General features: G+C 38.8%; 1 protein-coding gene across 1 annotated transcript; it reads left to right on the top strand.

Annotated features, from left to right (window-relative positions):
- The first annotated feature begins 3,562 nt into the window (after positions 1 to 3,562).
- On the top strand, positions 3,563 to 65,863 carry LRRC2 (leucine rich repeat containing 2). The gene is made up of 8 exons (XM_086479985.1): positions 3,563 to 3,708; positions 13,515 to 13,725; positions 21,341 to 21,497; positions 32,956 to 33,092; positions 57,871 to 58,016; positions 60,157 to 60,312; positions 62,200 to 62,336; positions 65,814 to 65,863. The coding sequence occupies exons 1-8, from the start codon at positions 3,584 to 3,586 to the stop codon at positions 65,861 to 65,863; spliced, it is 1,119 nt and encodes a 372-aa protein (XP_086336111.1). The 5' UTR covers positions 3,563 to 3,583.
- The last annotated feature ends 78,316 nt before the right edge of the window (positions 65,864 to 144,179 follow it).

The following is a 144,179-nucleotide window of genomic DNA, read 5'->3' on the forward strand; positions in this document are numbered from 1 at the left end:
GTTGCTTTTGTGGTCAGGACTTGTCCTTGATGAAAGCAAAGTTGCCTGTTTCTTGGGTACAAAAAAATCTTGAGTATGGTTTTTGTTTTTCACTTATTACCCTATTAGTGGGCTGGGTAATCCTCACAAGTATGATCAAAGCTTGTCCTCAATAAGCATGTGTAAGTATGAGGTGTGAAATGAGCAATGCTGAATTACAAAAGGATAGGGAAAGTGGAAGAGGAAGGGGGCTGAAGTATATGTAGATTTGGGTGAAAAACCGTGTGACAGCTTTGAGCAGGGCAGTTGGACTAGGTGACCTCCAGAGGCCCTTTCCAACCTTACTGGTTCTGTGATTTCTGACAACAGGTAAAATGCTAATACTGATTACCTGTGAAGAGCCTAAATAGCAGAGGTAACACAGGTGTGGAATGCCAGTTGAAGGGAAGAAGTTAGAAAGACATTTATAATGACGCATTTCTGTACCCAAATGTAACTTCCCACCTGTGACCGATAGCTTTGGGTTTTCTTGTGCAGGCCTAACCTGATGATTGGAGAAAAGAAACTGCTGTATGTCAACTTGAACAGGTACAGCCCTGTGTATTCCTTGAGATGGAAATATTATTGGTAGTTGCTTCTGTTGCAAATTCTTGCCATGCATGACTAAGTACCCTGAAGAACCTACATACAGGATCAGATAAACCTAGTTTCTGCCAGTTTGCCAGGCTCTCTTTTTTGGGCAACATATCATCAGGAAAATGGTGACGTCTGAACTTTGGGAAATATGCATTCTGCCATCATGCTTGATATTTCATGCCTGTTTTTTGGACTAAGATGTGGGGTAAAGCATAGCCCAACAGTTGTTGGGTGACCTTTTTGGAGTTGTAGATAGCAGCAAAGTTTCATGTTTGTCCTGATGAATATTTCTAAAGCCTTAGCCACCCTGTGATCTGATCTGCATTTGTGGCATTGCTCCTTCTGAAGAGATTAGTCCTGAGGAGGTATGATTGACACATCTCACCTCCCACCCATGTTCCTCCTCTGCTTGGTTGCATCATTGAAGAAAACCCCAGATTCATTGCAGCCTAACCCAGTATGTGGATAAAGGCTCTACAAACTTTTCCAAACTGAGTGTCTAATAAATCAGTGTCTCAATAAAGACCAGATGACTTAACCTGGGAGACAGGAAGGTGGGGAACAAGTCAAGGAAATAGAGTACTTTCACATTTTATTCAGACTTTGTGTTGATTAAGGCCATTTAGTTCCAACAGAGGTCAAGTGTCCAGCTGCCACTTCACTGTCTCTCAGCAATTCAGCTCCTGCAATAGACCTTCTACCAAAACACATTGCTATGAATTAGTCTATTAAAATGAATTAGATCCTGCAGAGTGAATGCTGATCTGCAGCTACTCTGAGGGGGAAGTCCTTGTCACTGGGTTTCTTGATCTAGGCAGCAGAAGAAAATGTTTTATCTTATGCAGTAAAATTTCCTGCAAATTGTTAGTGAATACATTTTAGAAGGGTGCAGCTGATTATAGATAAACCTTTCCTCTGAGAATAAGGTCACCATTCTCATTACACTTCTATTAATGGGATTTTGACTTGGCTGTTGTCAGCAGTTGGCTCCAGATAGGTTGTGCCTCATTGTTAGTGCTTGTAAAGATAAACGAGCAATGGAAGCATCTTTATGAACAGCAAAGATGGCAGTTTATATAAACATCCTAAGATGCAGAAGACAATGTCATTAAAAAATATTGGTCTCTGACCAGTTTCTGTGCCAGTACTTGGAGGTATTTGTTAGGGTGTTTCTTACTGAGATGACAATAAGGTGGACAGATAGGAACCTTTCCTTTTGGTGTACTTACACATAATCCTTTTTATTCCACACTGCACATTTTCCAAAGGACATGAGGGTATTTCTCTGGCTCAGAACAAATTATTCCTTTATGTATTACTTATTACAGAGAGGTGTATAGATGAAAGGAGATGAAAGAGAAAAGGGACAGTTACAAAGTTACGAGAGGAAGAAGACAGAGAGGAGAATAATTTCCCCTTCCTCCTCAGGGTTAGAATAGAACAGATAATAAATAGCCCCAGTTGAAGTATGCAGTGCTTGGAAAAAATTATCACAGTAAGGGTTGAAGAAAAAGTAATAGAAACAAGCTTGAAAACACCTGGTAAAGGACAGGGCAGATTGCCTTTTAAATGATCAGTAGATGGTCCAGCAGGGTTTTCTTCTTTCCTGTCTTTAGTTTTGGTTTTTTTTTTTTTTTGAGATTTGAATGGCATAGTAAATATGGTACCTAATGAAACCTCAAGCAAGGTTTAAATAACTGATTTTCCTTTTCTCAGCTTTTTATCTCAGTGAAGGCAATTATTTTTAAAAGACTTTGAACTTCTGTTTTATAAGACTTGTTTGCAGAGGTTCAGCAAACCATTTTGTAAAGAAGTTAGCATGACAGAAGTAGTCTGTAGATAATCTAGCTGCATTACATGAAAACAAATATATTATGATGATTGTACCCTCACCAGTGACTCCAAGCAAGATAGTAGAGTTTTATCTATTTTATCAAGATTTGTATCAATACTTGCATTAGTCATTTAGTAGGTGATTTGTTTCCTTTGTTGGTACTGAACCACTGCTGCGGTTTAACAAGGAACACCATGTTGCCAGCCATGCTGTGTTTCACAAGATAGAAATCTGAGGTCTTCATCTTTTGTGGTTATTAAAGATACTACAGTATGTTTTTTTTCTTGAGTAGAACAAAGGCACTGTTCATATTGGGTCAAGGTCAAACATGATGCCTGCTAAAAGGAATGAGAGCTTTGTAACAGACTTAAGTAGGGGCAAGAAGTTTCTGTGGTTTTAACTGAATGTGGAAAGCTTGGCGAGTTATTGTCCAGTTCAACTCAGTTCTTAACGGCACAGGACCTAATACATTGATACCAAGCCTTTGACTGTTGGAAGAAAATTCTACACATACTAATAAATGGGCACCATGTGTTTACAAACCCTTCACCTTATCTCTGCCTTAGGTAAGTTTTCGTTGTATGTTACAGGGCTGGTCTTTCAATACCTTTCACAGGTAAGCACATACTTAGGCAAACACTGGAAATTTCCAAATTCCACCGGAACAGTATAGCTTAGGTGCACAAAGATCAACACATGAGAACCAAAGATGAATGGGTTTTGCATGATTTACAATGAATAACTTTTTAATGAGCTCTTGTTTTAATATTTATTACATAAATTGTTAAAAATACAAACTATTTAAAGTTATTTTCATCAGTGTTACTTAATGAAATTAGTATTTCTTTGTAACTGTGTCTGTATCTTGGAAAGGGAAAAGTGCAAGGAATACAAAAGATTTGACATTTAGCTGTTGCCATAGATTTTATGTAGAAGTCAATTGTATGCTATGTTTACTGCCAGCACAAAACCCTAGACAGATTAGGTAAGATGGAAAGCATACTGTGTTAATATTTCTTATGACTTCAGCTTTTTTTTCCCCAGGTAATTTTAGTTCCTTACTTTTTTTCACTATTCCTTTCCTGAAGTATTCATGATGGCTTGTTCTTGCAGGAGAAGCTTGATGTCAACGGTATGGGGCATGAGGTGATAATATTTGACTTTTCTCTCATAAGAGGACTGTGGGAAACTCGAGTTAAGAAGAGCAAAGAACGTCAGAGGAAAGAGAAAGAAAGATTAGAAAAAAGCTCATTGGAGAAGTAAGCCAAATTTTCTGCAGTTCATTTTAAGTGAATCCATTATTATTGCCCACTTACATTGACATATACTAAGCATTATCAGATGATTCAATTTTATTTTTGGGGGTTTGATTTCAATGATTTCTTGCCTCCTTTCCTCATATGATTGTAAGAGTAATGCAACACAAACTGTGCTGGCATTTCATCAGTCCCTGCCTTTACCTATGTAGATTGTGACTTACTAGTGGTGTATCTTATTGTCTACTGTGTAGATTTCATTTGAAAAGAAAAATAACACATTTTGTAACTTTCTATTGCTTACATTTTATATAAAAGTATGGCTTCTTATTATGGAATTAATGAAAACATGTTAACAAAATTCAGCACTAAGAAATACTTTAAGTCTTTTTGTTGAGTTGACAGGAGAAACAAAAGGAATTAAATAAATGGATACATACAATTGCTTCTGAATATGAGAGGATAGAATAAAAGAATTATCAGAGGATTTTTTTCTGGTTCAAATATCAAAAAGACCCTTGATGATAATACTTACACCCACTAATCGTGTTATTATTTTCATTATATTTAATTTATGATTTCTTTAAGTAATATTTTGGTTTCTTTATGTTCATTCCCATTAGAGACAGTGAAATATTATAATGTGCTGGCAATGTCAGAAACATATGACTCACTATTTTTCCCCCTCTGAGAAGAGAACAAAGCAATAGATGTCACTTTCTTCTTTAAAAATAAAACACATAGGGTTAAACAGCGCCCTTGTTTAAGAGCATCATTGCACTGAAGCTTCGTGTAGTGTTTCAGCTGTCTCAGGAGGTCCCCACTCACAGAATCTCACTACCAGTGCAGCTATGTGGACAGCAGAGCAGCTGGGCTAAGAGGAGGCCAGGGTAATACAAAGTCTGACTGCGCTTTCTGCATGACTTTTTGAAACATCCATAGCTGCAGTCTTTGTTGTCCTGTCTCTAACCAAAGCCTGTTTTAAAAACCATAATCCCCCCCAAAAAAAAAGAAAAATGAAGCTTGTCCTTTGGACTAAATTCTCTAGCAAGGGTAAGCTTTCTTTTTGTTACGAGCTGAGGGATAGAAAAAGTTTGCCGTTGTGAGTGTTACCCTTATGGCGGAAAAGAGAAGTGAAATGATTTGGGATGAAACCATTCTTATTTCTGTCCCAGATGCTACACTAAGAAGTGTCTTTGTGCCATTCTAATCCAGACAAAGCAGATGATTCTACTGCTGCCTATGTCAGGTAGTGGCTCTTAGGGTGCCACTGCAGCCTTCTTCATGAAAAGAACATTATGACTAGGAGTCCACATCTGTAGTTTCTAATGGCATAGGCAGTTATCTTCAGAACTGATGGAAGGTCAGTCCCAACGTGGACCTAAGTGACAACATCCCCCTGCCAAGTTTTGTTTGGTTTTTGGTTTACTATGGTATAGAAGATAAATACTGAGTTCACTAGTGCAAAAACAAACCCGAAGTGCCAGGTGTGGGGAACTACTGTATGCAAGAGGGAAAGAGGGTAATCTCATATGCTCTGAGGTGGCTAATTTCAGCTCCCATGGGTTTTTTTGTCAGTAGCATACATTAAGCCTCATTTCTTACCGTGACTTGTGTTTTCCATAAAAAACATATGTTGTCTCTGCGGTTTCTGCCTTTGGTTATTTGTCTGTAGCCACTCCTCCAGATGCATGTGTGGAGCTTGACTGCCCTTCCACTAACGAGGTCCAAAGTCATTCTGTTATCTATCTGCACCAGCTGGAGATGGGAAATCTGGGATATGATGCAGAGAAATAAAAGGTCCCAAGTGTACTTTCAGGATTCACAAAGAATTTTTGTTTTCTACCTTTAGATTACAATTTGCGTATGATGCTTTGTCTTGTTGTATGTCTTCATGCAATCAAATTGCTTTCCAGTTAACCTTACTTCTTTTAGGGCTCCTGGAAAAAAAGGAGGAAAACCATTAGACTTTGTTTCCTGAACTTGAGGGATCATCACCTCATGCACTGAAATGAATGTCAAAATTCACGTTCATTCTTATGATACAGACCTCCTAGAATGGATTAATCTGGTAGAATAATGGTCAAATACTGTTAATAAAATGCAAAGCTCAGTTAAAAGAAAAATCCTCTTTGTTTCACAAGGTGTGCAGTGACCATTGGCCTTTAGGTCCTAAAGGTCAGTTGACAATTTCTTAGATGCTTTTCAGTGCCTCCAAAGGTTGGGCCAAAAACAGCACAAGATTTTGCTTGTTATTAGCTTGAAAGTATAGATAAAATTGTAATTATAATTAAATGTTTAATAGAAATATGTTTCCCTGCAGAAATACATTTCATTATTTTAGGGACTTCCGTGTGTGGTTAAATCCTGGTATTCTACTCAGAGATTAAAATTTACCAACTTTGGGTAGGTCTGCTGAAATCAACGTTAGTACTTACTGTCACAGTAAAAAAGTATTTTGGAAAGGATTGTGATCCCAAAATAATAATTTTAAAAAGGTATTCAAGAAGGCAGTTCCCTGAATTGAGGACTGCATTCTAGCATTTAAGATTCTAGATATCTGCTTTTGCCAGCAGCCAGAGTGAATTCCCAAGTAGGGCTGAAATTAATAGAGTTTCTCTGCAAATATACTTGTGTGAGAGATGAGTTTCGAATCTGGACCGCTGAGTTTGCTTTGCCTTTTTTTTTTTTTTTTTTTAAACAGAATCCAGATTTTTCTCAAAGCGGTTACAATTCACTAACGCCCTTGAGATTGTGCAATTCCTTATCGGCTGTGTTGCTACGTAAAATGACCTGATAATAAGTAATGAAATGTAGTATGTATTATTTGAAGAAAAACTACCAATTAACCTCTATGGAACTTTGCTTGCCTGGGGCAAGGTAATTTAGTTCATGCAGGGTCAGTAAGCATTCACATGTAAAATATTTCTCTTTTTTGACTGAAGATTTTCTAAGAGGAAAACCTCACAAATAAACGCAAAGCTTGAACTGTGTTTGCGTTAATGGTGAGGTCTTGTAAAGGTTTGGGGAATTTACAGGTCTAGAACAGATGTTTAAACAGCTGGTCAGTGAAAGGTGATTCTGGAGAACAGTCTACTGAGCGTATTGTGAAAGGCTTATATCTGCCTCTCTGAGATACTGGTATCAGATCATTTTGGGTGGAGTTAATTCAGTCCTCTGTTTTCCCTTTGGTTTTGTGGGACCGTGGAAGTATGGCAGTTTAAGGAACCTACTTCTGCGGGGCACATACAAACCAGCAACTGAATATAAAAGAAAAAGAAACTGTGCAGTCTTGTGCAGGAGTAATTTCCTTTTACTTCACATGCTTAATGCCATCAGACAAGTCCATTCTAAGTCTCCCATTGGATATGAAACACTAACTGTTACAAAAAATGTGCACTGTTTTGTGGTTATCAACACTTTTATGAAAGTCAGTATCATAGAAAGAATTTTGTGTTTATAGCACTGTTTCATATTCTAGATTCTGGTAGTGGTGAACAATCTTATATTGTATCCTGAAATCCTGAATGCTGTCAGACTAATTTGATGTTGTATGGTGATTTTTCTCATTAATTTTTCCTTTCTTCTTGTCATTTTCTTGGAAAGAGAATGAGAGTGAAATTTTACAGTTAGATTTTTCTCTGAAGGATTGCAACATATTTGTCTTCTGTCTGAAAAGCAGGTAAGGTAAAAACTGAAGGCTGACAAATTAAGCATTCAAGTGAGGAAATGCCAGAGCTGTTTGCCCAGACTAGCTATCTAAATCTTTGCTGTGAAACGGCACAGCCTCCCCTGTCCACCAAAACAAACAAGCAGCAAAGATAACAATTTATTTAGCCCCCTCTTCCCATGAGTCTCTTCTCCAAAATTTCCTCTCAAGGTCTGGCTAGCTAGATGTGCATGTTTTGCTGTTCTGAGCTAGGCACTTCCTGAACAAGTTGGGAGCAGATCTGCAGCATTAATAACCATTCAAGTTATTTGCCTTTGTTCTTAGACACTTGTGCACACAGACCTTGCATCTGATCTAATGCATGCAAACAGACTGAAAGGTAAAAGCTGCTGTTCAGCCATGATCCTTTACAACCCATGGAAAAGCCTGGCAGAGGAACTGAAATTAAATCAATCCAATTGAATTTGAAGCAAACATCACTCATCCCTCAGGAATATTGGTCTTGGCTGAGCTCCATTTTAACTGTACTGCTCCTATAAAAATTCCATGGAATTATATAATGATCCTGTGTGGCTAGTGATTCTGATTTAAATATCAGCCAGGAGTACTAAGCTGGTGTCACCATGTAATGTCGTGGCCATTTTTTTCATTCTGATATAGAGGAAACAGTTCCATCTAATGAAACTTGCTTTCTTTACCTAAGAGGTGTAACTTTTCCTCAAGACCTCCTAATCAGACATTGAGCTGTGGGTAGCTGCAGAAGGAAGAACCATTCAAAGAAACCCAGCTACTCCTTGTTTACTGGGACAGCTCTCAAACTCTTGGTAATGCAAACTTCTTGTTTTCCAAGATGGTTGCTCCTTTGAATGGTCCAATCATTGAATTTATTCTACAGTAATTCTTTGCATCAGTTTGATTAGATTTGTCTTTTTATTGGGAAATCTAAAATTCCAAGCAAGGAACTCCCAAATCCTCAAAAGGAAATATTTATAATAACATTTTTTAGGTATATGTTATTAAATCTTTTTCCTGCAGATGTACTCCAATAATGAAGAGATGTTTGGAGAATGATTACCTGAAGAAAAGTTCAGCACTAACCAAAGTGGAATTACTTGAATATTACATTTCCCTGCTCTTCCTGTTTCATAGCTATAGTGTGTTGTTCTGACAGCTTACTGAAAAACATCAATGTATTGGGAAATATCTTGCCAGAATTAACATTTCCTCTGGACCATTTACAGTCTGCTTTAGACAGATGTGCTTTTGTGTTACAAATATAAAGGTATGAAACACAATTTTTTTTTAATCAAATATGAGCAGCATGAAATCAGCCTTTTTTAAAATTGGTTGGGCTGCTTGCATGATTGAAGTGGATGTACTGGGGTAGTCAGCTGAGTTGGAACCTTAGATCTCATCTGCGTTCTATATCCAGAAAAAAATGTTTTTCATATTCATACTCCCACCTAAGTTAGGCTTGACTTGACTAACACGCACTTCTTGAATACTGAAAATGGTAATTGTTTCTTTAATCTGACTACAACTGTTTGATCAAGCTTCATTGCTGAACAGTAATAAAAAGACATAAACTTCAGGAGGTCTGTGATTTTGTAACCAACTCATTTGTTTGTCATATGTGAAAATGTGTTTGTGGAATATCAGGAGCCTTTAAGGTGCCAAGACAAGACATTTATTTTCTCTAAACGTATATTAGTGCATTTAAAGGCTGATATTATTTGTGTGTATATTTTTTTTTCTCTTTGTCACAGTAGTTTAGATGCCTTTCCTGTCTTTAGATGCCTTTCCTGTCTTTCCTGAAGATTCACGCAATAGCCTCCTGATATGACAAACGTGGTGGTAATTCTATTTTATTTGAGGATTGTCACCAAAGAAAGACTTAAAATGGTCTTTATTTCCATAAAGATCCTTTAAGAATACTATCATCTCAATTTTTTGACAATGACAGAGCTAAGTGACAACCATGTAGCTGAATAGATCCCTTTGGTTTGATCTCAACTGTAACCTGCAAATTGCAGTTTTGTAATCTTTGCTTAATGATACATTTGAGCTTGATGTTAGTCACCTCCAGGCCAGGAAGGCTCATACTGTTTCGTTTGGTTAGTGTGTACCACCCCAAGAGTACACACAGAGGTTCAAAATTTTTAGACACTTTGCTCTTGGGATGCATCATGTTTTCATTCTGAGATGTACTGTACAAAATTATGCATTTTTGTTGCTCCATTATTAATTCACTTTCCATCTGTTCAAAATATGCTTGTACATAGTACTTAGCCTGGTGACCGTAAGTGGGCATTCTTTAAAATCTTAAGAGAGCATGTTACCATCATTTAATGTATGAGTAAAAAAGAAATTTGACACAGGTTTTCCACATCAGTGGTTGATATACATGTTGAATTCCTAACCAGGTTTAATTTTTAATGCCCGTCTTTCTTCTGAGGTCAATATTTCACTGACTGATTTGGTTAACAGCGGTTTTTGTTATGTGCATGTTATTTGGCTAATAATGTGTCATGACCTCCTGAGATTTGTGTTTTGTACGTGTTATCATCTTTATTTCATCTTTAATGTAGCTCCCTTCTTGCTGTTTTCTATATTTCTTGTTGTGAGAGAGTAAAATTTTAGATCTGAGCCCTCTGTTCTTGTGTTCCTGGGGTCTACCTGACAGAGTCAACACTGAGGTGTAGTAGAGCAGCTCAGTGCCTTACTTTTTACTGAGAGTTAGACTTTTTGACCTCTTTTTTCTGTCTGTTAAGTTTCTAAGGTTCTTAGAATTTATACTGCGAGGAAAGAGTCAGTAATTTTTTGTGCATGAGTGAAGAGGAATGGGTCCAAAAAACACATCTCGGGGGCAAGCTTTTTCAGTGCATTGAATTATGCATTTAGATCAAATGTTTATTGCTTTGGTAGAAAATGAAGGAATACCATGGAAATGAGAGGGCAGTAATGCAGAGTTAAGCTTCACAGAGGGACAGAAAAGCTGTATGTGGAGGACTGGAGGAGGATGTGAGAAACAGCAGTACAGCAGTGGTAAGTAAAGTTAGAATGATTTAAAAGATTTTAGGAAAAAAGAATGCCAGGGTTTTGGTCCTTTTCAGTGGTTCAGGTCCTTTTGTTTTTTTCTTCTTTGGGGATTTAATTCACTCCTTCTCCATCTCAGCCCCCTGCCCACTTCACCTCCTACCCACCTTGCACAGTAATTAGCTGTGCTCTGTGGTAGATGAGTTTTGGAAAAAAGTTGAGTAGGTGGTTTGGGCTTGTTTATTTTTCTTATAGTATATGAAAGTGTTAACTTTCTAGCTTTTCCTAGTGATCTCTTGCTATTGCATTGTCTGCCCGCTGTTCTGCTGGTGGTCTCTGGGGTTCAAATGACAGATTGAATAGACAAGATCAACAAAAAAAAATTAATCAGCTCATATGTAAAAGCATCTTGAAAGAGGTGTTTCAAATTTCATGTCTGCTGGTATAGAAAATTCTGTCATCTGAGCACTTCCAGACCGCAGCTGGAGGGGATACCTTTTGGTAGGGCTGTCTAGAGCTATCAGGTACTCACTGTCTCTCCCTCTGTAACCAGGGGTATTGGGTGCAGCATGTTGAAGGATCAGAAAATGGGCTAAGGAGCTGTCTCTGCTCTAACATATTTTCTTGCCTTTGTTACATCAAGTAGCTTCAGAAAAGATTTTGAAGTGTTGTGGGTTGGTGGTGGACTCTTCCTTGACTGTACCAGTAGATTCGGTATGCCTCTAGGGACTCCCTGAACTGAATGTGTTGCTGGACATGTTTTCTGTCTGTCCAGTATTTTTCTTCCTAACTCATTTACATGTCACAGCTCACTGTGGTATAAAGCCGTTGACAATTAGACATTGAGAGAAACTGGGAGATTTACTTAAAATATATATATTTTTTATTATCAAGCCTCCTTGATTGACACTTTAAATATCAGAAAGTCCACTAGATGCCCATTTGTAAAGAGCATGCTGATCTCTCTTACGAAATCTGAACCAAGGGTGAGTAACTTTTCTGCAGCTCTCAATAACTTCTTCAACTGTTCCTTCACTGCTCCTTTCATACCTTAACAAGTTTTTGCTTCCACTGTCTCTCTGAGAGGCTTTCTGCTTCTAATATGCTAGAAATCACTTTCTTATTAATTTGTATACCCACAGTGATTTCCCTTGCTTTTTTGTGTTTTATGCTTAATTTGTCAGAGCTTATACTACTTTCTCATTTCTTCATTTAAACATAAATGCCATTTTATCTTTTTTTATTTTTTTATTTTTGGAAATGAGGGGAGAAAGAGATCCTTAAAATGGCTTTGTTAGAATGTACTTACTCTGAGGTTGTGCTCTCTTTATGCAGTCTGCCAGCACTTTACCCAGCAAGCTGCACTTTTAACAAACTTCACTGTTATACATAGATCATCTTCTGAAATACTTGTAGAAGATATTTTTCCTTATTTTCTCTTTATAAGAATGTTACATGGGAATACATTGTGGTCATTATTACAGAAGGGGCTTTCTGTAGTTCTCTGGTGATCCATGTTTAGTGTGCTACTCCTTGAAACTAAATCAGGTCCCTTTGTGGTTTCTCAGGCTAGCTGCTCTGATAAACAGTCGTACTTAACTTCCAAAAGACTATATTGTCTGCAGAGCTGTCAATGTGCTCTGTGTATGTCAATAGCTGAAGTCTCCTGCTGTTGCCGTGCTCTCAGTTCTCAACTCTTTCTAACATCCCCTAAGATTTCAGTAAGCACCATAATTTGTGTGGCAGTTTACGGCTCTCTCAGTAATACCTTTCCTATTTAGGCATGCAATTTTGATTGCTAAAGATTTATTTTGATATCATTGAGTCAAATACGACTTTCAATCTATGCTGTCATACTCCCATAAATATACTCTGTCCTGCAGCTTCTATCTTGTACCTTGCTATGAGTGCCCAAAAATTACTTATTTTCACCAAGTTTGGAAGATGCTTCTTGTTCCTAAGTTTGTAACTGATTTCTCGTATGTGACGTGACTTAAAACTGGATATTCTCTTTCATGTACCATTTTTTAAACATCTTGCTGTTTTAGAGAAAGTCCCATGCTTAGCTGGGAATATGTGCACTGGTGGTGTTACTTCCTACCTCGAACTTCACAAAGCTGCATGTGGTTCTTTTTATAGGCCATGCCATTTTTGGCTTTCTCTGAGGGGTACATTATCCTGAACTTTGTGCCCTTCTTCACCTGTCAGCTTTCTTCAAATCTTCTGCTTAAAATTTCTGCCAGAGGGTGGAGATCACATAAATGAACCTCATGTACCACAAGAATCTAGCATTCAAAGAGTGAGATCAGATTTATGATGTAAGGGGCTTTGCAGAGTCTTATTTTGGTATAATGAAGGCTTGCTTCAGTTAATCAACCTATTTCTTAATTGACTAAGATGAAATAAATCTCTCCTAGATTAAGGGACCTGCTTTTGGCACTGTTTAATTATATCAAATTGAAATTGCACCTGAAGTTATAGGGGTAAAAGTTTGCCCTGGAGGTAACCCTAAAGATACACTGAAGTTGAATCTGAAATTAGTTGGCATCTGATAACTTTGACCTTTACCTCCACCTTCTAAGATGATATTGGAAAATAATGTGTAAAATATGAAAATAGATCATTATATTTGAACAAGATAGGGCAGGGAAAAGGGAATATTTATAACTTCTTACTTTCTAAAATGACTTTTTTCCAACTGAAAAATTTTGCATGTATGACCAGGTCCTAGCTTTTGTTTATAAATATAAGTTGTTCTGTGAGGATGTGTTTCCTACCCTATCGAAATAAAGAGCATCATTCATACTTTTTTCTGTGACAGCGTGCTCAGTCTCCACTTTTCAGTTATTCATTTGGTATCACTGTTTTATAGTCAGTAAATGAAATCCTGCTCATCTAAAATCTACATGTAAGTCTACAAAATCTAAGCATACCTCCAGAAATTACTTTTTTTTCTTCTTTTTTTAAAAAAAGGTCAATATATTAGGTGCATAATTATATTTATATTTTGTTAAGTATTTGTGCAAAAAAAGATCAAGCTTTAAGACTCATTTGTAATATCATTTCAGCTGGTTCATATAACCCCTTTTTGGCACTGTTTCAGGATAAAGCAGGAGTGGAATTTCATACTAGAGTGCCGGAAGAAAGGCATTCCTCAATCAAAATACCTCAAAAATGGCTTTGCAGATACTGATAAGAAGATCTTGGACACTTACGGAAAGACTTCTGAGATCAAGAAGAGGCATGCTTTGTCAGATGAAGCAAATAAGGAAAGAAACAAGTTTATTTTTCAGCTTTCTGGAGAGCAGTGGATGGTAAATATAATGGAAAAGATTTTTCTATTGTTAACCAGTTCAGGTAAATTAGCACAGTAACTTTTTAATATCAAAATTTTTTTTTTTTTTGCTAATACATATGAAAATATTTTTTTTTCACAGTGTTAGAAGTCACGAAAGAATTTCCTATCTTAGTTTTCAAATATGGTTATTTTAAATTCTCTACTGATACAGGTAGTTTACCCCTCTCAAAAAGGTAAAAGTAAACATATTGCAGTAAGGTATCTTTCTCTGAAATTCCCCAATGGGTAGAAAGAGATGAAAATAATATTCAGCTCTGTTGGCTTGTTGATGTCTTCAACTCAAAGAGCTGTCTTCTCACTCTAGTGATGTGATAATATTTTCTTGAGCTCTGTTCAAATCAAAACCAATATTAGCATCAAACTGCACTCTCTTGTTGAAAAAAGCACTTTTTACTTACAGTTGTGTTTGATCTGAAATAGCAGTTTGGAAGCAAACTCTGAACTAATGCTGTTTTGAAAATCAACAAAAGATGGATCAGAATTGTTAAAGCTTTGACTGAAATGTATTTTGAATATAAATTACATTATTAATGAGAAAATGAAATTAGAATTTTGACTTTTGTGCAGTTTATGTTTTTGAAATATATTTTTGAGGTTTAAATTTAAAAAAATGTGAATCAAAAAGTCAATAAATAAAATGGTTAAATTTTTCTAAAAAAATTCTGAAAGGTAACTTTGTCCCAGATTTGATCTTGAATATGAAGGTGTTTTCTTTTTCAGCTTTTATTTTTTTTTCTGGCTTTACTTCTTTTCTGAATAAACAAAAAATAGATTAAATTCCTGGAAAATAGAAAACCCTGGTTCCCATTCAGCTCTAGTAAGGAGACTAGTTCTTCAGCTGATGCCAGTTAGTGGTAGGATGGGTTGTTGGAGAGCTATCACATCCCATCTTTCAAGAACCTTGGATATTGAGAATGTTAAAGCTGTGTAGTCTTATACTGCATGCTTTCCTGTATTGCAAAGTTTGTAGGTATGTTAGGAGAAAAAAAAAGAGATATTACAACTCCTTAGACACTGATACAGTAGTAACTGCAAATATTTTCATTGCATCGGGGAGCAGAAAGCTGCATAACTGAACTTCACTGTTGCTTATTCCCTTTTGCCAAACCATTATCATTTTGCTTTGTCACCATAAACAAGGCCTTAGATTAGGAGGCAAAATCAAATATATGTAATCTCCTCTGTTTTCCAGAGCATTTCATTTCAATTTGACATGCTGGAAGATCATGTTTAAGAGATACTAGTGTACTGTTATGTACATTACACCTTGAGCATTATACTCCTGACCACATGCACTTTGATTCTGTCTCCATATCATATGCTCACTGTGGCCATATCACAAAACCTCTGTGCCTCATTGTCCAGCTCTTGCCTGGTTCAAGTGGGCTTCCTGTTTCAATAAGATACTGTGACATAGTTCACTTGTCTGCAGAAAAAGATAAAATCAAAGCTGTTGTGTTTAGAGAAGACCAATGCTCCTTCAAAATCAAAGAACATTGCCGGTATCTAGCGGCTCAAAGTTATTTTAAAAATGTGAAAAATCCACTCGACAAAGTTCTGAAAGAAGTATATTTCCCTTTATTGCAGAAACTTTGTGAAAACTCTATCAGTTATACAAATCATATCACCAATTTTGCTTTTTTTAATCTCAACTCTGCTTCTAAACCAAAGACAGAATCAGATAGGACATTCTTTTCCCCTATTACTCTCTCACAAAAAGGTGCACTTAGGCCAAATGAATTTGCAGACTATACAATCAAAGCTGCACAGGTTGGCAATTTGCATGCGAAAAAGATCTGTGGACATGTGACTGTTTTCTCAGAGAAGCCTGTATGTTATGTAGCTGGGAGCTGTGGTATCAATTGTGGTTTAGTTTTCGTAATGAGTTTTGCACACGAATACATCTATGAGTTGAAAGTTTGGACGATTAAGCACTCAGACAGTAGGAGAAGTCAGAGCTAGGATTGCCTGTGCAATTTTACAGGCACATAACCAGCTTGGTTTACTGTTGGCTGGCCAGTTACCATTGGCAGCAGCTAACAGCACAGCCCTGTGAAGTGTCCATTTGGGAACCAGCTGCTGAATCCTGTATCTCACTTACTTTTCGCTGATAAGTATTTCTATTACGTTTCCCCTTTCCTCTCATCAATGAAGCAGTAATACATCCTCTAGGCAGTTGATAGCTAAGTCTGAGTTGGTTGCTGGTATGACTCACAGATCTAATTTCAAAAACTGGACTTGCTTCTGTGCTGTCCCCATTCTCTTTCTGAATACTGGGGGGTCTCACAGAGAAGTAATCCCAGCACAGGGATTTTTCAACATCAAAGCAAGTGGCTTTATCATATCCTTCCCATAGGTCTCAATGTAAGGGTTCTCACTGGGAACTTCAGCAGCAAATGAGTGAAGTTCACAGCTAATGGTGTTACATGCAATGTTGCAGTCAATTAGAATGGTAGCTTGTGTTGAGCACTAATCAGTTGCCAGGCTATCTAGATTGTAAAACTGTGGACATGCTACAAAGATGCTGTTGTCACATGCTACATATCCATACAGCATAACAGTGAATCTGGCCTACTGATACTGCATTGTTGAGCATGAGGTTAAAAACAGGTTTTGTAAAACACTCCATCATATGCTGGCATAGTTTGGACAAATATATTGAAAATCACCTGGGCAGTACTCTTCTGAAAATCATCTTGGTTCTCCTTCTGAGAAAATTCGTACGGGAGAAAATCAGAGCAGATCACACATTTTGAATTTCTAATGGGAAGTGCTTCCTTCAGGACATCTGTACCACTTTTTTACAACCTCTTTAATGTCATTGACACAATAATGTATTTTCATTAGGTGGAGACCCAATGTTTCTGGTACTTGTAAAGTAATTATTTTAACATATCTGAGGAAAGATAAAGCTCATACAATGAATATTAGGTTAGACAAATAGGCACAGAGTACTAGTTAAAGGGAGTAGGGCTTGATTTTGCAGTATATGAATTCTGAGGAATTGTATTCTCTTTATGCAGATCCATAAGTCCCTGTGAATCATTAAATCTTACTAGTTATCATTCACTCTTAGGCTAATTTTTCAAGATGTGCAGTTTGAGCCTCTAGACATCTCAAGTCACAACAGTTTTCCAACAGTGTGCTCACACTAACTTAGGGCTGTGAGTAGGATTAGTATCAAGCCTTCACACTTGAAAAACATGTATTCAGTGAGCCCCTCTGAATCTGAAAATCCTCATGTAACTTGGGTACTGGTTTGGCCATGCTTGTCCAGGGTGGTTAGCTTCTGGCTGTGGACAGTGGTTGATAATTGCAGTGATGAGGGAGTTTTACCTTTGTCTGTCAGAGCTCCATCTCGAACAGTCTGTGTGACGACACCCTTAAGGTTCAGAGGTCCTTGCCTCCTCTTTTACATATCAAACAAATATTTATGACTCAATTATCTACATCCCTGTGTGGTGCCAGCTGGGAACAGTAATGAATTAATATTTGCATTTAGGAAAGAAAAGGTCTTGCAATAATAAATGGGCTAGTCTCATAATCTGATATTGTGAATGAAATCAGACAGGCATTTCTCTTCTCTTTATAAAAAATGAGCAGAACCCCATTGTATTATCCCAGCAGTGAGTGTCCTAAATCCTGTTGTATTTGCAAAACCCTTGGGACTTGACAGCATGAGAATGGTATACTGTGTCATAACTAATCTGAGGTTTCCAAGGTATGTTTCAGACTTTCTACTTATCTGAGAGTTTTTCAGGCAAACCCACCATGAAAATGAGCTGTATAAGGACTTTGGACTCTTGGACTGTGTGTTTGAATAAGTTGCCTAGGAGAGAATGATGGAGAGCTAATGAAACACTTAACTGAGATCCTTTGTACATGCAAACAAGCATCTACTGAATTAAATTTCTTCTTCAGAGAAATAGTACTGCTATTAGAGCAGAATGAAAATGGTGGCAAAATAATGCCATGAATATTCATACGAATTTTTCGATGAATTCACTTTAACTCTGCTTTTGCCCTCTGAGTGTTTACTTCCTAACTAATGAATGTTTATTCTGTAGTGGATCACTGAATTTGAAATGATTTTCAGAAAATACTAAGGAAAATCCTTTTTTTAATTTGTGATATCAATATTGACAAAGGAAAGGTGACAATGTTCGCTCAAATACAGAGCAGGACTGTTTCTGGCTGTGCTGCTTTGCCTAAGCAGAGGATCTGGATACATACCTACTTTAAACAACTTTAATGTCCAATGTGCACAACAAGTAAATGAATGAGTCATGGTAAAATTCTTTACTCATAAATCATGCCCTTCTTACACATAATTTCTTCACAGAAAAAGGCAGCAAATTAATTACTACATTTGTATTTATCCTCCCAGTTTTGTGTTTAACTTGCTGTGAATTTTCACAGAGAACAGGGATTTTCCACCTTTTATTCCCAACTGTTAATTACAGTGAGGTATTTATTTGCTGCAAAGGGTCAAGTAGAATTTCTTCATTGAATGGACAGAGAAAACCTCTTGTGCTTATTTAACTTCCAGAGATTTTTTTCCCCCAAAAAGTATAAAATTCCTGACCCAGTCAGGTAATGCAGTTGGCCTTGAGACATACCAGTTTTGTAATTAGCTCCAAGCTGTCTCAAAGATGAGAGAGATTTGGATCCAAGGTTTTGGTTTGGCCCATGACAGATAAAACTACAGAGCTGGAAAAGAAACAGAATTGAAAATTCTCAGAGCTTTGATCACAGCTTTTGTTCAGGCTCATGTCTAGCAGGTAAATTCTCTCCTAATTAGAAAGACTATAATCAGCAGTGGTCGGTTGTAGGTTTGCTATTTGTTTCCTTTTAATAAATTTTTTTTCTTCTCTCCCAAAAGTCAAAGGAGTTTGAGGTATTGTTTTGCCACTAAAGGCAAAAGACTGGCTATCCTCCACGTGTCAGTCTTCATGGAGCAATTTATCAGCAGGCTGTCAGCTTTTGTGTGGCAGCAGAAGATTACAAAAGAGCACAAGGGAATCAGAGAGTAAAGCAAATGTAAAGCTTGTGCAAATTTCAGTTCTCATCCCTATCTAGTTTGTAAATGAAGTAAAATATCACATCAATTTATGTTTCAGCCACACAAATAAAAATATATTGTAAGATGGAGAATGCTAAAAAACCACATTATAGCAAAGTATTTATAAACTTACATTTGCAAATTGTAAATATGCTTATAAAATATAAAGAAATAATCTCAAGGAGAAAACTAAGTCAGGGCAATTGGTAGAAGAATGGAACCGTCTTCTATTCCTTTGAAGTCGTGTCTAAATTTATTTCAGTTGCTGCACAATAATATCTTGGTGCTTCAAATTACCCTTAACACAGAAGTAAAGATTTTAAAAAATATTTTTGCATTAATAAAAAATAATCTAAAAATATTTTTGCTTCATTTTTCTAAAATTGTGAAGGAGTTTGATCTTATTCTGAGAGAGGCTTTGTGTGCTGCACCTTTTTCAATGTATCAAGGAGAAGTGTGTGGGATACACCCTTCAGTGTGGGAGAACAGCAAGGCTGTTGGCTTCACAGGGGCAAGCGTTCCCCTTTGCTCCCTGCTGTATCTGCCAGTAAGGAGCTGGAGACGGTCTGTTGTGACAACAAGGTGCAAAATACCAATAGATAGGTAGAAAAATAAAGCCAAACCTGAACTGTGGAGAAACAGAGTGGCAAATGTTATCCCTTACCTAGACATCCTTTTTTCTCCAGTATGACCATTCTGTATCTGCTTTCTCTGTGAATCAGGGTTCTTCCCTACAGTGGCATCTATGATACTCCAACTAAATGCTATCCCTGATGTGTTTCTTTTTCAATTCTGTACAGGTGGGAAAGACAATAGTAATTAAATTTGCAGTTGGTACTTATGCTTTTGTTTTGCTGCAGAAAAATGTGCAGCACTGAAAGTGGAGGAGTGGAAAACCACTCGAGAAAGTTGGAGAGATTTCTCATTACTAGCCCTGAGGCATTTCAGGCATTTTATTTTTTAGCTGCCATAAACTGAGAAATATAGAAGATGGATCACAATGCAATATACACCTAGTGGGAAAATGAAACGATCTATATCAAATATGTAAGGGCAGGTAGCAAGGCAGAACTACATATATAGGCTAAGTGTCTGCATGTGTAAAATTGAAAAGAACTGAAATTAGAGGCAGCAGCAACCAAATAAAGAACAGCTTATGAACAACAGTCCAGCACATATTTAATTACAGTTAGAGGGTTTTGTTTAGCTAAGGGTTAAGTAGCACTATTCCTAGTTCAGAAGTTCAGAATTAATAAAAACCAATTAAAATGCATCACTCTTGTTAATGTCTTGGATCTATGAAATCCAGAAAGAAAAAAAAAAGAAAATGGGCAATTCTTTCTGTATAAAAACCAATAATTCCTACTGTGTTGTATTCTCATGCACAGGAAAAAAAATTGGAAGTTATAAAGGAATTAAAGGCTGAAACTCCTACATCTCTTTTGTTTATGGAGCAAGTTAGTGATAACACCTTATCCAGATTATTTATTCCAGATGTTACTGATGCACAGTGATATAAAACCCAGGACACTGGCAAATTATGTACTGCTTTAGAAAGTGGCATTTAAATGATCTGACCTTAAACTTTATTAATTGATTTTTGTCTGTTTCAAGTTCAAGGAATTTGATTACACAATTCAAACAAAGATGTGTACATCTGAATTGCATACCAATTAACTAAAACAATTTTATAATAATTAAAGGCTTTAAAACTTTTAGTTTCAGTAACTGTTATACACTGCAGATTCTGGACAAATAGAATAGTCTGAAAATCCCTCAGAAGCAAATTTATTTGCTGTGTATTTGGAATAATACAAGAATTCTTAAAGAAAAAGATTCTGCGTGACTAAAGCAAGAATTAATTGCAGTTGTGGACTGACTTAAAAATTGAGTATTTTTAGTCTTCCTAAAGAAATTTAGTAAACATTTTTAAAAATTGTTGAAATAACTTAGAAAGTTAAGTCACTTATTTCAAAAAAGACTTTCAAAAGGTGATATGTATGTATGCTATCTGAAATGTTTCTGTTCCTTGGACTGTGTTCCACATTGGCAAAATTTTTGAAACATAGGCAGGTATTAAGAATGTAGTCACACTTTTTTTTGGTGGCAAACCCTATTTAGATATTCTCCATACACCCACTCTTCTGTTCTGTGTTGCATTTTACTACATCTTGATGTGTGAATTAAAGCAGTGAAATGTGTTTTAAAAAAATCCTCCATCTGGAAAAAGGAGATCATATGGGAGACACAAAATGGATTGAGTGCTTCAGATAGGCTTCAGTTTTAGAGCAAAATGATTCATTAGCAGTTAAAAAATGAGTATGTGGTGACAGACAGCTGCAATGCTCTTCACAAGCAAACAGCTCCTATGAGCATTGGGTAGACTGCTCTTCTACATGAAGATAATTAAGGCAAGGGTTTGACTGTCGTGTGCCCTCCCTCCCCTTTTAGAAACAGAACAAAATACTAACTTGTTGCTTTCCATTTACCTTTCTTATTTCATCTACAGGAATTCCCAGATTCTTTGAAAGAACAGATCTATCTGAAAGAATGGCACGTGTACAATACATTGATACAAACCATTCCAGCCTACATTGCATTATTTCAAGATCTGAGAGTACTGGAGTTGTCAAAAAATCAAATCAACTATCTTCCAGTGGAAATTGGTAAGTTGGTTCAAGATATTCAGGTATTTATACCTACAACTATATTGCAGCGAAATGAGCATCTGTTCTTACAGCTCTCGGGCTGTAATTACACTGGCTGAATTGTATGCAACACCATGTGTGTAGTATGGCTCAAACATGGGAAAACACTGACACATTTTTGTTATCTGACTATAACGCAGCTTTTGCTTGTATTCAAGTAGATGGAGAGTTCTTTCTGAGAACAGGTGGTGGTTTATGTTCCTTACAGGTTAAGAAAAATAGAACTGTCACAGAACTGTAAACCTCAAACAAGAAGAATTGAAACATAAAATTGTGGTAAAAAGCAATCAAACATATAATGTTGCATAAAATCTGCCTTGAATTTTATAATGAGTTCAATAATGATCCCCATTTAATAAAGTGGTATATCTAAATGACATCAGGGATTTTAGAGAATGCTTCTTAAAGCTTACATACTTCGGCCTTTGCTACTTTGAACTACATGATGTCATGAATTTCAGACTTTGGCTCTCCTGTGTTTTCTGATTGTACAATATAAAAAGCTTGTTTGAAAGACTCGTGGTTTGAGAGGGATTTACTGCTCTTACATGGAAGACCGTTGCTGCAACTGGTGGTATCTATGACAGCTGAAGAAAGTGGGTCCACTATGAGGCCCCCATAGTTGAGTCCATGCATCTAGGTGTACTAATACCTCAGTCTCTGTTTTTAAATTAAATAGTCCTCCTACGTGTATTCCTTTACCCTAAGAGCCAACAACTTTCAAAAAAAAAAAAAAAAAAGTAAAGATTAAAACATCCACCTCCACAGTTATCATGGGTTTAACTAAGAAAAATGGGGAGAACATCCTGAAACAGAAATCAGTGCTAGACTTTTCTACTAGTTTCTATTCTTTTTCTACTTTATTAGTAGAGTAACACTAATGCTTTTGATTTATTTACTAACATTGTATTTTACACAGAAAATTTCCCACTGACATCAAGATATATTTTATAGTTTCAGCCTGGCAGCTAAATACAGTAACAAATCGTAAACAAGACACAAGCAGGAGATAATGGACATAAAATAAACACTAACTGTTTTGTCAGCACTGTGTGGAACTCAGATGGGTCAGTGAGTTTAACAAACAAACATCTTCCACAAGGTGGTGTGCAAGAAAGGGGAAAGAACATAGTTCCCTTCCAGAAGCTACCCTACACCATGAAACATAGGGTTTTGAACTGCTAACAGTTGAGGCAGGTAAAGGCTAAGAAAGTTTTTTATTTTTTCTTGTAATATTGTGCGTTGTTAATGAAAATTTCCCCAAGAAAAAGTAATTAGGAATGCCAATATAGTCCAGAATAAAGGAATAAAACCAGGTCATTCCAGCACAACCAGTTTTCTGTAGATAGTAATGTGGAGGCCATATCAGACCTTTCTTGGGGAACAAGGAAGAAATTTCCAAATGCTTCTAGTAGCAATCGCTGTTCTTTCAATTGAGTTTAAATGATGTGATTTCTGCTCATCAGTAACTTTCATATTATTTCCACTTATTCACTTCCCCTCCAATGTATTCATCCCTCTAGCTTATATCCAAGATGTTACTTTCTTCCTTTCAATGTTTTTGTTGCTGGTTCTTTATGTAAATGTTTGACTAAAAGGGCCAGTGAACACTAGGAAACAGTTTGCTGTAGGTCCTGGCTCCATGTTATAGGACACACCATCCTCCTTTTCACAGTGAACCCTTGTTCAGAAATTTTTTTTCAAGATTCATTAAATAAGAGTAGGCATGACTGTACTAAACACTCATCTGGAAAAATCTGGTTTGAATCTTTCCTTTTGAGACACTGCATATACAAATTAACAAATTTGGTTATCTGTAGATGCTATTTATACAATAATTCTACATCACAGCAGTAATTCTAGCCTATCCAGAAAAAAACACAGATTCACTGATGTGGTTTAAAAAGAAATAATATAGAAAACCTCTTCAGGACTGTGCTACTGACCTGTTCAGCACTTTTTTTGCCAAAACTGCCTAGTAATTTTCAGTCTTAGTGAATTTCCTGTTGATAGACCACCTATTGGTAACAACGTCTTTGTTTTTATGGCATAAATGACAGAGAATTTTTTATCTCAATTTTTATAATGCTCTCTTTGTTGACATGTAAGGTGGTATGCTTGCAAACAGCTATGCTTTTTTTTCCATGTAATATATATGCATACAGACGTAGACACTAATATATATTGGAAATGTTTGTTATTTTAATAAGACATTGTTATGAAAGGTGCTGCCTGGTTGAAGTTTTTGCATGCTGCTTCAAAATGAAACTTTTCACATATTAGTCACCTATCTGGCAAATTATCACAGGGAAAATAATCGATGTGGGTTTGGTTTGGGAGCTCTATTAGCAAGGAGTGAGAATCAGGTGCTAAATCAGAAGATAAGGTCTCTGGAAAGGTTAAGTGCTAAGGTATTCATCATTTTATGTTCTGTTTACAAACCAGCAGTGAGTAGGTAAATATCACAGCTAAAGCATACTTGAAAGTAATGACAGATGGTTGAAGTTGGCAGTGACACATATGCAGTTGAGTCTTTAATCTTCACACAGAATTGAAGCCAAGTTTAGACCAACAAATCATCCAGCAGAAGCTAAACTGGTGAGACATGTTCAACCTACTTTTGGTTCTCACAAGTGGGCTTTAAAGGTGTGAAAGAACAGGAGATGATAAGAATATTTTCAGTCAAAAAAAAGTATTCCTGCAGTAGCAGTCTCTGGACTAAAATATCTGCAGTTATGAAGATGAAATATGAAAATAGGAACATGAAGTTCATGTTCGTATTTTACCTGATTTAGAAGGGAATGCTTTTCTCTGAATCAGAGGGAAGAAAGACTTGAATCCATTCTCCGATATTGCAAATCATACTCTGAAGTATAATCACCTATGCACTTGAACAGATCAAACTTGGATCAGAAGACAGGTGAGAATACTTTTGATTTGATTCTTTTTGTGAAACAGCAAATATTTTCATGGGAAGAAAGTAAACAAAAATGGAGAAAACTGCAAAATGGAGTTGTCTGTCTCAAAGCTGTCAGGTCTGTTTTTCCTAGGAATAAGAGAAAAAATCACGAGCAGAGGTATAGTCAGGGGATTTTCCTTGGCAATGGCTTCTGGATGAGTTTGCAGTTCTGGCTCTGATTGTATGGCTGCAGTGCAGTCACTGTATATCAGCTAGTGCTAGTACATTAGAACTTGCTATAACTGAAAATATCCAGTAGAATATATTCCCATATTCACATAGGAAGTAGTGAACCACATTTTCATGTGATCCCAAAGCTTTTGTGCTGGGATGGGATAGTGAGGCTATATAAGGATTTTTTGTCCCACAAATTATTCATGAAACATCTCAAAGAGCTGCTAATAAAATCTTTGTACCTTTGTACCTCTCACATTTTAGATATGTCAAATATTTAAGAGGAAAAATAACTGTGCTTTTGAGACATATTTTAATAAGAAATCACAGGGATTTTTTTGGTCTCCTATCTACCTCACAGTATAAAATTTCATCTGTGCATACTATTAATCCAATTTCCTAGAACTCAGAGGGGAAAACTGTAAGTAATACAGTTTTAAATGACTTCTAGATACCTAAACCAGCTTTTTCTATTAAAAAGATTCCCAGTGTGCTGATGTGTAAGTTTCCAAGAAGAAAATACATATGCTCAGTTAAATGCAGTCTAGTTCTGAGGAGTTGCAGACTTATCTCTTACTCTCGCCATTTATTCAGTATTGAATATTATCTCTCCAACAGCTCAGCCTTGTATACAGCTGAGAAATTTTTTTTTATATTCCCCATTTAAAGTGGAAGTATTAAACACCTCTGTGCAAGTTGACTGTTTTTAGGAGGATTCCAGTTGCTTAAGGCTAGCTCCACAAATGATGCCTTGCTCCTACTGGAACAGCTGGTAAGATCCTCAAAATTTAACCCTTGGTTAGTGCATCACAAAAGTAAAACATTGTACTTTTTATTGAAACAACTAGAGAGGAAATAATCTTTTTTATTCATCTGCTTAAGCTATCAAAAATGGGGAATTTTGTACTAAAATACAAACATACTGCTTTTACAAATTTCAGCATAATTTGGTCTTGCAAAGACCAGTACTTTATTAAGCTGAATTTCTTGAAAGTATTTTAAGCAGTGCCATTGGGTACTGAGCTCAGACTGTAAACACTGCCATGGAAACTACTCATTGCATAAAGTAATTTTGCCAAAATTTTCCTGTTTATTGACTTTATCATATTTCTTTATGTAACTCCATTATATATAGCAATGTTAGAACACACTCCTTCTACACAGAGCAGATTGGTATTAGCAAACTCTGTGGTTTATTTTTCAGCCATCACTTGGGTCACAGTGGAATGTCGGAGGCTGTGCACTCCATTCTGGTTGTGATGGAAAAGTTTAATCCAAGAAGCTTTTTCAGTTTCCAAGGCGATCAAAACGTACTGTTCTACTTTTCCTAAACAGTTTACTCTATATTTATTTATGATGCTCAGAAACTGCTTTGCAGCCCAGAGACTGCTTATATTCTACTTTGCCCTTGGGAGATACACCCCTTTTTTTTGGGATCCCCAGGGAGATCAGAGTCCATGTTTCAGTTTATCTGCTTACATGAACAAAGGAAGTCACATACTTTTCTATAGAATTTCTGATCTACCAAAATATCTTCAGTTCAGCTCATTGCATTATTTTTCCATCATTTTCTTTTCAGCCCTTTCTGTAGACCCTCACCAAACATTTTTATTCCTAAAAGTATCTCTCTCTACTATCAAGCCCACAAGAACTTCTTCATGTTTTTCTACCTCCATTTTGCTATAAGAACCTTCTTGTCCCCCCCTGCCCCCTTACATTGTGCTAATACTCTTCTGACCACAGACCAAGACCCCAAACTTTGTGTTTTACTCCAGTTTATTGCATTGAATGGGATCCTTAGATAATAAAGACTCTTTGTTGCCTCATCTGTATTTTGTACCTGACACCTTGCTAGGAGAACTAATGTAGGCTTGTCTAAATGATGAAGTTGCATTACCATTATTACTATGTTGCGTTGCCCACCAGAAATTATAGAGTTTAAGTACTGGTTTAGTTTTTAAAATAATGAATTAAAAATTTAAACTGGGAATAAGCGATATCTTAGGCAACAACTATAGCATTACTGATCCCACTTAAAAATAAAGTATTCTTAATTGTGAAACTGCTAAGGAAGCCATGGATATCATTACTGTGTTTACTGCCTCTCCTTGGAAAACACAGAGATATTAGCTGTTTAACTCCCTAATTTGCATTTTTTTATAGAACTGAAAATTCACTGTCATTAAGCATAGTTAACAACACTGTTTTAGAAGCAATGATTTTATTATTACCACTTTTAATTGAGAAGTTATAGTCGAGTATTATTTGAATCTATAATGGTAGGTGTGGTGATCAAATCCGGCTCTACATTTGTGCTACTCTGAAGTGGGTGCCTCTGCCCCTCTCCCCTCCTAAGACTGCCTAAAAGACTGTATTACATGCTCATTAAGCCTGGTGGTGCCTGGGCACCATACATAAGAGACTGGAGAACTGCACTAAGAAAGTATAAATAAGCTCCTAAATACAGATTACAGGGTAGTGAAAGTCATTCATACTGCCTTACCAACCCCTTCACCCCACCAATCCCCCAGCTGTTATTGTAATCAACTCCAAATATGGGTGAGAATGGCTGGAATCTTACTGACAATGCCTACGGTGTTTGAAGGTTATTTAGGGATTCATTGCTCCCCAATTTTGTACTCCTTCAGCCAAGACACCTGGATTTGAGAATCTTGAGTCGTCATGAATGTTATTTTATAGTCATATATTTGTGCTCTTTCTCTGACAAAAAACGCCTAGCAGCGTTGTTTAACAGGTCTAGGGGAAAAGGAGAGTGACAGTCTTACTCCTTTCACCTGAGAAAGGAAAAGATCTGTCTGCAACCTGGATTACCATTCAGGAAACTCATATAACCTAATTCTATCCCTGTGTAGATTGTTGCTTGTAAGAATTTTGAACAGTTTTTTAGAAGAATGAGTAATTAGAAACTTGGAGCTGAATGGAAACTAGGTTGAAATTAAAAATTTATAAAGGAAAACCAAGTTGTGCCCAACTCATTTGGTTTCTGTCTTTCTTTTGAGAAGGTGATTAAGCTTTAAGTAGTAGAACTTGTCTATCTGGCATCCCATAAAGTATTTGATACAGTCAATTATGAAAATGCATATTTGAATCTAAGAAAATGGACTTTGCAACCGTTGTAAAAATGAACAAAGGACTTGATAACAGCTGAGGCAACAAGGCACTTGTTTGGAAAGAGATGCTATTGGTCAGGAGGAAGATCACCCGTGGAGTTTCTCAAGGATCAGTCTTGAGTTTATTCCTTAATTATTTTGAGGAACTGGACTACTGAAATTTTCTGCTGACATATTTTGGGCGTTATTGTCACTGCACAAACAGAAGGAAACATGAAAAGCTGGATGAACAGATGGGCTTCCAAAGAAACAGAGAGATTAAATTCATGATTGCAGAGTTCAAGGTCATATACTCATGAGCTAATAATTTGTGCAGCAAATCATGATCTCATTAAATGCAAATAATTGAAAAAACCAAAATTCCTAATCTAACAGTCATAGAAGGACAATCCAGCATGATACATGCATAAAGTTGTGATCACCCAGAATCAAGAAAATTATTTCAGGTGCAAAAGAAGTCTATTAGGACCATTCAAGGAGGGGAATTTTTATTTTGTGAGAGAAGATTAGAAGAACTGGCTTATTCAGGCCAGTAAAATAAGTTCTGATATGTCTGCTACCTATGGAAACATCAGAGAAGTAAACATTAGGGAAGGAAAAGAGTTAACGTAATAATTGATGAAAGAATTAGTGGTTATAACACTTCTATGAATAAATTCAGACTGACAATATGAAGACTGTTCCAAATAATGAAAAGGATGAAACTCTGTAATTTTGTTTTTCCATCACAGCAGTGGATGTAAAAAACCAAACTATTTTTAAGATGGAATGTGTTAAATGAAGAAATGGGATTATGTGAAGTGCTGGTAAAGGCTTTTATCCAGGAGGTCCTGGTGAGCCCTATGTATGTCCTATAGTCCTAGAGGAAGGGTTAATGCTTGACTACTGTTCAGCTGTCAGGTCGCATAACTTAATCCACTGGAGAGCCCTGAGGTGAAAAAACAGCCATTACACTGAATTGCAAGAGATTGCTCCCCCAGGCAGTTCTCGGTGAACTGTATCCGACTCACCTATGTTGTACTGCGTTTGTTATGAGAATTAAATTCAGTTGTAAGACTCATGGCTTTTTCCAGTAATTTTCATAGTCTTAGCTACAGCAATTACTGGCAATTGACTGTAGATACTGTTGTGTGCTTCTGTCAGATTAGAGAGAGATTATATACAGCAAGAAAAAATGTGATGCATCTTCTACTTACTTGCTTTCTCTTACCTGCAGGGTAGGACAAACCAGATTGTTAGCATTGACATACATGTTAGAAACTGTGAAAGGAGAAAAAAGATTGAAACCCCATCGTTTCAGAAGGCAAGAAAGTCAGAAAGGGAAGCTGTGCTTGTCTCCATCACTCTGTCCAGAAAGGCTGTTAATTTTTGTGAAATTTTTTTTGTAAGCCATTCTGTTCTGTGTCTCCTAGTTACATATTGGAGGTGCCTCCTCTGAGCAGAACCAGACAAGAGGATGACTAGGATGTTGGTGACACTAGATGCTTTGTCTACATTAGTTCTCCAGCTAATAACGGAACAGAGAGGTAGAAATTTCAGCAGCTGAAAAGTTAGCAAATACATCTGTTGTGTGTTTACTCTCATAGGCAGTCGAGCCTCACACACCTTGCTCAGCCCCTCCTGCTGCAGTGCGTTCAGTCTCCCAGAGCAGGATGGGGAAAGAATTAGAAGGGCAAAAGTGAGAAATCTTATGTGTCAGGATGAAGCCAGTTTAATAAGTGAAGAAAAAAAAGTAAGCAAACAAACAAACAAGTAACACAAAAGCAATCACTAACCACCAGCTGACCAATGACCAACCAGTCCCTGAGCAATAACCACCTGTGAAAACTCCTGCCCATTCCTCCCTGCCCCCAGCTTCTACTGCTGAACATGATGTTATATGCTATGATATATTCCTTTGGTCATTTTGGATCCAGTATCTTGTCCCTGTCCCCTCCCAGCTTATTGCCCACCTCTAGCTGACTCACTGGGGCAGCAGAGTGAGAAACAAGAGAAGAACTTCACGCTGCCTAAGTGCTGTTCAGCAATAGCAAAAACATTGGTGTGTTATCACTACTGTTTGATCACAAATCCAAAACATAGCACCATACAGGCTGCTATGAAGAAAATTAACTCTATTCCAGATAGACCTAGTACAATATCCCATTGCTAAAAGAAAAGACAAAACATTCCAGTGCTAAAGAGTAAGCAGTTCCTTTTTCATTCCAATGGGATTTGTGCTCCTTCACTGAGAGATTAATTGGAGGAGGAATTAATTTGCAAGTCTCTGATTCTTTATTTTATTTTAAGGCATTTCTGCTCCAGTGATTATTTTGTTGCAATGAGGTGGTAAGTTGATGTTTATGTCACTTAGCATGCGATGTAATACCTTCATTTGCCTACACCATGATACTAAACCTGGTGAGGCTTCATCGTGAGTAGGCTAAAACTTTATTACTTTTGTGTGCTTAAAAATCCAGAAATAAGGTAGTTCACACATTTACACCATTAGGATGCTTCTATTACTGTCTTGTACCAGCCTCAATGACCATTGTGGGACAGTAATGTACTGCCAAAACAATGCCTGTTGTAGTCTTACAGAAAATTTTACTTCTGCTATTTTAACTAAAAAAGTACTTCACAGCAAATAGGAAAGACACAATTACCTTCTTAAAATGACGGCTGAATTTTGAAATACCACCTCAGTTCCTATTTCTGGCAGAGCTAAAACTGGGAGGAAGCAGAGTGGAAGCTTCTATATTTTTCTTTGTTGCAACCTGTAGAGATTAATATAATGGAGTTATTACTGTATACGACTTGTCTGCCACGTGTGAGAAAGTTTTGGGCTGTTCAGCCATCATTTGAAGCCAATGTTGTGTCCAAGGGAGACTCTGGGGTGTATGTAAACTGCTGTGTGATTTGGTGGCTGCTAGTATTGGTCATCAGACTGCATGCCTCTGCCTCTGACAGCAGTAATTTCTCATGGAAAAACTGTGGGGCTTTCAATTCCCTATGTTTCTTCTCTGTCTTTTTCTGTGGACGCACCATCTGGTCTCATAAGGTTTTCCACACATGGCAAAAGGTAAGCAGCTCTAAAACAACTTTTGCTTTGGAGAGAGTTTAACTAAGTGTAAGTGCCTTAAGAATAAACTCACTATTATGACATTATTTTGAGCACCTGAGAAATACTGTAGAGAGATTGTCCAGTGTAATCCAAATAATATGAAAGAAAGACCAGATTCTTTTTTAAAATTTGATTATAAATAGAAGACTGATATAATATAAAATTGTGAATCTTGTGTATGTCTTGTCTTGGTTTGCCAATATATAGTTTGCTTTGAGAACCTGCAACACAAGATGCTGTTCTGTCCTGATTTCCAGCTGCTGAATTGCATTTAAGTTTCTTACAGCTGCTTTTCCTTGTGGATGCTGTGCTCTGTCACTGGTTAGAGGGGAATGTCACAGGCATATCACTGATTAGAGTGGAATATTGCAGATGATACCAAGCTGAGTGGTACAGTTGATATGCTTGAAGGGAAGAGTTGCCATCTAGGGAGACCTTGACAGGCTTGAGGAATGGGCCCGTGTGAACCTCATGAGGTTCCATATCGCCAAATGCAATTTCCTGCACCTGCGTTGGGGCAATTTGCAATATCAATACAGGATGGGTGATGAAGGGATTGAAACCAGCCCTGTGGAGAACGACTTGGGGATACTGGTGGATGAAAAACTGATTATGAGCCAGCAATGTGCGCTTGCAGACCAGAAAGCCAATTGCGTCCTCGGCTGCATCAAAAAAAGTGCAGACAGCAGGTCAAGGGAGGTGATGCTCCCCCTCTACTCTGCTCTGGTGAGACCCCACCTGCAGTGCTGTGTCCAGCTCTGCAGTCCTCAGTACAGGAAAGATGTGGCCCTGTTGGAGTGGGTCCAGAGGAGGTGAGAGAAAATGGTCAGAGGGCTGTAACACATCCCCTGTTGTGTAACACAGACCCCCTGTGAGAGAGCTGGGGTCTCAGCCTGGAGAAGAGAAGACTCTGAGGAGACCTTATTGCAGCTTTTCAATATATAAAGCAGGCATATGAGAAAGATGGAGAAAGACTTTTAACCAGGGCCTGTAGTGACAGGAGAAGGGACAAAGGTTTTAAACTGAAAGAGGGTAGATTTGGGTTGGACATAAGGAAGAAATTTTTTGTGACGAAAGTGGGGAGACCCTGGAACAGGTTTCCTAGAGAAGTTGGGGATGCCTCATCATGGGAAGTGTTCAAAGTCAAGTTGGACAGGGCTTTGGACTAGATGATCTTTGAAGATCCCTTCCAACTGAAACCATTCTATGATTATGCAATTCTACGATTGTCCGTGTGCAACACCACAGCTGTCCGTAAAATGTTTTCATTGTGTTATCTATGTATTCAAAAATCCCTTTGCTAACACATCAGCTATTTGATACATTCAAATTCCTTACTTCCTTTCCCTTTGACTATGTCACAGTATAATTTACATTTTTTCACTATAATACAGTTTACATTTTAATAATGTTTCTAAACCTATTTTTACTGAAGATTATGTAGTGCTGTAAATCAAAGAAACAGAAAGTACAATGTGACTAAATGTAGCCTAGAATATTATAAGGGCCTTAAAATTAAGCCAGCAAGGATGATAAATTGCAATAAAGAAAATAATGAAACAAATGCACCCATCCATTATCTTTTATAATCAAAAGTATGCAATGCTGGATACCAAAGACAGAATTCTTGATGAGGTAAGTTTAGTAAGAGTCAGTGTTCCCAATGAGCAGATTCTATTAAAAATATTGAGATGCTTTTCAATTAGCAGGCAAGTTTTCTGAAGTGGCCAAAACAAAAGCCAACTTTTCTAGTTTCAACTGAAGTCAAGAGGTATTTCATCTCTGATAGAATCAAGATCTTTGTGAGTCTTTGCTGCCTCCTTTCGAATTCTTGCCAAAAGTATTGTTGATTAAGGAAAGCCCATATGGGTGCAACACAGCAGTATCGCACCCCGGCAATGTCAGTTACCACTGCAGAAAATATTTATTAGTCTCTTACTCATCATCACTTTTTTTTTCTTTGCTAAACTGAGCATGCCTTTTATTTTTACCTTCTTCCTTATTTTTTTTTTTTTTAATGCACTGATTTTCAGTATCTTTCCCTCACAGGCTGCTTAAAAAACCTCAAAGTACTCAATGTAAGTTTCAATAATTTGAAGTCAGTCCCTCCAGAATTGGGTGATTGTGAGAATCTGGAAAAACTGGATTTGTCTGGAAATATGGAAATAACAGAGCTCCCATTTGAAGTAAGTTAACAAACTATGTTTCTTCTTTTTTTTTTTTGGCTTATAAGTTATTTTATCACAGTCTTAAAATCTTTTCTTAACAGATTAAATCACATTCATTACAGCTTTGAGCAATAGTGTTTTAGTAGTAATATCACAGAAAATGCCTTAGCAGCAGTTAAAAGGGACCAAGCTTCTTTGTTTTGGTTTTCAAGTGACTAAATTTTGCTTGTATTTATTCTGATGTATGAAGGAGGACATGATCCCAAAGGGGATTTGGCCAGTGGTGATAAGGAGAGGGTCGCAAATGGCTGTTTTCTGTGAAGGTAAAGTGCATCTTGACAGTCAAATTCACACACTAACCTTCATTTGTTCCCAGAGTCTGTTTTCCCTTAAAAAGAGTATAGAGAGTTCTATAAACAACACTGCATGCTGCTGTGAGCGTAAATATATGTCTGAAAGGGATATTACATGTGAGGCATGGTATGAATATATAATAGAGACTGAGAGAGGGACTCCCAGGCATGCACCAACGTTGTTTCTTGTGTTGGATGCATAACTGCTCTCTGCCATAGCTGCTTTGAGACTTTTTGTTCATGGAGAAATTAAACCATTGTACGGTACCTAACCACAGTTTCAGATGTCATCTGTATTTCTCAGGTTCTTAATATCCTGATTCCTGGAGGATGAGTGGGGGGAGCTTTAAGGAGACGTGTCAGGCTCTTCTTTACTGATTCTTACTTTTTCTCTAAAAATCTGTTACTGGCAATTTACAGGCAGTGTTGAAATGGATTAAACTTATGTGAGATCTGTCTTGCCCATGCTTATGTTCTGTTCTGAGGAAATACAAACAGTAATCAACTTTCTCCTCTGACTTTTCACTGTAAGGTAGTTTATCTGAAAAGAATTGTTAAAAAATTATGTGAAGGAAACAGAAAACAAAGGGGAACATCAACTTCACATTGATACTCCATAGAAATGCTGGCAACAGCACAAACAGTGCAGGTCTTGTATCTTCTTCCTCTCCTCCTCCTTCAGATAGCAAAGACAGGGGACAAACCAGATAAAACTTCGCTGGTAAAAAAGAACCATGATTGAACTGGAAAAACATATATACTGAACAGGCAAACGAATTAAATATAAGCATCTAGGAAAAGTGAGTATATGCAAACCTGAGGACTAGAACGGTGAATTTAGCCCCAGTTGTTGGTATGGTAAAATCAATGAGTATTTTCCCAGTTGGTTCTAAAGGCCTTGTAGTCAAAGGCTTACCCATGTCTATACATTATGGGTAGCCTTTGCATGTAAACATAACTATGCACGTGACTCAAGTCTCTTAGGACTGAGTCCTAAGAGACTGCTGTTTCTCTTGCAAAGCTCAAAAACATTGTTCATTTCTGGTAGTCTCCTGTTCAATGGGCTTGAAAGCTACTAAGACTGAGTATAGGCTACTGTGTAATGGTTCTAAACTATTGAAAAAGTTTAGAGCTAGCAAATGACTTTATATAACAGGAAAAACTGGAAGAAACTTCATGTCAGCATGGTCTAAAAGGTCAAGGACAAAAATATTGGCATTGCCTATTTTGTTTCCTTGTTTCTCTGGAGGTCAGCACTTACTTTATACTTGCAGTGACCTGCGAGGTAGGCTACACAAACTCTTCTGATTTAGTTTATAAAATTAGTTTCCCAGAATCAGCATTTCAAGGGCAGGTTTTGAAGCTGAACATACTGTTAAAGGAACACTTTTGTCAAACGATTTAAAACGATGCAAAGTGTTCGGCTTTCAGTGTACTCAATATGGCTGATGATATTCAGAGCAATTGCACCAGCATCCTTGCTAATGTAATAGATGTCTGATGTTTGATTCTCAGATGGGCAAAAAGTGGTAGTCAATGGCAGATAACTATGTAATGAATTAAAATACTGAATTAGTCTGAATAGTGTAAAAAGGGAAAACAGAAGGACACTGTGAAGTGTTGTAGTGGGCTAACCTTGGTTAATAGCTAAATGCTCACCCAGCTGCTCACTCCCTCCTCCTCCTCAGCATGCCACCAGGAGAAAACAGGATAAGAAAACTCATGAGTTGAGATAAAAGATAGGTAGTTTGTTTACCATTTACTATTGTGGGCAAAACAGACAGTACTTGGATGTTAAAACAGCATCTTTCCTCCTCCTTCTCCCAAGATCGAAGTCACTCCTTCACTCTAGATTCCTCTCCCAGCCCTGAGCAGTGCAGGGAGGTTGGGTGAGTTATAATCTGTATACAGTGGTTTCTAGCTGCTTCTTCTTCCTCCTCACACTTTTCTTCTCCTCCAGTGTGGGGTCTCCATGGGCTGCTGTTTCTTCAGGAATATCCATCCGCAGCAGTATAGGCCTTCCACGAGCTGTCATGTGGAGATCTACTCCACCATGGAACATCTCCTGCTCCTCCTGCTCTGACCTTGGAGTTACCTCTGCTCTTTCTCACTGTTTTCATTCTCTCCTCCTTTCTCTGGCGTTTTTTTCCTTTCTTAAATACATTTTTTGAGTGACAACACACACTTGGCTGAGGAGCTTGGCTGTGTCTTGTGCTGAGTCCACTGGAGCCAGCTAGAACTGTCTATGTCTAGCATGGGGTAGCCCCGTGTCTCTTCCCACAGAGGACAACCTGCAGCCCCCATGCTGCCAGCACCTTGACATGGACACCCAACACAAGTATTTATGACCCCTAGTTAGACAGATAAGACCAATTATTGCCCAATACAATTGTTGCTTACATTTATTAATCCAGTGAAATGCTCATAAGGGTTGGTCATCATTGCCTCCTGTGGTGTGAGTACTGGGAACTGGGGAGTGTAAATGAACAAGCACATGAAGCTCTGTTTTGGTAGGTGAAAGGGTTCCCTTTACAACATTAGGAAAAAAAGAGAAAACTTGGCAACTGATACACAAAGTAAGTTAGAGAGTTGAGAAAAATGTTTCCTGTTTATCATTTTTTAGGTAGTTCCATTTTTATTTGACTTTAAAATCCTTCGAAGTATCTTCTGGAAAACGTAAAGAAATGAATGAGACCGGCAACAGTATCCTGCAGTGTAGAGCTTACTCAAAAGAAATAAAGGCAAACTTCAGCCCAGTAGGAATTATTAAAGTCTAATTTTACCTTGATTTTGTGCATAGAGTGGCCAGAGAGACACTGAAAACATATACAAAAGTGGATTCAGAGAGATTGATAACATGCCTGTAATTCAGTCCAGAATTTTTGACACATACATAAAGGTTTATGAGATCATCAGAACGCTGAGACTGAATTACATCTTCAGTAATCAGTCTCCTTGTCCCCTTTCTATCCGTTTTCTTTATGACAGGTGCAAAAAATAGGGATCTTGAAGCTTTTAGTTTATTTGGTTATTTGGTTGTTTGCTTGCTTGGGAAAACAGTTCAAGAGTGTGTTTTGATTTTTTTGTGTGTGTGTTTGTTTTTTTAAAATTTTTTTAAATAGACACTAATTATTACTTGATAAGCTAATTTAAGGGGAGAATTCTCAATGAGATGGATCGTATAGCACGACTGTAGTTGCTACCCAGAAGCAGTAGAAAGTGAATGTAGGTTATCACACAAAACTGTACAGTGTCACCAAGTACCCATTTTGAATAGAAGTTCCTAATTTGTGAAGACAGCTGCCATATATGTGCATAAATTTTTTCTGGCATATCAGTTGTTTCTGTGTCAGATTTTGTCAGTCAGCCACATAAGAAATTCTCAGACTGTTGTGATGCCTGTTAAGTCTGTTAATTTGTTCTGTAAACAGGGAAACTCAGGAAACACAATGTCACGGTTTGAGGCTGCGCCGGCCACTAACAAATGACAGATGCTCTCTATTAACCCCTCTCTCCTCCCAAGAGGGAAAAGAAGAGAGAACAAGGAAAAGAGACTTTTCAGTTTGGAAAAGAAAACTAAAACAGCTTTAATGAAACAATAACAATAAAAGAAAAGATAATAAAGAAATAATGAAATATATACGATATGTACAAATAAATACAAATAGATACAAAAAAATACCGAACCCAATTCCCCCCACCCTGATGATGATATGTCATGACCACGTTGCAGGGCTGGCACTGGGGCAGTCCCAGGCTGGACTCGGCAGCAGACAGGGACGGGATGCAGGAGCTGGACTCAGGCACGGGATTCGGGGATGCATGGATCGGGATCGATGACAGAACAGACAGAGTCCTCCTCAGGTGTTGGCCATCGAAGAAGAGAGAGAGACCCTCGTGATCTCTCAGCTTTATACTCAATATGACGTCTATGGGATGGAATACTCTGTTGGTCAGTTTTGCGTCACCTGTCCGGTTTTCTCCTCCCTGCAGGTGCGAACTTTTTCATGCTTGTGACTCTTTTCACTCCCGGCACCCCAACACGGAGTACAAGATTTAGCAGTGACCTTGGTCACTGTAAGAACAAGTATAAGCAAGGGCCTCTCTGCACACCATTCCTTGGTATGAACTGTAAACACCAGGCTTTATCACTGCTAGGAGAAGTCACTGTCTGGAAAAACATGCTGCTGTTTCAGAAAGTGCCGTTAGTTAGAGGAGACTTAACTGAAAAGTTAAAGCACTAAAACAGAATTAGTTCTGGTTTAGCCTAAACCAGGACACACAAGATGTTAGGCACATTTTTCTTTTACTACTTTTCGGGTAAACTACCATAGTTAAGGAGGTTTCCAGCGTGTATATTGACTATACTTCTTGACTTTTTAATCTACTCATTTATTTTTTCAATACAAAGCTGAGGTATGTTATAAATGAGATGCTCTAGCACAACTGAAATCTTGTGCATCTTCATTCTCTGTTAATAGATACAATATCTGGTAGCAATTCATTCACATTCTTCAGTGTGTGGGGAAAAAAAAACCACCCTAAACCATAGCATTCTGCTTAGCCTAATGCAACCTGTTTCGTGGAGTGACTGTATAAGCCTACTAGGAACATGTATGTCCAGTACTTGGACTTTTGTCAGTATTTCTATTTGGATGTGCTTTGGAGCCATGCCTTGAGTGACATGTCTTGTGCCATAGCATCAGAAGGCAAGCACACTTCTTACTTGTCTGTTAATTTCTTGTAGAAAGGTCTTTCTCTGTTTTCAAAGGCCACTTCCAGCACTTTGTAAGTCATCTCATTGAATCTTAAAATGAGGAAATATGATGCTCCATTAAAAAAAATTGAGGGTGTATGCTCTCATCTTTCACTTTCTCAAGGATTAGGGTTTCATATCATTCCATACTATGTCTAAGGAAGAGCAGGTTTGTTCAATGTCTACTTTTCAATTTATTTTTCTCTCGTCTACTGTTGGATGTCTAATATTTTTAGATTTTAAAAAGTTCCATTTAACTTCAATATTAGATTAGTATTAGTTGCATAGTAAGTGCTTTGGCAGAAAAAGTTTATGGATCTGCAGTTGAATTCAAATCTGTTTGGGCCACATTGGTAAATTAAGAATGCCTTTCTCTGGACATGAGTGAAAAGATATATTGAAATAAAATGTAAATGTTAGAAAAGGCAACCTACGTGCCTTTTACATTTATACAGCCAGTTTGAAACAGATACTTTTAGACCTCAGTAACCAGGCTTAGCAGACGAAGGAGCACTGCAAAGTTTAGGGCACAGTCTTCCCTCACAGGACACATAGCTGACAGCTCCTCTGTGGAAGTGAATTTGTTCCTCTAGCTAAGATGCTCGGAAGAGGTGTACCCTGTATGTTATCCAGTCCTTCTCCTAGAATAGGGGGATTATAATCTGTAGCTGCAGAGAGAAGAGGAGGAATGGATGAATACGTTTCTAAACTTACTGTACCTTCTGTGTTTGAATTTAAGAATTAGTATGATGCTGGTATTTGTATTTTAACCTTTGGAGTTCCTATTGCTATATGTTATGCAACTAATTTGTTTTTCTTACCTTTCTTACCTCTTACCTTACCATAAATACTATGTTTTCTGATACAGATTTGTAGAAAAACTGCTGTGACCTTCTTTTGAGGTATGGTTCCTTCAGAAAATATTGCTTTCTACAGTTATTTACTGAATCACCCAATTCATGTTTCCTGTGCATGGCAGAATATCTGCTTTGTGCTGACATTTCAGAGAGCCAGGTTTGCTGTGTTGAAGGGTCAGTTCTTCTTCCATACTATAAAATTCTGCTAATAATGATACATCAGCCAAGAGTATCTATAGATATGATCCAAAGGAACTTTAATGAAAAGAGAGGGAAGATGAAGAAATTGTCATTTCTTCCATCTGCATCATCTGGTGTGGCACATGCTGTCACTCACAGGACAGGTAAGACAGAAATGCTTAGAGTTAGATGTTCTGATATACAAAATAAATTAAAAAGGGGCTTTGCAAAGTTACTGTGCTTTGAACAACATTCAGTACCCCATCTGAGCAGTCCTATCAAGTGATCTGAAATGTTTTCTGTACCCTTTGTGAGGTCTGGGTAGTGCAAAGTGAAGGAATGAGACAGAGACTGTTAGAGCACATGAATACTTTGTCAAAGAAAGAGTATATGTACATATGCCTTCATTTCCACGTCAATCCTGTATAAACTGATCTTTGAAGTTCAAAGAAATGGTGAAGTTATGCTTTCTGGTTGTTTTAGCACACTGTGTTTTCAACACACCAAATGAAATCTTGGTTTGTATTTCTGATGCATAGAAGATTTCAGCTAAGTCCTGATACAAGCAAGTACATATTTGGGGAGCTTTCAAAATCATAGAATCATAGGATCATAGAGTATTTTGGGTTGAAAAAGACCTATAAAGGTCATCTAGTCCAACCATCCTGCAACAAGCAAGGACATTGGGGCTCAGAGCCTCATCCAACCTGGCCTTGAATGTTTCCAGGGATGGGGCATCTACCACCTCTCTGGGCAGCTTGTTCAGTGTTTCACCACCCTCATAGTAAAAAATTTCTTTCTTATATCTAGTCTAAATCTGCCCTCTTTTAGTTTAAAACCATTACCCCTTGCCCTAGCGCTAGACACCACTAAAATGTCTCTCCCCATCTTCCTCATAAGCTGCCTTTAAGTACTGGAAGGCCACTATAAGGCACCCCTCTAGCTTTCTCTTCAGTCTGAACAACCCCAACTCTCTCAGCCTTTCTCCATAGGAGAGGTGTTCCAGCTCTCTGATGTTTTTGTGGCCCTGCTCTGGACCCACTCCAATAGGGCCACATCTTTCCTGTACTGAGGACTGCAGAGCTAGACACAGTACTGCAGGTGGGGTCTCACCAGAGTAGAGTAGGGGGGGAGAATGACCTCCCTTGACCTGCTGGCTGTGCTTCTTTTGATGCACCCCAGGATGCGGTTGGCCTTCTGGTCTGCAAGCGCACATTGCTGGCTCGTAATCAGTTTTTCATCCACCAGTATCCCCAAGTCATTCTCTACAGGGCTGCTCTCAATCCCTTCATCACCGATCCTGTATTGATACTGCAAATTGCCCCAATGCAGGTGCAGGACCTTGCATTTGGCGATACTGAACCTCATGAAGTTCACATGGCCCCACTTCTTGAGCTTGTCCAAGTCCCTCTGGATTGCATCTCATCCCTCAGGCATGTCAACTGCACCACTCAGCTTGGTGTCGTCTGCAAATTTGCTGAGGGTGCACTGTCTCACTGTCTATAAGTTACTGAAGATATTAAACAGTACTGGACCCAAAACAGAATCCTGAGGGACACCACTCATCACAGATCTCCATTCAGACATTGAGCCCTTGACCACTACTCTCTAGATGCAACCCTCCAACCAATTTCCCACCCATCGAACAGCGCACCTATCAAATTTGTATCTCTCCAATTTAGAGAGAAAGATGTTATGGGCATGGTGTCAAGGGCCTTACAGAAGTCCAGACAGATGATATCCGTAGCACTTCCCTTGTCCACTGATGCAGTCACTCCATCATAGAGGGCCACTAGGTTGGTCAGGCAGGACTTGCCCTTGGTGAATCCATGCTGGCTGTCTTGAATCACCTCCCTGTCCTCCATGTGCCTTAGCACAGCTTCTAGGAGGATCTGTTCCATGGTCTTCCCAGGCACAGAGGTGAAGCTGACAGGTTGGTAGTTCCCAGAGTCTTCTCTTCTACCCTTTTTAAAAATGGGTGCAATGTTTCCCTTTTTCAAGTCACCAGGGACTTCACCTGACTGCCATGACTTTTCAGATGTCATGGGGTGTGGCTTGGCAACTACATCAGCCAATACCATCAGGATTCTGGGATGCATCTCATCAGGTCCCATAGACTTATGCAGGTTCAGGTTTCTCAGGTGGTCACAAACCTGATCTCCTACAGTGGGAGGGACATTGCTCCCACAGTCCCTGTCTTGTGGCCTATCCACTCAAGAGGTGTGGGAAAAGAGGTTGCCAGTGAAGACTGTAGCAAAAAATGTTGAGTACCTCAGCCTTCTCCTTGTTCTTTGTTACCAGCTTGCCAGTCTTGCTCATTGGAGGATTATGCATTCTTTAACCTTCCTTTTCTGATTGACGTACCTGTAGAAGATTTTCTTTGCATCCCTTGACAATTTCAGCTGCAGCTGTGCCTTGGCCTTCCCCATCCCCACACAACCAGACAGCCTCCCTATACTCTTCCCAGGATACTTGTTCCTGCTTCCACTGCCTGTGCATTTCCTTCCTGCCTTGTACGTTGATCAGCAGGTCTTGAATCATCTGTGCTGGTGTCTTGTTGTCCTTTCTTAAACCTGTGGATTGACAGCTCCTGTGCTCTCTGGAAAGAAGTCTTTAATGATCTCCCAGCTCTGTTCTGCTCCCTTGTCCCTGAGGGCAGTTTCTCAGGAGGTCCTCTTGACTATCTGCTTGAAGAGCTGGAAGCTTGCTTTCCTGAATTCAGGGTCCTGACTTTACACTTCTTTTGACCCTTATCCCTCAGAACAGGGTGCTTCCCATCTTGGCAGCACCAATTAGCTCACTTGTGTTGGTGATCAACAGGTCCAGCAATGCATCTCTGGTAAGGTTGTCTAGAGTTACTGGTGTTATAGTTGATGTTGTTTCTCTGCTTTGTTTACCTGAAAAATATAATTATAGCTAGTTGTCTCTTGCATCTTTCAACAATTTTAATGTTGCTGGTGTGGTTAGAGAGTCATTAAGCACTAATATTAGCCTCCTAATATTTTCAAACACAGCCGTATACAGAACAGACAAAAATAACTTTTTATACATTAATACAATTTCAAAAGATTTTTTAAAATTGGAGTTTAGCAGCTGGAAAGTTTTTAGTCTCTTTTGGTCTGGTTCTGATTCTCTGACCAGTCCTATTCAGCAAAGGAAAACATTTAACAGGAAGACCAGAGATATAATAAGCTCTATGCAAGTGTGGGGAGATTTCAGAGAAGTCCCCAATGGGTATTTCCATGTCACTTGTCTTTGTGATCCATGACTCACACTTCCCAAAGCAATACTCTGGTTATGCAGGCAGGACACCAGCAGTATCAATAGAAATGTAAAAGGACAGGTTGTTTCACCAGCACGTTATTCTTCAGAGCTGTAATCTTCCAAACCTCTTTCTTTCACTTGCCATTTGTTTTTTTTTATGTGTGTAACAATTATAAAATGAAAAACACAATCAGAAGGTGTACAGGACATTAATTTCCCAGGGATTTCACTATCTAATCAAACACCGGAAGAATTCACCCTTAGCTCCTTTCTCTCTCATTCAATGGGATTAAAAAAGACCTGTAAAATCTTCACATCTATAAAATTTTTAAAAAGTTACAAAGGAGTCATGTATCAGATTTGCTAAAACCCGATTTTTCAGGTATACAAAGCAGAGAAGAGTGGTGTAATAAAGGGCTTAACTTGGTCGTGTGAAGCCAGTAACAGCATTAAGCCAACCTCTGGCGAAATTCTTCATTTTAAATCATTGGCTAAAGTCCAGTTGACTTTAAGCAGACCAGCATTTCTGTGCATACATTTCACAGGTTCAGGAATGTTTTTCCAATTGCTTGGCTTGGGTGTATTTCTGTTAGACAGGTTTTCATCTTGCCCGTCTTTGCTCAGTGCTTGTATTCTCTCTGAATCTGCTTAACATTCAAGACAAGTTGCTTTCTGATACAGTTGGCCAAAATGCTATAAATCCATGCAAAGCAACAGCTGCTTGATGGAACTGGTATATGATAGAGTATCAAACATTAACAGAAGGGATGTGAAACCCAAAAGAGCAGGTGCAAAGGTGTTAGGTGTCAGAGGAGATTCATGGAGGCCTTACTGTTGCAGGAGTTCTCATAAAGGTTTTAATAGACAAGGGGCTAAAGAAGGGCATGGGTCTATGTTAGGAAACAGGATTATGCAGTTAGGCACAGGAGAGTGGTCAGTTGATCCTGTTCTTGACACTGTGCTTCCAAAATCTACTAATTAACATAGCATCACTTCAAAACCACTCCACTATCAGAACAAGTCAGCAGCTAATAATAACAGTGCATTTCATTGGAGAACTGACCCATGCCTACCTCCGTGCCGTGGTGCCAGTGACCTCTCCTTTGTTTTTCACATGAGTTCAATGAAAGTAACATCACCTTTCATGGTCTGAAATTCTATTATAGTAGGCAATGACAGAGAAGTAGTTTTACAGTACAAGGGAAGAATTAACAACGAGCAAAGCAGTATATTGTGAACACTACAACATAGCTATGTTGTTACAAAAAGCACAAATCTAATTGTAAAATAAATCAGTGGTAGGAAAGTGTATTTGGTACTGTTCTGGCTTTGTTTTCTCTGAAAACAGTTCAAAATCTCACTGAGTCCAATAAGAAAATAGTCTTTCAAAATCCTAGTTATATATCCTCCATTCATCAGTGAGATAATCTGAGGCAGATTTTATATAAGTACTGAATAGCAGCAGAGGAGAACAAACACATAGCACAGTCACATTTGGATATTTTAACTTAAAGAAAAATGTCTCTGGTGCTCACATACCTGAATCGATGTGAGTCAGCAGGGAATTGTAAGTGAAGGGAAAAGCTTGTTATTTGTTATTCCATAAAGTGCAGCTAATGAGAGGTATTATTTATTCTCTAAGAAGAATAAAGTTGGAGAGTCTAACTGAAGTTAATGCATTTAATTTATTACTGAATACATTCCTATCAGTTGTTAACTAATTATAGGCAGTGACATGATTGATCAACTCTTCACAGCAGTAAACAGCACTTGGTAAGGTTGACTGTGATTTTTATTCATCATTATTGATCAGTGGGAAAGGAATAAAGGCAAGAGCTAGCCCTATCAGTTGAAAGCAGATATCATCATATTTTTTTGTCTTATATAGAGCTCAGTCAGGTAAGATCTCTGCTCTACTAAGGCTGGGCAAAAGAGTGTAGGATTATACCCAACGTGAAGTGGAAGTGATGCTGAAGACACAAGGGAATTCAAGGAGGATATGGCCCAGTGGTTCCTGCTTTTCTTATTGAAGAGATGTCAGCTCACAAACCTGGGACTTTCACGCTTCTGAACTGCAGTGTAAAGCATAATGAGTTTCAGGTTAAGAAATTAATGGCTGGAAAACTCAGAACAAACATAAAAAAAGAGGCATCCTTTCACCTTCTGTTTAGACTATCCATCTAATTCATTATTGTGGCTTGTCATAGGGCTAGTTACTACTGGTGGAGTTTAGAAGGAGGTGGGTAATTTTACAAATAATAAAACACAAATTACAAAGGTTATGGTAAGGTTAAAGTAACTTTATGCTTTACAGTTTAAACAGAGATTTTCAGGAACAAGATTTCCCAGACCTCCTTTATCTTTTACTTTGCAAAATTGATCCTTGTAATTTTTTTCTTCCTCTCTATTTTTAATTAACGTATATTTTGTTGATTCCTCATCACTTGTGTTACTCTAGCCACATCAGCCAAATCCTGATCTGCCAGATTCTTTGACCCAAAACTCGAGAGTCCACACATCAGTCTACATGGGCAGTGTGGATGCTGAGTATACCCGGCCAATGCTTGCCTGTACATAGAGTTTGTGTGAAGGCTGTGTATGACTATGTGATGGAACTTCCCCTGACTGTGTCTGGTTATATGATATATTGTTGTAAGGCTATATGACTGGGGAGAGTATGCACCACTAGGCTGCTGCTGCAGGCTATGACTCTTAGCTTCAATCCTGTCAGGTGGTGCACGCTGGCTGCCAAGCTGTCTTGAGGCTGCTATTTTGTCTTACCTTGAAATACAGAGCTGGTCAGTAAAAAGTTATGTCAGACCTGTGTGATCGTGGTGGCAGAGGGGCTGCAATGAATTAGAAGATACATGTGTCTGAATCACATGTGGACTTCACCATTTCATGATTTGCTGTTCTTTTCTGTCCTTGTTGCTGGTGTTTGTTTCGGTTTGGTTTGGTTTGGTTTGGTTTTGGTTAGTTACTCTGGGTTTTTAATCTCTCTTTGAATACATTCCTCGCAGGGCAGGGAGATGGTTAAGAAAAGGCCAGGCTACCCCAAACTCCTTTTAATATAGGTGAAATATTTTTCATTCTTAGAAGCTAGCTCCAAGTCTTCAGGTTACTAATCCAAAAATGCTCTTTGAAATGCTGGTTAGAGGCAATAAAAAAGGTTGACTAGACTTGAGGACCTAATGTTATGCTTCAGAATTGCAGAAAGCTGGAGTGTGTTTTTTTAAAAAAAGGGAAGAAATGAGGGGGTTGTAAAAAATATAGAGCATCTTAAATCCCTGCTAATTTCATTACCATAATCAAAGAAAGTCTTGATAGGTGCTTGTGACTTTTCACAATATGTACCTGGAGTGATCCTTAGTATCTCAAGACTAGAAATCAGGAAACCTCTGTCATTCTTTCTCTGACATATTTTTTGACCTCTTGCCACTGTGCTTTGGTTGGCTTTCTCCCATTTACTTGTGATGGTTATTAATGTTATTAAAACTGCACAGTAGAGATCTCTTAACATATGTTTTTACAGTGTAGCATCACAGAGCTTTATCTGCAGTTCTACGTGCTCTGGTAATAATGATGCTAGTACTGTAATATACTGCTAAGTTGAAGAACTGCTTTCCAAAGATTCCAACTTTTAATTCTCACCTTTGACATCTCAATAAGCAAGGTGAATACAGAGTTTTCCATTTTATTCTACTAGAACACCGGTGAGGTGTTTCTGCCATATTCTGAGGTTGAAAAAATCTGAACCGTGTTTGTTTGAATTGTGGCATAGAAATAAGAGGTTTTCATTATTTGTGTGAATGTCAGCTTCCTCTGAAGTCTGCAAAGTTCTTGAACTGAAAAACATGTTCTTGTTGCAAATACTATAGTATAATTACATAGAACTGTCATTTTATCGAGAAGTGCAATGCTTTTTGCTTATGTTGCTCTTGTATTGTGAAGGAAGAATGCACCATGAATTTACCATTTCTTGCTCAATTGTTTTAATCTTTACAGCCTTTCATAATCTTGATTTAGATCTTTCACAACTACTGCAAAACAAAAAATCGACAAAAATGAGAAATTCTTTCCATTCTGTTAATGACTGTTGCTCATGTCTGAATCCCACCTCGCGTTGTATTTTGCCTCGAGAAAAACTGACAAGAAGGACGGTGTTTCGTATGTAGGTGTACAATTGTTTTATTTAGTGGCAAGTAATTTGGGGGTTAATTATCGTGTATCACGTTACATATATATCCAACCATTTATTAGCTTTTTTGACCACTAGTTCACATTGAACACAAGACTTTCACTGAGTTATATACAGTTACTTTTCTCATCTTTTGATCTTTCCTCAGGTTTCAGTCGGTTTAACAGATTTGTGCAGTTCACTGTTCTTGTATTAGCTTGTACTTCTCTTTTATTTGCAGTTGTGAAAATCTTGACAGTTTTAGATGCATGCTGTAATAACAAATGTTACTCCTTCTAAGTATTTTTTCAGTAGCCATAGTTTCCTTTGGTATATTTATGTTCTTATATGCCCAAAGCATTACATAAGTATTTGTAAAATGTCGTCTTCACAGAAAATATTATCTGGCATTGCACATGATATACACAAATATGCAGAAGTTTTTTGTCGTTTACTATTAAAAAATACTAGGGTAATATATGTCTCTAGCAGCAATGCATAGCTAAGCAAAGATGAGTTGCTTGGACACAATCTGAAGGGGACTGGGTAGTAAAACACTTGTTTGGAAGCTACTTATTTTGACGTAGGATATAGAACAAAGAGTGTAAAATGTATCTGGGCTTATACTGTTTCAGTACCATGAAACCTGATTCTACGCAATTTATCTTTTGAGTAACTATGCTGGGAGAGGCCAGATGACTGATTTTATTAGATACCTTTTCCCTGTTTAAGAGACATAGGACAACATTTAGCAATCCAAGAGCATTATGGACCAAGCCTTCAGCTGTGTTTGTGCCTACCTCTTCCTGAGGTACTCTGAGTTGATGGAAGATCTCCTGACACAATTTAAACCTAGAAGCTTGCTTGAAATACAGGAGCCCCTCGGCTACGCTGGTCACCTTGCCAGATATTTTCTGTGCAGGCAGTTTTGTTTTTATTTAAAAGACAATTTCAACAGCTGCTTCATTAGTTTATAAGAAAAAAGTAAAAAAGAAAGAAAGAATTTCCAATGAACAGTAGATAAGGTTTGTAGGCTTACTGTGTTCTCTGTGGGGCAGTACCAAATATCACGTGGCTGGGTGGTGTCACTGGTGGGCTGCAACAGGTCCAGTGCCTGTGCCAGATCTCTGTAAATTCCATGTCAGGGGAATTCCTTCTGTAAAATGAGTCTTGAAAGACCAGTTTTATCACAAGTTTTCATAAGTAAGTATATGAATAAGTATTCATTTCTATTTTTATTAGCAGACAAATAATAAGAACAATAATAATTTAATACTTTAGATTACTTGGACACACACAGGTTACTTGGACACAGCCTGGATGGAGTAGTGCAAAATAGCAATGGAGCACTAAGAATTGCAAGAAGTCATAGCCTCATGCTCTTAATTGCACTAGCAAGTTCTTAGGAAGTAGCCAAATGTCTATTTGTGCAAAAACCTCACCCACTCTGCATACAACAGATGTGCCATTCCTCAGCTTTCTCATCCAGGTCAGGGAATTATCTCTCCCATATCTGAACCTTTTACTAATATTAGCTATATTTCCAATTTTTACATGTTTGTATCAGAGTAAGACATAAAGCCTCCTAGAAATACTGTTATAGTATGGAAAGAAAAAAATCCTTTGGGAAGAGATGAACTAAAAATTTTTCCTGTTAGGTTTGTCACCACCTGAAAGAAAGTAAATAAAAAACCCCTGAATATATCTAACAGTACTATGAGAAAGGAAAGAAGAGGAGGGAAAGAAAATTTGCTATAATCCTGGCAAGCCACAAAGATGAGAGCTGTTGCATTCAATTGTTGACAGTGTTCTCAATTGCAGATTTGTGTACTATCAGTGTCCTGCACATGTAGTCTGTGGCATTTAAAGAAGAATAATTTTTATGATAGACATTTTGCAAGAATTTGCTCAAGAAGATAATGTCTAATTCCAGACCAGACAGGTCACGGTGCAAACCAGACTTATCTCCATCATTGCTTTCCTGAATTTGGGGATTTTCTTTATGAAACTGCACGCAGCATGGGCAACAAACAGGAGGAGCTGGAAACCACTGGGCAGCAGGATAGCTATGACTTGCTCGTTATCACAGAAACATGGTGGGGTAACTCTCATGACTGGAGTGCTGCAATGGATGGCTATAAGCTCTTCAGATGGGATAGGCAAAGTAGGAGAGACGGCTGGGTGCCTTTGTATGTTAAGGAGTGTTTTGGTTGTGTAGAGATTAATGATAGTGAGGACAAGGCCAAATGCTTATGGGGAAGGATGAGTGGGAAGGCCAATGAAGCAGATATCCTGCTGGGAGTCTTCATTCCAACCAGGATGAAGAGGCAGATGAAGCATTCTATAGGTGACTGACAGAAGTCTCGCAATTGTTAGCCCTTGTCCTCGTGAGGGACTTCAACTTACCAGATGTCTGCTGGAAATACAACACAGCAGAGAGTCCAGGAGGTTCCTGGAGTACGTAGAAGATAACTTCCTCACACAGCTGGTAAGGGACACTACCAGGGGAGGTGCCTCACTTGACCTGCTGTTTATGAACAGAGGAGGACTGGTGAGAGATGTGGTGGTCAGATGCTGTCTTGGGCTTAGTGACCATGAAATGATAGAGTTCTCTATTCTTGGTCAAATAAGGAGGAGAGTCAGCCGAACCACAACTATGGACTTCCGGAAGGCTGACTTTGGCCTGTTCAGGACACTGGTCAGGAAAGTCCCTTGGGAGGCAGTCCTGAAGGACAAGTGCATCCAGGAAAGCTGGACATTCTTCAAGGAGGAAGTCTTAAGGCCACAGGAGCAGGTTGTCCTTGTGTGCCGGAAGACAAATCAGTGGGGAAGATGACCAGCCTGGCTGAACAGGGAGATTTTGCTGGAACTCAGGGAAAAAAAGGAGAGTTTACCACTGTTGGAAGAAGGGGCAGGTAACTCAAGAAGAGTATAGGGAGCTTGTTAGGTCATGCAGAGGGAAAGTTAGAGAGGCAAAAGCCCAACTAGAACTCAGGCTGGCCACTGCTGTGAAAGACAACAGCAAATGTTTCTACAAATACTTTAACAACAAAAAGAGAACCAAGGAGAATCTCCATCCTCTACCAGATGCAGAGGGGAACATTGTCACCAAGGATGAGGTAAAGGCTGAGGTACTTAATGCCTTCTTTGCCTCAGTCTTTAATAGGCAGACACGCAATCCGCAAGGTAATCAGCCCCCTGACCTGGAAAACAGGGTCCAAGAGCAGAATAAACCCCCTGTTATTCAGGAGGAATCAGTTAAAGACCTGCTTTGCCACCTGCATGTCCACAAGTCTATAGGGCCAGATGGGATTCACCCGAGAGTACTGAGGGAGCTGGCAGAGGAGCTGGTCAACAGGGGAGGTCCCAGACAACTGGAGACTTGCCAATGTGATGCCCATCTACAAGAAGGGCCAGAAGGAGGATCCATGGAACTACAGGCCTGTCTGCCTGACCTCAGTGCTGGGGAAGATTATGGAATGGTTCACCTTGAGGGCATTCACATGGCATGTGCAGGACAACCAGGGATTCAGGCCCAGCCAGGACGCGTTCATGAAGGGCAGGTCCTGTTTAACCAACCTGATCTCCTTCTATGACCAGGTGACCCACCTAGCCGATGAGGGGAAGGCTGTGGATGCCATCACCCTGGACTTTAGTAAAGCCTCTGACACGGTCTCCTACAACATTCTTCTAGGAAAGCTGGTGGCTCGTGGCCTAGACAGGTGCATTCTAAGCTGGGTTAAAAACTGGACGGCCGAGCACAGAGAGTTGTAGTGCATAGAGTTAAATACAGCTGGTGACAGGTCACAAGCGGTATTCCCCAGGGCTCAGTATTGGGACTGATCTTGTTTAGTATCCTCAGTAATTTTGCAGATGACACTAAATTGGGTGGGAGTGTTGGTCTGCTTGAGGGTAGGAAAGCTCTGCAGGGGGTCCTGGACAGGCTGGATTGATGGCCTGAGACCAATGTTATGAAGTTCAACAAGGCCAAGTGCTGGGTCCTGCACTTGGGTCACAAGAACCCCACGCAGCACTACAGGCTTGGGCATGAGTGGCTGGAAAGATACCCAGTGGAAAAGGACCTGGGGGTGCTGGTTGACAGCCAGATGAACATGAGCGAGCAGTGTAACCAGGTGGCCAAGAAGGCCTAGAGCATCCTGGCCTGTGTCAGAAATAGTGTGGCCAGCAGGAGTTGGGAAGTGATTGTGCCCATGTACTCAGCACTGGTGAGACCACATCTTGAGTACTGTGTGCAGTTTTGGGTGCCACAGTACAGGAAAGATGTTGAGGTCCTGGACTGTGTCCAGAGAAGGGCAACGAAGTCGGTGGGGGATCTGGAAAGCATGTCTTATGAGGAGTGGCTGGGGGAACTGGGATTGTTTAGCCTAGTGAAAAGGAGGCTGAAAGGAGACCATATTGCTCTCTATAACTGCCTAAAAGGAGGTTGTAGTGAGGTTGGTGCTGGTCTCTTCTCCCAAGTGACTGTCCTAGGTTACAGTGTAAGATGTGCCCAAAAAAGTATTCTATTACCATCTTCATGAGCTGTTGAGACTAGGTGGGGCGGTGCTCCCTGCCTCCCCCCTCTGGACTATCTCCTGTTAACGGCCAATCAAGGAATTGCTTTACGAGTCCCCATCCCATTGTGAGATGCTCCGCCCAGGGGGAAGGAGCCAAGCATTCCATGCTAAATATAAACTGAGATCTCCAACACCCTAGCAGCCTTCTTCCACTGGATTCCCAGAGGGATTTTTCCCCCCATTTGGAGTTCCAGAGGACAAGAGCTACCTACCTACCACTGGACCTTCCAAGGAAGACCAGACCCTTTTACAAGATTGCTGCTTCAACAAAACTACATCCATCATTTAGGAGGACTGAAGCCACCATCTTATCAGGCTGCTACTGCCACCCTAACAGGGTGTCAGGTTGTATTTCTGACTCTGTCAGTGTAAACCAGTGGGTTGGTTTTTTTTTCCTGCCTTGTGTTATATATATATATATTAGTAAAGAACTGTTATTCCTATTCCTCTTATCTTTGCCTGAAGGCCCGTTAATTTCAAAATTATAATAATTTGGAGGGAAGGGGGTTGCATTTTCCATTTCAAGGGAGGCTCCTGCCTTCCTCAGTAGACACCTGTCTTTCAAACCAAGACAGTGACTAGTGACAGGACAAGAAGTAATGGCCTTCATTTGCACCAGGGGAGATTTACATCGGGTATTAGGAAAAATTTCTTTACTGAAAGAGCGGTTAGACATTGGAACAGGCTGCCCAGGGAGGTGGTGAAGTCACCATCTCTGGATGTGTTCAAAAGACGTATAGATAGGGACATGGTTTAGTGGTGGGATCAGTAGTGTTAGGATAATGGTTGGAGCTGATGATCTTAAGGGTCTTTTCCAACCAAAATGATTCTATGATTCAAGAACAGTTATATTCAGTTCCACGTTACAGGGTTCTCGTGCTTCTTAGCCAGTTAGTGGCATTTGTCAAACTGCTGTGGTGCCCTGCACCACAGCCGGCAAGAAGCTTGTGCATTTTAGTGAAGTCACTCCGTGCCATGGTAAAAAGTTCTACCATTTGTGTTTGTAAATTAAAAAACCTTGGAGGTCCTTTTTCCTGGTATCATAGGAAGCAGCTCACAGACCACAAGCCTTCTGACCTCTGCTGCTGAAGTCAGAATGTATTTTTCCCCTCAATATTCTGCCTTCTATTTATAAGCAACCTGATTTCTGGCTGACATTCCATGGAAGTCTTGTTTCCAAGTTTATCAGGCTGTGTATGTTCAATCTGGTGTAAAAAGCTGTTGTCATTGCCCAGCATCAATGTACGTAAGGTGAAAAGATTTCATCATCAGTCATCAAAATGCTGCTACTGTAATAGGTTAGAGCCATACAATCACATTCTTAGTTTCACTCGAATGTTCTTCGCACATAATTTTTCTTATTGTTTATTTTGCTTTTGTCAATATTATACCTTTACCTGGTTCTTCTACTGATATCATCTCTTCAAACATCCTTGATATTTTTTTCCTTTCAAGTGAATAGTTACTATTATATCAATGTAAAACAAATCTATCAATCACTGTGTTATAGTTCTTTATTTTTGCTGTCATCTTTCCTTATAATATCTTTTTTTGGTTGCTACAGAATAAAATTTCATTTTCTCTTGGGTGTTTTCCCCCTAGTCCACTTGGGCAAATAGTGAATTACTCTGGGTTTCAGAATGAGCTGAAATGAACATACTCTATTTTTAAAACCAGAAGTGTAACTTCACAGGCTGAGTGTATTGTCATGGCAGAACAGAATTGTTGTATATGTTTACATAATAATTAAGACAGCACCATTTGAATAGTATGTCTTCAATTGCTGTTGCATCTTGGAGCAGAAATGAAGAGTTTTTGGCTTTTTCTCTAATCTGTTGTGAAAGTAAGCAATTTTGGTCATCTCTTGGTGAAGGAACAGAATATATCTTAAAAGGGATTTTTGTTGTATTCAAAGGACAATTCCTACCTAAACATTCTGGAGAGGTCAGTTAATGCCCATGTGCTGCTGACATTGTTTCTCTTCCTCTTCTGATGGTTTTAATTAAAACATATAAAGAGTATGCACTTAAAGTGAGCTACTGGATCCTTTTGAGTTGATGAGAAACCTATAATTGACTTTCGGTAGAGCCTAGTTTTCCTTTCTAATGTGTGTCCTTAATTTATAAGTTTTGGAGATTTGACGATGAGACAACTTTATGATGGCTAAGTGCAATAATATATGCAGACTGAGTGTAGCTGCAGCAATAATACTATGAAAATTTAATGTAACTAATCAACATAAATTTGTTTTTTGAGACAGCAGACTTGTTTTGGCTTCAGCCCAGAAAATCATTAATTTCATGCACACGACTCATCTATTGGCTTAGAGCAACTTCTACACTTAAACACATGATCCACATCCTTAGGGATTTTAACTGTATGAAGATAGTCCGGCTCTTACTGTGGTTCTTCAACCACATGTGAATGATCAGTACCTGATGTTTTTGTGAATACCGCATAGGCAGGCAGCTTTCTCATTCTTTGAAACCTCATGAAAGGTTTGTGTTTACAAAAAACTGTTCTAATAAAAAGCATAATCTTTTCTATGAACTTTTTATGCTTAGATCATCGTAGCTGTAAGTACTCTATTAGAATTTAAACATTAGGTGTTTGAATGATGATAATGCTCCAAAGATAAAAGGGGATAATGTTAAACTTTGAAGTAAATAGCTTGACACCAGAATAACAATGTCTGTGGATGAACTCAGCCAACAATTTAGGATTTTAGCATTGCAAAATCAGAATAATGTCTTCTGGGTGAAGACTTGCTTCCACGTACATTTCTTGGGTTTAGCTTATCATGTTATCATCAAATGAAGTGCTGTTTGAAGTCATGCATTTTTACGCTTCAGAAGGTTTTGTCACAAAATATGTGAACAAGTACCCTCTTACTAAGGGATGGGATTGACTGCTAAATGCCTTTGCCTCCTCAAGTTTAAAAGTCCAGTTTGGAAGTCCAGTGGTGGACTGGGCTATAAATGTACAAGTATATCTTTATGAAAGATATTTTCTGCCTCTAAAGATGCTTGTACCCTGTTTCTTTATTCAGTGCTTTTCTCCAGGAATGTAAATATAGTCATAGAAGAGGTTACACTTATAGCTCTGGGAAAGAAAAGCTTGGGATTTGGTTTGAATGCATGAGATTTAAGTGGGCAACTGTGTGGTTTGCACCTAGGGTACTCCTTTGTCATATATGTCATCCTGCTTTCAGCAGCTAATCAGATGCTGAGTGCCAGTTTATATGTTTTGGGGGACAACATATGTGATAACCTGATTCTACTGATGTGTTACAAATTTTCTTTGAATTTTTTGGGCAAAAGCACATTTGTAATGCATTGATAGACATTTCTGGATTAATTTCTTGTACATCTTGTCATACATTGACTTTGATGGGATGCTGTTTCTGTCACAGAATATTTACATGTAATTGAAAAATACAGTATTTGTGTGGTGAGGCTTGACAGAATTCACACCTTTTCATTTGTTGGTGCTAAGTAGTAGGCAACTCATGTTAAACTTGCATGCAACCTTATCAGTAAATCCCTTCTGTGGCAAAAAGCAGAACAGAAATAAAACTGCACCAATTAATCAAATAACTTGTTTAGCCCAGGATGTGGTGTCCTTTTCTTTCAACTGAAAGTTTAAGTGTCAGAGGGAAAGAGAACCAGTGAAGCTCTATGATGTTATCTGGATTATTTCTATGAACATAATTATTAAGATAAGCAAAATGGGGCAGTTTGTCAAATAAAAATGACAACAGTGATTAAACAGAAGAACTACAATAAGTGGATCCAGGTAGCTAGACTATCAGATGTAGCTATTTTTAAAAATGGAACTTGCATAAAGCCTGTATATTGATTGATTCAAAGTCACATAATAGAGGAAAATAGTAAAAATCAACATGAAGCAAAAATAAATTATAACATAAAACCGATAAGGGAACCACGCTTGTTTGAAAATCAAGTTTTATAAAAGGTGCAAAAATCCATCAGTCCTTCAAGAAGAAATAAAATACACAGGGTTTTCTTTAGAAAATATAATACATAGCTGCCATAATTCCCAAAGCATCATATATCGTAGGTGTTTGTTGGTAACATATCAGAGATGGATTAAATAAAAACTCCATTAGATTTCAACATACTATAGAAATTGGACAGGTTTTGCTAAATATTACACCAAAAGAACAACTACTGAGGGCTTGCAGCTTACACAATATTATCATGGCTCCATACATTCTGTGGCATGCTGCACCAAATTTTGTATCAAGAGAGTCCATGGCTTTATATTTTGTTGGTACATTTTTATGGGAGTATAAAATCCTGAAAAATGTCGGTTTTCAAGTATTAAACGGATTTGGTTTCAATACTATATGAAAACCAGCAGAAACAGCTCTGTTTATTAAAAAATAATACTGCTATATTAATGTTACTTTCAATATTTAATGCAATAAAATACTTTCAGGAAAACACACAAAACTAGTTACTGCTGTTGAAGAAATATTATTTTACCACACAGTGTTGTTGTTACCAAGTTGTTTCAGCATGACAGGTGACCGCATGTGAAAGCAAACTTGAGTGAACAGTGATGTTAGTTTGTTTTAAAATAGTCAGTTTGATGTTTAGACACTGTGGCTTTTCTTCTTTGGGGATACTTTGAGAACATTTTAGGTGTCATTTAAGCCTGTGGGACTTTGTTTTAATTCTGTGCCTGCTAAATTCCTTTTGGGGAGACTTTACTTAATGAAATGTATCAGCAGTTTTAGCAAATTGTTCTGAGTGCAGAGAAACTTGAAATATTTTTGGGGGATTTGGAATTGTGACAATAATTTGAAACCACAAAATAAATGCAGTGTAAAGATGGTGTCAATTACTTTCTCTGCTCTCTCATTGCTGCGATCTAGAAGACTCAGTCTGTTTTCCTTGTTCTAGAGGAGGGTCTGGTTTGCTGGAAAAAAAAATCAGTATCTGGAAAAATTTACAGTATAGGAATGAGTGTTCATTGCTAGTAGTCACTCCTCAAAATGACAAAATAATTTGGAATTCAGAAGTGTCAGAATAAAATGTGTGCTTACCTGTTCTGAATCAGGAGTGAGACATTTCCATGGTAATGTCTCACCAAAGCTGTTTTAATGTAGTGGTGGGAAGATTTTAAAATTATATCTTTAACTCTGAACCTCTATTATGTTTTTGAAAGGTAAACTTAATTGTGTAGTCATTTGTAATATGATAACTTCAGTAAATCTCCCTGAAAAGATTTCCTGCAACTTTAAGATCTGACAGCAATATGAGGATATATCTAGAAAAAAAACAAACCAAAACAAAAATGAAACAAAAAACCCCCCACCCCACAAACAAGAAAACCATCACCAAAAATCACCAAACCAAACTGACTCTGACAGAACACAAAGCTGTGAATGTGAGCATTTTGAACAGCAAGGGTCAAATTACAATGAAAGTCTGGCAGTATTGCAGTAAGAAGAAGTTTGGGCATAAATTAACAAAGCAGGAATTGATTATTAACAAAGCAGGACTTCATTATTAATGAATAATTATAATAAAAATCCTTCCCAAAGATTCAGAATACATTTTATTACTTTCTATTTCTTTATAAATTATGATGTTGCTTGAATTTTGCTCGATTTGGAAGTGGAAAATATATTTGGTTTGGGGTTCCTAATTATTTTCTACATTCTAAAAAACCTTCAGGCAAAGACCAATGAAAAGTTTTTGCTACTTTCTTTTCTGTATCAGGATCTATAGAGCTAGATTGTGATGGTGACATACGATTAGAAGCTCAGAGACATAAGTTCAATCCTAAAGCACTTTTTTCATTTGCATTTATACTCCTCTGACATTCACTTTAGCTAGCTTCACGGTTTTATGAACACTGGTAGTGTGAATAATTGATTCAGTACACAGACATCTTTATTTAACACACTTATTTCTTTAACAGGTATATTTTACATTTGTAGTTAACCTTCATTGAGCTAAAGGTTTATTACTTAAAAATGTAGTTCCTTTGAAAAGTATTCAAATAAAAAGCTCTAGTACACCTTATTATGTATTTAGTTTGCAGTATGGAAGATGTATTTTCAAAGAACTTTGAAAAATATTGGACCAAATTTTCTGCTGGCTTAAAATGGCAGTTTCATTTTCTAACAGTCTCCTAGCATTACAGTATCAGTGCATAGAGTTATAGCAAAGGAAACATATGTATTTTTTATGGGAGTTATAAAATTTCTGATTTTGAGAATGGTAACCTGGTACCTATTAATTATCAAAACTGTGTTTTGTCACTTCAGAGCTTAGTTCGTATGTAACCTAGGAAGGAATAAAGTCATTGTTCGGTTTCAGCCTTGGGGTCATCTGAAACAATATTTTTTTTGGGGATGAAAATTCCATTCAATACCATGAGAGTGTTAGAACTGTGATGAGCACTTTGGAAGGTAGTTGCTTCTGAAATCGTTTTTCCTATAAAATGATAACTAAATGACAAGGCTGGCAAAATGTTGAGTAAATATATCATGCAATTCTTATTTTTCTAAGTGCTTTGAGAGGAATAAGTATGCTCGATGAATGATGTCTTCCTGTATCCGCAAAATGTAACTAAAATAAAGTACCTCTTCTTTCTAGCTAAGTAACCTGAAACAAGTCACAGTTGTGGATGTGTCAGCAAACAAGTTCCATTCTATTCCAATTTGTGTACTCCGGATGTCTAATTTGCAGTGGTTGGATATTAGCAGCAACAACCTAACAGATCTCCCGGAAGACATAGACAGGTAGTTTTTGTTTTAATCCATTGACAGTCTTGTGAACTATAAAGCAAATCTAGAAAGTAACAAGCTTCCAAGGGCACCATGAAAAATCACGTGAAAAAAATCACATTTGGAAATGCATCACATAGTTTTGCATGTAAGCTTTGCCATTATTATTCATGGACTAGCTCAGAGAACAGAAACTGCAATTTCTAGCTCTTTGATGACAAGTTGTACAGTCAGTGCCTCTACTGTTCAGGTAACTGATTGCATTTTCTGCTGCATTCATGACAATTTGTCATTCTATCCAGACACTGGTTTTTGAGAAGTTCATGGGGCATACTCTGCCCCAGTTCCAGCAAAGGGGACTCACCATATGAAGTTGGCAGCAGTATCTCTCTGAAACGCAGATGGGGTGGAGGGAAAGACAAATTAAAACATATTTCAGCTACTGAAAGAACCTGATAAACTTTGGCAGTAAAGCAGAATGACACTGGTAAGACTAAAAAAACCTGCTGACAATCCTCCCCTCCTACTCTGAAGTATATATACACGTGCACAGATATACCCACTCTCTCAATTTAGAGATGCACTAGGACTAGTTTTAAAAAAATTATGCTGATCCCTCTAACGGGACTTATTAGCCTGAGAAAGCCATTTTCTTATCCCTGGGCCTATTTATTCACTCTTGAGTCCTGTTGTAACTTGGTTTACAACACTTTACATAGCCATAAGAAAAACAAAACACATACTAACCAAAGTTTATTAAAAAAATGATGGATAATATATTGATCTGGGAATAGAGATCCCTAAAGCAGAAGAAACTTCAAGAAAACTCATTCAACCTTAACTTTTGCAAGACTTTGAGGCTGGGCAAAAACACTTTTTTGGAACATTGCGTAATCACAGATTTCTCTGACAGTAGGGCCGAAGTCTTCATTTGTATTAGTAATTCAGATGCTCTAGCCAAAACAGCACAAACCTGCCTTTTTTTTTCCCAGGGGATGTGAGCTGTGGTTTGATTAACTTCAAAGAACTTCTCAGAGGATATTTTTATTTTATGGAAGGATACTCACTCAACTTGAGGGTCACTTTTCCCCTGTAACCTATATATATTTCCCTATCTCCAAAATATTCCTTTTCTTCATTTCATCTTCTCCATTTCATACTGAGTTGCAGCCTCGATACTAAAGCATCATAACCACACACGATAAAATAAGATTTTTTTTTTTGTTTGACATTGGGTTTTGAATTTTGAGACCTCTTGGGCTCATGCGTGTTCTGAAGACTAGAAAATGTCAGGATATCACACACACCACACTCCGCTCCCCCCCCAGCAAACTGATACTCTTATTCAGACTCATGATTTCAATGCCTGCAGTGTCAAAGAACCTCAGCAAACTACCATGAAATCTGTGATTAAAAAAGATGAGTAGGCAGTGAAGCCTTGCTTAATATTTTCCCTGAATTCAAACAAACCATGTGGGCCTGACAAGCAATAGTCTGCAATAGTGTTTTAGGAATGGACCCTTCTGGTCAACCAAAACAACCTTGCTTCATCAGTTTGCTATGCTTTTCATCTTCTATCTACTCCAAGGAGTAAATGCCCAGCCACAAACTATTGCATCAGGAAAAGCCAGGAGAAATAAAGCAAAAGAAGACTAACGTCTTCACCCACAAAATACTGTCATTAAATTGATTTCAGTGGGATAACTTGCAAGAGCCATATGGCCAGGAGCTGGTCTTTCTCTTGCTCCCCACCATACTAATTACTAGAGAAAAACAATAAATGAGAATATACTGCCTAGCACGGATGTATCTAGTTCACAGAAACTAGCATATGGACAAAGGTGTGAGCTGGTGACCCATATTTTTCATTAGTTCTTGGATATATGTGATGAGATTTTATATCATATTCTGTCAACATTTTCTGTATGAAAGCATAGTAATTTTTGTAACCTTTTATCTTGGGCATGCTTCTGAGTACTTGTCAGGGGCAAGGTACTCTTACCTATAATGTTGAACCATGACTGGATATTTCCATTAAAGTCGATGACAATTTGTGAAAGTGTGGTACAAGATTAAATCTGTGTTGCTATTTTGCATAGAGGTTCCTGTCAAAAATAAATATTTTAAGCTATCTTTATGTTTTACACTTTTACAGGTTAGATCAATTGCAGACGCTTCTCCTACAGAAAAACAAGTTGACTTATCTTCCACGAGCTCTGGTCAATATGCCAAAGCTCAGTTTGCTAGTTGTCAGTGGTGATGACCTGGTTGAGATACCCACAGCTGTCTGTGAGTCAACCACAGGCTTAAAGTAAGTAAAAGTGAGAGAGAAAGGAGTATGTCCTTAAGAAGATAGGGTAGGTGCACCCAGGAGAAATAATTTCAGAAGCATCAGTTGGTGGTCAAATTCTGATCCAATTTATATCAGAGCCCTTAAGGAGGCACCAGAGAGAATGGAAACTGCAGAGAAGCCACAGCTTGCTGATGTTCATCTGCAAGTTCCCCACATTGTGCATCTGTATGCCTAAAAAGGCTATTCCTGTGGAGACTTGATCATAGTAGCTCTAACTCTGGAGTCTCAAAGCCATACCCCAGAGCGGGACCTGTAGTCTGGCAGCAAGCTGTTGATAACATTAGTGCTGTCAGAAGTATGTTGCTGGGAGCGGGAGACACGGCTCGTTAAAATGCTAATTAGTGTCACATGGGTTTAGTAGTTCATATTTTCTTTGTTGTGAAATAGCACCTTGTTGCTGCATGCAGGAGAAGACTTTACTCTTCTAGGCCTTTAAAGGCTTCTTTAAAGGCCTTTCAGTTTGCAATTATAATGATCTTGCATTTCTGTAAGTGGTGTTCAGGTCTTCAATTATGAAACCATTTGAGACTCTACACTGGATCTGGTTGGGATGGAGTTAGCTTTCCCTATAGCAGCCCTCATAGTGCTGGGCTTTGTATTTGTAGCTAGAATGGTATTGATAACACACCAAGGTTTTTGACTGTTTTGACTGTTGAGCAGTGCTCCCACAGCATCAAGGCTGTCTCTCCAATGCTCTCCCAAAAAAGCCAGCAGGCTGAGTATGAGCAAGAGGCTGGGAGGGGACCTAGCTGGGACAGATGGCTCAAACTGACTGAAAGGATATTCAGTACCCTGTGATGTCATGCTCAGAAATTAAAAGTTAAGAGAAAGGAGAAGGGAGGTGGGTCATTCATTATTAAGGTGTTTGTCTTCCAAAGCAATCACTACACATACTGAGCTCCTTCTTCCAAGGAAGTGGCTCGACTTTGCCTGTTGATGTGAAGTAAAGAATAATTTTTTTTTGCTTTGCTTTGCTTTTGCGCACGGCTTTTGCTTTTCTTCATTAAGCTGTCTTTATTTCAACCTATGAGTTTTTCATCTTATATTCTCCCCTTGTCCCGCTGAGGAAGGACAAGGAGAAAGATGCTTAGTTGGCACCTGGCCAGCCAAGGTCAAGCAACCACAAACTTACAGCAATTCATGAGATTTTAAAAAAACATTTGATTTGCTAGAACATTTGTTTTTTTGAAAGTAATAATTTTATTGGTTTTTTTTTTTTTCTTCTTCTTGGAGTGGTAATACCATCAGAGATTTTCAGAATGCTGTGCACTTAATTTGCATCTTATGTAAGTTGTTTATGTAACCATCTAGTTTTTCACCTCTAACGTGTAGCTTTAGGAAATTTGCAAATATGACATAACGCACGTCCTGTCATGCACTGTAAAAAAGAAGTAAGATAGCAACAACAAAAAAATGGAAACACGTACTGTCAGCTAGTGATGCTGGCAAAATTCCAGACTGCTAGACAGTGTTGTTAGGATGGAATTGTTAGTAGCGTGACTGCTGTTAGCAGTGTTACTGCTCATTAACAAATGTGAAATTACAGTGTACTCTGTCAGAAGTTACATAGTAAATAGCTGTTATTGCAAAGAATGATTTATGAAGATGGGCAAAAATAAAGAGATAGATCTGATCATTTTTATATGGAAAATAGAGTACAAAGAACGTGCTGTTTGAAATCTTTATTTCTAATAATAGATGGAGTCTAACAAAGCCATAATGCAACAATTGAGCAAATGTTCTTTATGTTTCCCCTTCAGCAGCAACTTCTAAAATGTCATTCATGTTGGCTGGTGACATTCAGAAGCCTGTTGCATACATTCTTGTGTTAATCTTTCTCTCTAGGTTCGTAAGTCTCAAGGACAGCCCAGTTGAAACTATTGTATGTGAAGACACGGAAGAAATTATAGAAAGTGGACGTGAACGGGAGCAATTTGAGAAAGAGTTTATGAAAGCATACATTGAAGACCTAAAGGAAAGGGGTATGGGTGTTAACTTGCAGTAAACTTCCTACTATCTTGGATATAAATGCAGACTTATATTGGGAACATTAATGTTTAGAAGTACAAGCAATATACCCTTAACCTGTAATTGTCTGTTATTTTAGTCTTATAAATAAACTAAAAGTGAAAATGCTGAATGTGTTTTGTTAAAAGTTTGGACCCTAACTAAAATACTTGATATTGAACAACTGTATACAAAATTAATGGTGTGTTTGTACATGTATTAACCATAATTCAATGATAATGTAAACAATTATTATCCTCATTCTCCAGATATACTTACCTCTCTTGGGACTAACATTAGTGATTCTGAATTCCTGCAGAAGTGCTTCTTCCCTAAAAAAACACAGTGTGTATATGAAATACTCTCTGCATTGACAGAACATTCTTTAATGGCGTATAATATGTGTTTGGTTTTATATATATATATATAACCATATATCTATATATACACATAAAACATATATATGGTTAAACAGGGAACTGATGGGCAAACTCAAGTGGAAGAAGAGAGTCTATAGATCTTGGAAGGAGAGGATGGTCACTTGGGAGGACTATAAGACTCTTGTCACAGTTTGTAGAGAGGCAACTAGGAAAGTTAAGGCCTCCTTGGAGTTAAGCCTTGCAAGGGAGGTCAAGGACAACAGAAAGGGCTTCTTCAAGTACATTGCAGACAAAACTAACACTAGAGGCAATGTAGGCCCACTGTTGAATGAGGCGGGTGCCCTGGTGACAGAGGACACAAAGAAGGCGGAGTTACTGAATGCCTTCTTTGCCTCTGTCTGTACTGCTGGAGACTGTCCTCAGGAGTCCCAGACCCCTGAGGCCCCAGAGGAAGTCAGGATAAAGGAAGAGTTTGCCTTGGTTGATGAGGACTGGGTTAGGGATCAGTTAAGCAACCTGGACATACATAAATCCATGGGCCCTGATGGGATGCACACATGGGTGCTGAGGGAGCTGGTGGAAGTTATTGGTAGGCCACTCTCCATCATCTTTGCTAAGTCGTGGGGAACAGGTGAGGTGCCTGAGGACTGGAGGAAAGCAAACGTCACTTCAGTCTTCAAAAAGGGCAAGAAGGAGGACCCGAGCAACTACAGACCGGTCAGCCTCACCTCCACCCCTGGAAAAGTGGTGGAGTAACTTATCCTCAGTGCTGTCTCTAGGCACATGAAAGATAAGAGGGTCATTAGGAGCAGTCAACATGGCTTTGCCAAGGGGAAGTCATGTTTGACCAGCCTGATAGCCTTTTAAGAAGACAGAAGCAGGTGGATAGATGATGGGAGTGCAGTGGATGTGGTTTATCTCGACTTCAGTAAAGCATTTGACACCGTCTCCCACAGTATCCTCGTAGCTAAACTGAGGAAGTGTGGTCTGGATGATTGGGTAGTGAGGTGGATTGTGAATTGGTTGAAGGAAAGAAGTCAGACAGTTGTGGTCAATGGGACAGAGTCTAGTTGGAGGCCTGTATCTAGCGGAGTCCTTCAGGGGTCGGTACTGGGACCAGTACTATTCAATATATTCATCAATGACCTGGACAAGGGAATTAGAGTGCACTGGCAGCAAGTTTGCTGATGATATGAAACTGGGAGGAGTGGCTGACACACCAGAAGGCTGTGCTGCCATTCAGAGAGACCTGGACAGGCTGGAGAGCTGGGCAGGGAGAAATTTAATGAGCTACAACAAGGGCAAGGGTAGAGTCTTACACCTGGGAAAGAACAACCTCGTGTACCAGTTGGTGTTGGGGACTGAGCTGCTAGAGAGTAGCGTAGGGGAAAGGGACCTGGGGGTCCTGGTGGACAGCAGGATGACCATGAGCCAGCAATGTGCCCTCATGGCCAAGAAGGCCAATGGCCTCCTGGGGTGTATTAGAAGGGGTGTGGTCAGTTGGTTGAGATGTTCTCCTCCCCCTCTACTTTGCCCTGGTGAGACTGCATCTGGAACAGTGTGTCCAGCTCTGGGCCCCTCAGTTCAAGAAGGACAGGGAACAGCTTGAAATAGTCCAGTGCAAAGCCATAGAGATGATGAAGGGGGTGGAACATGTCCCTTATGATGAAAGGCTGAGGGAGCTGGGTCTCTTTAGCTTGGAGAAGAGGAGACTGAGGGGTGACCTCATTAATATTTATAAACATGTAAAGGGCGAGTGTCAGGAGGATGAAGCCAGGTTCTTCTCGGTGATGGCCAATGATAGGACAAGGGGCAATGGGTGCAAGCTGGAGCACAGGAGATTCCACATTAACATAAGGAAAAACTTTTTCACTGTGAGAGTGACACAGCACTGGAACAGGCTGCTCAGAGAGGTTGTGGAGTCTCGTTCTCTGGAGACATTCAAAACCTGCCTGGACGCATTCCTGTGTGACCTACTATAGGTGGTCCTGCTTTGGCAGGGGAGTTAGACTAGGTGATCTTCTGAGGTCCCTTCCAACCCCTAACATTCTGTGATTCTATATCTGTATCAATGTACTGTTTAAGTACTGTAAAATTATTGTAGTAAAATCACTGCTTTTGTCTTTATTACACAACACCTGAAAGTGTACATATTACTTTGTTTTGCAATTCTGTCTTATATTTACCATAAGTAAGTAACTGTCAGTCTCTTGAGTCTTGTTTAGTAAAATGTGTTAGGAAACAAAGAGAAAATTTCCTGTGAGACAAAATACGCTATAGGCAATGTTTAAATCTCTTTGAGAGGCTGTGTGTAGAAATGATTTTTTGTGGAATGAATCTTACAGTATCTTTTAATTCCTTGCATTTCATGTAAGTGGTCTGTATAGTGGTCCTAAAAGAACTGGTAAAAGAGAAATGTAAAGAAAGGCCACAGGATGTGGCTGCAGAATACGTTTCATGTTCTGATATGGGACTTTTGTTCCTCAATGTCCATAAGCTGCACACTTGAGTATTCAAGTTGTCTACTTCTAAAGTGAAGTCTGCTATAAAAATGCCAGAGACAAGGAATGGAGGACAAACTAAGGCCATAATTTGGCTTTAGAGATATTCATTAAATATGTAGTGATGGAATTGTATTACAGACTTGTGAATTGTGGAGTCTAAGATACTGGCTGCCAAGCTGCCTGAAACCTGCATTTGGCCCTGTCAAGCACATGCCATCTTTATACTCCTTTGGTGCAAAGCAGATCAGGGATACGTTTTTCTGCCTTCCTAGACAAAACTTATCACCATGCTTTTTATGATAAGATTGGGTCATGAATCAGTCTTAGATTTCCATCTTCTGAACTCTTGTGCTATAGATTATGCCAATACCCACTTTTGAAAAGCAGACTGGAGAAGGAATGGCTTTCGTATAATACCAGCCAGCAGAATTTCTGAAAGACAACACAGAGATCACTTGTAGAGTACCTATAACACCAAACCTAGCTGTTTCTAGCTAAGGGCTCCACTGATTTCTGCTGGATTACATAACTGAGGTCTGAGTTGTATTTCTTTTTTCTCTTTTCACAGATTCAACTCCTTCCTACACTACGAAAGTATTACTCAGTCTTCAGCTATGAAGATCAAAGTCTCTAAATCACAAGTGAATATCAGAATAATTCTATTTTCATCCACCTGAACAGAAAACACTGGAAATCATAGATGGCCAGAAGCACTTCAAAATCATCATGAATTTTTTTTGTTGTTGTTACTATAGTTGCTCCCATTAACTACAGATAAAATAAACAGCAGTAGAGACTTCATAAGATGCTGTTTGAGATTTTAAATCAACATATTTATTTTCAAGTCCACAGCAACAGCCACTGATTTGCATATAGACCTGCTGAACATAAATATTCCCTGTAATAAAGCATACACAGGCATAGATGCCCTCAGAATGAAGACACTGTACATTATAGTTGAAACATCAGAACACAAATCATCATCTTAAAAAGAGATTAGATTTTACAAGAGGGGAAGGATTAATTTACAAAATTAATGTGATCTGTTGTATTCTTAAGACCAAATAATACATTTAATTCTTCACAATATTTAAAGTGTGAACACATACATAGTGGCTTGCATCTATTTTCTGTTCTTCAAGGAAATTGTCCTCCTCAAGATTTTAAGTTTAGATAAGGTTCAACAATTTTATGTATAGAATCTAGCAATTCAGCTGCTTTTTTTCAAGCCTATTATAAACTTTTACCTGCTTGCAAATTCAACATGACTGAAACTTCTGTGCTTAGCAGTCTTGAATTATAGCAGTATATTACATAAGATTTTAAGGACTAAGTAGCATGAAAAAATACTATTTGCAAAATGATGATAAAGGTCTTCTACTAATGGTTTCAGATTAGAGAATTTTGTGAACATTTATTGGAATTTTCCAAGTTGTAGGAGAATGAGTTTGCTGGATAAAATATTATGTTGCTTGTTATTTAATAATCTGTTTATATATCATTATGTAAGCGTATATACTGTAGAGTTTCAGAAATCTAGTTTTACATATTTTTTGTTTAATAAATCAATACTTTTTAATCTAAAAAGCCTTGAGACTTTGAGAATTTAGACTCTAATTAGAGAATCTAAAAGTCCTAAACTTATGAGTGTGGTTAGGGGAAAAGATATTTACATCTTGCTTTTTTATTATAGATGTCCTACGTGCAGTTTTGTGCAGTAGAGTGCCACTTAAATCAGTCATATTTAAAAGGCAAATCTACAAAGGATTTACTCCTCAATACTTCCATATAAAAAAAGTCCTGCTTTTGATGTTTTCTTCCCTTTTTAACTTTTTAGCATTCATTCTTTTGGAAGAAGAGAATTTGTAAATAGTGTGTTATTTATTCCAGTCACAAACTCCTGCAGTTATATTACTGTCTGAAATGAAACCCACTTGAGTTGGTCTCTAAGTGTTGATGATTTTAAGCAAGTCCTGGAAGAAAAATAAACTTTCAAAAAACTCAAGAAAACTTGACATTGATCTGAAATGGAATAATGGAAGATCTGAAATTTTTTTCTTTTTTTTTTTTTTTAATCACAAAGATATCAAAATACGATAAAATAGGGGCAATCAAAGTGAGCTTGTAGGAATCAGGCTATCTGAAACAAGCCTAGCAAACTTTCTTTTAGTGAAAGTATAAATTTGGTTGATTAGCTATTGATATTGATGTAACAAACTTCTGAAAGACATCTGATTTGGCATTGCTTGAAATTCTATTTCTAGAGTTCGGATGTAGTCTAATATGATCCAGTGAAAATTGCAGGAATGGAAATCACAACTGCTGTTTTTTTACAATGGAGTTGTCCATTATCGGAGTTGTAACTTTAAGAAAAACTTGGGGTGCAAATATAATTAACTAAACAAAAGTTCCCTGCACAATTCTATTGTCAGAATTGTTGGATATATAAACAGAAGGTACTTGAATTTAAAAGTTTTGTTAGTACTTAGCATTACTGCATATCTTACTCGAAAGGTTTCTGCTGTTCACAGGTAAGAGTGATGCGAATAACTGGGGAATATTCAGAAGTAAAGCAATAACATAAATAGAAAACATGCATTTTTAAGTTCATTGAACAGTGAACAAGTCCATTTGCTTGTCAATGTTTATCAACAAAAAAGCACAGTCTATAAACAGGATTTTTTTACTGCAGTAGACAAGCATAACACAGACAACTAAACTTGAACTCACAGATTTGAACTAGAAACAAAAGGCCTGTTTTTCAATGAGAGTAACCATGGGACAACTCTCAAAACACTGATAAATTCTCAGTCACTAGCAATCTTTAAGTCCAGGTTAACATTTTCCTCAAAAAATTGCTGTAACAATTAAGCCATGGAAAATGCAAGGTCAGTGGTATACAGGGGATCAAATTAGTTTTCCCCAATGTGACTTTGGACCTCTGTGGATCTAATTTTCATAAATTGACAGAGCATTTTCAGTTGGAAGGGACCTTCAAAGTTGTCTAGCCCAATTCGTCTGCCACAGGCGGGAACAGCTTTCACTTGATCAGGTTTTTCAAAACCCTGCCTAACCTGACCTTGAATACTTCCCACGATGGGGTGTCCACAGCTTCTCTAGGAAATCTGTTGTATTGTCTCATCATAAAACATTTCTTCCTTATGTCCAACCTAAACCTACCCTCTTTCAGTTTAAAACCATTGTCCCTTCTTCTGTCACTACAGGCCCTGGCAAAAAGTCTTTCTGCATCTTTCTCATAAGCCTGCTTTATATATTGAAAAGCTGTGATAAGGTCTCCCCAGAGCCTTCTCCAGGCTGAATGACTCCAACTCTCTCAGTCTTTCTCCATAGGAGAGGTGTTCCAGCCCTCTGACCGTTTTTGTCCGTGTCTTTCTCGTACTGGAACCCCAGAGCTGCACACAGCACTCCAGGTGGTGTCTCAGGAGAGCAGAGTAGAGGGGGACAATCACTGCCCTTGACCTGCTGGTCACACTTCTTTTGATGCACCCCAGGATACGGTTGGCTTTCTGGTCTGCAAGTGCATATTGCTGGCTCATGTCCAATTTTTCATCCACCAGCCCCTCCAAATAATTTTCTGCAGGGCTGAGAGATTTTATTCCCAGCTGTTGTATAGCATTGCTTCCTAAAATCTTATCCACAGAAAGAAAGGATTATTTTTATCACAGAATTTGTCAAGTACCTTTGTTTAAGGGGAAGATGGTGTACACATGCAGTTATCTCCACTACACTTAAGAGATCCAGTGGGTAATGTCAGCTATAACTGAAAGTCCTAACTTCTGCATAACTGCATTTGAGTTCTACTTCTATGTCCTGTAGAGGAAAAATACTGTAAGAACATACTTATCACATGCCGTTAAATATAATTTTATTAGTGTCATCCATTGCAGTACAAAATCTGTGTGTCAAAAGACACTTTACTTTGAATTTGGACTAATTTTATTGGTTTTCTGCCCAACTTGGTTTATTAGTAATTTTACTTTAAACTATTATCTTTCACTAAAAAAACTACACTTCCAGAGAACAGAATTCTATCATTGACATGTTGCATACTTTCTTTTTCAATTTTTGAAAATGAATAATTTCATGAATGAAAGGAATTATATGTGCTAATGGCAATTAGGTATTTTCAAGATTCTAATGTCAGATATTTAGATACCTAAAGGAAAGGAATGTGATTTTTCTTCTGAGCTGCAATACCAACACATGCACGTGTTCTGTGCAGCATTTTTGCTGGCTGTGACTAGACATATACTACACTTCCTAAACCTCAGTGTTTTCCTTCTGCTTTGCAGGTAGCTGTTATTCAAAAGCAGCAAGGCTGGGAGCAATTGAAATATATGTTATAAAATACTCACTGGCTCAATATGCAAAAGTAAAACAGATAATTACTTCTCATTGTGTTCCTTTTCCTTGTTTCGCACTGTTAGCCTTGTTTTTAAGGATAGTAAAATATAAGGTAGGACGATAAACTTACAATGAAAGCAAATAACCTGAAATTTAATTAATGAGTACTTAAGAATAACAGTCTTGCATCAGATTTTGGTTTCAAATTTACACTTAAAACTTGCACTGGACAACATATTCTTTTTTTTTCCCCTTGAACATTTACACACCATTAGAAGTGTTTTACTGTGTTTATTTTCTGCAAAGGAAGCACTGAACAAAATGATAAACAGGGAATGCTCTTTACTTGGTGATGTAACTTGATTTCAGTAGCTGCTAGGTCCTGGTCTTTGGAGGATTTCTGTACCGATTAGTTCCCGCTTCATAGAAGAATGAGAGGAGATGGGAAAGTAGGGGTATTACTCTGGTTTTGAGGCCTCATTTAATCTAGTCCTAATAAATAGAAGAACTGTAACTCAACAGGTACCTCTTAGGTAACGCTTCTTTATGTTGAGCAGTTCAGGAAGTCTCTCTCTTCAATAGCTGAATCTGCTACTTGGTCTGACTCCAGCTGTGACTGTATTCTATCCTACATCTTGCTCTCCTTCACTTCACCAGTCCATTAACAACTATGGGTATTGCTTAGTGTAAATAGGGGACCGCATGGTGTTTTTATTTTGTGCCGACTGGCATTAATATGAAAGGATCATTACTATTTCTTATCTCTCCCTGGAACTTTCTGTTTTCTTGTTGCCAACTGCAACATAACTGCTGAAGGTTCAGCAAAATCTCAGTAAAGATGCATTTCATATTTAAAAAGCAATTACATCTTAAACATACTGCCTCTGCTATGTTCTGAGCTTCTGTTTTCCACTAATGCTTCCAGTCTTTTCCTAAAATCAACAGTGACATTTATAAAACAAATTACCTGTCAAAACATGGTGAATAGATCTATAAGGAAGGATATCAGCTTAGAGAACTAAAAATCAGTTTTAGGCTACACAAGAGCAATGTTTGAATCCAGATTTATGTATGCAACACTACATTTTCTTAATCATTTGTTACACAGGTCCAGACAAGTTGAGGCTGAGTCAGCCTTTGGCCCTGTGTGTTATGTAACGACATAAAATAATTGGTTTGGAAAAAAAGACATGTTACACTGTGGGGTTTTAAGCTGACACATACATGTGGCACTCCTCTGAGATACAGAAGCAGCTGTCTGTGCCTGGGACATGTCAGATTTTTAGTGGGTACAGTAGTTGCAACGTTTTGCACAGAGGAACATCACAATATATTGCTTTCAGACTTACTACAGGTCTATGAATGGCATGAAAAGTTATTCAATGTTTCATTCTTATTCTGTTGCTGGCTTAAAAACTGCAATGATATGTCACCCGTGGCATCTGTACAACTTTCTGTCAAGATACGTATTTGAAAATAAGTTGATCCCAACTTTGTTGTGGTGCTGCTCTGGCCCAGGAAGGTAGAGCAAGTCAGCTCTCTGAGAAGGTGAAGGTGAGTGGTTCAGTGGTTAGACATTGGCAACTGAGAAAGTGAGTTGAGTGGCTAGGCATTGGCCACTGCAGGAACCAAAGCGGTCATACTTGATACCGCCAGGTAGCTAAAGGACATTGAAGTTTTCTTTATTTTTAAATGTGAAAATGGTTTTGTTTTTACATTTTAAAAAGGTCCATATCAGTAAGGTTCCTTTATCTATAGCTATGGGAGCTGTATGTCAATGCATGTGTTGGCAGTTTAAGGTAGGACATGATTTCAGAAATGAGGGTTTAAAAAAAGCAATAGTATTTTAGTTGCAGTGAAGTGAACATTGACAATACTGTCATATGAATGAAATGATCAGGATATATCTGCTTTTATGCTATAAGTAGGCTTTGCATATGCTGGAAGGTCTTGCTACAAGAAAGATTCTGCTGAGATGTCCTGTAGTTCCTTTTCCTCTTACTTTGGACTAGTGTATTGTTATACTGTATTAAGCCAAACTACCTGGAGCTTTCAGGCTTAGGGTAAATGGGGAAAGACTTTAGAACTCTGTTTCATCTGTCTTTTCCTTTCCTACTCTTTCTTTTTCCTTGACTTTTTTATTTATCTGTCATGGTTTAGGCCCAGCCAGCAACTAAGCACCACGTGTCTGCTTGCTCATTCCTCCTCCACCCTGCACCTACCACCCCAGCCCACCCCCATGGGATGGGTACGCGAATTGGAAAAAAATGGTAAAATCTCATGGGTGAGATAAGGACAGTTTAATAGGACAACACAAGGAGAGAAGAAATCATAATAATAATACTACTAATAAAAAAGTATGCAAAGTGAGTGATGCACAATGCAATTGCTCACGACCTGGAACCCAACGTCCAGCCTGTTACTGAGCTGCAATCTCTCCTCCCCTCCGGCCAGCTCACCCGGTTTATATACTGAGCATGATGTTATATAGTATTGAATATCCCCTTGGATAATTCGAGTCATCCATCCTGGCTGTGCCCCCTCTCAGCTTCTTATGAAAATTAACTCTATCCCAGCCAAACTCAGGACAAAAAATCAGCAGTTCATATTAGAAATCTCTTCTACAAATGAAAAAAAAAAAAAATCAGCATGTAATTTTCAAGAGCTTGTTGGCTACCTGGTACTGACAACCAACTGCTAAACTGGGTTGTCCCTGAATCAGTTGCAGTAATTAGCATTTGGCATGTGCTATGTGTATAACAGGTGTTGGCACATTGGTTAGAGGTTCTTAACAGAGAAATATTATCTCCTGGCTGAGGGAATTCATTTATACCTTTTCTGTCCTGCCTGTCTGCCACTTAATGCTCTAGGTATGATATTCAATTAACACTCTGATATTTGCTACTTAACGATTTCTCAGTTTGTTAAAAACATGTTGCATGTTTTATCCCAGGGCACATCACAAACTAGTGGGAAGGCTTCTGCTCCACCTGAAGCCTTGCAACTGTGGGACAGGTTTGCTGCTGTCAAAGCTGAGGAGGAGATGGGTGTGCTTTCAAGTGAAGAAACCAGGATGACTAACTCTGAACCATTCAGGATAACCCGGAGGAAGCAGTGAGTGACAGTGGTGGGCAGCTCTCTGCTGCAGGGGACTGAGGCATTCACCTGACAAACTGACCTGTTGTCCAAATAATTTTGGTGCTGCATGGGGTCGTGGATTCAGGATGTTGTAGGGAGACTGCTAAAATTTGTCCCACCCTCTATTACCCTCTGCTTTTCTCCCATGTGGGCATGAGTGATACTACCAGGGACAATCTCAAGAGTATTAAAAGTAACTACAGAGTTCTTAGGGTGATAGTGTTATGGGACCCAGGTGGTGTTCTTCTCAATCCTGCTGGTGAGGGGAAAGGTTTAACTATATGTTAAGAATTCGTTGCAGTTGCACAGCTGGTGTCGCCAGCTGGGTTTGGTTTCTATGACCGTGGGACCCTGTTTGATGATCAATGTCTACTTGGGAGCAATGGAATCCATCTAACTAAGTGGAGCAAAGGTATCTTTGCCAGCAGAATGGTTGGCCTGGTAAGAAAAGCTTTAAACTGGGAATGACAGGAGAGGGGGATGTTACCAGCAGCCCTGTGAAGGAGTGATGGACAGTGCTGACATACAAAGGACTGGAGTGATGTGAGTGAAAGGGAACAAAATCCACAAGACAGGGCCCAAGTATTCGCATATAAGCAAGGAAGTGCCTACAAGACACCATTATGGGGGAACTCAGACCGTTTCTGGGAAATTGGCATGCTGGGATACTGCTTTGAAGTGCCTGCAAACTAATGCACACAGCATGGGAAATAAACGTGAGGAATTAGAGATTTGTGTGCAGTTGCAGGTCTGTGATCTTGGAGTCATGGGGATGCGGTCGTGTGGCTCGTGTGACTAGAGTGCTGCAATGGAAGGATTCAGGCTCATAAGGAAGGACACCCTGGGAAAATGAGGAGGTGGAGCTGCCCCTCGTGTGAAAGAATAGCTGGAATGCATGAAGATCTTTCTGGGGATGGATGAGGAGCCAACAGAGAGTTTGTGGGTAGGGATTAACAAGTAGACCACTATAGATGATATGGGTGTCTGCTATAGGTCACCTGATCGGGAAGAACAAGTGAATGAGGCCTTCTACAGACAGCTAGAAGCAGCCTCACGTTAGCAGGCCCCAGTCCTTGTGGTCCTTCAGCCACTCCAATTTCTGCTGGATGGACAAGACATCAGTGCATAAGCAATCCAGGAGTTTCCTGGAGAAAATCGATGGAAATTTCCTGATGGAAATGATAGAGGAGCCAGCAAGGAGAGGTGCTTTGCTGGACCTCATACTCACAAGCGAGCAAGGGCTTGCTGGGGATGTGAAGGTTGAAGAATGACAGAAAACAAATGTCAGTCTAATCTTCAAGAAAAGCAAGAAGGAGGACCCAGGGAACTATGGGTCAGTCAGCCTCACCTTGATCCCTGGAAATGTGGTGGAGTAGTTTATCCCGAAATCCATTTATAGGCACATTAAGGACAAGAAAATAATCACAAACCATCAGCAAGGCTTTACCAAGAGGAAGTCATGCTTGACCAACTTGATAAACTTCTACATCAAAATGATCTGTCTGGTAGATGATGGGAGAGGACTGAATGTCTACATGAACTTCAGTAAGTTCTTTGACTTTGTCTCCCACAAGATCCTCATAAACAAGATGTTAACGTATGGGCTGGATGAACAGACAGTGAGATGGACTGAAAATTGACTGAATGGCCAGGCCCAGGGGGTGGTGATCAGCAGTGCAAAGTCAGATTGGAGGCCAATAACAAGTGGTGTACCCTAAGGGTCAATACTGGGTCTGATCCTGTGTAACATCTTCATTAATATTCTGGATGATGGGACAGAGTGTAACCTTGTCAAGTTTGATGATGACACAAAACTGTGAGGAGCTGCTGCTACACTAGATGATTGTGCTGCCATCCAAAGGACCTCAATGGGCTGGAGATATGGGCCAACAGGAACCTTACGAAGTTCAACGAGAAGTGTAAAGTTCTACACCTGAGTAGGAACAACCCCAGGCACCAGCACAGGCTGGGGGCTGCCAAGCTGGAAAACAGCTTTGCAGAAACTGCCCTCGGGGTACTGGTAGACAACAAGTTGAACTTGAGTCAGCAATGTGCCCTTGCCACAAGAAAGCAAGAGCTAATGGTATCCTGGGCTGCATTAAGAGGAGTCTTGCCAGCAGGTTGAGGGAGGTCATCCTTCCCCTCTCCTCAGCACTGGTGTGGTCACACCTGGTGTACTGTGTCCAGGTCTGGGCTTCCCATTAGAAGACAGGTATGGACATGCTGGAAAGAGTCCAATGAAGGGCCACTACAATGAATAAGGGACTGGAACTTCTCTTCTATGAGGAAAAGCTGAGAGAGCTGGGACTGTTCAGCCTGGAGAAGGGAAGGATTCGGGGATCTTATCAATGTATATAAATACCTGAAGTGTGCAAAGAAGATAGAGCCAGGCTCTTTTCAGTGGTGCCCAGTGGCAGGACAAAAGGCAGTGGGCACAAACTGAAACACAGGAGGTTCTTCCTGAACATCAAAAAACACTTTCTTACTATGAGGGTGACTGAATACAGGTACATGTTGCCCAGGGAGGTAGTAGAGTCTCCATCCTCAGATGGATGTCTCCATCTACTCTAGATGACCCTGCTTGAGCATGGGTGTTGGACCAGGTGGCACCTAGTAGTCTGTTCCATTTTCAACCGTCCTGTGACCGATGGACAGGACAAGTGGCCTGAAAGCTGCTTTGCTTCATGTAGCTAATTCCAGCTGTAACATTTCAACAAAGTTTGTTTGTATGCCCTGGGTCCAGGTTCAGTATGGCAAATATAATGAAGAGTGTTATCTGCTGTGTTGTCAACGATGACACCCTAGGTATAAATCATAACTGAATATTCCTATAATGCAGTAGTGTTCAGGAGAACTAGACTGAAATAATATCTTAAGTCATGAGTGAACACTGCCTGACATTCGTCATCATTTGCAGATATTACAAGTCACTTCAATAAACAGAGCAATTTGCTCTGTGCTAGGACTGCTAAAACCACTATCACTGTACCGTGCATCAGATTTTTGGATTATTATGTGAGTATTATAAGGCAATTCAGCAGAAGATTGCAATGATGCTGTCCTTTTTCACCCATAGGGAATCTTTCAGGCCTCTGTTGTGTACCCGTTGGTGCTGCATGGTAAGAAGGCCCGGATTTCCTGTTAAAGCATGACCTCTGGACTACGTCTTATTTGCTATTAGCCTAGAGTGGTGGAAACTGCACAGTAAATGGCCAAATGTCCTGTATCTTGCAGTACTCTTTTCTTCTTTTTTAGTACTATGGGACTTTCTGGTAAAGATAGTGAATAAGTGTCTAAGTGGACAATTGGTTTGGTGTGCTTGGATGTTACAGCTTTTGTTAGAGCTTGTTGCTTTTGGTGTTAAAAAAAAAGAAAAAAAAAGGCAGTCTCTTGGCTGTGTCTAAAATCCAGTCTGAAAAATGAGGAATACCGACGGGCTCAGGTCAGTAAGCAAATTAATTTTAAATATAAAAAACTAAATGAAGGTGAGAACAATTTCAGAGGAAATCTCTGAAGGCACTAATAAGATATCCTGGTCAGAGTTTGACAGTCATTTCTTTTCGTGGTAGTGTCAGCATAATTAGTTCTTCATATTCCTTTCTCCCCCCTCAGGGAACTGATGTGGTCTAAGATTTTTGTAGGTTATTTTTAATTCAGATCAGATTCTCAGTTTGTTTGACTGTATCTATTATCACAAAGGGGATTAGGAAAGCATTTCCTCTGGAAAGAAAGTCCATAATTACCTCTGAAGTAAATGTTCACCAGATTGCAGCCTTGCTGCATGAGCAACCTGACTGTGAAGGAGTTGTAGGTTATCTAGCTAGATCCTCCTGACATTGTGTGAAAAATCAACGTAGCAGATACACATGGGAAGCGCCACTGTGAACCACCAGAATAACAATTGTAATTGGCACCTCTGTAACACAGAAATAGGAGTGAACTCTGGAAAACAAAATGTCAGCCACATCTGTGGTACTTAAGTATTGTATTTTACATCCAGTTTTCTGGGAATCGTACTCCATCCCTTATGCTCTGTTTAGTTCCTAATTGCTAGGGCTTTCAAATCTGGTGGATTGCTTTACTTCCTTTCCTCATAAGCTAACAATGAATTCTGATGACCTAGTTAAAGTCCTTATAGACAGAAAATATGAGAAACAAAGAAAACCCAAGGCAGACTAACAACTGGCTGAGCAATGATAGCTCTAAACAGAATTCACTGATCCTTCCTGTACTTGTTTCGGAGGTAGACAAACATTTCTGGAGCAGTTTTCCATTGGAACTTCTTAATCTGTACTGGTTTTGTCTGGGATAGCGTTAATTTTCTTCGTAATAGCCAGCAAGGGGCTATGTTTTGGATTTGTGCTGAAAGCACTGTTGATAACACAACAGTGTTATCTTACTGCTAAGCAGTGCTTACACAGCATCAAGGTATTTTCTGCTTCTCGCCCCACCCCACCAATGAGTAGGCTGGGGGTGCACAAAAAACTGGAAGAAGACACAGCAGGGACAGCTGATCTGAACTGACCAGAGGGATATCCCGTACAACATGATGTCATGCTCAGTGATAAAAGAAGGAAGGGGGGACATTTGGCGTGATGGCGTTTGTCTTCCTGAGTAACTGTTACTTCTGCACTTATGTTATGGATGGAGCCCTGCTGTTCTGGAGATGTCCAGGAGAACCTGCCTGCCAATGTGAAGTGCTACATGAATTCCTTGTTTTGCTTTGCTTGCGCATGCAGCTTGTGTTCTATTTGTTAAACTGTCTTTATCTCAACCCATGAGTTTTCTCAATTTTAATTTTCTGATTCTTTTCCCTTCCCACTGGTGGGAAGTAAGTGAGAGCTTAGTGTGTGCTTAGTCGCTGGCTGAGTTTAAACCATGTCATAATCAAAACTGATTTTATAGATAATATGTGGGAAAAAGTGGTGAATATTCTCATGTCCTCAACTTTTTTTTTTTAATAAGCTCAAGGCTTCAGTTTTGAGTACAGCATCAAGGGTCAGCTGATTGGAAGGAAACACTGATATGTATGTAATTTCAAATCACAGTTAGAAGTGTTACTGCAATCCAAAGTCCAAGGTTTATTTTTTTTAAGATCTTCCAGTTTTATTGCATTTTTTCTCCTGCTTTATTTTCTAAATCTCTAGCAGCCAATATGAGGTATTTGCAGGACAAATGATGTGATTGGAAGGGGAAGCTTGAGGCTTTGGGAGAGGGAAAATCCAAAAAGGTTACAAAACTGAGATGTTTCTCTTGATGTTTCTGAATGAAATGAGTAGCATTCCATTGACTGGAAGTCATGACTGTAAGCTTCAGTATTTTGGAAAAGTTTTAATTTATGTTAATACATTACATGTACATTAACTAGTACAATACACATACATGTCTGAGGCTTTAAAGTTTTCACTTGTTTCATGGGCAGCTGTTTTAGGTGGCTGTAAATGTCAGAGAAATAATTGCTGCATGACACATGAGAGAGGAGTTTCAGAAAGTACCAGAAATTTACATCTTTACCCAAGAGTACCTCTTCATTTCAAAATGTATTGCTACTTCTAGCAACTGTAGTTGGAACCATGTCCTTTTTCAGTCTCTTTGGATATAATTTCCTTGGGCAAGTGAGAAAAACGGTCCATTCTTTATTCTAATACAAGAGTGGAAGTTGTTGCTGGGATCAGTTCCTTGAAAAATGCTGGAAGGCTGTTCGACATATGACCTGCCTTTCTTACTAATGTTGCAATACATAAACAGGTGTATTATTCCAAGTCCAAAGGGTTCTCAACCCACACTGAAATACCTCAAAAACCCTTTCAATTTGAAAGATGCAATGGAATTTGGGTGTGATTTATACATTTTTTTCCTCCCTGTAATTGCTCTGGCTAAGTTGTCAAATTTCTATTTAGAAGCCGATTATTTTTCTAGCTCTTCAGCTTCATGTGTTATGTAGGTCTTTCCAAATGTGAGCACAATTTTTATTTTTCTAGCTTCTTAACAGAGGTAGTTTTTATGAAAATTAACACGACTATAGCAACAGCTTAATGAACGCTGGTTGAGCCACTGTATTTTGAAGTTTTGTGGGCTATTTCTGTCAAGATTGGTCCTTATCAAACACCTTTATCAGATACATTTTTTCCTTGTTTTACCTTTTCAGTATGCCTTACCTTACAGTGCATTTGTACTATTTTATTCCTTGTGTATTATGTAGCTTTAAAATACACCTGAATTTAAGAAAAAAATAGTTTTGTTTTGTTTTGTTTTTTTTTTGAACTTGGTTAATGTTTTTCAACTCCAACCTGCAACATTAGCTCAAAAACAAAACCTGAGGTAAACCTATTTGTTAAACAACTCCCTGGACAAGTGTTTTGTGTTCATTCTGACCGAAAGGATCATGCTGGAAGTCTGTGTCCAGATGCAGGGGCAACTGTGGCAAAATGTAATGTACAGTCAGCTAATTAGAACTTGGTTTTGTCTGGTTATTTCTGTAGGTAAAATTTCAGCATCTGTTGGCAACTAACAAGGACTGACTAGCTAGCATAAGCGCTGCAATGCAGGGACAGTAGAGGCTGTAGGACCTGTGAGGTTCTGAGAAGGGTGCTGGACAAGGTATTGTGTTTCACAGTCACATAGGTTGCCTCTTTCTTGCAAAACAGGCTGTCTCCATCTACTCTAGGCATGGTAGCTTAAACTCTACATTCAGCACAATAGGCTTTTATTAACTTACAATTTACCAGTAGTCTATAAAAACAACATGCCTCCAAACTTGTATGAGCTTTGCTTTCTGAGGTTTCAAACAGATTTTTGGCCCAGAAGACTTAGCTGCTCCATCTCCTTTGTGTCACTTCAAGATACAAAATAGCCAGCTGTCTTTCAACAAATCTTTATATTAAGAAGTAGTACAGTCAGGGCAGCAGGAAGGAAATTTATCCTGAACCTCTGTGATCCTGTCTTTGTGGGAAAGAGATTTCCATTTTAATTTTAAAGCAGGCTGTACTTGTACATAGAAAATGTGGTGACTACGCCTGTTGGTAGAAATTTCCATGGCTTAATACAGCTCTCCTGTCTTTCATAATGTGAACAGGACATTAACTACTGTAGCCATGTCATACACAGATGCAGAGTGAGGAGTGCTAACAGAAAGCACAGGACCTAGCTGGATGCAGACTGCTCCTGATTTGTAGGAGACATGAAGGGACTGTAGAGGCTGACTGTAAGGTCAGGCAGTGAGAGAAGTGGTGTAGCTGGATGTCTTCTGTGGTGGCAAGAAAACTAGCTGCTCTCCTGTCCTCTCCTCCTCAGGTGACAGTGGATCGTTGAGCTAACAACAGCTGAGTGCAGGGGAGACTTGTTTTCTGGTCTGGTTCAGAGATTCCAAAATGTGACATATTTAGATACCACAAATGGTGTGAACAAAGAAGGGGCTTGAGGAGCCAGAGCCGACAGCTACAGCCATGTGTAGGAGCCAGGTAACAGCCTCCATCCCCTTCTCACCAATCCTACTCTATGCTTTGCTCTGTTTCCTCCCCTGCTGTGGGAGGCTGGCTACCTGTCCCTGCCCACCTCCCTACATTCACAAAACAGAGCTCCAGCTCACTCAGTAATCCTAAAATCTCTTATTTTATCCTGTTTGTTCTGTCTCTGCAACATGCACTGGTAGTAGCGCAGCCTGGGGAGAGCAGGCTGCCGGCACCTCAGTTCGTTAGCATTTCATGTCCTTTTCTTGCCTGGCTGGGGAAGAGATGTATGCCCAGGACTGGCATGTAGCTGCTGAAAGTGGCTCATGCAGCACAAATGCTAGGTATATCTCCATCTGCCTTGTCCTTGGGGTTTGTGTTATGGCCTAGAGCTATGCAAATATGTATTGCATACTTTTATTATTCCTTATTTCATGACTATTTTAGAGAGGCTTTGATCAAATTGTTAGGAATCATTTTTAATAAGTGCACTGTAGAACATAGATTTTCCTCCCCAGTATTACTGCTACTGAAGATTACTGTAATATCGAGCACTTTAGCTTAAAGCCTTGTCATACTCTAGATGTCAAAAGGCTTATTAGAAAGGAAGCTATCCAGCATTGGGGTGATTACTCTGATTCCACATAATTCATGCCTCGGAAATCAGTGGCACTTTGCCAATGGAGGAATGTTCCCAAGATCTACTTTGACTTCTGAAATTATGCTAGAAATTTTTAGGAAATTACATACACTCATATACATTAATTTCTTTTGCATTAACAAGCCTTAGGCTAGACACTTTACATTTTAATGTCTGTCCAGATTAGTATAGTTAGAGAAAATAGCATAAATTTTATGTTCACATAATTTTTTTTTTAATCAGGTGTTTGTAGTACAAATATTGAAGGAAGAAGACTACAGCAGTGAGTACACTGTAGCAATGAAACTGATTGAAAGGGATTATTTGGCAACATAGATAATTTTAAGATATCTAAATGAAACGTCCATCACTGTGGAACAGACTATCAAATGAGTTGCATGGGTGGATAAGTAGGGCTTTTATTTTCCTCCAGATTTTTTACATAAAACAAAAAAAATTAAAAAGTGTAAATTCACAGTATCATGGTTACATTGCATGCAACTGATCAGATGACTTTGTATAGTTCTGGAGCTGGACAAATATTTCACTTTCCCTCTAGCTTGTGCATTTGCTACTACTGTCTCCTTCAGGTCTATGGGGCAATATCTTTAGATTCCTAAGATACAAATATCCTGCAGACTTTAGGTTTTTCCTGGGTTCATAGTGACTATAACTCCTAATATAAGTACCCTGTGACTGATTTCTAGTCAAACTATCTTACAGACCCCACTGCCCCACAAATGGGTGTCCTTTGTGTTTTCTTGCTTCTGTGGAGTATTTAACACCATTTAAGCCACATTTTGTTAGCATACTGAAAGTATCAGTCTTGGTGATTTTTTATCCATGAGGTTTTGAAGCTTGCTGATTTAACATCAAAGCTGAGACTTGATTTTTAAAATGTAAGCAACCTCCTGCTCCCCCTTCCCCTTGCCCCAGTTACATGGAAAGTTTGCAGAAATTATAGCATGATAACAAAAAGGCAGGGGTATGGTGTGCTAATTACTATAGCTTTAATGCAATATAGGATGTAGCCTGACTTATGTCATGGGTGTATAAATTTCACAAGGTTATCATACTGATTTTCTCAACAGTTTGAAAAAATGTAGATGACCATGCCTTTTACACCAGATCTATTTTCATTTTTTGCTAAGTTTACAGATGTTTTCAGCAGATTTTTAGCTCTTTTAGAAATCTGTTATTTTTGATTGACATTTGTGGTGTTGAAAACGTAGGTTTTCCTCACAAAAAAATTATAATTTGATGTTATTAATATACAATCAATATGTCAAGATATTAATATATTTGGTAAAGGGTTCTGCAGATACAAAAATCAATCTGTGAAGGAATTAGATGAGTGGACAACGGCAGAAGAAGTGCTCTGTTTATCTGAAATCAGCAGTTGCTATTTTCTACTTTGGCTGGCTATTTGAAGTGTTTTTCTTCTCAGTGTTTTTGTAAACCAGCATAGGTGTTAATGACAAACGTCAAACTTTAAAAAAAAGAAAATCCTCTGAGATGTCGTCCCAAACTCACAAGTCATTTAAGAGAATATGCTGATGAAGTTTGAACTTGATTCTTCACATTTTTATTGTATTTCTAGTCTTGATTATTTGGTCTTAATTAAGTGTTGAATAAGTTGACTGCTCATTGAGCATTTTGAAAGATTTGCCATTTATGGCATCTTTAATATTTTACAAGTTGCGCTTGAGATACTTATAAAATTGCCCAGCTTTACAGGGTTTTTTATATTGTATAATTATATTATGCTAACATATCAGTATACATATTTCTTAATAACATTTTGTTGTTGTTGTGGGAAGACTGGTATGTTTTATTGTAAAAATTGCTTCATTAACCTGCTTTCTGACGGGTTTAACTTTTCTCAAAATCAGTGAATGTATGTTTTCCTTTGCAAAGCAGAATGTGAAATACCATAACATCTTGGTGCATTGATACAATTCAACAGACACAAAAATCTATGTTTTTAATGTTCTTCTCTCTCCTTCTGCAGTCTTTGACAATTATTTTCAGGTTTATTCTTTTAATGTTTACCTACTGTGCTCCTTATTACTACAATAACAGGTTTTTTCTTTTAGCTGAAACCAGTACATGATTTAAAGATCTCCTGGTCACACTGTAGTGTATTTTCTTAGTGAAGGTTTCTTCTTACTGCACAGTTAACTTTCTAAAATAACTGAGACTGTGCTGTTCTGTAAAATGCCAGGTGCATAGAATTTAACTTTGACAATAACTTCAGTGCATATTTCAGATGATGAATATCCATCATTTTTGTATTCATTTGTAATTAGAGGAAGATTTCAGAAGTAAAATATTCGTTTTCCTTTTATCCAAGAAACAGCAAGTGGTTTTAAAAATTGAGTTAAGTGCATCTCATCTTGTCATGTTTGTTATTTCTGGAAGGCCTTTATAGTTTTTGTGCTACAGGCAGCGTAGTGTTTTGATGTGTAGGACTGGAAAGCATATCCTTCAAGTCCAGGCCTACTTTGCTCATGACTATTGCTCATAAGTCTCTTGCAAACTGGCATGTTCTAGCTGAAAATTGCAGGAGCTATTTTCCTTACACTTTTCCTGAGTTCATATTTTATCAGGGCTCTCAATTGCTCTTGTCAAGCCTTGTATTCTGACAATTAGAAACTTCCTTCTCCCTGCTTATATTTGTCCAGTCAGCATTTGTTTGGTTTTGCACCAAGGCTGGTCTTAAAATAGTTTTTTTCCTGTCCTCGGACTGCTCTAATGGTATGGGTAACATTGTTTCTTCTTAAACCAGTCTAATTTTCTCTGATAAGATCTGTTGCTCTCCCTTCATGGTGTTTGCACTGATCCTAGGAGCTTTACCCTGTATAATTGTTTTGAATAACATTTTTTTTTCACTTGGTGACTAAAGTGGTATGTTGAATTACATGTATGTTTCAGCACTGCTGTGTGCAGCAACATAAATATTTTGCCAGGTACTCAGAAAAACGTGCTCTTTTTCTATGGCTCTTCTGCACTCGTGACTTACCATTGTGCTATTGCTTACTGACCAATCTGGATTCTTATCATGTTGGAAATGATCGAAGAGAAGCCACATGACTCCCATTTTAATCAATTCCTTACCTCACAGAACTTGTACTAATCTCCATCTTCTCCATTTCAGTTTTCTGTAAGCGCTTCATGAATGTGCTCCATTTTGAAGAAGATCTTTTTGCTTTAGGAAATTTTAATGAATAAAAAGTGATACTATTGCAGTGACTCTTAAAATATTGTTCATGTCTATTATGCTCTCCTCATGAAATATTCCATCTCAAAACCAGATGATATTGTTAAAATTTTTGAATTATGGTAAAAAGTGAGTCCTTGTTCTTGTTTATAATACTGAAGAGTCTCTATGAATGCTTTTAAACGTTTCTCTTCTTCCACCTCAAAACAACATGAAACTTCTTACAATTCTCTTTAAGAATCTTTTTTTTTTTTTTTTTTTTTTGGTGTGGCCAAAGATATACTTAGTTGTTCCATTTGTCTTATTGAACTATCCTACATTTTTAAAAATTTCAAACACACTTTTCTGCAGGGAAATAAAAAGGGTAAAGAAGGGGAAAAGGTATTTTCAAGATTTTCCAGAGATTATCTTAATCAGAGAAACTAAACAATAGAAAGGAGATATGAAAGTATATGGACAGTGCAAAAAATCATAGAATGAGTGTGGTGAGTTGACCCCAGCCAGCCGTCAAACATCCACCCAGCTTCTTACTCACTCTTGCAGCATGGGGAGAAAATAGAATGAAGTTGAGAAGACTTGCAGATAAAGACAATGACAGTTTAACAAGAAAAGCAAAACCTGCATGTGCAGGGAAATCAAAATGAGGAATTTGTGCACCACTGGCAGATGCTGGTCCCTGAGAAGCAAGGCCTCAGCAAGGGAAATGGTTGCTTGGAAAGACAAATGCCAGAACCATGAAAATCTCCCTTCCTCTTCTCCCTGAGCTTTTATTGGCAAACAAGATATCATATGGTATGAGATAACATCGGCTGATTTGGGTCAGCTGTCTTGGCTATGTACCCTCCCAGTCTCTTTCCCACACCCAGCCTCCTCACAAGGCGGGAAGGGAGAAGAGAGAAAGCTCAATGCTATGCAAGCTCACACTGTTCAGCAATATCCAAAACACAAGTGTGTTACCAGCACTGTTCCAGTCATGAATGCAGAGCACAGCACTCTAAGGACTGCTATGTAGAAAGTTAATTTCATCCTGGCTGGATCCAGTACAATGTTAAATACAAATACCATTTAGAAATGTTAATTTTATGGATTCTGAAAGTTTTAGAATGGATTTTGTTAGTCAGTCAAATACTAGATTTTTTTTTTTTTCTGACTAAAAAATAACAAGGACGTCCAGTGCAGTTTTCCACTTTTCAGAAATTCATCAATTTGTTAGACCAAAGAATTTTGGAATAAGATAATCAAATATTTTGTGAAGATCAGTTTCATTATTTTGCTGGGAGTTGATATCAAAAAGGAATGGAAGTTTTTCTTTGAAGACACATCTTCTAAATGTTGGTCATGTAGTACAGATTTCTCAATCAACGTAGGCAAATCTGTTATTATAACCTCACATTTGTCTTCCTCTGTTCTTTGCATTACCTTGTAATTCAGCATTTGTTTGCTCTGTCTTCATATCAATACTGTGATAAAGACCTGATTTTTTCCCTCCTTCTGTCTTTCTATATGCTAATACACGTCTTTTCTCAGCTCTTTCCTTCCTGCCCTTTTGGTAATGGGCAGTCATTTTTTTGGTCATCTGCAATGTCTGTTCCCATAGAGAGAATGCTTTGCAGTACATTGCAACTAAGACTTTTTCTTCATCTAATGAAGGATAAAGATATTTTTGCTTTAAGTCCGAGGCTGAAGGCCTTTACTTTTATTTTACCACCAGCAGAGTTTTCCGTAATTCTTCTTCCTCAGTTACCGGATGAGTTTGTGTTCTGTACAGGTAACCTATTTATATTAATTTAATAAACAGAAGAAGCTTCTGTACTAGATATACAAGAACTAGATGGAGACTATCATGGTTATGACATTCAGGAAGAGCTCTTATAAATGTGCCAATGATCTTGAGCTAAGAGATAAAAATAGCTCAAGTTAGGAAAGATCTGAGGGATCTAATATCCCTCTGCTTTCAACAAAGGAAAGCTTCTCCTATTTCAAACACCACTGAAATGGCCAGTACAGCATTTTAGCCAGCACTGAAATGCTCCTTGTAGGCTGGAGACCCGCAAGTCATCCCTAACACATGCATGTGGATCTATGCACTGCACTTACAAGACTGGCTTTGGCTCTCTACATCACCTTACACTGTGATGTTTGACGCAGTTTGCCTTGCCTTTGTCTGTACATGGTCTAGTATTTATTTTCTAAACCTTAAGAAACATTCTTAATTACTCAAGCAAGGCCTGCAAATTTGTGCTTAAATTATATTTTTCTCAGCCTATGGACCACAGCTGCCAAATGTTAGTTCAGAGGACCTTAGCTAGGTAAAATTTTCTTTTCTCAGCATCTATTGTTCATGCAGCCAAGACCATTTTGAACCAATTGCTTTGAAGAAATGGACTTAGGGCTGGCCTGCTCAACTTCGGTGGAGTGTTTTCTGGAAAAAGTTTCCTACTGATAAAAAGAGACACTTACAATCTGTCTGCTTGTCCAAACAGCATGGGATTTGTACAGTGACTGCTGCAGAATATTTGGAGATAGAAAACTGCGAGATGTCGTGTAAGACTTCAGACACTGATTGTACAGATACCACTGCTTGTCTCTTAAAAATGTGATACTGTTTCCAGAGATTGTCTTAATACAATTAAGTGCTTTTAATAATGTGCTCTTAATTCTTATCTCTTATTGCTATACTGTGGGTTCTTAATTCAGTTTATAACACTGCCTATTTTGAGTAACACCTAAGCATGTTTAAACATAGTAAAACCCAATCACTCATGCACCTTGCTTGTCTTTAAAACTTTATCCAAAAAGCCACTGTAAAGTCAAAAAGTAGCTTGCCCCTTTCATTTAAAGATTTAAGGTGAGATTTAAAGTCCCTTCACCAGGGTTAGTTCCTAGCACTTGCACTGTCTCTGCCATACATTATTGTCAAGGTCTGGAATGCTAACTTTGAAGCTGTGAAGATTTTCTCCTTCCTTTTGTCCAGCAGCCTGGTATTGCCACTGATGTACTTACTAAGGATGTGTGCAAAATCTGCTGCAGCATCAAAAGCAAGTGGAGAAGAAAGTTTACAGCTTTTAATTGGCATGACAGCTGCAGTCATGTTGTTATGTTGCCATCATTAGTGTGGATCTGTGTCATGGTTTAACCCAATCTGGCACTAAAGGCCATACAGTGCTCGCTCACTCACCCTAGTGGGATGGGGCAGAGGATTGGAAGACTAAATTAGAAAACTCATGGGTTGAGATAAAGACGTGCATACACAAGCAAAGCAAAACAAGGAATTCATTCAGCACTTCCCATCAGCAGGCAGGTGTTCAGCCATCTCCAGGACAGCAGGGCTCCATCCGTAACATAAGTACAGAAGTAACAGTCACTTGGGAAGAAAAATGCCATCACTCCAAATGTCCCCCCTTCTTTCTCCTTCCCCCAGCTTTATATGCTGAGCACGACATCATGTGGTATGGGATATCCCTTTGGTTGGCTGGGCTCAGCTGTCCTGGTTGTGTCCTCTCCCAACTCCTTGCCCACCTCCAGCCCGCTTGCTGTCGAGGCAGTGTAAGAAGCAGAAAAGGCCCTGACACTGTGCAAGCACTGCTCAGCAGTAATGAAAACATCCCTGTGTTATCAACAGTGCCTTCAGCACAAATCTAAAACATAGCCCTATGCTAGCTACTGTGAAGAAAATTAACTCTATTCCAGCCAAACCCAGCACAATATGCAAATTGCAGGGTTCCTATGCCACTGCATGCAAGTTGTAGGACTAAGAAGGCAGATTATTTGATTCAGTTCTTGATTTTTTTTTTAAAGATATTTGAATGGAAGGAAAACAAGGCCCAGTGTTTTATACTGGCTTTCAGATGAGTGTGAAGGTAGATTTTAGTGCTTCTGTTAAATTTATTTCAGCAACTTTCCACTTAATAGGATTAATTGGTACGATGAAAACATGAGTTGGAAAATGCTAGTATGAGGCCAATGGGAAAAGACGATACCGTGACAGAACTGAATAACAGGGATCAAAATATCTTTCCTGTATTTAAATTCTTCCTTCTATTAAAAAAAAGTTTCAATTTAAAAAATGAAAGTATTTCCTTTCAAAATCATTGCTGTATACAAAGCATATACAGTATATAACTTATATGGTAATATGGTCCACATTCTCTGTTTGAATGTGGCACTTTCTACCATGCTTTTATTTTATATTTGCCATATTTTCTGAGCCTGCCTTACAAATGGCAGGCTCTATATATTTTGATATAGTGGATTTTTATCATAACCAGTAATTTTACAATTGTGAATTGTATGTTTCATATATTAACAAATGAGAACACGCACACATTTCTGTTGATATGTTTAAGAAATGTAGTTTCTGTGGTGCTTTTGCGTTGCGTGTTTTTAATTGCTAGTGGAATATCTGTACAGGAGGAAAAACTCCAAAGAGCAAAAGAAAGACTTTCAAAGAGACTTGTAACCCATCAGGTAGAAAACAACTTTCATAGAATAAAGAAACAAGACTAACCTGGCACTTTCTTGTTAATTGACATGACAATGTTAATTTCTGTTGCCCTTAGACATATTTCAGCTACATAAACAGACATCATCCTATGGGTTTATTTAAGCTTTTGCAAAACAAACAGACAAACAAGCAAGCAAACAAACAAACAAATGAATAAAAGAACAGACTTCTTTCTTGGCTAAGTACATTCAAGAAATTTCAACAGCAAGGACAAAGCCACTTTTCTGATGTTGGGAAACCCTATATCGTCTGTGATACAATGTATGAGGTGTCAACAAAAGTCAATTGTTGTCTTTCACTCAGGGAAATCCATCTCCCTGTCCCAATGAATAAATACAGAGTATATGAGTGTTGTTTTTCATCCTGTTTCTATAATTTTTTTTTTTTACTAGGTAGTTTAAGAATTGTCTGTAAAATCTGACATGTTCACGTGACTTCATTAATTCCCTTTTCCCCCTTGACATTCAAGGGTAGCATCAATTCTAGTAGGAGCAGCAAAAGAGAGATGGAAACAATCTTTGGCAAGACACTAAATAATTTAGAAAGAAGGAAATTTGAGCTGAAAAACCTTAACAAAGATCTTGTTGAAAGAAAACACAAATCTGAATGTCATGAACAGGAATTGAGGTCTAAACTTTCAGGGTCTGAAGAGACATATAGAAGATCATACAATCCTTTAGTAGTTAGGTAAAAATTAGCTGATACAGTATTGTGGGGCCTGTAACAAGGGGTGCTGTAGTCTCTTAAAAAAAATTCAATAATTTTGGGACAAGTGTGGCAGGTCTATTGTGTTTTTCCCACTTTCTTTTAATGAAAGAATACTGTGATGCAGGTAAAATTAATGCTTCTCTTTAAAACTTTCTTTTTATGTATTTGTGAACTCAAAATTAAACTAAATGGGCCAGGCACTTGCCTGTTGTAGGTGGAGAAACATTATACCTGAAGGCATTACTAAACTATTTAATCCCGTCTTCTGAAGGCCAACACCTGCCACTAAGCCCAAATCATACAAGTTCTACGGATGCTGGTGTGTAGCACAAGCACAGAACTGGGGAGATCAGGAAGCTGCCAGCAATTACAGCTTTGATACTGATAGGGAATTGATCAGATCTCTATAATATCAGAGTTAATCCCAATTCCAAACCACATTCCATGCTGCAGGGAAAGCTGAAAAAAAAAATTCTGTAAATCTCTAAGAATTTTCCGCTTAGTTCCATGCCCTTATCTTCTTGATAGCACAGCACACTGGCTTGTTCTACCAGTGTTCTGCCTCTAGCCATAGAAATTGGTGTGGTTTTGTTTCAGTCAGTAAAGCTGTGCAGGCCTTCAGCAGCTGAGGACCAGTACTTTATTCTGATGCCTAGAATGACATTTTTCATAGAATTCATATTCCTGTAGACTTAGACTTAGCATGCTGCATCTATTCCCTTCAAATACTCCACACTGTCGGTTTAAATACAGTTGATACTGAAAAGTTTCCTGTTGAGTACCTCAATGCTGGGCTGCTACTGACCCATATTTCTATGTTTATTTCTCAGTTATGCAAATCCCTGCACTCTGATGGTTTGATTTGCATAATTATTAGATAATTATTTCCAAATGACCATGAAATGCCTATCACATATTTCCACATTAACTAGCTACAGCCATCACACTGTCTTTCCTGTGAAGCTATGCCAGGACTTTTTGTTTCTATGCCTGCTCTGTCTTTCTTTGCCTCAGAAAAATCAAACATCTTCAAGAAGAAATCACTATCTCAGAAGAGGAAGAAGAAATAACGACTTGACAGTAACCTAATCAATTGAGAGTGACTGGCTGATGCTTTGGTGCTTCCTTCTTTCTCTTCTTTTGCTTTCTTCTCTCACTCCTTTCATCCCTCCAGTGAAGAGGACCATGTTGTGCATATGAAGAAATGCAACTGCTCTGTATACCAAAAGTCTTGAACAAAACAAAAAAAAACTTTTCCAAAACAAAATACAAGCGGTAATAAGAATAAAAGGAAGTTGCTATCAAGTCAAATTTAGCACAACAAGTTTTGTATATATAGAACTAGAGTTAAATAATCAATATGAAAAAGAGGATTCTACGAAACCAATGAATTACAGGTTGGATTCTAGCTGGCTACGAGTTGCAATAAAGTCCTTTTATGGAAGATGGAGTCTTCAATTTTTATGTGATTAGAAGTCTGAACATTAGGAACCATTAAACAGATAAAAAGGTTTTGATCACATTGTGAAAACTGATGGGAAAATCTAATAAAAAATGTTGTATAGATGCTTTATTCTTTTTCACAACGTATCTAACTATGGTTAGACCCATATTTTTCACAGTCCATATAACACTGATTAAAACCAATTTATGACCATGTTTGTAATTTGTCATGTGGAAGGGATAGTATCTTGGTTGCTTAGAACATTTTTCTGTTAAAAAATACAATTATGCAGGTTTTAAATGAGTTGAAACTTATTTTAAGAGACAAAGATCATCAGCTTTTTCTAAAACCTGTATTACAAGGCTTAAAAGAGATAGAATGGACATCAGGTAAGAAGATATTGAGAAGCCTGGGCCTAATGGCATAGGATACATGATCACACTAGTCAGATAATCAGATACTGAGGAATGGAGATATCTATTGACGATGTCCATTAATTTTGTAGTGAGTATCATTTCAGAGTGTTCTAATTGACAAGGAACTGAAGTCTTTTGTGGGGAAATGAACTGTGTAGCTTGGCAAAATAAGCTGAAAATTTTGATATAGGTACTGGTGTTCTGAATAATCAAATACATTATATTATCTGTGGCAGAATTACAGCTATTTTTGCTAGCCAGTTAGCACGATTCATAATGAAGTTGGTGTCAGATTCTCATGAGCAGCCCTTTTGAATTATGTGTCTTTTAATCTTAGAGCTCATGATATTCGATATAATCCAATGTGACTCAAAATTTGTAGTTTTTTCCTACTGTGTTAGAGTCATGAATGTATAAAGCTTAGAAATCTGGTGCTGTTGCAATTGGGCCTTATATGTTGGGAGAAGTTTATTGCAAAGACTAGGATATTAAGCCCTGTGCAATGAAGATTGTTCTTATTTGCTAAACCTTCTTTCATCTTATAGTCACAAACTGATTTTCTGAGGTCCTGTAAGGTACTGGTTATCTGCTTGAATGAGGCTTCTTGAGGGACTGTATTTTTTACTTGTTATTTCGTTAAATTCTTTTAATTTAATTATTTTCATAATCTCTCCTCCCACCTCTTGAGTGGATGGACTGCAAGACATAGACTTGGGGAGCAAAGCCCCTCCCACTGTAAGAGAAGATCAGGTTTGTGATCACCTGAGAAACCTGAACCTGCATAAGTCTATGGACCTGACGAGATGCATTTCAGAGTCCTGATGGAATTTGGCTGATGTAGTTGCCAAGCCACTCTCCATGACATCTGAAAAGTCATGACAGTCAGGTGAAGTCCCCAGTGATGTTGCACCCATTTTTAAAAAGGGGTAGAAAAGAGGATGCTGGAAACTACTGACTTGTCAGCCTCACCTATGTGCCTGGGAAGATCATGGAACAGATCCTCCTAGAAGCTGTGCTAAGGCACACGGAGGACAGGGAGGTGATTCAAGACAGGCAGCATGGATTCACCAAGGGCGAGTCCTGCCTGACCAACCTAGTGGCCCTCTATGATGGACTGACTACATCAGTGGACAAGGGAAGAGCTACAGATGCCATCTGTCTGGACTTCTGTAAGGCCTTTGACACAGTCCCTCACAACAGCCTTCTTTCTAAATTGGAGAGATACAGATTTCATGGGTGTGCTGTTTGGTGGATAACGAATTAGCTGGATGGTTGCATCCAGAAGGTAGTGGTCAAGGGCTCAATGTCCAGATGGAGATCAGTGATGAGTAGCGTCCCTCAGGGGTATCTACCAGGACCAGCGCTGTTTCATATCTTCATCAATGACATAGACAGTGGGATCGAGTATACCCTCAGCAGTTTTGCAGAAAACATTTCACAAGCCTGAGGGATCAGATGTAATCCAGAGAGACTTGGACAAGCTTGAGAAGTGGGCCCATGTGAACCTCATGATGTTCAACAAGGTCAAGCGCAACATCCTGCACCTGCGTCAGGGTAAACCCTGTTATCGAAATAGGGTGGGGCAGGAGGGGATTGAGAGGAGCCCTGTGGAGAAGGACTTCAGGGTACTGGTGGATGAAAAGCTGGACACGAGCCACCAATGTGTGCTTGCAGCCCAGAAAGCCAACCGCATCCTGGGGTGCACCAAAAGAAGTGTGGTCAGCAGGTTGAGGGAGGTAATTCTGCCCATCTTCTCCACTCTCATAAGATCCTACCTGGAGTATTGTGTCCAGCTCTGGAGTCCTCTGCACAAGAAAGACATGGACCTATCAGAGCAGGTCCAAGGGAGGGCCGTGAAGATGATCAGAGGACAGGAACATCTCTCCTATGAGGATAGACTGAGAGATTTGGGGTTGTCCAGCCTGGAAAGGAGAAGGCGACAGTGAGACCTTATTGTGGCCTTTCAGTACTTAAAGGGGGCTTATAAGAAAGATGGGAACAAAAATTTTAGCAGGACCTGTTGTGATAGGACAAGAGGTAATGGTTTTAAATGAAAAGAGAGTAGATTTAGACTAGATATAAGGAAGAAATTTTTTATGACGAGTCTGGCGAAACACTGGAACAGGTTACCCAGAGAGGTGGTAGAAGTCCCATGCCTGGAAACATTCAAGATCAGGTTGGACAGGGCTCTGAGCAACCTGATCTAGCTAAAGATGTCCCTGCTCACTGCAGGGGGATTGGACTAGGTGACCTTTAAATGTTCCTTTCGACCCAAATTATTCTATGATTGTATGATTCTATGAATTTGGTGATATTATATACCATTAGCAGTGGTAGTTGATTTCCATTACAGTGAATTGAACAGAATGTTATTGCTGTCATTATTATGGATACCATATATACAATTATTCCACTTAGTTTATTTTTTAATTGAGCAGAGAGAGAGAGAATTGTTTACAATTAGTAAAAGGATTTTTTCTGTCCCTCATCTTTCTGGTTTCAACAAGTGCTTATTTGTACTAGGAGCCAGACTAACCAAAAGCATGCAACAGTCTACATTTATCCTGAAGCTGACACAAAAGAAATGTTTCCTGCTTTTATTATTACTTTCTTAGTAGAATTCATACATCAAATGAATTGGTTACTCTGCTGGTGACCCTCTGTTTAGAAAAGATTTCCATATATTTAACTTGGTGAAAAAGAAAATAAACAAGGAAGCTATATTTTTGAGCATTAATTATAATCACAGGTTAACTTAGCTATATTTTCTGTTCATATTTTTTGGTTTTTTTTTTGTTTGTTTGTTTTCCAAATATTTTTCAAACTCTCTCTGTGCAACTTTGTCATATAGCCAGCTCCTACGTGTCCATCAATGTGACGACGTGACAGGTGCTTCATCAGCCTGATGATTTGCCTTACTGTGTACAGGACTGTGTGTGTACCTGTTTCGCATTCATGCAAGGGTGCTTGTGAATTCTGAGGTCAGGGAGAATTGTCACCTAAACCATAACTGTTTCAATTTATAAAGGGATTAAAAGTTTAACACATACTCAGTTTCAGATAAATGAAAATTGACTTTAGGATATTCTTTGCTTTAAGCAGTGGCTTTCAGATGCTAAATATGAGACCCTCATATGTTCCAGGGAAGCTTTATGGGTAATTGTTTACTGTTTTAAAATGACACCTTGTGTAGCCCCTGCTTAGGCTCTATGTAGGAGGTGTGATACATGTATCAAAAAATGTATGGACTAAACGTAATTACAAAGTCATAGAGCTGAAGCATCCCGTGTTGCTTTCTGAAACTGTGGCTAGAAGATGCATTTTTATAAAGTTTCCCCTAGAACCAGACAAAGGTTATCAGATTAGGAGAAAAATCAAGTTAGATAACAGTGTAACACAGAAATGTAAAAATGTTCATTCTTTGAATAAAGACCAAAATGTCTTCTCCTTAGTTCTGCTGCCTCCCCTGCCCCCTTTTCTGAATGATCTCTACTGCAGTCATCGAAGAAAATTTGTTTTGTTGTTGATTCTATGTGCAGTTTCACTATTTCTCTACTGTCTCCTGCTGTGTCTCCATTTATTAGAAGTATCAGAAGGTTAAACAAGAAGTATTTCTCTTCAGAGAAAAAATTTTACTCATGAGATGAAAAGGAAGAACTACTGAATCAACACAAGATGCATATTACTGCCCTGGAACAAGAAGTGAAAGATAAAGAGTAAGTGATGTTAAGGGCCACAGATATCTATGCAATTACCCAAGCGCACAAGGCTGAAACTTATTTCAAGAGCATGAGGCAGCAACTTGCTTTCTCAAAAGTCTTCAAATGAAATGGCAAACTGTTAAGTCCTGGAGCTTTAAAAAAAAACTCACTGCTGAATGCAAACTAGTTTTAAAAAGTCATTTAAACAGTTGATCAGCACTTCTGTCAAATGTGAAATACACATATATTTCTGGAAATATTATTTAACGAATACTGACTTAATCATCAACCTCAAAAGGCAAATATTAATAACAAAAATGTAGCAGTGTTTGGTTTCCTCTCTTCTACTGAAAGCTACAAGAAATCTGAAATAATTCTTTTCCCCACTTCTCTGTTTTAGTACAAAATCTGTGTACAGATCACAACCTGCCGTAGGACCTTGACTCTGTCACAAATACTTGAGCTCTGGAGGTAACCATCCCTCATTGCTGCCCGGTGATCTTTCTCAAGCTGCAGCAAGGATACACATTTCAGTTATGGTACCTGATAGGCTTATTGTGTACTGGGCGCTGCTGACTGGACTGTCAGGAAACTACCTGCGCAACCTGTGTGCTTCTAATGTAACTGTTACATTCTTGCAGCTTTTCCAGGCTTGATGCTGACTTGAACTTTGCAAGCTAAAAAACTACCTAGGAGATAAATGCTTTATCTCCTTTTGCTGATTCCTTTCAGAACAGATTGGAAGAATCTCCTGGGAAAAAGCAAGCCAGCAAAAAGAACAACCCTAAACTGGAAAGCCTGAAGTAACTGTGAAATCTGTTTCCAGACAATTTCTGGAAGTACTGTGCTTTGCAAATACCATTAACGAAGCAAGACTGTAGTTCACTGTGTTCCTGTTTTACAGCCTAAAACCTCCAAGGAGACATGAAACATTGAAGGGAAATATTAAACTAGAAGATATAGTGATACTGCAACAAGGAAAAACATGTTGGGAAAAAATAAGGAAGCTCTACAAAACAGAGTTTAACAACATGTAGCAGGCTTTTTAGCAAAAAGAGAAAGATCCAGTAGTGCAAATATGTGTATGTGGCAAATTTAGAAGAACAGGACTACAGAAATAAAACTGCCCTATGGCACTCAGACTTCTCTGGTGGTTTCAGGGAAGGCATATTTCAATTACAGTTGAAATCTTTTCTCTTCCTTTATGATTGTATGCTAGAGATGTCCTACATCTTTTGGATAAGTGAGGCAGAGGAAAGGAGGACAGCAAAATGCTTCCTTGTTTGTACTTCTGCTTCCTTTGGAAATGATACAAGGAAACTCTTGCCATGTTTCTTGTGAAGTCTAAATTGTCAAATTAAATAATTTGCTATAAAATTACTTTACATAGGCCTTAAAATTGCCTGATACACACTGAACAACTGATCAAAAGGATCTTTGTTTTGCTGCAAATCAAGTTGCAAATAAAATGACTTTTTGTTTTTAAACTTGGCTTATTTTGAAGTTGTATTTCATGTGTGCATGTCTGGCCCAGACAAATTCTACTTTGTGTTTAAATTTATGGCATTTAAAAGAGAAGAGAAGGCTCTGGGGATACCTTATAACAGCCTCCCAGCACTTAAAGGGAGTGTACAGAAAAGATGGGGAAAGACCCTTTATCAGGGAGTGTAGTGATAGGACGAGGGGTAACAGTTTCAAACTGAGAGTGTGGCTTTAGATTAGACGTAAGGAAGAAATTCTTTACTGTGAGGGTGGTGAGACTCTGGAACAAGTTTCCCAGAGAAGCTGTAGCTGCCCCCTCCCTGGAAGTGTTCAAGGCCAGGCTATATGGCGCTTTGAGCAACCTGGTCTAGTGGGAGGTGTTCCTGCCCATGGCAGGGGGGTTGGAACTAGATGATATTTGAAGATCCCTTCCAACCCAAACCATTCTGTGATCCTTATTCAAACTTAGCAAACTGTTTGTGATGTGGCACAAAACTCCTAATTCGGTCTTCTAGTGGAGTTGTTGTCTAACAAAAAAACAACTAACCAACCAAATAAGAATAAAAAACTAGTGATGAATATCTTTGCTATTTCTGCACCATGACAGCTGGGGAAATCTAGAGCAATCATTTCAAACAGAGATAATTTTATTTGTCATCTCATGCTAGCTGTCTGACCTTATTGTAGGTTTCAGTTACAGTGCAGTGATTCCTGGAATTTCATTTAACTGACTTTTTCATTCAAACTGCATTCATCTATGGTATCTATCTATATATATATAAAGCCTGATGTACATTACGTTACTATAATTTTATGTATGTTGTGACCAAATGCATTTGACTACTGTTGGCTTTTTGGAACTATGTTCACTGGACTACAACTGCAATGCTGGTTAATTTCACGTAGACAAGGTCAGCTTAGCCAGTCATATCTCCTCAAACAATGCATTAATTCACAATCATGTTATGCTGTTCTCTTTTTATAGTATACAAAAAGTTCATTGTACTTTCAGTCAGGAATTGACAAAACAATCAGGAATCCAGTTATGTTTTCAGCAGAGCTGGAGTCAATTTTAATTACATTTTTCCTTTAGTAATTTCCTGCATAAATAAGCTAATGAAAGAAAATGAAATTGTGTGGATGCATGTGATGTTTGGCCACATTGAAGTGCTCAGTTCTGGCAACGCTGCTAATTTACCAGCAGTTCAGTCTAGTCTAGCGAGTATTTGTGCTCTGTGGTGCTCGACTGTGGAAGAGGCAAAAACTGTTGATGCACATAGATACAATAGCAGGATATGCTTTGGGTGCTAACAAAAACTAAAGCAAGCTCCCAAGTCCTCAGTTTGTCTATGGATGGGTTACAGTGCAGACAGTAGAAGAAACAAGAGCTAGCTCAGCCACCTTGTGTGTTGGAACCAGTCCTTTCACAGTCTGGTTTACCTTTACAGGCTGGTTTATCCTTCTTATCATATGAAGCTCTGTGCAATCACTGCTAGGTATTTCTGGAGCAAACTCTCTTGTTTAGATACAATTTATGTACCAGTACTGATATCTGAAGTACACACATCTCATGAGCTGAGCCTCTGGCTCCACAAAGCTTAGCATTGCCTTAGCCAAGAGCCATGATCAAGTTGCATTGTAAGCATTTTTGAAAATGTGACTATTCTTCGTTTCTTCAATTTAGAGTATTTTAAAGGGTTATGGAAGTACTTTTCAAGCTTGAGGGAAATTTGTGAAACAGATAATTTCCTTGAAGATCAGTTAAACCTGAGTATATTTCTAAACATTGTTTCAAAGGACATAAAAAATAATTTCTCTGTCCTTGTCTTCACTCAGTTGTCTTCAAACCTGTTCAGCACTAGAATTTACCCTTATTACTTTCCCTGTCCTTAGAAACTGGAGGACAAAGGTTTTCAGAAAGGTGGCCATACTCCGTAAACATTCAAATGACAGAAAGTACCAGCAGCACAGAAAATTTAACATGCCCTCTTTATGCTGTTCCTTCTTCATGTTTTATCACTTTCAAATCAGCAGGAAAAGAGAGAGCAATTCTATCTAGCACACTTTGGCTCAAAATGCTAATAAAAATGAAGGAAAAAATGTAAATAAAATAGTCAGTGGAGGAACATTAAATGAAATTTGTGATTGTGTGACGCTTTCCAAATTATGCCAACGCAATAAGGGATTTTATGCCTCCAAATGATTGTGTTTTGAAGCAAAAGGCTTTTGTTTGGGAGTCCTAAGGTGTATAGCAGATGGTACTGAACTGAAGCTGTGGATGATATTCACAGCAGAAATAAAAAATTCTTAAGATGATATTCACAAGTTTCACAGAAGTGAAAGAACATCCCAGTAGCTTGGTGAAAGATACATGAATATAGCAACAGGCTGAGGTATTATGAAAAAAACTAGACTAGAAGGGCATGTGGATTTACACTTATTAACTAGTGTTTCATTAATTTTGAGCCCATCTGGAATATGTCTTCTAACAAATGTAAAAAGCAGGGTGATTTCTGTGCTTGTTAATTATAGGACTGGCTACCCTTAGTGTTTCCATCCTACTGATGGGGCATGAATAGGCACTTTGTGGCTATTAAAATCAATGCCTTTTCTTTGGTGTGACTTATGGCTATGAATTAAAAAAAAAAAAAAAAAAAAAAGAAAGAAATTACAGGTAAATGAACTATTTAGCTTTCAGTTTACGTATGTTTAACTTGAACTGTAGCAACTAGGAAAAAAAAAAGTAATACCCTTGTTCTTAAGTGTTCTTAAAAATGAAGCACACAGTAGCTTGATTGTGTCCAGCAGTGCTGCAGCTGTGCAAAGTAAGTTGTCTAATAACTGTATATTTAACCTCCTGATCTCTCTTGAAGATACCAGGCCAGTCTTAAAACTGACTTTCATAGGCTTTCCCTCACCAGCTGCTGCTATAATTCTCTGTTAAGCCACTTTAAAAGTAATTTTTCAAATATCATTGTCTGAGTTATGATAAACTGCTTTGAAAGCTTTTATTTTTCCTAGTTTCTAATTTTTTTTAAAAAGTCTCTCCTCTCTCAAACTTGCTGATGCTTATTCACATAGGACTACGAATGATTTGCATCAAAGGACATGGTGTTTACTGAGCAAGTTTCTTGGCAGCAGTTCCAGGAGCAAAACTACTGTCTATGACGACCCATACTTATTGATGCTCTATCACTAGAAAAGCAATGTTACCTTTTCAGGGCCAAGAAACTGACCCTGTGGCTCTGAAGCCGAGGAAGTTGGTCAGCTTTCCACAGGCACACTAAGAGTTGCACCAGTTAGCTGTATTTTTTCAAAACTTAAGTGAGTAATATTTTACTTTTGTTCTTTTCTTTTCTAAGGATTTCCATGTTATAATTGGTCAGTTTCTCCACTGATGAAACTAAAGTATATTATATGAGCCTGAGTATTACTTAAGTGGGAGCATGACTGTCAAAATATCTTCAGAGAAATAATCTGGATAAAACTCTTTATGCTCTTCTGATGACAGGCACAGTTGTACCGCTCAATTATCTTTTATCTGTATTTTTTATAGTTGGCAAGAACTTGCACTGCTAGCCATTAAGCTCTAGGGCACTAAATGGGTTAAGACGTTTTGCAGAATGTATTCTAAGATGCTACTGGAATTGTGAGTGAGTCTATAAACATTTTTATAGGTCATGTAAATATTTATGAGGCAAGTATGATGATCATCCTCGGTAAATGTGGCCAAGGTTAGCAGGGGATGCAGATGTTCAGTAAAAGATTCTAGTTCTGTGTAAGACTTTCTATCAGCAGTGAAAATTTTCATTAAACTAGAGGACAGATTTTAATTTCCCAGCAGACACCTTTTATATGTTTATTGAAGGTGGAATCATGTAATACCTGCCTGTTATGACACATATAGGACTTCCATGGTGCAGTGCTGGGTAAAGATGTGTTGCTCCACCTTGTAGAACAGAAAGCTGTCTAGAGCTTTAGTCAGTCTCTCTCTTTTCCTTAACCCCATGCCCACAACCAAAACGTCCTTAAAAGTAGGCTGTCCAAGTGACCTATGTTAGTTACCTGTGGCAGGCTGAGTTTGTTGAGTAGCTTGTACTGAACCCTGCTCAGTGGGAAGATGATTACCAGCTGCCACTCCAAGTGGCACAAGTGCCGTGTGGTACCTGCACAGTTGAGAAAGCAGGTCCTCCAAGGCCTGAGGGAATGAAGAGAAATACATTTCCTGAAGGATGTGGAGGAGTCTTTGCAAGTGTAGGAGATATATGCAAAATGTGCCTGTGTTTTGGGCGCAGACCAGAATATGCTGTATAAGTAGTCCTGATCTGCTTTTACCAGACTTACACTTTGAATTTTTTTTGAAAGCTTTGACTTGGAAGGGACCTTCAAAGATCATCCAGTCCAACTCCCCCTTCCAACTGGAAGATGGCATCTTCCACTAGATTAGGTTGCTCAAAGTCCTGTCCAGCCTGACCTTCAACACTTTCAGTGATCTGGCATCCACAACTCCCAGTAACCTGTTTCAGTGTATCACCACCATCACTGAAAAAGACTGCTTCCTCATAGCCAGTCTAAATATACCCTCTTTCAGCTTAAAACCATTGTCTCTTATCCTGTCACCATGGGCCCTGAGAAATAAAACTCTATGTCTTTCTCATAAGCCCCCTTTATATACTGAAAGGCTGAAAAAATGTCTTCCCAGAGCCTTCTCTTCTTCAGGCTGAACAACCCCAAATCTCTCAGCCTTTCTTCATTGGAGAGGTGTTCCAGCTCTCTGATAATTTTCATGGCTTTCATCTGGACCCACTCTCACAGGTCCATGTCTGTTTTGTGCTGGGGACACAAGAGCTGGATGCAGTACTCCAGATACGTGTCTCATGAGAGCAGAGAGGAAGTATGAACTGCCTTGACCTGCTGGCCATGATCCTTTTGATGCAACCAGGATAAGGTTGGCTTTCTGGGCTGTGAGCACACATTGTCAGCTCATATCTGTATTTCATTTACAAATATCCCCAAGTCATTCTCTGCAGGGCTGCCCTCAATCCATTCACCCTCAGTCTGTACTGATACTGGGGAGTGCCCCAACCCAGGCGCAGGACCTTGCACTTGGCCTTGTTGAACTTCATGAGTTTCACTCGGTTCCACTCCTCATGCCTGCAGGTCACTCTGGATGACATCCCTTCCCTCCAGCACTTCCTAATGCTCAAAACTGAAGATGAAAAATGCTGTCCTGTATTACTGGAGACTGGAGAGGAAAAGGAAGGTTGGAAAGTGAGTTGGGGCACTGTTTGAACAAGGAGCTGTATTTCAGTTCTGGGTTTTCCTGTGAAAGTTTCCATCTACTAGTACTGCAGATCTTTATAAAGGTAAAACAACACAGGGAGCAATTTGGGACAGTATTTATGTTTCTGATTTACCATTTACTGGTACACATGAAGTTCAGCCCTGCAGAAAGAGATCTGGGGATGCTAGTTAACAGCAGGCTCAATAGGAGTCAGTAGTGTGCCCTGGCAGCCAGGAGGGCAATTCACATCTGGGGGTGCATCAAACACAGCATAACCAGCAGGTCAAAAGAGGTGATTATCCTGCTGTATTCAGCGCTGGTGCAGCCTCATGTTGAGTACTGTGTGCCATTCTGGGCCCCACAATTTAAGAAGGATGTGAAGGTTCTTGAATGTGTCCAGAGGAGGGCAACAGAGCTGGTGGAAGGGCTGGAAGGTATGTCCTGTGAGGAGGGGCTGAGGACTCCGGGTTTGTCTAGTTTGGAGAGAAGGAGGCTGAGGGACTACCTCATTGCTCTCTACAGCTGCCTGAGGAGGGGAAGGGGAGATGGAGGTGCTCATCTTTTCTCCCTGGGATCCAGTGACAGGACACATGGGAGTGGTTCAAAGCTGCATCAGGGGAGGTTTAGACTGGACATTAGGAAGCATTTATTTACTAGAGGGTGGTAAAACACTGGAACAGGCTTCCTGGAGAGGTAGCTGATGCCCCACGCCTGTCAGTGCCTTAAAAAGAGGTATTTGGACAACGGTCTTCATAATATGTTTTTAACTTTTGATCAGCCCCGAAGTGGTCAGGCAGTTGGACTAGATAGGTCACTGTGGGTCCCTTCCAACTGAACTGTTCTATTCTATTCTATTCTATTCTATTCTATTCTATTCTATTCTATTCTATTCTATTCTATTCTATTCTATTCTATTCTATTCTATTCTATTCTATTCTATTCTATTCTATTCTATTCTATTCCATTCCATTCTATTCCATTCCATTCCATTCCATTCCATTATAATGTTTGATTTCAGACAGGATAAAACCTGACAATAATTTACAGGAAGTTGTGGAAGGGTGCTGAGTCAGAAAGTTGTCAGGCATCTCAAACGCTCATTGAAGTTAAAAAAACCCAACCCAACCCACAGTGATTTCTGTGCATATAAACACACACCACAAGCACACACATGCACACACATATATATACGGGTACATGCAAAAACAGCTCCCCCATATTTGTTATAAATGCGTGTACACATACATACATCCCCCGTATGCACAAGTATAGATTTATCTTTAAAATTTAGATCTTTTCAAGCTTTGAGATTTTTGACTACAAGCTGTAAGAAAACAGTTGATGCTGTAAATAAATTTCTGATTTAGTATTTCAGAAAAACTTGTAAGCAGTTAAAGCACTAGTCTGTTCAGCTGTTCAACCTGATGTTGTATTATACATCATAAAAAAATCAAAACTGTCATATTCACTTTAGAAAAGGCTCGTAAGAGTAACATGGATATTTACAGCTCTGTTAGGTGAAGCACTATCAAACTCTTCATAATGCCAAACTTACCAGACTAGCTTTGCTGACTGAGGCTTTGCTGACTAATAACATCATAGCTGGCACATTTGATAATGAAATACTCTACTCTCAAAGATGATTAAAAGCAACACTGGAGAAACCAGTCAGGAAGGGGCATTTTCATTCTTTCCCCTTGTCTCCATCACTCCAAAGGCTGCAAAAATATTTCATTGGCAAATTTGATGCAGAAATACCTGTCATTTGTCTGCTCTGGACACGATGTAAACTGAGACTCCCTTTGTAGATACTTATTATGAGTCTAATCATGTGGCCCAAAGTTAAACAGCAGTGCTCTGAAACAGCAGTCTAGAGCAAATGTCAAGATGATTCACAAGTGGGCTCTGCCTGCTGCTGTTGCAGTCATTTCTATTCTGAAGCTCAAATTTTTTGACCTGCATGTTAAGAATATGTAGTGGAAAAGAAATCTCTAGCCTAAAGAATTTGCAGTACAAAGTGAGTTTCTATCAGTAACAAGTATTAGCTGTAAACCACATGTAACCAATAAATTAAGCTGGATTTATCACACTGTTGCATCACTGAAGTAGCTTACTGGAGCCCAGTCACAAGTGTCATTCTTTTAATACCCTAACTGTCATTGAAATTGATGTTGGGAGGGTACAGAGCCCTCTTCTCACCCTGCTGCAGGACATCTGAACCCTTTTGCACAAAAATAAAAACAACGGGATGGGCAAAGTCTCATTTTTTCATTCCCAGGATTTTACAGTAGTTCTTGAGTTGGCATGATACTTCTGGGAAGAGTGGGCTCAAATGCTTGTGGCTGAGCAGAAAGTGTTGTGATTTACATTACAAATTGATGTTCCTAATGGGAAACTTTGTGTAAAAGTGATAAAAGCCACTTCAGGCTGAAGTGTGATGACAAAACCACCTGTTGTGACCTATGTTAACGCAAATATGTGTTTGGCCATCTTGAAGTGTATCTGTTGTCTTGAGAGACATCGACGGGAAGGGTCTGTTTTGTCAATCTCAGAGGATCTACTCCTCATTGACAAAACAGAAGATCTTTCAATAACGCACCTGAGCAGATCTTCTTGTGCCTGTGGAATCTGTCTCCTAAATCAAACATTCATAAGCATGAGCAAGATTTTTTAGGCTTGTGTTTCTGAATGTGAGGGAACTGTAATTGCTGTAAGGTTCCCTGTGGACCTGATATTTAATCTCCTAGAAGAATAGTTTTGAATCAATTATCCTCAGGAGTTTGTGACTGTTACCAATGGAGTCAACTGGCTTGTCTTCTGTATTTTTTTTCTGAATACATTGCCAATTTGTTTCTAACACTATGAGTGGCTGTATCCCAAGTTTGAATGTATTACACATTAGACAAAATGTTAGTTTGGATAAAGGTTTTGATATGTTGTTCTGTATCTTGTTCAAGCAAACATCAACAATTACAGTTCTTTCAAGTCCTTTCAAGTTCTAAGAGTTCTTTCTAAGAAGTCCCATGTTACCTGCTCAGTTTCAACCTGTTTGGAGCCTTGCTGGTCTGCAGGCAGTTATCAGTATATTATCAGTTTCAGAAACCATTTAAATCTCTCAATCTGTAAGATTTTAAAGATAGCAGCTGCTTTTAGATCTAGAAGAAATTATTTTAAAACTTCTGACGTCAATGAGTCATTGCCTTTGGGAGGAAGAGGTAAAAGTCACATGAGAATCTTCTAACCCAAAGTCTTGGAAATGGGGATGTCACAACTGGTTTCATCAAGCATGGTGTTCTGGGTAATGTCTTTCACTGCTCAGACAAGTTCTTTCTGGTGAGGGTAGGTCGTCTGAAGAGATCTTATTTTCTGAGAGGACTATGATGATATAAATGTGCCTTAAGAAGTGATGGCCTTGTTGAGGAAAATTTGTGACAAGTTTATGAATGATATGATTGTTGTAACCGTATGAATGGTAGGATTGATGTCTCTGACCTTGAAATTATTTTTTACTTTTTAAAGGGAAATTCAGCCTAGAGCTATGGCCTGGAAAAAGTTGTGTGGGATCTACCAGCAAAACTATCAGTGTGGTTTTGGTTTTTTTTTTTTTTTTGAGGGGAGGATGGTGGCGGGGTGGTTTGTTTTTTTTTAAGTCTATCTTTCGTAATTGGAGGCAAAGTGTGACAAGTCTTAATGTTAGGATGGCAGAAAGCGAACCATTTTTGGAGAGAATTTTAAAAAGGGTACTTGTGTTCTTACATTCTTACATTTATTTTGGTTCAGGTCAAAAAAGAAGTTTCTATAGTGTATCTTACATTTCCTGTGTAGAATATAAAAAGTTGAAAAAAAGCACATCACATAATTTTAAGCAATGGCCTATAGCCATGTGAGGGTTTGGTGAGTTTTTTGGCCTTTGAGTTATTTTTTTCAAAATGAGATTTTTTTCTGATTTTGTATTCCTAAAACTCCTAGTAAAATATGCTTTAAAGCACCTCTGTGCAAAAGATCTTTAAGAAGATTTGGTTTTGATCTCTTATTTTTGGATAAATTTTTCACTTATATCCGTGGTTTCCACTTCACAGTGATTTCTCTTCTGTTTCTGTGATACCTCAGCCAATTATCTCTGCTTCTATCTCTAATTATCCTGAAGGCTCAACCCCTTTGCAAATTAATACTCTGTCAGCAATCACCTGTGCTAAAGGGTATGGCACATCATAGACATACGTTAATTTTTAAATTGTGAATCTAGTCTGCACTATTCTCTGCTTCTGTTATCATTGCCTATTAATACCTCTGTTCCCCATATTGATAAATATATGTCAACACATGAAACATATGCCAGTAACAGACTGTCTAATGTCCATGTTGACAGAATGTACCACTTGGAAATGGTCATTATTCACATCTGACATTTTCCTGTTTATAAAGTTTTCTTCCCTCCATAAATGTAGGATGCCTCATGGTTTATTGTAAATTCTTTAAAAGATTTTTTGCTGGATTATGTAGGTTGGCTGAACTCTAAGAATTTGGTACTTGTTTAATATGGATAGCTTTTCCCCTGAGCCACTTTGGGAATTTAGAAAGGATCCAATTTATATGTTTTTCTGGAAAAGCCTTATTTGTACTTCCAAGTATAATTTGTAAAACCACACCACAAGTTAAATTCATGTTGTCCCTTTCTCTGCCTTCTTGCATGTTGCTCATTAATACATCTCTGCTGGAGTTATTTTTGTAGACGCAAAAAAGAAAACCTTTGAATTCCTTTTAAGTTTTTTTTTTCTTCTTTCTAACATAGAAGTTCTACTGTAAAAAATGATCTCCGAAAGTTAGCTTCTAACCTCACCAGAAATTATCAGTCCTAATTTTGTGCTGAGCAGAACTTGCTCTAGAGAGGCTTTTATCTCATGTTGCATGGTTGATCAGTGCTAGAAATATCTGCACTGAAAAGCTAAGATCTGGCTTTTTCTAGTGCCAGTAATGTTTGTTTCTAGTTTTTGTTGTTATTGACTGAACCACGTTGTTTCCTTTATGACAAAAGATTTTGGTTTAGCAGTTCTAATATAGCAGTTCTTATCTAGTCACTTTTTAACTGATAGATTTGAAATATTACTAGATTACATAGATTTGAAAAAAAAAACAACTTTGCATATCTGGAATGTATGAGCATTAGTACTACTGGCATTTATTAACTAAACTTTTCCAAAACACAGCCTAAGCATACAAAACTTATGGTCAGGCATCTGTTAGTTTCGTATTTCTATCGATGTTTGTTTGACATGCATAGAATTATCTCTTGCCTTGAACCACACACAACTAATTTAATAATCCCAAACTTTTCCTCACTGAAATCTTCATTTTACTCAATCATTAAGTTAGATTTACTATCTATATAATTTATTTACTTTTAGTCTATTAAAGATAATTAGCCTGTGCTGTAATGCAGCCAGAGGGTTAGGCAGTAGAAAATATTAATATAAACTTTTTGTTGTTGCAAATCAGCTACTTCAGGTGTACTCTCACACAGATAATTTGTCTTGTTGAAGAACGCAGACTAGCAGGTCTGATCCTCATGCCACTAAATTCAAAATTATCTTTGTTATGGACCTTTGTTATGGGAGCGGCATCTACCCTCAAGCTCAAAATCTTTATTACTGCTTGCAGCAATGTCCTCAAGTAATATTTAAAATTAAACAAATGCTTTTTTGAACTATAAATACTCAGCAGCATCTGGAAAGAATATATGTTGGTATAGAGATGCAAGCTCTGAAATGTAGAAATTGGTGTAGAGAATACAGTTATCTTTGGTTTTACTTTTCACATTGTGTAGGAAAACTTAAGCTTATCAGTTTATAGCTCTGTCATTCCAGCCAGAAACCAAGCACCACACAGCCACTTTTTTGCTCCCACCAGTGGGATGGGGGAGAGTATCAGAAGAGTAAAAGTGAGAAAACCCATGGGTTGCGATAAAGGTGGTTTGGTAGACAAAGCAAAAGCTGCACAAGGAAGCAAAGTAAAACAAGGAATTCATGCAGCACTTCCCATTAGCAGTCAGGTGTTCACCATCTCCAGGACAGCAGGGCTCCATCATGCATAATGGTTACTCAGGAAGAAAAACACCATCACTCTGAATATCTCCCCTTCCTTATTCTTCCCCCAGCTTTTACCGCTGAGCATGACATCATGTGGTACAGGATATCCCTTTGGTCAGTTTGGGTCAGCTGTCCCTGCTGTGTCTCCTCCCGTTCTTTTGTGCACCCCTGGCCTACTCATTGGTGGGGTGGGGTGAGAAGCAGAAAAGGCCTTGATGCTGTGTAAGCTCTGCTTAGCAGTAAGAAAAACATCCCTGTGTTATCAACAGTGCTTTCAGCACAAATCCAAAACATAGCCCTATGCTAGCTACTGTGAAGAAAATTAACTCTATTCCAGTCAAACCAGCACAGAGACAAAAGCCTTTCACAGCCAACCTCCAGTTCCTTAGTGTCTTCTCATTAAAATCACGTCAGCAACTTATGCTGTATCTGCTGTCAATTTGTAAATCACCTAATTAACACACTTGTAGTACAGAGAGGGAGGAAGGTGTATAGTATCTTTTTCATACTTTGGTGAAAGAAGAGGTTTTTTGCTTTCCTGCAGGGATTAAAAACTCCATTGCCAATATGAAATTGTGACTAATTTTTATTTGCTTTAGGAAGTTCTGCATTGAATGTCTGTCAGTGCTTTCTGGATTTTGTTATTTTTCAGTCAGGAAACACTCCAAATGGCACAGCTGCCTTTTTGCTTCAATTATGAATTCTTAATGTTTCCCACTGAGAATTTTCCTGAACAACTCTGTCCATACCTCTTATTATAGATTAACAGGCTAAACTAATCCAATTTTTTGTGCCCCTAGTGATTTCTATTTTTCTCCTGGCTGGTTTGATTTCTGAGGCATTTTTAAGATGAACTGATATTTCTCAAAGCTTTTTGAAGTCTACCTCCTCCCTCTCCTCCACCCTTGCTTCCCACTCACACCACCCAGCTTCTGCTCTCAAAATCAAGCCCAAGAAATATCAATGTTGCTGTGGAAAACTACCTCATGATGACAAATGTCCTCTGCCTTGTTTAGTGAACATAAGCATAGTGAGGGTGTGGTGAGAGCTGGGCTGCTTGGAGGGGTCAAACTGGGGGACCCTGCATGGGCACTGCTGTCCACCTCTCTGGCCATGGAAAGAGAGGTCAATAGCCATACCATGGAGAAGAAGAAAGAAAAGTCCTGTTGATGAGATCATCAGCTGGAGTATTTTAAGCCCTTCTTTACATTCTGGCATCTGTCCCAGACAAAAATGCCTTGTGGGGTTTCAAAACGCTGTCACATTTCTCTGGTGTACACCTGAGGTTCAAGGAGAGTGAGACATTAAGGGAAGCCTAAGGTGTGAGAGGCATTGTTTAAGAGAACACTGCTTAGAAAACAAGAGAATGTATTTTAGACTTTTCTTTTGTACAACAGTATGAAGGACAGAAATTCCATCTAAATCCTCAATTGCTCACTCTATCAGAGTTGCATAGTAGGAACCTTTAAAGCAACAGGTTTGATTTCACCACCAAATGTCACAGCTCATTAAACTCAAGGAACAGTGATATCTCTTGCAGAAAATGTTATGACACACATAAGGTAACAACTTGATCCTTCTTGTGTGTGTTCTCAATACGTCAGTGATGAAGGCTGGGATTTTTCAAGAGTACTTGATATTGGCCAAGCTCTGCTGCTGTTGAGGTTAGCAGGAGATTTAACACTGTCTTCAATGGGAGCAGTGTGAGGCAAACTTTTTGTGGTGGAACATTGATTTATTTTTCTTTTTATTTGAAGGAAAGGAAGGAAATATATGTATTTAAATATAAACAAATTTTGTGAGTACTACAGATACTGCATTTGCAGTGTAGAAAGGCATTGACAAGAGCAGGGGTGTTCTACGTTGCACAGGCTGGGGATATTTGAGCTTTCTCTGAATGTGCTGGTTGATCCCTATGGCGCCGTGCAGCATTTTATAGAGCCGCTCGATGAGATATCAGAAGATGGGTTCACCATCCCAGCATATTGTCATTTCTTTCCCACGCACCAGAATTAACCAATTGGTTGGAGTATGATGCTATACTGTGGTTTGTAAGGAACTAGGCACATGCTAGGCATGATTTCCTGAGACTTTGCCTCATACTGTTGCACTTCAATGTAAGTTTTCAAATGAGAAACATGGATGCATACACAGATTTCTAAATACAAATGGTTAGAAACAGTATTTCGAAAACCATGGGGAAAGTTCTCAGCCATTATCAAGTAAAATGAGCATTTTAATAAAAGATTTGATAAAATAAGGTTATCTTCTGAGTTGTTTATCGGTTTTCTTTCTGGAGACTGCTGCTGTCTTTCCCTCTCGAATAATATTCTTTTTTGATGTTGCAGGACCCCAATTTATAAAGATATTAAATGTTTGAAGAAGGATGGACGTGTACCTTGGAGACAACTAAACCTTTTGACTAGCAAGTGTTGCTAAAATGATCTAAAACAGCTAACCTGAGTGGGAGGTTATTCGCTAATCAAGGGAATGAGCAATTCCTGAGCAGTCTGTGTGTGTGTGTTGCTGCCATAATGTAAAGCTTAACACAAATGTCAGTTGGAATGTTTAAATTGTTATTTGGTCTTATTTTCATGTCAGACTAGTAACCCATTTTTCCATGTTTGCTGGGATCAAGAAGTTATCATGGTTACAAACTTGAAAGGAATACTGAAATGAGTTCAGATTTTTTGTTGGCACTGTTTTCTTGGTTGGGATAGCACAAAATTCAGTAAAACGGATTTATAGAGGCAAAACTAGATTAAAAAATGTTTTCTGAACTCCTTAATATGACGTGAAAAGGACTAGAGAGCACATTTTGACATTCAGATCCTGACCCCAGCCTGGTTTTGAACATTTGTATGTTTTTCTGTGTTACCTTGCCATAAGGTTGCTCACTTCTACTGTTGTCAAGTCTGTTACACTATCCACGAAAAATGCAGTTAAGAGGCCCCTGTCTAGCTGAAACCTTAGGTTTTTAAAACTTAATTTCATTAAAGTCCTTGGCATTGATTCTGTCTTTAAAGCTGGCCATCTTTTTAAACAATGAGTGGATTCAGGGCCAAAATGGTGCTATACAAGAACAGGGTGCTCTTGCAATATTTCAGTCTTCAACAAATGGGCTTGTTTAAATAATATGCTTAATATCTATTTTCTAAAATTGCATGGATTGCTAGGAATGTTTTCATATATTATTAAAGTATTATCAAGACCTGTATTATCCAAGCAAAGAAATCCACCTGTGAAGTCTGCTTTCCTGTACCATGGCCCAATTGCTGTGTTTCAAGGTTTAATTTAAAATGACTGCATAAAGAAGTACTTGAAATTTGTTCAAAGAAGCCATGGTCAGTATTTATTAATTTTAAAATACCTGAACTATCTGAAAGGTCTTTTCCCTCCTGATGAAACCCAAGCTCACTGAAACTACTGAAACTGCTGAAGAGAAAAAATTGACTATTGAAATAATCCAATTAAATTTCTAGATCTATATTTATTTTGGAATTTAAGAAAATAATGTAAAATTACGAGAAAACTGTGAACTGACTTAAAAAATATAAATCTGCATACATGCTGCCAATGAACTATCTTTTTGTGTTCTTTTGATGCTTAAAGCTGTGTGTACCTGTAAAAGATCGCAAACTATGATGCTTTTTCAGCCATCTTTTTAACTTCGTGTGTGAGGATAAGTCACACTGTAAAATAACAATAGGAGTTTGTTTTAGGTTTTAAACTTTAACCAGAAAATTAAAGCAGAAACGTTTCAGATAAAATTAAATATTTATTCTGTGAAATACTGGGGATTTTTTTATGATGTCTCTGTGGACACAATTAGTCTCTGACAATCTGTTTGCAAAACCAGTTTTAATTGTGTTGCACATTTATCTGTCAAAACTTCAAAATGCACTTTATATGAGATGTTCATGAGTAATTACATTCAAATAGATTTTTTAAAATAATGCTTTCTGGTAGGAGACAAAATATTTACAATTATGAATTACTAGGTTGAGATATATGTCTAACATTTATCCTTTAAACTTTTGACTGATATAGTTCAAGTGTAACTCTGAACGTGGAAACTGGTTTGCTCACCATCTCAATACTAGTTGTAATTTTGGTAAGGTGGCGTAAATCAAAAGTGTAAAAGGTTCCACTTTTTTTTTTTTTTTTAAACTTCTAGACAAAGTCTGTAGTTTACATGAAAATCACTTGAACCAATACAACTTTTAAACTGACAGACATGAGCAGAGGAATTTGTGTTTGTCTGGGTCAGGGCCTCAGCATCTTTTTTCTTTCTTTCTTTCTCCCTCATACTGATAAATGTTTTCCCTCATCAATTTCTCGTTTTCTGCCTCCCTCCCTCTCTCCCTCTCTCCCAAGTGCTGGCTCCCACTACAGTATCACTTCTCGAGAAACAGAAACATCTGTACAGTTTCTTCCCTTTTTTTTCCAGATACTTCTAACATGAATTTTGGCCAATAAATATTTGCAGTTGTGATAGCAAATCTAATTAACATTTAATACTGTAGTAGTTGTATACGTTAACTTCTACTGTCATGCTATATGTAACTCTTACAAAATGTTGCAGGAGGACAAATTTCACACCCAATTGTAATCTAATAGATCTTAGTTTGCAACAGTTGTCAAATGAATATTGAAACAAACGTGAACAGCAGAACTCCACGTATTATAATTTCTGTTGGCATTAAAGATACGCATATATATATATATATATATATATATATATATATATATATTTCTATCTGTCTATCCATAGATGTGTGTTTCCTGAGCTTTGTATTTTTCTTACTTTCTTACTATTTTTCTTATTTTTCTTGCAGCATCTGGTTTTCCCATGAATCCTCATTTCTGTCCATACTGCACTTGACGTTTTTTTCTGGAACTTGGAACTGCAGTGCTTGTGTCTGGGGTCAGTTTTCATGCCTGCACTTCTCTGGGTGTATCATTTTACAGAAGAGCTTTCAAGAACGTTTTCAAGAATGCTAGGAATCTATAATTTGCACTTTGTACATCATGACATGTACTTCGTACTTCATGACATGTACTTCAGCATTTCAATGCATTGTCTGTATTTTACAAAAACAGGATTGCTTTTGTTCTGTACCAATTGTACTTAAACTTTCTTTATATCATAATGAAATACTTGAACTTTGGTAAGTTTTGTTCTGTCAAAGACTAAAGAAGTAGAAGCTGTTTTGCAATAAATACTATCCCAGTGGAAAACACACAATACGAGGAAAACTTTGCTGTAAGCTGTGCTTTTACCTGAAGAGTATGGAGAGGCATAGGTGTATGAGAGATTTTATGACAACAGCTGGATAAGAGTATTCATGCAGGGATCCTGCCAAACATCTCTCACAGGAAAGGCTTGATCACTTCTGTGACTTTTGTTACAAAGGTGCTGTGCATGAGGCTGTGCTTTGGAAACATCTGAAAACAGAAATTTGTTTGTGATCCATCTGCTGGGAAAGTCTGTCCCCTCCTTACAGCCCGCACCTTGCAGGTTAGCTGATGTGCTGCCTTGATTCTTGGGGTGCCAGCAGCTGTGCAAAATCAGGAGCAGGGAAGAACGCAGTCAGAAGTGGGATGTTATGTTTGATTTTCCCCTGATGATATTTAACAGAAATACAAGTTATTTCCTTGGAAATAGAAATTAGAAATTTTGTTGCTGTACCCTCTTGTGATTGTTTGCTGTAGTTTCTAGATGTTTCATGTAGGTGCAACTGCTTTGCTCTCTCTGTGCTGAGTTTTTTTTAGATAACTCGTGGTCATTTCTCTGCATCTTAGCACAGAGGTGTCCAGCCACTGCAGTGCATCTTCCAGCATTGCTCTGGCACCTGCCAGAAGATGCCAGCTGCTTTGGTTAGAGATTGCCTTAGTTTTTAAAGAGTAAAAAATATTAATATTCTTTCCAAAACCTTATTAGTTATATTAACCAGTCCTGAGGAAGGTATCAGCTTCTTCGTGAGAAGAGGATTGAAGGCCTCTTAAGAGAAAGGGCCCCTGATGGCAAGCAATCAGCACCAATGAAACAAACCAGTGAACTCATCTTTGCAGGCATAATTTGCACTTAGGATTTGAGATCTTGGGGAAGTGAGGATTTTACTGTTAAATACAGTGAAGGTGGGTTTTGTGACAACATTTAGGCTTTTTTTCATTTTTTAAATTATATTGTGGCTAGCTGCAATGTCTACCCACTCTCCTTAACTGAGAAGCCTTTGAATGAAGAAAATGTGTGAAAAGGCAGTTCTTGAGAGGACATTGTTTCAGTGTATGCTCTTGTGTGTGTGTGTCTGTATATTTCTTAAGAAAAGAAAGCCATAAATTTGGATTCCTTCTCTTGAGAAAAGGAAGATGCTGGTGAATACTCAAGGCTGCTGCATTCCTGAACTGAAACACTAACAGGGTTTCTGTGAAAGGTGGCCCAGCATACTATAACAGATAGAGCTGGGAGAACAGAAAGGTCGAAATGACGTGTCTGGGCAACCAGGCAAAAAAAGTACCCTTGACTTGCCTACCCGCAGTCAGGTATGTTTGCAGGACTGGGAGATATATTCTGGGGTGGGAGTTCCACCCTCTGTGGACAAATCAGTTGTTCAAATCAATATATTGTGTTCATTCTCTTCCTCTTAAAAATAAAATCCCTTTTTTTTTCTTTTATGTTGGAGCCTCCTTAACTCTGTCATTGAGTGGGGAAGTGCTAGCCCCAGATTATTACACTGTCTGTGGTGTAATTTACACACTGGGAAACATCCTGTTTTCTGTGGTGGTGGCTTTATCCACTGTTGCATAATTTAATAAGAACCACTCAAAGCTGACTCTAATTCTTGTTGCTGCCAGCCAGTGCTTGGCAGAAGACCTACATTTACAGCACTGCTTATTTGTGATGTTCAAATGAGTATCTAATCCCTTTTCATTAATTTCATTAGCATTTAGATTCTTGTCCTTTGTAACCTGTTGTGTCATTAACATTCAATAGGTAATTACAGGTCATGTTTTAAAAGTATTTATTTTAAACAGCTTTGCGAGCCATTGATTTCAATGTAAGAGCATAATATGCTTTAGCACAGTGTCACTCCATATTGTATTTAGTGTTGGGTTGTTTTTTTTTTTGATTGCAGCCGGAATGCTGAAGAAATGTTTTCATTATGCTGCCCACAGTGATGGCAAGGTGCTTTTTATGAGTTGATAAGTTATATGAATAATTTGGCTTTTTCCCTCTAGTATTGATAATTTGTATATGTCAATAGTGAATTTGCATTGCCATCCTTTTGCCCATTCACCTAACTTGGATAAGGCTGTCCCTGACTTTCCTCATGGCATCTTCTTTTGTGATGAATCAAAATTGCTTTTTCTTACCTGCAATTTCAAAGAAATCCCATGCCTCTCTGTTTCCAGAAACTTGAAAAGCATAGGATCTCATATGAGCCATGAGGGCAGTGCACTGTTAACCTTCTATCACTTAAAGTAATTGACATTTTGTTCCTCTTTTCTCTTCTTATTTGATCCATGATAAAAAAATAATGCATTTCAAAACAAAGAGGCTGTATGATTTTCATACATCTTGTGTGGATCTTGTACCAGAGATCCTTCTGAAATCTGAATAATTTGTTGACCTGTCCTTGTTTGTGCTAACGTCTGTTAATAATTACAAAAGATCCAAAGGGAAGTTTGAGTGAAGTGTCTTTAAAAACTTATATCAATCCCTTCAGTGTGGATATAAGGCTCTAGTAATAATACGGCACCTCCATGAGCTTTGTGCTACAGCTGGTATCATATGTGAAAGACATTTTGGTCTCATTTCTGACAGGTTAAGAAAAGTACTATTTATGTTACTTCTGTCCAGATGAACAGTAACGCAGAAAGTAACAGTGACCTGCCAGTTTCTCTTGCATCAGCTTGCTGACATCATTGAACTGCTGGGCAAGCCACTTGGGAGTTACATTGTTTAATACTGTCAGGGAGCTTGTATTGGTCATCTGCCACATAAAATTGAAAGAGAGACAGAAGCTAAACTAGAGATTTTTTTTTTTTTTTAACTTGTTACAGAAAAGTCTTCATAAACTCTTCATGCTTTAAGACATTTGAAATTAAAATCAAGAGTAATACATTTAAATGGCCAAAGTGTGTGTGTATGCATGAGAAGAGACAACCAAGTTGATAACACGATATGAATTGGAGGTAAGTGGCAGAAAAACACTATTCAGTGGACAAATGAAATCTTCCAGCCATGAGGCCAGAATAGGAAAGATGAAAAGTGAAAGCAAAGAGAAGAGGTGCTAAGATGAAGTTTAAAAGTATAGTGATAATGAGAGGTTGTTATTTTCTGAGACAGAAGTGATTCTTATCACAGTAGATCAGGGGTTATATGCAGGCAGAAAACCAACGGTGTAGCTGGGAGCCATGAGAAGGTAATTGAAAATTGCATCCGGAATTGAGAAGAAGTCTGCCTTTGTGGATGTAGAAGTGTGTTGACACGTACACTGGAATGTAAGACAGCCATTTTCCAGGCAGCTGGATTTAGAAACTGCAAGATTTTGTAGCTGAAAAAAGGTAGAACTGACCGTTTCAGCCAAGGATGAAGTAATTGTGTTATTATATAACACTGAATGAAGCGAAGGAGCTAGTAAGCAGGGTCATATACAATTTTTTGGTGGGTATGGGAATACAATGAGTTTAGGCTGAAAGTTAGTGGGAAGGCTATGCTTAGCTCGAGACACTGGGAATTTGGAGGAGAATTGTCACACTTGCCTGAAAAAAAAAAAAAAGCTTTAGGAGATTCATCTGAGAAACAGGAACAGACTAGAGTCTTACAGCTTAATTCTCTTGGTGACAGTATTTTTCCTTTTTAAGGCTGTTCCAGATATACCTGTTGTATACACCAATCCTTTGTGTGCTATGATGCATAGCAATGCAAAGCAGAATTGCATTGGTTTGGTGCCAGCTGGGACAGGACGTGGGTATATGATGTACTGCTTTAAGGCCGATGTAAGAAAGCATTTGTCTTTTTGCAGACTTAATGAGGGGTCATCTATTCAGTTTGCAAAGCTCCAGTTACCCTTACTACTTTTGCATCTCCTAATGATCGAGTGTTTTCCAGCTTGGCCTGATCAATTAATCCAGTCAAAACACTCTAGTGGTTAATTGGGCTGCTGGACAACTACACAGAAACTGTGAATTGGGATGATTTCAGCATTGTTTAACTTTGTACAAAACACGCTGATAAAGATTTGAAGAAGAATCTGAAGGACAGAGAGCATTATACATATATCCATTATCTTCTGGGAGGACGGTTTTAATAACCAAAGATATCTAAATGCCAAATAGAGCAAATGTTCATTTACTTTAGGTAAAAAGTGGCTTTTTTTCCTTAACTTGCTTCAATGAGGCAAAAAAAAACCAAACAAACTAAAAATAGACACCAAAAGCAATAGTTGCTGAAATGTTTTGGTATCCAATTTTTTGGCATGCATCTGCACATGTTCCTATGCAGCTTAATCTCCTCAATCCATTAATGTCTTCTAATTGGGTTATTTGCAGTTCACATACACATCCTCTTTGTTATTCAAAAATACAGTTGAGCAGAAAAGTAGACCAACATGTACTTATTTCAGCAATTAAATCCTTTTCTCAGAGGTAGAGGTCACTTGCAGCTCACAAAGAGTTCTTTGAATCGCATGTCACTGAGCAATTAAAAATAGATACTTCATTTAAGTGTCTTTCAAACCAATAGAACTGCTTAGTTGTAGGCTTCAAAGCTTTATAAGATTGCTGTTATACGTTTGAGAAGGATACTGTCCCCATTTTCTTTAAAGTTGTCTGTATATCTTTTAATTAAAACAAAAATGGGAATTCTAAACCCTGTGTCTTAGAAGACTGTCCCAAATACTGGATCAAGCAACATTTTTGTGGGGTATCTCTTGCTGTCCTTCTCAAATGTTTCATGTTACGTAAAATATCCATTGCAATGGAGGGAAATATATTTGTCTGCTCATACCCATTCACTATTTCATTGACAGGGAGGGTGTTCAGGTTGCAGTTTTTGCACTAATGCATAGATATTCATGCAAGCTCCAGCAGAGATGCCATGTGTTGTAGCTGGGTATTTCCCCATATTATTGCTATTTAAACCCAAATCTTCTGATCACTGCTAAAGGCAATATCTGAATTCACACCTCATATATTGCAATGTTCTGCTACCATTTTGTGACTGGAAAAGAAATCTTTTTATGTCTAGATTTTCAAGTGTTTGTTTCTTTTGTTTTGATTTTAAATACTGCCTTTTTCAGCCTAATTCTTCATTTTCTGCCATCAAAGAAGAGGAAGAAGAAATTGTGTTAAGCCCCAAACAATATTTTTTTCATTTTAGCTGCAGTCTTCAAGAACAGTCCTGGTTGCAATCTTCTGGCTGTTATCTCTCTTTTTGTATCACTGTGTTTCTCAGTTACTTGGTTACCTAGTAAAGCAAAAAGTGTAAGGGTTTGAAAACAAATTTGCAATGGTTACAGCTGGTAAATGAAGCACTATCATTGCCTGTAGAGGTTGCAGCACGCTAGAATGTCTAATAATCTGTGAACGTACTCTGAGTGTGACACCCCCAAGGCAACCAAGCATAAAATTTTTTGCTCAATAAGCTTAGAGTAGCTGCACTTCCATTAAGAAGGTAACTGCACGTCCATTAAGAAGGTAGCTGCACTTTTAAATCGTTTACTTTAACAAGTGTCATGGTACGCAATGGGGCATAGTATTACACTGCGAAGTGTTAGAATTGGCACCTGGCAAACAGCATTTAAGGATATGTTTTCTAATTGAAGCATGTTTTTTCTAATTGCAGAAAAATGTCACTCACTTGAACTGAGCTGGCTGGTCAGGCATCCACTGAAATGTATGTTTGGAGCTCTTGTGTGTCCTCCATGCAGTGAGCACGACATGGTGTGCAAATATTTGCTTTGACTGAAGTAGATTCTTCAGGGAAGGACATGAATGTATTCGTAAAATGGTATATTGTTTATTATGATACTCTATGGCCACCTTCCTCAATAGTCTGTTTATTCAACTGAGTAGTCTTCATCTTCACTTAATCTGTTCTGTGAACAAGTGAAATCAAAATGGCATTATTTGAAACCAACTTAAATTTAATCCCATTTTTATATGGAGTAGTTAGCTTTTCTCAAAATTTTTAAATCTTTGAGTTAGGTAAACTTGTGTCCTAGCTTACTTTAGGAAAACTAGAGGAGGTATTGGTATCAGTCAGTTTCAACATTTGTTCAAACATTAATTTCTACAATGACTAGTGCATACTAGTGATGGGTAATAGATATGGAGAAACTTAGCGACTAATCCAGTTTGATGAAGTACATAACATGGAATGCCTGATCTCAAGTTTGGAAGTGTAGGTAATACTTCTCCAGGTTTTCAAACAGAGAACATGAGAGAGAATCAACAGACCGAGCAGAGCACAGATATGCTAATATGAACCCTGTGTTGCTTCAGAGCAGGCTGTCACAGAAAATATTAAAAAAAAAATTGACTGTGTCCTCAGCATCTGACAATTTTTTTTGTAAGAATGACTACTTTTATCACACAGGGAAAAAAAGTGCATCGTGTAACTAATCTAAAAGATAGTTAAAAAAAAAAAAAAGATTGCTGAAAGAGTAATCTCCAGCCATTAGCACTTCAGTTATTGCCATCAAAAAATAATTTACAGATCTTCTGGCAGGTGCTTACCAAGAGACTTTTGTGAGGAAAAGCTGCACCAGAAGCGGCTTTGCTCATCATGCAGTCACTGTAATTAGTTTAAGAATAACCTCTCCCTTGTGTACCTGGAACAGTGTTATCAGGTAATAGGCCCAGCTAAATAGACACTACCAGCCAATTAGAGCTGAATGGGTCAGCAAGGTAGGGCATTTTGTTGATGAAGAAGATTATTTTAAGATCCTAATCAGTATGTTAAAGATAGTTATGATAAAACTTCCTAGAGTTAAAAAACAAAGTATTTGTTTTCATGTATTTGCTAATGATGCTGTACAAAAAGCTGTAGTGCATTTTTACTCCATAGAATCATAGAATGGTTTGGGTTGGAAGGGAACTTAAAGATCACCTAGTTCCAACCCCTCCGCCATAGGCAGGGATACCTTCCACTACACCAGGTTGCTCAAAGCCCCATCCAACCTGGCCTTCAGCACTTCCAGGGAGGGGGCATCCCCAACTCCTCTGGCAAAACTGTTCGTCTCACCACCCTCACCATAAAGAATTTCTTCCTCATATCTAATCTAAATCTACCCTCTTTCAGTTTGAAACTGTTACCCCTCGTCCTACTGTTATCCTCCCTGTTAAGGAGTCCCCATCTTTCCTGTAAGGCCCCCTTTAAGTACTGGAAGGCTGCTAGAAGGTGACCCTGGAGTCTTCTCTTCTCCAGGCTGAACAACCCCAACTCTTTCAGCCTGTCGTCGTAGGGAAGGTGCTCCAGCCCCCTGATCATCTTTGTGGCCCTCTTCTGGACCCACTTGAGCAGGTCCATGTCTTTCTTGTGCTGGGGCCCCCAGAGCTGCACACAGCACTGCAGGTGGGGTCTCACCAGAGCAGAGGAGAGGGGCAGAATCACCTTCCTTGACCTGCTGGCCACATTTCTCTTGATGCAGCCCAGGATGTGATTTGCTTTCTGGGCTATGAGTGCACATTGTTGCTCATAATCAGTTTTTAATTCACCATCACCCCTAACTTCTTTTCTGCATAACTGCTCTTGATTCACTCATCAACCAGCTTGTATTTGTGCTTGAGATTGACCTGACACAGGTGCAGGACCTTGTATGTGGCCTTGTTGAACTTCATGAGGCTTGCATGAGCCCACATCTCAAGCCTATCAAGGTCTCTCTGGAAGGCTTCACTTCCCTCCAGCGTGTTGACCACACCACAGAGGTCGGTGTTGTTGACAAAATTCCTGAGGGTGCACTCTGCACTCAATCATAGAATCATAAGGTTGGAAAAGATCTCTAAGATCACCAAGTCCAACCATCAGCCCAACACCACCATGTGCTGAAGTGCCATATCTATACATATTTTGAACACTTCCAGGGATGGTGACTCCACCACTTCCCTGGGCAGCCTGTTCCAACGCCTGATAACCCTTTCAGTAAAGAAATTTTTCCTAATGTCTAATCTAGACCTCCCCTGGCACAACTTGAAGCCATTTCCTCTCATCCTATCACATCTTACTTAGGAGAAGAGACTGACACCCACCTCACTACAACCTCCTTTCAGGTACATTACATAGAGAGCAATAAGGTCTCCCCTCAGCCTTCTCTCCTCCAGACTAAACAACCCCAGTTCCCTCAGCTGCTCCTCATAAGACTCATTCTCCAGACCCTTCACCAGCTTCATTGCCCTTCTCTTGACACACTCCAGCACCTCAATGTCTTTCTTGTAATGAGGAGCCCAAAACTTCACACGGTATTCAAGCTGTGGTCTCACCAGTGCCAAGTACAGGGGGACAATCACTTCCCTACTCCTGTTGGCCACAGTATTTCTGATAAAGGCCAGGATGCTGTTTGACTTCTTGGTCACTTGGGCACACTGCTGGCTCATGTTTAGCTGGCTGTCAACCAGCACTCCCACTGTCCATATTGCCAACAAAGATGATAAATAGCACTGGTTCCAATACCAACCACTAAGCAAAACCACTCCGTTACTGGTATCCACCTGGACAACAAGCATTTGACTGTGAGTCTTTCAGTGCAACCATCCAGCCAATTCCTGATCCAAGTGGTCCATCTGTCAAATACATGACTCTCCAGTTTAGAGAAAAGGGTGTGTGCAGGACAGTGTTGAACACTTGGCACAAGTGCAGGTAGATGACGTCAGTTGCTCTTCCCTTATCCACCAATGCTGTAACCCCATCATAGAAGGCCACCAAACTTATTAGGAATGATTTGCCCTTAGTGAAGCTGTGTTGGCTGTCACAAATCACCTCCTTGTTTTCTGTATGTCATAGCATATTTTCCAGGAGAAAATAGTACTTTATTCTTCTATTTTGTGGTAAGGATAAAAAGTTGTCACATGTTTTTTACTTCTTTTTGTGTAGCTGTTAAAAGGAAAAGCTATGAAACAGGCTAAATTATCTGAAGGGAAACATTCCTGATTTTGATATGAGATTTCTGTTTCTACTTTCCGCATTTCACACTTACTGCCATTGTGTGGTCTTTTTTTTTTTTTTTTTTTTTTTTTTCCTGCCTTGAGGAAAACGCCACTAGATGGAGCAAGTGTTGTTTAAAAAAAGAGGAAAAAAAAAAGGAAAAACCGAAATCAAGAGTACCAAGCCCTCTACTAAAGCCTAAGAAGGCTAAATAAACACATCATTTAGAGATGCAACATCTCTGTTATTAAAAGTTATGTGCTCAACTATGGAAACTTAATGTAGTTGAAAGCTGTCTAATCAAGAAAATTCTTTTCTTTCTTTAGCAAATATCCTAATAAAAATTGTGCTTAAAGGAACTCTAATATAAGGGGCTGGTGGAGAGAAAGGACAACTGAAGAAGCAATTATTTAAAATTTCTTGTAGAATCCACTGCATATCTAAGATAATTGGGATGCCATCATTAAATATTTTTAGATAATGAGAAGCAGAATGGTCTTATTAGAACATTTCTCACTGTATTAAGTAAATGTTTTAGCAATTGCTTTAAACTTGGGCATAGGAATTAAGGTTGGTCTTGGAGCATAAGACTCGCCTGCAGGATATAGGAAAGGCGGACTCACTTCAGGGTGGTGTGGGCTTTGTACACTCTCACAGAGCTGCTCCAGAGCAGCATTCCCTCTCTAGATGATGAATGTCAACAGAGGCTCAGGAGGTGAATGTTACAGGTCTTGTTATTCAGAGGTGAGATTAATTTGGTAAAGTCTGTATTGATCCACTTGAAAGTCTCAAACAGCATCTGATCTCACTATGACTTAGCAAAGCCTGGATCATTTTTTTCCAGCTCTCTCAAACGGATTTACTTTAGTGGTCTGTATTTCATGTAGAATGGAGGATTATAATTTTTCTTAAGATCACAGAATCACAGAATGGTAGGATTCGGAAGTGACCTCTGAAGATCATCTAGTCCAACCCCCCCGCTAGAGCAGATTCACCTACAGCAGGTTGCACAGTCTGACAGTCAGTTCTTTGAACTTATTCTGGACTGCATCACAGAATCCCAGAATCACGGAATGTTAGGTGTTGGAAGGGACCTCGAAAGATTATCTAGTCCAACCCCCCTGCCAGAGCAGGACCATCTAGAGTAGATCACACAGGAACGCATCCAGGCGGATTTTGAATGTCTTCAGAGAAGGAGACTCCACAACTTCTCTGGGTGGCCTGTTCCTGTGCTCCGTCACCCTCAATGTGAAGTTTTTCCTCATGTTGAGACAGAACTTCCTGTGCTCCAGTTTGTGCTCGTTGCCTCTTGTCCCGTCACTGGGCACCACTGAAAAGTGTTTGGCCCCTCCTCTTGACATCCACCCTTTAGATATTTATAAGCATTGATAAGATCCACTCTCAGTCTTCTCTTCTCCAGGCTAAACAGCCCCAGGTCTCTCAGCCTTTCCTTAAAGGAGAGATGGTCCAGTTCCCCAATCATCTGATTAGTTGGTTGTCTTTACCTGGAATTAAAAGAAGTTTGGAAAAAAAATCCATAAAGATGCTTTGGATTGGGTTATAAAGCACTTTACTGACAGAGTTGTGCAATCTTCTGTGGATGACATCTCAGTGTTTGAAAGACATTATATTTTGCATCCTTGTGGCTGATCGGTTCCTATTTAAGTTATAGTTTCAGGGACCTAATGGATAACATGGGTTTGCAGATATTTTGACTGAATTACACCTCAGTAATTTGACCAGTATCTCCCAATCAGCCAGTGGAGAGTTTTCTTCCCATGCCTGTCTATTACCTCTGACTTATCGCACCACACTTTGGCTTCTCCTGATTTGTTACTTTTTAAAGTATGCACAACAGTATTTAATGTTTCCAAACACTGTGCTTTCAAAAATTCATGCTTTCTTTCTCTTTCAGTACAACTGAGGTGATTAGGGTGCACCTTCATTTCAGTGGAGTACACAGATGCTCTTTAAAAAGCATGTGAAAGATGGAACATGCTGGAAGGACAAATGTGAAACAGACAGTGGCAATGCAAGCCTTGCCCATGCAATTCAACTGATACACAGCAACATTGATTCAGGGAGACGTTCTCCAGGGACAAGGATTAGTAGCTATGCTTGGCTGAGCCATGGTCTCTTTGCTCAGGCTGCCAGTACGGGCACCAATTAGTGTCAGTTGTGACAGTAATTTTTTTGAGATCTTGAGCATTATGAAAATTCTGTAGTGTCTCTAACTAATCATGCTGAGTACACTTCATAGCATAAAAATAATTTTGTATGGTCTCATTTGGTGTGTTTGGTTTGTTTAAGGAGAAGCAACTGAGGCTGGTGGATTATTATATGACGGCGTTAAATATTTTTGGTACATGTACCCTCTGTTTTATTAAAACAAGTAATTTATGATCTGTCACTTCAAACTTTCACCACTTTTTCCATACAGATCCTTAATTTTTGCTTAAGTCAATTTTTATTTGTGATGAACATAAGTTTCTTAAAGAACCAAATGCAGGAAGACTTAATGAAAATAACAGAACTACTAAAGGCTGAGGATTTCTTTTATACACTTCTTAAATAATAGAAGGAAACTTTAAAATTGTGAGTTACCTGCGTCTGTTTCTAAACCATCATGAATAATAATGAAATAATATGGTTAGGATTTTCAAGGAACCAATTTTAGAATGAGATTATTTGTTCCCAGGGTGGATAAATAAATCATAAACTTGGAGGCAGAAGTTAAATGCAGGTTAATGTAAGAATGAGCAAGCAGATAAAGGAACAGATCGAAGATTGGATTTGCTGAGCTGACATTGGCCTAGTTACTACTTTTTTTAAAGCATTTAGGGAGAGAGATTCTTGCACTGGTTATATATGACTTAAGAATTAGCTGCTGGAATGTCTGCTGGACAGTTTTTGGGGTTTTAGTTGGAAGTTGTTTTCCCCAATCTGCTTTACTGTGTCATGGCTGTTAGATACAGGGGAGCCTGCTCAGGGCAGGCTATCAAACTTCCATAGAAAAGGATATGTCACTTCAGGATTTAATCTTTGTGCTAGGTTAAGCTTCAAATCAAGCAAGTAGAACATTTAGTAATTGCACTGGAATAAATCATGTTCCTTTGTGATTTACATAATCTAAAAATCCTTAAGTCTGTTTTCCTTTCCCATCCACACAATAAAGTCCCTCAGAGACTGACAGTGGAAAGAAAGACTTATCATATTACTTGCAATGTAAACACATCTTTAATGATGATTTTGTCACCTATTTATTTTCTAAAACCTCCTCTTCTGCTGGGGCTTTGGTGACCTGGCTCTTTGTCCAGGGAAGCTTGAAGATGTGATACAAAATTATGTAAGAATTCAAGCAAGTGTTGTTGCCTCCTAGCTGAAATATGTGGATGCTGATTTTTGTTTTCCTCCATCCATGAGAGATTAGCTGCTCCTATGCTGCTTCTAGTTTTCCATTAGAATACCTGATAATTAATATAAGGAGGTCTACAGCTGAGAGATGTTTCTGTGCACATCAGCACTCCATTAGAGGTCGAAAAAGAGAGCGTGCCATAAGTGTGCAGGAGGGATTTTTTTTTCCTTATTCCCAGGATATAGCAGTAGCCAAAACACCAGCTTCCCTCTCTTAGCTACACTTATCACTTGGATGCAGGTCTGGCAACGGTGATTCACCTGTTTGTCACCTTCATATTGGACAACTGCAGTGCATCCTACCACTTGCAGTTCGCCTGGAAGACAAGTCCAAAAGAGACAGTTTAATATGTAATAGTCTTCCTTTTTAGAAGGAGAGAGAGATGAGTTTACACTTAAGATGTTCTGGTCATATAATTACTGTCAGTTCAATTATGGATCCATGGAACTTTGAAATGTTGTCACTACTGGACACTTAATGAGAAATGACTGTTTCTCAAAAGGGAGATAGGATATTTGTGCTCTTATTCTTCAGGAAAGGGGCACATATGCAAATATATGCTGTCAAATAGCTAAAGTGTACATATAGTATGTTAACCAGCCAAGTAACTGCCTGTGTGCACTCTGACTTCTTGGCAAATGCTCAGTAGTTCAGCCACAGAAATTTTGCTTTCATTGACTGTGGTCCTCTCTATGCCATTGAGTGTTTATTGGAAAACGGCAAGTAGACAAGGGTTAGCGGAAAGAGAATATATGTGGCTTCCTCTAAGGGACTACCTGTATGTCAAGTTTTGGAACAGGATTATGTTCATTGGTCAAAATGAAAAAGTGATTACAAACAGGCAAGTTTTAAAGAGACTAAGAGAGAGGACTGAAAAAGAAATGAGAATGTAGCCTCAATACATCCTAACATTACTCTGTACCTCCTAGTTGTCAGATCCATTTGGGCATCTATTCTGACTTGGTAGCCTTCTATAACAAATTTTCTTTCACTTTGTAAAAGCAGCGGTCCATCATATGTTTGATTTGTGCTAAATAAAGAAATTCAAAACTCTCAGAAATATAAAATGATTGAAGACAATATGCGAAATATAATCCTTCTTCATCTGCTTTTCCCATTCAGAATCCCAGAAAGTTTAAGAAAAAAACTGTAGTGTTAGACAGGTCTTCTGCAGTGGCCCAGTAACTGTGGTCTGATGACGACTTCCCTTCTCAGCACTGAATGGACAGATAGGTGTGGAGGGGTCTTCTGTTTGCTTTTTTCAGAGTTGTTCTGGTGGGTTGGTGGGTACAATTATTGTAGACCCAGCTCATAGCTCTTAGGAATTGAAGTGTTACACATGGCTTAGATATAACTTTGTTTCTCTCAACTAGTCAATCTACTGTTTCATATTTGTAAAAGTATGAAGTAAATTGGGTAAAGTAGTGCCTAATTTTGAGGTCACCTCAGAAAATCCTGCCAAAATATTACTAGCTGCATTCTTGAAACTAGATGCATTCTTGCACTGCTGTTAAGTAAGCTGTGTACTGAAACTTACCCATTAAAAAAATCAAATGAGAACCAGAAGATACACTGCAAGCTGTATCTTAAAACACTTAGAACAGACTCAACAGTGTCTTTCTGTTCTAAAAGATATGTCACCACGTTTGACTCAAGGTTCAGTCTTGTGTCTTTTGTTTCTGAGGAAGGAAAAGTATTATATAAATAGTTAAACTCTGTGATAAACCAATGCACAATCTCACTGAACAGCAAAGGTTCCAGTTAGCTTTAGCACCAAACCTTTGAGGGTAACTTCTGGTACAATTGTGTCTCCTTTTAGTAGGAGGGAATCTAAAGGCAGCTTTGAGTATAATGACTCATCCTATCTTCTCATTTATCATCACAGGTTTTGCTTTGATACCATAAAGCCTTCTTACCATTTTATCCATAGCACCTCATCTACAGGTGTTTTCCCTGCTAAGTGTGTTGCCAGTTTCAGTAATCTCCTAGCTGGTCTGATAGTGTTCATCAGCTGCTTCAGCCTACATGGTTCTCTCCTTTTTCGTCTACTATACAGTCTAACTATATGTGTGGAAAAATTTCCATGGCATCTTTGCCTTCTTTTCCTCCAAGCATGTCAGATGCATTTTTACTTCTGTAGAATTTCCTTTCCGTTCTCCTTTTTCCTTCTCAAATGATACTTTTCTACTCTCATTTTCCTGTCCACTCACTGATCTCTCATTCTGATTCTAAGTGTCTGTACCTCAACAATCCTTTCCTGCTTCCCCATCCTTTACCTCATGGAAGCTTCTTTGCTTCGCTTGACAAGAGTTCTCTGTTTTCAAGTCACTTGATGTCTTTCCTGTCAGCTAAAGAGATCACTGTTACAAGATTCACTTATTTTCTCCATGAGCTTGTTATATGGATGACCATAAATGCTAAAACCAAGCTATTCTCTTGGTATTAGTATATCTGGACTAAAAAGGCAACCTGTACACTGCTTCACCTCTGCATAGTTCCTTGATCTGTCTTTTGTCATTGCAAATGGAAAATTGTGCAGTTAAGAGAACTAAAAAGAAAAAAGATCTTGTCTAAGTGCCCTATGGTCTGGCCAAAATCTCATTGGAATCAGTGGGATTTTTTCCATTAACTTCAGTGTGGTTTAGATCAGATCCCAGATGAACTGTGATGTTTTTGCCTTTAATACTGTGAGTACTCAATTATACCTCTCCTAATGCTGAGCCATGCTGGGAAGGGGAAGGATTTACACTGCTGGAGCCCTGGTTCCTGGCAACCATATGTCTTTCAAAGGCAATATTCCTCCATGGGGGAATGATGGAAAGATTCCCTCTGCTACACCTCTTTAATTACAAGAGCAAGCATCCTCCCACTGCAGTCCTTCCAGCATCTAGGAACAGTGCTATAGCTTTCTCTGGTGCAGTCAGCATTGCCAGAAATGATGAAAACCTTCCTCTCTGCCTTCCTGATGCAACACTTTCACCTCCCATGCAGCTGTTACTCATTATTGCAATGCACTCTTTAATTGAGGTTGCTCAGGACAATAAGGATTCCCATATGGCACTTGCAGCAGCTCTGAAACAAGAAAGAGCCTTCTTTGGTATTTCTCTTCAGTAAAAATATCTGTGGTTAAGGAGCCCTTGCTGTTGCTTACTCATTGGCTTTTTTTAGAAGGTGTACAGGCTGACTTTATATACATATACATATACATACACACACACATACAAAATGTTTTTTGTATATACACACTTATATATAATCACAAGTCCTTGTCATTTTCTTCTCAACTGAATAGCAATAAAGACAGAATTTCAAAAAGAGCAATTTGCTTTTGTACTTGACAAAGTTGCTCTTCCTTTCATGTTTTAGTCATACTGAAGTACTGACACCTCAGATCTTGTTTTGACAACTGGCGAAACCATTTAATAAAAGCAGGCTATTGCCTGTAGCAAGGCTGTCAAAGTCGAAGTTCCAGATGAAAGTCTAAACTGGGAACTAAGCACAATAAATATGAAAAGAGTCATTCCACAAGTCTATCCTTTCCTTGCTCACTTAATCAGGCAATTTCTTTTTATAGTTTTCATTGGAGTAAAGGAATAATGATTTTTTTTTTCCCAAGTATACTGATGTCATGGGGAAAAACTCCCCCCCTCCTCAACCCATCCTAGCTGGGAATTTCTAGTTCAATTGAAAATGCTTTAATGTTTGTGCAACTGCCTTCAGATTCTAGGCTGGAAAAATAATTAGCACTCTAATTTTAGGAAAAATGAGAAAAACAGGTTACCTAAGCACACTGTAATGTCTGCAGGTATTCCATGTAACAGATGCAGGAAGAAATGTGATAAGTGTTCAAGAAGTCTGGGAAATGTTTTCCTGAAATGCTAGAGTCATTGTAGCTGTACGCATTACACTGTCTCTGGGAATGGTGCCAGCATACTCCCTTTGGATGGGTGTAGGGTACACTGCTTGCAGCATCTGCTTTTGGCAAAGGCTCCTCAGCTCACACGCAGTGCTCACAGAGTACTTCCAAGAGTGGCCTTTGTACACACACCTAAAAGGCAGGGGTAAGGTCGTCTCTGCACCTATTGCACAGCCTGCCCAAGACGACTCACTGAATATGCCTTGCAATGGCACCAGTACTTTCTGGGATTAATGTGTTGTGTAGAAGAGAATTTGTTTTAGTCAGATGGTGAACTGAAATTCAGCAGCAGCTGCATGTACAACTAGAGGAAAAATCTGTTTTTAAACAAAGGAATAAATGAAGGTTCTCTGATAGTGTGCATTTGTCCAAATGCCTCAATCTCAGGCAGCAGAGGTATAAAGGGATGCTGATCTCTTCTGAGAGTGAATTTCAGGCACTAAAAAAGCACCATGTTGCTTTAGCTTGTCAGTGCTAGGGTCCTCTTCAGAACCACAAAATGGACTAGTCAGGTAGTAAAGTCTGGTAATAAATACCCTATCTTGAATTCTGTCCTGAGGAGAGGCATTGAAAAGAGCTACTGGCTGCATTACGTTCTTGATGGATTCATTGTTGGTTGCTGTCAGAACAATATATTCCCAGTATGTGAAGCAGAAAGATATTAGTGGAAGCAAGAAAAAATTTTTAAAAGAATTTTCCACCCTCCTATTCTTTGGCTTAATCCAGATTTGAATCTGGCCAGGCAAAATTCGGAGCACCTTGGCACTGCTGCTTTAAGGTAAAGCAGAAAGAGAAGGCCCTGAGGAGCTCCAAGTGCTATGCCAGTTGCACCTGGGGGAGCAGTCTAATATGAGGAGTGGAAGCCACAGACACGAGTCGGAAATGACTTCAGAGCTCCTTTATGCTGGAAGCATACCAGTCTGTCCTGATACAGCATTACTCTTTTTTTTTTTCGTCCCTTGAGCAACAGAAGTTGGAGCAAGGTGTAAGGAACTAGCTCAGTGGTTAATTTCCAGCGCAGAATTCAGCTGGGAAACTGCAGGCAGGAGGCAAACCCAAGAGCATTCCTCATGCTTAATCATTCATGATCATAAATTCACAATAAAAATTCCACAGAGGTTTTCCCTCATAGATGGCGATTTATCACTCAACAATATTCAAAAATTATAATTGATGGATCTGTTAGAGAGCTGCACAGTAATAAAAGTTATCTTTCTCAATGTTTTTCGTAATAAAATGTATTTGGTACTTTATACATTTCATAAACTTAATTGCCATTTTACTCACGCTAGAGATCATCAGTATTACAGACATTATTAGTTGCCCTAAACCACAACTCCGAATGCTCTGTTCTACTAAGCAAGCCATCTGACATTTAGAACGAAGGCTTTGGCAGAGCAGAGAGCAGGATACATGAAAAATCCTCACCAACTACGGGTGGAACATAAAAAATAATTGTCAGCTTTCAGATAACTAGCTGATGAAAAATTTGAGATTACTGAGGGGTTGTGTGACCATATTATCAAGAAAGGAGGAGTGCACGTGCCACAAAGAGAAAGGAAAAAACATTATTCCCCATTTTATAACCCACACAAAGTGTGTGTGCACTCAGAGGGTCTGAACTGGTGGGGACAGCAGCTGCTTTCACGCATTTTCTGTAGATGGAAGACAGTATGGAGACATTTGGCTTCCCCAATCAAATTGTCCATCAACAGCGTGTTGGAATATTTCTGAACAAATAAAAGTTTGGGCCCAACCTTGCAGCAGAGGAGGGGCACTGTGGGTTTCTCAGGCATAGTATGTCCACACTCACCTGGAAGATATGCTCTGCCCTTTGTATTTTCCTTCACTGGAATATTTGCTCTTTATTGTTGAAATCTTGTGGATGAAGCATCTCATGAAAAATGTGTCACTACAGACTCCTGTGATCTGGAACAATGGATAGTTTAAGATGCTTATGCAGAAGCATATACAAAGAAATCAGCTGTTCTGTAAGGGCTGCTTGTTCTAGGATAGTCTAGCCTGCTGAGGAACACTTCTGTGACATGGGAGGCACTGTTTGAACTAAAATTCTAAAAGCTTTATGAAGATGGAAGATAGACAACTTGGGTTAGAGAAGCGATAGGATCCTTGTTTCACTGGGGACTGTAATTTTCCTGCTGTTTTCTTTTACAGGTTGATTTCGTTTAGTCATACTAGCTCCAAAAGCGGGTCAAATTTTAACAGAATATTCTGAGAAGATGTGAAATATAAGTGCAGAATCTCTGTATAACCAAACCTACCTGTTCAGCCATCCCCAGGCTGGGGTTTGTCTTTTTTGATTTTACTCCAGAGTTTTTATGGGTTATATGTGGACTCAAACTGGTAGACTTAGAAATGTAAAGAGACTATTTTTTTTTTTTTTTTTTTAATGAAGGCAACTGTGTAAAGAAGGATTCTGTTCATTGTATGGTATATGAACACTTTTATTTTTCAACGAATTATTTCAAGTAATTTTCTTGACATGCAATTCATGCTGTGATTCACTGGTGCTAGGGCAATGTTTTTAGCAGGCTTTACTTTAGTCTTGCCTTATTGCAATTGTTTTTAATTTTAGCAAAGGATAGCTAGATGTTCCAACAAAAAGAATTTTAGTCTGGTTTTGTGTGCTGTTGTTTTTGTTTTCTTTATTTTTTAAATAAAGGTGTTATGTTTAAGGTACTGAAATCTGTGAAAAGGTTTCAAAGTTTGAAAAGGCTAACGAGTATCACAAACGTGTGCTGTCTGAGACAGCACACCTCTGTTTTGATATGGCTGGAGGTGCTCCCATTTGAAAATTCTTTTATTCAGGAAACTTATTATTGACCTAGTCACACAGTCTGACTGGGAAACAATGAAAGGAAACAACCTATATTAAAAAGATTATTAATCCTAAATTCTTCTGAAAACACAAATTATAGTTCAGTCAGGTTCTGCCCAGAAAGAAGCAATTGTAGACACAGAAACACTTGTGAGAAAAACTAAACAGAGACCTTGTGGCAATGAGAGGGAGAGAAAATAGTTCTTATTTTTGGCTGTGGTCTTTCCTTCAGATGACTCTACTTTCTCTTGAAACTGCTTTGCTTGAAACAGTTTTGGATTGAGCTTCTCTGACTACACTGTTGTGCACAGTGAGGAAAAGAAAAATTGAGAGACCGGGCTGTTACATTGGCTCAGTCTTCATTTGTACTTGCATCTCATTTCCTCTTCTCCTTATCCCGGACAGTTCTAGCAATTTCAGTTATATTCTACTCCAGAGGTATTACTACTGCTTTATTGGACAGGAATCCAAATGAGTAGCTGCTCCAGGCAGAGATAATTGCACACTTTTGAACTTCCATTAAAAAGAAACAAACAAGCAAAAAACCAAACAAAAACAATGCCCAATGTTTGTTCAACATGATTCATAGGTATGTGCAGTAGGCAGGAACCTATTAATTCCTTGCTATCTCTCTTTTCCCCAACTATGTTGTTTTTTTTTTTTCTCAGAGAAATCTTTAAGCGTGTTTTGTGGGGTTGTTTTTCCAATTTGGGAGAGATGAGCAATTGGTACAGTGAAAAAGCTATTTCGAGCTGCCAGTTAAATCCTTTCACAAGTTAGTATGACTGTGAGCAGATAGAGGTGAGAGGCTGGTGGGTGCATAAATCCAAGTCTTTGACACTCATTCCCCTTTCGTAAATGTGCGCAGCCCTGAAGAAAGGAATTGTTTGTTCTCCGTAGCCTAGGAAAAGTAATTTCTTTCTCTATATTTCTCTGCAAGACTTGGGTTTGCTAAAGCTCTTGCTCCCTTTATTTAAAGTCTGTTAAAGTAAGACAATCAGTATTATACCCTTAGTACTATATTGGTCAAGCCCTGAGGCTAATGGTTAACCTAAATATATTGTTTCAGGTAAAAGACTTTGCAGTCTTACTGGCTATCTTCCTTTAGGCAGTTTCTTTATTGAAATGTGTATGTTCAGCACTATTTTGTGCATGGAAATATTTTTTTTCCTGTTTTAAAATGAATATTGATTTTTTCATATAAAAGGAAAGAGTTTAAGCTGCAAGAATGCAACTTGACCTACTTTGGGTCATAGAACTTGCATAGGGAAGTCCTGTTTATTCCAAATAATATATCCACTTCATATATTGTAACTCTAAATATACATCAATGATGGACTTAAAGCAATAAGAGGCTGCCTTTTCTAAATTTAGAGGAAAAGTTTTGTATTCCCTTCTCACCTATTCTGAAATGATTGATAAAAGAAAAATGTTATCAAGCCCCGTATTTGTACACACAAAGTGATCATTCAAATTCATACTTGTAAAACTGCTCCAGGACTGTAAGTGGATGCTTTGGAAGACAAATGAGCAGTTCTATTTAACACATATTTTCAATGTGAAGTACCTTATTTTACCCCTATTCGAAGTCATCACTGTCACTATTTTCAGGCTGGGTAAATACAATTGCATCTAATTTTAAGGCCTCTTAAAAAAAAAAGACTTTTAAAAAAAGATCAATTTCTCCCCAAATAAGTCTACTATCTGTTTTGTTTAAAGTGACATAAATACATAAATGTCTTTGGAGTGTCTTTTTTTTAGTGCTGAGGTAATGATTACTGTTATTGCTGCAAAGATATGTTGTTGGTATAAAATGATAACTGAATTTGAAACTCATTTTGGGAAAGGTTATGTTAGCCTCAAACATAAAGATGACAAAAAAACCTGCAAGGGACATAATAGGATTTAGAAATACCTGCAGACTTGTGAGGTGGCAGTAAAAAAATAAAGATGAATGGTAAACAAGACCAGAAAACAGTCTCTTGTTGCATTCTTGAGTAGAAGCCGAGCATTTCCAAAATGGCTTGAAACGTTCACTGTGACTTTGTGGCAATTAGTTTTATATCTTCATTTCTTCTTCTCTTAGGGCATTCTGTATGTTTATATACATTTCCACTTCATGCGCTTACCATCTGACAAGATAAATACACTTTATGCAACCTCATGATTATTTTTGCTTACTAAACAAAGTGGAAAGAAAGAAAAATGTATTTCAAAGTCACACATTTCTTTTTTTTTTTTTTTTTTTATAATTTTGTTTTTTTATTTTTAGCTCCGTGCTCTGTGGCTTATTAAAAGGATTCAACGAAGCAAACTTCTTCTTTCAATGCTGGCTGCTTTGCAAGAAAATCTCCAACATCTGCAGCTATTAGGTCTGACATCCAACCAAAGCAGTGAATACATCATTACATGCAGAGAGATGACCACTGTCTCTAGGAGACCTGAAAACCTGTAAGAGCAGTTCACTTTAGCTTAAGGGAAGGACCTTGGTTTGAAAAGCAACCACTTGGCAAAATATGTTGGAAACATCTTTTTCAAATTTAGCTACCAGTTTGTTTTTCCTTTTTTTTTTTAAAAAAAATTACTTATGTATTATTATTTCCTTAACCTCTTTGTCTATCCCCTAAATTATTCTGGGACAGGGATTGTGACCCAGCCACTCTAACAACATCCCCACAGAGTCGAGTTACGCTTTGGGAATTTTTCTAGCACGTCCTAAGCTTTCCAAGTAACACAAAAGGGCAGTTCGTCTATTCATGAAATTGCTATTCAAACCAAGTAATTGTCCTGTTATTTGACTGGAGGATTAAGTTACTTTCTGACAGTACACTGAGATGACTCCTTCACAGCTACAGAGATTTTCAAAATCCAAACATAAATAAAGGTTAGAAAACGGCAATTCCTTATAAAACTTTGTGCCTGAGAAATGGAGGCCATGACATAACAAAGAGAGTGTTTATACAGCCTTGATGTTAATGGGCATTAAACTTAAAAGTATGTGTCTAAACATTTTTGTTAACTGAGACCTCTAATTTCAAAGTTTTATATATATTTTTGCGGGCAAAAATATATAATGATGTGTACAGAAAGGGTTCATCTTCAAGCATTTTTGTTCCATGCTGTCTAGAAGAAATAGGTGTAAAAAAATTACAAGAAGAAAAGTAGTGTGTTTATTGTATGTGTTAGCATGAAAGTCTGCAAGTCTCTCAGTGGAGCTCCAAATTGATCTGCAGAGTACCTAAGTCTGTAATGATCCTTATAGTGTCAATAAGACACCCAATCATAGAATCATAGAATCACAGAATGCTTTGGGTTGGAAGGGAACTTAAAGATCACCTAGTTCCAACCCCCTGCCATGGGCAGGGATACCTTCTACTACACCAGGTTGCTCAAAGCGCCTTCCAACCTGGCCTTCAGCATTTCCAGGGAGGGGGCATCCCCAACTCCTCTGGCAAAACTGTTCCAGTGCCTCACCACCCTCACCATAAAGAATTTCTTCCTCATATCTAATCCAAATCTACCCTCTTTCAGTTTGAAACCGTTACCCCTTGTCCTATTGCTACCCTCCCTGATAAAGAGTCCCTCCCCACCTTTCCTGTAAGCCCTCTTTAAGTACTGGAAGGCCGCTAGAAGGTGACCCTGGAGACTTCTCTTCTCCAGGCTGAACAACCCCAACTCTTTCAGCCTGTCATTGTAGGGGAGGTGCTCCAGCCCCCTGATCATCTTTGTGGCCCTCCTCTGGACCTGATCGAGCCAGTCCATGTCTTTCTTGTGCTGGGGCCCCCAGAGCTGGACATAGTACTGCAGGTGGGGTCTCACCAGAGCAGAGTAGAAGGGGAGAATCATCTCCCTCAACCTGCTGGCCATGCTTCTTTTGATACCCTCTTTCTAGTATTTTTTATGGTTAGTCCTCATGTCTAAAATAGGATTTGCTTTTCCTTTTTACTTACTCTTTCAAAGGGAAAATAATCCCATTAATAAAAACCCACTGGATGTCAACATAGAAGGAGGCACTTTTGTTGAGTGTGAGAGCAAACGTGAGCTTGCCATTTGGCCAGAGTTGACATAATTTTTGGTGGTAGTGGATATTCACGAAAAATCTTGGCCTTATAAAATCAAGCAGTGAATTAGCAAACATTTTATTGGAAACATCTGTAGTTGAATTGGTAGATAGAAAAACTTGTCGAAATCAAGCAGGTGGAAAAGAAAGATTGACTCTCAGTGACACGGGGTTTGTGTTTGGATATGGTTATTTCTGTATTTTAATGCAGCTGTTGCAGCAAAGGCCATTCACACTGCTGCATGATGTGTCGGAAGTCAGTGAAGAGGCCAGATGACAGAATTTATTGTTATAAGTTGCATGGTAATGACAGTTGTTATCACCATTGCATGGAAATACTATTATGGCTGTATAACTCAGCAGCAATATTCTATTAAAAGATATTTTGCCACTGCCATTGAAATTAGCTTCTATCCTTCCAGAATTAACTTGAGCTGCTATAACCAGTTCTAATACATCAACAAGATTGCTGGAATACGAGCTGACTAGGTGGAGAAATGATCCAAACCTCACCTGTTTTAAATATGAGAGAAGCTGTCCCGGCTTGGTCATGTGAGGATTCCTTCAGTGCTGTGCTACACTTTTTAAACAGCTGGACATATTTCTAAATCATAGTGGTAATTGTCTATATCAACTAACTCAAGACTTCCCAAGTCCCACTAACATGTTGCGTGCTGTGTGTTATAGAGTCCTGTGGAATATAACAACGGTAAACCACATGGAGATAAAGAGATGAAAAAAAAAATCATGCACTGTGACAACTGCTCAGTGAGCTCTGCATTTTAAAATCTTTACCTTTGGATGTTGTGCCAATAAGAAGCTCTTAAAGATTTTCTGTGTTGTTCCACTAGAAAAGAGGAAGAGAGAATTACCTACCAAAAGACAGGGGCTATAACCATTTCTGACTCCTTTTGCACAGCAGCAGGGCAAATTGGTTATCAGAGGACTTCAAAACAAGCAGTGCACAGGACATAAAAAGCAGTTTAGTTTATGCTTTGATGAATTATTTAGCCTATTTCTTCCTCCAGTGAATGCTGCAATTTCTTTGAAAGATCCCTTATGTAGTGGTTTAAGTGCATACACTGTAACCATGGCTTTATAATATGCTCTGAACAATCAGATTTCATATACTTTCCCTGCTATTTTGTGTTCTTATCTAAGATACTAAACATATGTTTGACTGAGATTCTTTGTTAGGATTTGCTGGCATCACCTCTCTTCCTTGACATCCATTATTATTTTGGCATCATCTGATTTGGTACAATAAAGTTACTTTAATCTGATATCAATAAACAAAATTCAAAATAGCTCCACGCTGTGGCCCAGCTGTGGAAATTTCCCTTGTGACCTTTCCTTACCAGGCAGGATATTATTATCAGCATAAAATTGACTACATTTATTTGTATGACAGTTAGCAATGAATTTGATTACTTACTTTATAATACTTCTACACTTCTTGAGTGTCTAACTGAATGGATAGCATTGCCAGTTATTATGATGTTGTATAAACCAGAAGTAGTACTGCTAGGAACTTAGAAATAGCAGAGTCTTATCTCAGGGGAAACAACTGGAAAAATACTTTATGTTGAGTACTTCATGTAGGTATATATGAAAACACTTTGATAAAGGATGATTTATTCAGCCTTCTGTCAGTGTTACTTCACAGTAACCTAGCTATTATGGAACCAGAAACTTAATTATTGCAAATTTTAGAGTGTTTCTCAAGACTTCTGGTTAATATAAATAAGGTCAAACATAAATAGCGTATACAATTCCATTTTAGGCTTGGATTCAGATGTAAGAATTACGATTTATTTAAAAATATTCTTTCATCATGAGCCTGACAGTAATTATTTCCAGCCCACCTGAATAATAAAAGAAATGCAAAAATGAGAACAGTGATCTGTCTAGTCTAGTAGTCTCCTTTTTGTATACTGTCCTTTTGAAACTGATGATATTGTTTCATTTCTTACTAAGCTATAAACCATGGTAGTGATGTTAATTCATCATATGCATGTTCACTGTCTAGCGCAGTGGGATTCTTCCTTGTGTCAATGGCCACTATGCATTATTACTCTACAAATAATTAATGCATAATTCTTTCCAGATGCAATTGGAAGAAAACAAAAGCCCCTTAGAAAATCACTGTTAACAACTTTTCAAAAAAATACAAACTGTAATAGAATATGTACTTCCTGGAAACTGACATGAGTAATTTTATTTGAAATTTCTGTCTTAAAGATGAGGATTGGCTGTATCAAAAGTAAGCAGGTCAGTTAAACAAAGATATGCTTTTGACTATCAGTGCAGTAAATATATATCAGATTTCCTTTTCCCACGAACATCAGACAGTTTATTATCAGACAGTGTCAGACTGCACTGGAATTGATCGCTACTTTTGTCTCTCTTGTATTTTTCAGTTTCTTGAATATATTTCTCCGAGATTTCAGGAAGTTCAAGAACAAAGTAGAACATCTGTATGTAAATGCCAAAACCTTCTTAGTTTTCCTGTAGTAAACAGATGCATTCTTTTCCTTGTACATATTTTAAGCTTAGTGCCCATCTTTTTTTAAAACAATTGATCAAAATTTTAGGAAATCAAATTACTATATATGTCTCTCTATATATACCTATTTACTTATTTAAAGTTCACTTGCTGTTAGCTTAATTTTAAAACTGCTAGAATTTTGCAGAGGTAAGTGCCTTTTGCCACTAACCATATCTGCACATTTTGTATTTCACACAGATTGTTCTTTGACATCTTTAGTTTTACTAAGCAAGACAATACTTTAAAATGCCAGAAACGTAAAGACAAAGTGTATAGTGATTTATGTGATTTATAAAGACTGACACGCTGAAATTGATAGTCAGTTATGGAATCCCTGAGTGACACCAATAAATGTTCATTCCGAAGGATACATAAAATTATTGTGTTGTATCAGTTCTGTTCCAGTAAGGCTTCTGTGGAAGTCCTTGCAGAGATCTTTGCAGCAACTGGTAATAGCCAGATATGGAGTATAGAGAGAATTTGCTGGTGTAGCCAAACTCCTATATTATACAGAACATATCTATATCTAGACATCCAGATAGCTCGATATACTATACAGGGAAAATATATATTCTATCCTGCTCTGCTGTTCAACAGAAATAGGTTTACCAGAATAAAAGAAACATACCTGATGAATGTTATTTCAGCTTGGCTGAAGTGGAAGATCTGTGTATGAATCCACAGCATTACAGTGTCTGAACTAGAAGTGTGGAATATCTTCACCATTTGGCTATTAGAGCAACTTGGAGCATGGTTGGTGCTTTCTTTTAAAGCACCGATCAATAATCTTTTATTTATTTTTATCACAAGTATGATGGTTTGGTGTCTGGCGCGGTTTTGGAGGGGTTTTGGTAGCAGGGGAGGGGGCTCCAGAGGTGGCTCCTGTAACAGGCTTCGAGAAGCTCCCCCGGCTCCAATTTCGGACCTGCCTCTGGCCAAGGCCAGGCCAATGGCGCCTCTGCGAATAACTATTTAAGAGTGAAAGAAGCCGTTGGTCGCGTCCCTTTTTTCTGTGTGTGTTGGTGAGCGAAGGGGGATGGGAGAGAGACAGCCCCGCGGACACCCGGTCAGTGAGGCAGGGGAGGGGCGGCTGTGCCGGTGCAGCGGTTCCCCTGCGGCCCGCGGTGGGGTGGCGGCTGAGCCCCTGCAGCCCAGCGGTGGCCCAGAGGTCGCCCTGCAGCCCGCGGAGGGCCCCGGGCCGGAGGAGCAGGGACCGGGCCCGGAGCAGAGCGCGACTGCGGCCGCGCTGGAGCTGCGCGTCGGTGGGAGGACGGCAGCCCCGGGAGGGCCCCGCGCTGGGGGGTTCTGGGGAGCTGCGGCCCCGCGGGAAGGACTCGCGCTGGGGCAGTTCCTGGAGGGCTGTCTGCCGGGAGAGGGACCCCGCGGTGGGGCAGGGGAGGGCTGCGAGGGCCCCTCTCCCTGAGGGGGAAGGAGCAGCGGGGACACCTTGTGCCGGAGGGACTGTGACCCCCATTCCCTGCCCCCTGCGCTGCTGGGGGGGAAGAGGGAGCAGAGCTGAGCCCGGGGAGACCGGAGGAGTGGGGGGGAGGTGTGTTGTATTTAAGACCTGGTTGTGTCTCTCGTACTCCTTGATGGTGGTGGTTGTTTGTGTTAAACGTGTGTTGTTATCCCCAAGTTGGGTCTGTCTGTTGCCTGTGACCATAACTGGTGAGTGAGCTCTCCCTGTCCTTTGTCTCAATCCTCAAGCCCTTTTGGCTGTATTTGCTTCTCCCCATCCCTCAAGGAATGAGGTAGGGGTGAGTGAGTAGCTGTGTGGTCTTTTATGGGTAGGCTCAAACCACAACAAGTTGTTTTTATTATATTGATTATTGCTGTAAGGAGGGTTGGGCTGTTGAGCTGTTAGAGACATTCCTGAAGAAAACACACTTCCTAAATGATGGGCTTCAGAGCTGACTGTAGTCAACTGATGTGTTAGGCTGAGAAATCGTGAGATATTACTGTGATTGATTTGTTTCAATACTTTAGAAGAATCTACTGAAAAAGCACTTGTCATCAATAACACTTCCCAGAAGAAGCAAAAAGACTATGTGTGCTATGAACAGTAAAGTGCATGATATGGTTGGTTAAACAGATGAGAAAATTAGAAATAATGGAAATATTTGTACATATATGTCAGCACTAAGGACAACTACCGTTGACAGTGATGTTATAAGTAGAACTAAAGTATGGTGATGGGATAAGTATGGTGGGAACTATACAGTGAGGTAGGTAGACATTTGCCAGGAAAGAGAGCACTAAGGTATGTTTCAAGTAATAGGACTCATTGGAAGTTTGTGTTTGGACAGACTGTAGTGAAATGAACATAGATGTAGTAGAGGAAACAACCAGTTTTGGTCAAGATTGTGGAAGGGTGAGCAGACTATTTGTTATGAATGATGTTTTGTAATGCTGTAGATCTTAGAATGAGGTATTGGTGATGATATGCACTCTCACCAGGAATAAATGTTACTGATTATTACATTAATATTATGTGTTCTCAGAAAGACATTTGAAAGAACATATTACTTTGATATTGGTAGTGCTTGAAATTCCTGGATGAGATTGTTAGCAACCTCTTTCACCAAATAATTGCTGAACCAGTGAAAAGTGTTATTACTCCAGGTTCAGCTTTTGGTATGAAATCAGGTAGTAGAGAAGAATGAGCTTTGGATAACAGGTTTAGATGAAGCCATCACAGATTAATTCAATTTAAATGAAATGGTAAGAAACAGGGAAAATACTGTCACTAAAACTGATCACTCAGATAAAGGAACTAGTTGGGAAAGGTGCATTAGACTAGAAGTTTGGGAACTGGAAAGCAAAAACCAGTGGAATTCTGTAAGATTAAGTGCTGAAAGTGCCAGGAATCTGTATTCCAAAAAAGCAGCAAAAAGCCTGTAGGAAAGGACTTGCCAAAATCTGAGAAAACAGCCTTCTCAAGAAGCATATAAAATGCTGAAACAGAAAAAGACCACTCAGTGTGCATACATATAGACAATGTTCATCACCAAAAAGAGCAGTATTTAGAGGTCCAGAACATAGGGATAAGCCTTAAAATGAGGAGTTGTTATAGGTCAATGGAATTAGACCTTGCAAATTATTAAAACTAGTAGCAGAATGTTCTTTAGCTCTGGAAACAAAAAGCAAAAAAATGAAGAAGAAAGGAGGCGATTATGCACAAAGAGTGGGATAGAAATTTAAGATGTTGTCTCAAAGTTAAATGACTATTAAGGCCTATTTTCAACAAAGGTGATTATTTTTTCACAGGAGAGAATGGTAGCATATGACATCAAACACAGTGGTTATATTTAAGAGCCTGGGGAGGGAATCAGTTATCTGGATGACTACAAAGCTGATAACATGTCATCAGTAGTATACAACTCTTGATAATAAATGTTGAAGGAAATTATAATTCCCAACATAGAATTTTAATAAAGAAATAATACACTTAAAATGCAACATGAATTTACTAAAACCAGGCCAACTGCACCAGAATTTTTTAGTGTATAATTCAAGGCACAGGAGACATGGTAGAGCTTATCTAGCTATACTTTACAAATATATTTGTGCAACCAAGAAGTGACCGGTAATTGTAGTGGGAGACTCTCTTTTGAGGGATACTGAGGTGCCCATTTGCCCACTCGACCCACTGTCTAGAGAGGTTTGCTGCTTACCGGGGGCTAGGATTAGGGATGTCACAGAGAGACTATCAAACCTGGTACATCCCATGGACTCCTATCCACTGCTACTGTTTCACATGGGCACCAGTAAGCAATCTAAAGAGCATCATGAGGGATTACAGAGCCCTAGAAGAGACTGTGAAGGACTGGGGGGTGGTGTGTGTGTGTGGAGGGGGTGGTAGGTAATCTTTTCATCAATCCTCCCAGCCAAAGGCAAGGGGCTTGAAAGAGCTGACAGAATCAGGAAAATCAATGAATGGCTAAAGGAGTGGTGCCACAGCTGGGGCTTCAGCTACTTGGACCATGGGACTCGCTTTGAGAAACCTGGTCTCCTGCGGGCTGATGGGGTACATCTCTCAGAGAAGGGGGATAACATCTTTGGACAAAGGCTAGCCAATCTAGTAAGGAGGGCTTTGAAGTAGATTTGCTGGGGGAGGGGATCCTCAATCCATCTCACTTTGAGGCCAGTGCCAGAAATAGGTGCCCTGGGTCCAGAGATGGATCGCAGACCAGCAAGAGAGTACATGAAGCGCAAGATAATGAATTCCAGCCAGTAAGCATTCCAGCTGGTAAGCTGGCTTCAATGGGTGGCCCACTTAAATGCCTCTATGCAAATGCATGGAGCATGGGGAACAAATAAGAGGAGTTAAGAGATGTGTGCACTTCTACAAGGCTATGATGTTACAGGCACCACTGACACATGGTGGGATAGCTCCTATGACTGGAGTGTAGGAATAGATAGGTATAGGCTCTTTAGGAAAGGGGGAGAAGAGGAGGGGGTGTTGCGCTTTATGTCAAGGACCAGCTGGAGTCCATGGAGTTTGGCCTGGGGATGGATGAGGAGTTAACCCAGAGTTTATGGGTCAGGGTTAGAGGAAAGGCAGGGGAAGGTGCTTTTATAGTGGGGGTCTGCTACAGGCCATCTGACCAGGATGACCAAGTGGACGAGGCCCTCTATAGACAGATAGGAGCAGCTTCACGTTCACAAGCCCGGGTCCTCATGGGGGACTTCAATCACCTGGATATTTGTTGCAAGGAAGGCACAGCAGGGCACCAGCAATCGAGGGGGTTCCTGAAATGCATTGATGACATTTCCTTCTCCAGGTAGTAGAGGAACTGACAAGAAGGGGTGCCATGCTGGACCTTGTTCTCACCAACAAGAGGGGCTTGTGGCTAATATGAAGCTCAAGGGAAGCCTTGGCTGCAGTGACTGTGAAATGTTAGAATTCAAGATCCTCAGGGCAACAAAGACAGTGCGCAGCAATCTCACTGCCCTGGACTTCAAGAGAGCAGACTTTGACCACTTCAGGGATCTGCTTAGTGGAGTACCATGGGATGAAGCTCTGAAGGGGAGACATGCCCAAGAAAGCTGGTCCATATTCAAGGACCACCTCCTCTGAGTCAAGGAGCAATGCATTCCAAAAAAGAGGAAGGCAGGCAAGAATTCCAGGAGGCTTGTGTGGATGAACAAGGAACTCCTGGACACAAACACAAAAAGAAAATTTACAGAAAGTGGAAGAAAGGACAGGTAGACTGGGAAGAATACAAAGAAGTTGTCCAAGCAGCCAGGGATCAGGTCAGGAAAGCTAAAGCCCAGATAGAATTAAATAAGGCCAGGAACATCAAGGGTAACAAGAAAAACTTTTATAGGTATGTCAGTGATAAAAAGAAGACTGGGGAAGCTGTGGGTCCTCTCTGGAAGGGAACAGGAGAACTGGTCATGAGGGATGTGGAGAAGGCTGAGGTTCTCACTGGCAAGGGCTCTAGCTGCACTGTCAGTTGCAGAAGCCGAAGGCAGGCACTGGGAGAGGGAAGATCTGTCCACTGTAAGTGATGAGCAGGTTTGTAACTATCTAAAGAACCTGAAGGTGTACAAGTCCATGGGACATGA

This window comes from Leptosomus discolor, chromosome Z, assembly GCF_034619465.1.
Source record: "Leptosomus discolor isolate bLepDis1 chromosome Z, bLepDis1.hap2, whole genome shotgun sequence".
In the NCBI taxonomy this organism is placed as follows: Eukaryota; Metazoa; Chordata; class Aves; order Leptosomiformes; family Leptosomidae; genus Leptosomus; species Leptosomus discolor.

Bases quoted from the DNA above. Each gene is read 5' to 3' on its own strand.
- LRRC2 (XM_086479985.1), top strand. From the start codon at position 3,584: ATGGGGCATGAGGTGATAATATTTGACTTTTCTCTCATAAGAGGACTG. The intron at 21,498-32,955 runs GTAAGTTGGTTC...TTTCCCTCACAG, and splicing joins CTATCTTCCAGTGGAAATTG to GCTGCTTAAAAAACCTCAAA. The intron at 60,313-62,199 runs GTAAGTAAAAGT...CTTTCTCTCTAG, and splicing joins GAGTCAACCACAGGCTTAAA to GTTCGTAAGTCTCAAGGACA.